Below are 141,257 nucleotides of genomic sequence, written 5' to 3'. Positions count from 1 at the left end.
GCAATTCTTGTACTATAAACTCTCTTGCAAAGCTGGCAGTTGGATTACACAGTAGTAACTGTCTCTTGTGTTTTTAGACTCAAGTAGGGGACTTCCTTGGGGAAAGCAACAAGTTTAACAAGGAAGTGATGTATGCCTATGTAGACCAGCTTGATTTCTGTGGAAAAGACTTTGTCTCTGCTCTACGTATATTTCTGGAAGGTTTTCGTCTACCAGGTGAAGCTCAGAAGATTGACAGATTAATGGAGAAGTTTGCTGCTAGATATATTGAATGCAACCAACGGTAATTCAAAACCTTTGTATTGGATAAGTGCCTGAAGAATGGCTGTATTGTTTGTGGCCCTTAGGGGCCAGGTGCAACTCACACTCATGTATCAGGTCAGGAATGTCTACAGGCTTGAGTGAGGAGCAGATCTTGTTCCTGGTATTGGTGCTGAACCTCTTCAGCAGCTAGGCAAAACGGAAACTTTGGTTCGAAAGTATACTGATGCTGGCATTTTATTAAATCCCAAATACTTGCTAGAAGGAATTATTGGAAGAGGGAAGCCTTAAGTATGTTAAATTGTCTCTGTCTTAGCTGTTCTGTTTTTAAACAAATGTAGATCAGTCAAGCGTAAACAACAGTAATAAGCAGTAGCAACTGCTAAAATTAAAAATACATGGCAAAAATAGCTAATAAGATGTTACACGTTTTTGCTTGCCCGTTAGATGTTGAACAAAATGTACATATGTTAGTTGACATCAAGTAGGCAGTGTTGCTATTGTTTCTAATGTAATAAACTAGCATTGAAGTTTAGCTATGTGTCCAGGCTTAATTGGCTCCCATTCCTTAGTCCAGTTGGTGCATCACTGGACTGGTTTTGTATAATTCTTTATGAAACCCTGGGAGTCAAAAATAAGCTGTTCTTTAGCTTTTGTAGGATTATCCAAAGGAGGATAATATATAATCTTTTGGGAATGTACTTGAAAATTCCAGTCATAGCTAGTTTTCAACACTATGAAGAAGATGCTTTTATATTTTTTTTTTCCCTTTTTATTTGCATTTTAAAACACTTGGGGCTTCATGCGTTTCTAAAGACTAATTTTAGGCTCTGTTAGCTCTTTGGTTGCTGGGTATTTTTCTTGCATGTAGAAATAGAGCTAATGGATTGAGGAACTAGGGCTCTAAAAACCTGTTTTGTTTTTTTCCTCTCTTAGGCAAACACTATTTGCTAGTGCTGACACTGCCTATGTTTTGGCATACTCTATTATAATGCTGACCACAGACTTGCACAGTCCACAGGTAGAAATTAAAAAGCAAACTTGTAGAAGTTCAAATTTTCCTGGAACTTGCATTCAAAATCTGACATCCAACTTCCATTCTTTTTTACAGGTAAAAAATAAAATGACAAAGGAGCAATACATTAAAATGAATCGAGGAATCAATGACAGTAAAGACCTGCCAGTAGAGTATTTATCCACAATCTATGAAGAAATAGAAGGAAAGAAGATTGCAATGAAAGAGACAAAAGAATACGCAATTACAACCAAGTGTAGTAAACCAAGTAAGAAGGAACTAGAAACTGGAAAGACCACAGTGCTCCTGAACTATTGCAGTAACTTTCAGGATGGCATAGTGGAGTTCAGATCTCTTTTTTGATAACATCTCTGTGCAATACATAAATTACATCTAGAATAGCTAATACAGATACTTGGAATGAAACTGGCTCAGTTATTACTTTAATACTGCTACTTCTGTGATGGAAACATAGCTGTTTAAGTGCATCTGGCACCGTTGCAAAGAGGCACTAGAAACTAGATTTGGTTTGGGGTTTTCTGTGTTGTTGTGTTTTTTTTTTTTTTAAATAGAAGTGTGAGGAGAAAATGATAGAATAACTGAAGGCGGCACTTTGAGTTAACTTCTTGTTTTTACAGGCTAGACAACAGGTGGGGTTTTGTTTTGGGTTGGCTTTTTTTGTCTGCCTGTCAGTAGCATGTCATAGTTCAGAGGCTGGTAAGTGCCACAGTCCTTGTGATAATGTTTGAAAAAGAGAGAGATCAGAAAGTTTGTCATGATCTGTAGTCACCTATCCTCATCTAGACCAAATGAGGACTTCTGTGTGTAGTGTACACTAGAATCCAGTATCCCCAGCTGTACTCTGCTTTTACTCAGAATAGCTGGTATTAATTTAAATTAGTGAATTCTGAATCTTCAGCATAGTGGTTTTTTCAGTGTTTTCTATGCTGTTTGCAGGTTTCCTGGGTCAAAATAGGAACGAAATTAACTTGCTTGAAAATTGAAGTTGCAACCTTTAGTATAAGGATAAAGAAACACGAAGTTATTAATTTATTTGTCAAGTTGGTGAGGGCTAGTTTTGTTTTGAGGATGTCAGCCTAAGAAGATGAAGGATTTTCCATCCATTTTTACAGGCAGAGTGACTTAACAGAGTATGCCTCTCTGACTTCCAATTATTAGGTCATAATATGTAGCTATAAAAAAGGGCTGAATTAGTTATTTTGTATAGAATAAAGTCTTAAGTTGGGGGGTGGGTTTTAGTGCTGGAGTTCCCTGCTTGCAAACTATGACAGCCTCCTGAATTCTAACATTCTGGAAGACTTTTATCTTTAGATTTCATTTGCAATACCTTTTATTTAACATTTTGTGATGCTCAACGCAAAGACATGGAATATGCTCTTATAAAAAAGAAACCAGTGCAACTGTTGTGTTCCCCTTAGGTGTAGCTAATGAGAAGCAGCGGAGGTTGTTGTACAACTTGGAGATGGAACAAATGGCTAAAACAGCTAAAGCCCTCATGGAGGCCGTAAGCCATGCAAAGGCTTCTTTTACTAGTGCCACTCATCTGGATCATGTCAGACCCATGTTCAAAGTGAGTGTGAAGTTCTCCTTGTCTCTTCATTGCTAAGAGTTTTAAGCATGGAAAAAAGTGGAAAATTACTCTGAAGAGTTAGGTAATGCAACAGATGGACTCCTTGCATATATTTGGTTTCAGTTACCTAGTGTTTTGGGCTAAAATCCTAATAGACTTCTGAACTTAGCTTCTTCCTTTTTTTAGCTTGTATGGACTCCATTGCTGGCAGCTTACAGTGTTGGCTTGCAGAACTGTGATGACACAGAAGTTGCATCCCTTTGTTTGGAAGGAATACGATGTGCAATTAGAATAGCCTGTATCTTTGGAATGCAGGTTTGTATAAGACTTAGCATGGGTCTTGCTAAGGGCAGTGTAGGCTCTGGGAGGGAGATGAAGAATTACAGACAACTTATGCATAGAAAATGAAGTGTCTCATCTACTTTCTTGAAATGGTAAAATAAAATATTACCATCTCGTTTTAGTTTGTTTTAAGATCTTGATATCGTCAAGCTTTTCTTCAGCTCTGCTTTCCTTTTATTGCTGAATCTTCTAATAAGAGCGTTTGCTAACTTGCAAACTTCCAGCTCTCCTTCAGCTGGAAAGTGCTCTAATAGTGTCAATTATACATAGAAGAAAAATTGTGTAGGCATGCTGGACAAGTAGCTTTCTGTAGCTCTTCAAGGGACTTAATTACGATGCTTGTTTCTCTGTCTTGTAGCTTGAACGAGATGCTTATGTACAGGCCCTTGCTCGTTTTTCCTTGTTGACTGCCAGTTCCAGTATTACAGAAATGAAACAGAAGAACATAGATACCATTAAGACACTTATTACTGTCACTCACACAGATGGCAACTATCTTGGGAACTCTTGGCATGAGGTAAAAACTTGATTAGTTTAAATAGTGCAACTGTGTTGTCCTCTGAAAACTTGCAGGATTTTGTTCTTCTACTACTTTCAGTCTTTAGTAACTGCATTAGCTGCCAGCATGTGTCAGAAACCTGTTTAAAATGTGGATGCAAGTGCATTATTTTGTTGGTGGTTTTTTTATATATGTGTGTGTATGTATGTATATAAAATAATGCACTGCATTTTTTTGGCAGACCCTATAGACACTGTGTGACCAGTATTGTAATTTTTGTAGGTGCTTTTGATATGGAATTAAAACCATATTAAGATCTTATTTGACTTCAGGGAATTCTGTACAGAAACCATTGCATTCTTGTTCATGTAAACAAAAATATTCTAGTTCACAGGTCCAGACTTGTCTGTGCAGTGTTTGGCAACACTTATACCATGATCACATGAAAAATTAAGGCTATCGGGATCATATGTATTTTCTTAAAGCATATTTTGCAGGAGCTCTTTAATCAGATTTAAATCTGTGCTGTCCCTTTGCATTCCTGCTGCATTACGTTCTCTGGCAATAGTCTTTGGCTACGTGATAATATGAGCCAAAAGGTTCTCTAGCTGACAAATTACTTGGACCCGGCTTACAGCATACCCTCACAAATGCTTGTGCCAGTCCAAGGGATGTTGCAGTGGGGGAGTAAGAAAGAAGAGAGTGTCAATTTTGTGCTGATGGCAAGGCACAATTCTGGCATTTTCACTGTCTATGTTGGAACATCGTTACTCAAAGTGGTAGCTGCAATAATTCAGTCTTTTCATCTCTCTGGGACAATGAACTCTCTAGAAGATCAGCTCAAGTTGTTTATAGTTTTGAAGGTTGATGCTGTGAGAAGTAATAAAAAGGTTTCCTCTAGTAGTTAGAGATCCAAGTTAGATTTTTGGGTACTGTTTATTTTTTCTCATATTGGAATGATTCGTGGCAGCTGGTGATCTTGAATGAATCACTCAACTTTATTTCCAGTTGTATTGGTAATGTTTCAGCTACATCAAAACCGTTACCATTGTCAAAGTTGTTTTAAAGGTTAGAGAACCTGGGAAGGCTATAAATATTAAATATAAATATGTTAGGAATAAAAAGATAATGGTGTCCAGAAACACAATGTTTAAATATCTTTTGGTTTTAGATCTTGAAATGTATTAGCCAGCTGGAACTAGCACAACTTATAGGAACTGGAGTGAAAACTCGGTATTTATCTGGCTCTGGGCGTGAAAGGGAAGGAAGCATTAAAGGCTATGCATCTGGAGGGGAAGAGTTTATGGGCCTGGGATTAGGTAAGGTTAATAATTTTGGACTTCACATATAAGTGAAATATGATGGCTAAGAAAGCTGTGTTGTAAGATATTAAAATATATTTACTTGCTTCCAGAGGAAGCTATATTGGATTAATGAAACTTAAAAATTGAACTGTATATTTCAAGATGTATTAGTAATTACCAAATATGTTCTAACTTCGTAATTGGGTTAAGCTATTTAACAGAACTCCTCCAGATTTATTTGCTGGAACATGTTACCAAAACTTTTGCCATACTTACTAAGTCATGGTTTTGTTACCAGTATTATCAGTTCTTTGTTTTTACGCTCTGTTTTTAATAGTAAAAACATAAGCCATTTATCTTTAGGAACTAACAGATGTTTCAATGATTGATAATTGGTTTTCCAAAGGAATTTCTTATCTCTGCATGTTGGGCTTGCTGTTCCAGTTCCTATTGTTCCTGCATTATGTGTAGGAAACAAACCTTAGATTTTAAGCTGTAAATTAGAGAGGGACAAGGCAAGTTGCCTTAATCTTTGGAAAACCATCAGGGAAACCTTTTAATTTGAAAATACTCTGGAGTTGATGGTATACACGACGATGATGCTGAATATAACAGAACTGTGCCCAGCATTAACTACTTGTATCTGATTTAGAGTTAATATTTTTAAATAATATTGTATCATTTCCAGCTTTTATTAACAGCATTACATCATCTTAACTTAATAAACGTGATGGTCAAAACACAGTGCCCTAAGGGAGGGGAAAAAAACATACTTCAACTGGATGTTTGATTTTGTAATAATCTGGCACAGATCTGGCAAAGGCACCATCTGCTCCATGTAAATTACAAGCTAATTGGAAGCAGTAGTCACTTGTCTTTGTCTACTTGTATAAAGTTGGGGTTAATATAAAGTCACAATTTCATGATGTTAAATACTGGGTTTTAATGGCTTTTATTGCAGGTAACCTCATTGGAAGTGGAGCTGATAAACGGCATATGGCGAGCATTCAAGAGTCCGTGGGAGAGACCAGTTCACAGAGTGTAGTGGTAGCAGTAGACAGGTACTGAGAATATAATCTTTCTGGGGAAAATGTGAGTTGAAGTTCCTGACCATCCTCACTTTATTTGCAGACTCTGACAGGGACTTTTGCTCTTGAAGCCTATTTCTCTTGTGAGAAAGATGCTGATACTTAGGTGCTTTCTCTGGACCCAATAAGTGTATCTCTTTAGGCACGTAATATTTGCAAAAGAAAGACTGTCATTAAATAGCGGTATAACTAATGTAGTGCATTGTGAGAAGGGGTGCTGTGTGTATGCATGTGTTTTTACACCTTTTCTTTGGAATAAGCCAGCAAAGACCAGAATTAGGTTGGTATTACAGTACTTGGCTATTTTTGTTTTACAAGTCTGTCTGATAATTGTCTCTAACTTGTGTGTGTGTATTCTGTGTATTTGGGTTTCTTTTTTTTCTCTTTTTCATTGATTTAGCCTGAACAGGACAGGTATCCAAAATTAATAAATGCCCTTGGTCTATTAAATCATGCAATTTTCTTTGGTCTTGTGAACTTCAGTATTTCAGCATTTCTTTAGTTGCTGTTTGTCAGCTCTTTATTCATTAGTCACTGCATTCTTGTCCAAATCATTATCTTCCTCATCTGTCCTTCTAAAGTGTTGTCTGAAGAGATGCTTCTATCATAAGCCATGTGTTGGAAGGGGACTTTTTTATAATTATTCAAACTATTGGGCAAGCCGGTAGAATCATACATTCAGACTTGTGGTATTTATTGTAACATAAATGTGGCTATTACCATATCAAAGTCTAAAAGATTTGGGAACATTCTCCACTTATCAGTGTTCTGTATGAACCACGACCAGTGGTCTGAAGTCCTGTCAAGACTCTGAACAACTGAAGGGGAAGAAGGGACAATGGTGCATCCATAGTCTTTCTGTTATCTGTTTTGACGGCCACAACTTAGTGTATTCTTGAACTGTGTAAAGATCAAGCAGGTGGCTGGCATGCAGTAAAGTCTTGCAGCAAAGCTTTCTTAATGTCTTTTTATTCACCCTATGAAGTTTAACATGCTGTCACCCAAATGAGTGTTCCAGCACTCCTTGCCCTGGATAAAAATGTGAGCCTGTGCCCTGCAGTGGGCACAGTGGGAAAGGAGCATAGTAGACTATGACTTGCAGCAGGGAAGAGAATGTTTGGACTAGGAGAAGGACGTGAACCGTTGCCAAGGAGTAAGAATAAAACAGTTGCAGAGTTCATGGCATGGAGGATTGTAAAGTACCTCCAGGAGATGTGCTGACACTTGCCTACAGCACTAAGATGTGATTGACTCTTGTGGATGCGCAGCTAAAACTGCAACTCATTTATTTGTTCCTTAGGATATTTACAGGATCAACTAGGCTGGATGGAAATGCAATAGGTATGTATGCTGACCATTTGGTGGGTTACAGGAACTCTTGCAATGTAACATCCTGAACTTACAGTAGTGTGTTTTAATGTTCAGTTGACTTTGTGCGATGGCTGTGTGCTGTTTCCATGGATGAGCTGGCTTCCCCACACCATCCACGCATGTTCAGCCTGCAGAAGATAGTGGAGATATCGTATTACAACATGAATCGCATTAGGCTGCAGTGGTCAAGGATTTGGCACGTGATTGGAGATCACTTCAATAAGGTACTTCTTAAAATCAAGTTACAGAACATACATGAATAGCAAGACTTCTTTAATCAGCTTTTTCCTTTTATGTTCTTAGTGGTGTAGGTTGTGATATTTTTAAAAATAAGATCCATTAAAGGCATCTAAAGGGAACACCTATTTAAAAATCTGAAGTATATAAATAGAAACGGAAATGTTTATGGGAATGATCTTTAATCGCTTCATTATATGATTTTGTATTTGTAATTTTTCTTTATGCCATTGTCTTATCTTTCTGATCAAATGCCAAGTTAGTTTTCCTCTAAAATATATACAGATGATCCTGGAACAACAAAGTTATTTTTCTTAAGAAACTGGACCATGTTTGGGTGGGTTTTTTTAACCTAAGATTTTTATTTTTTTTAGAGTCTAGCTGGCTATTATAGCTCTGCACTTGTTGCATACGAAAGCCATGGGTCTGTTTAGTTGGATCAAATGACTGAGAAAGCCCTCTCCGAAAGTAACTCCCTATCTTCTAAATATCTGAAAGCTAGAACGTGCTAGTGGTTTTTAGTGGACTGACATGAAACTTGAATGATGAATGTTACTCATATAAGTAATATGTTAGCTGGTAAGTGTTTGAAAATATGCTTTTCTTCTAGGTTGGATGTAATCCTAATGAAGATGTTGCCATCTTTGCAGTAGACTCATTAAGGCAGCTGTCAATGAAATTTCTTGAGAAGGGAGAGTTGGCCAACTTCCGCTTCCAGAAAGACTTCCTAAGGCCTTTCGAGCATATTATGAAGAAAAACAGGTGTGATGCACTGCAGTTTCTGTTAGCTTGCTTTAGTCTTACTTAAAGATGTTACTTGGTGTGGGTTAGATTGTCGTGTAAATGGAAGTGGCACAGTTATTTTGTGCCAGTGTAAAATTGTGCCACTTATGAAAGTCTTACTTTCCTTTTTCTTTTTTTTTTTTAGATCTCCAACTATTCGGGACATGGTAATACGCTGTATTGCTCAGATGGTAAACTCTCAAGCTGGTAATATTCGTTCAGGCTGGAAGAATATCTTTGCAGTCTTCCATCAAGCAGCGTCAGACCATGATGGGAATATTGTGGAGCTGGCCTTTCAAACTACAGCACACATAGTTAGTAAGTAATGCTTGACAGATGCGAGTACCCAAATTAGCTTAGCTGCTGTGATTCTGGTTTAAAAGGCCCATCTGAATAAGACTTTTGTATTTCCAGGTAAATAAACACAGGATCTTGCAGGCAGACTTTTTAAACTCTGCAGCCAGGTCTTACCTGTTAAGTCTCGTGATTGCTATGGACAGGAAAAACTAGATATAGATATCCTGCTATAGAACTTTGGAAGTTTGGAGTAGATTCAATAAGTTTGTATGTTGCCCCATCTGTCACAATAAGTTGTTTTGGATTAAGGAACACATATCGCAAACTTACATGCCGATTCAGTATCGTATGGTGGGGATCATAAAGCTTGTGATGCTGATATGTGACTGCTTGTAGAGTTTGGTTCATACAGCCTACCTGCTCTAAAAGTATATTTGAACGATATACTGCTGCCACTTTCAAAGGAAGACAACCAACCCAAATATTCTTGAAATGGACCTTCAATATTGATCGTAGCTTTCTTAAATGTCCTGAAACTACCCTCTTCCTATTAAATAGCATGGGGACAAAGAGCTATGGACAGTATTAATAAATGCAAATAGTAACAAAATGGTTTTTTGCTAACTTGATTTGCATAGATCTTGAGAGTTGTAGTTTGTTCAAAAGCTTGTACACATTGGATTTGTTTTGTATTTAGTCTGTCTCTTAAGTCTGAAATCTAACTGGTTTTTCCTCTCTTGCTGCAGAATATGAATAATTACAAGCATAGATAATTTAGGTAAATGTAGGTAACTTCATTCACTGCAGGGAAGCTAACATCAGGCTTTACTCCTATTACTTCTCAAAATATTTTAAGAGCTTTGGGTTGCATATGCTGTGGAAGGAAACGGAACCATATAAGAAGCAATGAAATAATACAGATTATGAATGAAATAATCCTAGATTATAAAACTGGTAATTATCCAACCTGAGAAAATGTGATGCTGACAAATCTGGGTGGTGGGGTGGGATGGGGAAGAATCCAAGGGAAGACAGAGAACCTTATTTAATCTAGAAGATCTGGTCCTTTCATGTTTGTCCATTTGGTAGTGGTATACCATGGCTGATGCCTGTAGATCAATGCCAGTTTATCTATAAATTTCAATATCAGTAAATTTTAAAAAGTGTATTTGTTTGTTCTTCACAGCAAATATTTTTCAACAGCACTTTCCAGCAGCAATTGACTCATTTCAGGATGCAGTAAAGTGTCTTTCTGAGTTTGCCTGTAATGTTGCATTTCCGGACACCAGCATGGAAGCTATTAGACTTATTCGGTATTGTGCAAAATACGTTTCAGAAAGACCACAGGTATTTTCTTTTAATTTTTACCCTTGTGTATTCTTACACTATGTTCTACTGTTAAACTGAGACTAATCTTGTAACTAAGAAAGAGCTTTCAGACTCAAACTTAAGTCTCCCAGCAGCAAGTGTTTATATTAAAAGCTTATTCAGAATTAGGAGTCATTTTGGTATTACATAAGCAGTAAACTAGGACTAATTAAAAAAATTTTAAATTGGATCAGTCCAAATTGGAAATAACTGAATGAAATAGTCCTTTTTTAATAGTGTTAGGATGACCGGGAAAACAATACTTCCTGTTCTGTCACCCTCATTATGTCTAGTTAAATTGGTTACTAATGTGCATATTTTTCTACATCAGTCTATTGTGTGAATACTTAATATAATAATCACTTTGCTGAAAAGAGCCTGGAGTTAGATTGCAGTTGCATGTTACCATTGCAAGATGTGCACACTGTATCCAATATGCCAGGAAAGTGTAGAACTGGTTTATGCCAAACTTAAAGATAGGTAATAAGGAAATCTATATAATTGTTGCTTGTCACTGTTAAACTTGCTTCCTAAAGTCCAAACCTCTGCAACTTGTAAAGCGTTAAGGCTTTACAGGACTTAAGTAAAATGGATTTAAGTATTTTCTGTATTTTTTTCCCAGAGTTTTCACAAATAGATGTCTCATTTATACTTATATTTTACAGGATTTGAGTGTTACGGTAGAAACTAAGCTAACTTTTCAAGTCTGTCTGTGCCACTAGTAGTATCTAAACCTGTCAGAATTAAAGAATTCTGAGATTTTTTTTTTCATCTTTTTTTCCCTGCCTATCTCCAAGGTATTAAGAGAATACACGAGTGATGACATGAATGTTGCTCCTGGGGACAGAGTATGGGTCAGAGGATGGTTTCCCATTTTATTTGAACTTTCTTGTATCATTAATCGTTGCAAATTAGATGTTAGAACAAGGTAATAAAGCTTTTTTTTTTTTAATTCAAGTTAGTGAAGAGATCACAGGTACACATTTTAACATCTTTTCCTTTATTTGTTTGGGTTTGTTTACAGAGGCTTAACAGTGATGTTTGAAATAATGAAGAGTTACGGCCATACCTTTGAAAAGCACTGGTGGCAAGATCTGTTCAGAATTGTGTTTCGGATTTTTGATAATATGAAACTCCCTGAACAACAAACAGAGGTAAAACCCAAAAAAAAACCCCCAAAAAACAACCAAATGTTAGGGTTGGTTTTTAAGAACTCAGACAATCAAGGCAGCAGTTTGTATTGTTTGTCTTGTCAGTGTATTTCCACCCCATACTGCCCCAGACATAATGATGTGTTGTTGTATTCTGCTGTATTCTGTGGTACGTATGAAACTTGTCATAGTATCCAGTGACCTATCTGTCTGTTCTGTCTGGATATTTTCAAGGAGAATATTCACAATTTGTTGTGAAATGGTATAGTTTTCTGAACTGTATTCATGTGGCCAACTAAATGCTTCTCACTAGACATCTGCAGTAGTGAGACTTTTTGGTTTTGTCTAAACTCTGCTCCTCTCCTCAGAGGTAACATCCTTTGTTGAATAGCCATGCATAAGCCAAGTGCTATCATCATAGAAGAACCCACATAAAAACAAGACTTTTCATTTTTTCCTCATAGAAATCTGAATGGATGACCACTACATGCAACCATGCACTTTATGCAATCTGTGATGTATTTACGCAATTTTATGAAGCTTTAAATGAGATTCTTCTTCCTGACATACTTGCACAGTTACACTGGTGTGTAAAACAAGGTAGCTTATTTACTTGTATCTTTTGATTAATGTATTTTTTTTTTAAATGCTCATTACTTAAGAAGGGGAAAGTTTAAGAATTTTGGAAGAATTAAAAACTACCATTAGGACAATATGTTATATAATAGATGGATGCAGTATCTTAAATATTCGAGCATCATTCTATTTAATCAGTTAGGCAGCTCTTCTGTTAGCGTGTTTATGATGCTATTGTGACAGAGCAAAAGCTTTTAAAGAGTTGTGTTAATCCTCTGTCAACAACCTTTCTCCAATTGGCTGCATGGATAAAATACCTCATTTATGTACAGATACCTGTGTGTATGCATTCTGCTTTTTTTTTCTTCCCCCCACCTTCTCTCAACCATCTAGTACTTTTTGATACGACTTTCTAAAGAATGTTTTTACTTTTAGGCTGCAACTCTTATGGAATGTGGGGGGACTACCTTGCAGGAAATCATAAGTTTCTAGTTGGTGCTTTTCCTTCCTTTGTCTCACTGTATGCTTTCCTTTCTGCTTCTCTCCTGTCCTTTGTCTTCCCTGTTTGGATTTCAATCTCATGAAGTCTATTTTTAAACACTATTTTTTTTATTCAGTAGGTTCCTAAGCTTGGTATTATTGCAATACACTTTACAAGTAGGCTTTGAGCTAAGATACCATGCATTTCACAATATTGGTAAAAATGTTTAATGGAGCAGTAATAGAGGATGCTTAATTTTTCATTGATATTGTAGAAGTTGATAAATATGGAACAATTCTTTCACAGATAATGAGCAGTTGGCTCGATCAGGTACAAACTGCCTAGAAAACCTGGTAATACTAAACGGACAGAAATTCAGCCCTGAAGTCTGGGGCCAGACATGCAATTGTATGCTAGAAATCTTCAAAACTACTATTCCTCATGTGTAAGTACATAAATTTAATTCTCAAACTAATACCTGATTCCAGAGCAACAATATTTACCTTTTTTTATTTTTTTTTTCTTTGTGAAGCTTGCTGACATGGAGGCCTGCAGGAATGGAAGAAGATTCAGCTGAAAAACACTTGGTAAGAGTTAATTCAGTGCAACAAACTAACTTGAAGGGTTGTGTGTTAGGTTAGTGTAGTAAATACACTTGACAACAAATACTGGAATTGACATTAGCTTGTATTTGATGTCATTGTAAAATAAGATATAAAGAATGGATGCAGGAAGCCTTTCAATCTAAGATTAGTGATGTCATCTGAAAACTGGTAGCTGGTTGGTAGGTAGTATTTTGGATTGCTAGAATTTTTCTGCGTTCTCTTCTAGGATTTAGACCTAGATCGCCAGTCTTTAAGCAGCATGGATAAAAATGCTTCAGAAAGAGGACAAAGTCAATTTTCAAATCCAACGGATGAGAGCTGGAAAGGTGGTCCTTATACAAGTAAGGAAAACATGCAAGTTCATTAAATGAACTTTTATAGCCACTCTTAATCCACTTCTGTAGTTCTGTAGCAAAAGTTTTGGGGCGCTTAAACTTGGGATACAACTTGTGTTGCGGAGAAATTTTTCTCTGTATAAGATAATTCACAGTATCACTAAATATCAAAATGCTAATGGTAATGTAGTGTTTTGCTAGCCTGTTATAAGTGAATTGTCGTAAGCTTGCTTCTGAAACTTGTGTTCCATTTCATTAGACCAGAAACTATTTGCTGGCCTCCTTATAAAGTGTGTGGTACAGCTGGAATTGATACAGACCATTGATAACATAGTGTTCTATCCAGCCACAAGCAAGAAGGAAGATGCTGAGCACATGGCTGCAGCTCAGGTACCATCAGACTTATTTACACCTTGTTGTGGCAGTAAAGTACAAAGACTATCCAATGCTCTGAAGTGTGTTTACAAAACAGAGTATATAGTCCCTTCCTTTTTCTAATTCTCAGCACTACCCTGAATGTGTGTGTCATTACTCTTAAGCTGTGACTTTTTTTACTGCCTCCAGTGTTTCCTGGCAGTCTGCCTGTTGCATTATTATAATTATATTACCATTATTTTTATTATCAATATAATATATTATCATTGTTTTTATAATAAATATATACTCATCAAGAACGGGTTTTGTTTGTTTTGGGGGGAAGCATTCTTTTCTGTTGTTTAGCCTGAGTGTCTTCATTTAGCCACAGTTGAGGCTTTGCACAGTCTCTAGGTGTTTACACAGGAGGAAATGCTGAAGTTGAACTTTAGCAAGGTTAATGGTCAAGATTTAACTCATTACCTGCCTCAGAGAGATCTCGTCCCTGAAAGTTCTGGTGCTAGGCAGTAGTGCAAGGTAGCTCTTGCTTGGTTATGTTAATAAAGCCCTAGGCTAGAAGTTTGGGCTAGTGCATTCAGATAGTGTTTTGGGGATAGTATAGTTAATTTCTAATGAAATTAGCTAAAAACATTGACCAATTTTAATGAAACTTGACATTAGCCAAAGATGGGGAAATTCTACACTATGCAACATTTAAACTTGCACTATTTTTGTGGTTCATTTTCATGCTTTTCAGAATTCAGGAGACCTACTCAGTCAGCTCCTAGGGGAGAGGAAATGTTCTATATTGTATTGCTATGACTTTTTTATGCCTTGATAAGGGAGGTTCTTCCTTTGTTCTTGATTTTTTTTTTTTCTCCTTATCAGTAACTAGGATAGATCATAACTTCTATCTTTTAAAATATCCTACTGAAAAGAATCGTAGAATCACTTTGGTTGGAAAAGACCTTCAAGATCGAGTCCAACCATTAACCTAACACTGCCAAGTCCACCACTAAACCATGTCCCTGAGCACCACATCTACACGTCTTTTAAATACCTCCAGGGATGGTGACCCAACCGCTTCCCTGGGCAGCCTGTTCCAATGCTTGGCAACCCTGTCAGTGAAAAAAATTTTTCCTCATGTCCAATCTAAACCTCCCCTGGTGCAACTTGAGGCCATTTCCTCTCGTCCTATCGCTTATTACTTGGGAGAAGAGGCTGACACCCACCTCGCTACAACCTCCTTTCAGGTAGTTGTAGAGAGTGATAAGGTCTCCCCTCAGCCTCCTCTTCTCCAGGCTGAACAACCCCAGTTCCCTCAGCTGCTCCTCAGAAAACTTGTGCTCTAGATCCTTCATCAGCTTCATTGCCCTTCTCTGGACACGCTCCAGCACCTCGATGTCCTTCTTGTAGTGAGGGGCCCAAAACTGAACACAGTATTCAAGGTGCGGCCTCACCAGCGCCGAGTACAGGGGGACGATCAGAGTACAACTCTGATATTTGACAGGATCATTCTGCTGTGTTATATTGCACTAATATTTGCACTAATATTTCACTTGTACCTAAACATGGAATCTGGAATTAGTGGTATATGGTCTGTGAAGTATCAAAGTCTTTTAAGCTTATATAAAAAGAATGTTATTGACACTCTGCCCTCTCTCCCCCCTCACCTTTAGCGAGATGCATTGGATGCAGATATCCACATTGACACAGAAGACCAAGGAATGTATAAATATATGTCTTCTCATCACCTCTTTAAGTTACTAGATTGTCTGCAAGAGTCTCATTCATTTTCAAAAGCCTTTAATTCAAATTATGAACAGCGAACTGTGTTATGGAGAGCAGGTGAGGCTTTTATTTTTAGTTTGATAAAAATACTGAGCTGCTTTTATAGCTTTAGCTGTCAAGATACAGAAGTATGCCATTGCAATAATCTCTACAGTTAATCTGACAGTGTTGCATGCTTTTATTACTTGTCTCCTTCCTGATGACTTGAGAATAATTCTGTTTGCTAAATTATCTACTTTTTTGATTAAAGCAGAGCTATGCAGTTGGTACTACTGTAGTTAAATATCTTTATAAATAGATTAGGTCTCAGTCAAAATCAAGGAGGAGGAAATACTATCCGGACAAGAAATCATTACTGTTCACTAGCGGAGGTATTGTTGATAAACTTTACCTCTTGGGTAGTAACTACAAATGTGAATGTTCCCTCTCTCCCTATATGTAACTGATTTCTAGGGTTCAAGGGTAAATCAAAACCCAATCTCTTAAAACAAGAGACCAGCAGCTTGGCTTGTTGCTTGAGAATACTCTTTCGAATGTATGTGGATGAAAACCGCCGAGACTCGTGGGATGCTATACAACGACGACTGCTTAGGTAAGAGTATCAGCTTGGTTCTGGTGCGTTCTGTGTTCAGCCAGTGTGGTGCATCCCTGGATACAGATGTTCTGTTTTAACTTGCTGAGCAGAGTGTGCACAGTATACAGAGAGAGAGAGATGACCACTCTTTATTAAAAGTTAATTTAGCAATAAGGAAGCAATCTACTTGGAATAAATGAAGTACCTTCTTCCCTGACATAAGCTTTTCTTTACAAAAGTGGTGGTGCATGAATACTTTTCACATCTGAGTATATAATGATATTCAGAGGTATAATAGGATACACTAATCTAAACAGAGTACAGTATAAGCTGCTGTATACCTGGAACTTAGGTAAACATAGAAAATTATGCTAAATAAATATAAAAAGGTATTATGGCCTCCTTTATTTGAAAAGTGAGTTGTTGGTACATAAAAGTTGAGTACTAATCTCTAATCAAATGTAAAGAACTCTTAAACTTGGTATTTGTATTAATGCAGTGGATATCAGTAGCATTCTGATTTGTCAGTGTCTATGAACATACTAATCTTTTTGGTGTGTAAGAGAGGAGATTCTGCTCCCTCTTTAATTAAAATAGTGCCCCAAAAAGCCATAGTAAGTGGTACAGTTTGTACCATGTGTTGACAGTCTACAACAAGGACCAAAAATTTATTAATACAATAGTAATCCCTCTTTAATCCGTGACGCTGAGCTCTGCAGATCTTTAATAAAGCAGTGTAGATTTGGAGGGAGAAGTCTTTCATGTTGCTGTTGCCTAAGCTGTCCCAATGTAAGGATCAGGAAATAATGTTTGCAAGTTGAAGGTGACAACATGTTAATTACAGAATGTTTATGAGGAAAATCAGACTCTTCCACCTCTGACTTCATGGTTGTTTGTTGACAACATGAGAACTATTTCAGTTCAGTTATTTGTAACAACTACTGCAACAGAAAACTCATTGAGACAAATTTGTGTAATTAAAGTTGTTGCATGTGATTGAAAACTTTCCCGTGGAAATGCATCTTACTCGAAAACAAAATACACTATGAGAGGACAAACACTGCATGTTATAAAAACTTTGTGGGTTTTCTCTATGGTTTGTCTGAACTGTGTCATCTCTTTAGTGTATGTAGTGAAGCCCTGGCATATTTTATTACCGTGAACTCAGAAAGCCACAGAGAAGCTTGGACCAATCTCCTGCTGTTGCTTTTAACGAAAACACTAAAAATCAGTGACGAAAAGGTAAGAACAGTCTGGAAGTCATGTCTGCATTCAGATATTTTTTCATTTCTTCTTCTGTTGAATTCAGTCTTTATTATCGTCTGTACTGCAAGGTGGCTAGTTCACTTATTCATATAGCGTGTACTCTCTTTGAAATACAGCAGTTGTTACTTAATTTTTTGCAAGCATTCCCCATTGTAAAAATCGGACTGCATCCATGAAATTCACAGTTCTATAGAAATATTGATAGAATTACTGCAGAGCTTTCATATAAAAGTGCAATGAGTGTGCAATAAAGGATGGGCTTGTGCTGTATTACAGCTGCACAGAATGGTAGAGTTAAATTTCACTACTGTAAAACTGGAATTCTGGTTCCTTGACAGTGATAGCAAAAAGTAATTTTCAGGATCTTGGCCCTTTTGAGGAAAAGGTGAATGCAAATATTCAGTACATTAGGACATGCAGAGAAACTTCTGGAAGTTGCTTATGTTGTGTGGTTTTTTTTTTAAACTTTCCAATGCTGTTGAACTTCATCTTGTTTTAAAGTATGGTATTTTTTCCTGGTGTAGGGTTTTTTTTCTGTATTGTGAAGTGTGTAATTTCATTTCTCTTGTGTAGTCTGGAATGTTGTATTGCAATTTACCAATATTTTAAGAAATTGGTAGTAGTGGTGACTTGGCTTCACTTAGCAGCAATTTAGTGATGTCCCTGTGGTTACGGTGTGTTGTGAGAACAGTCTTAACTCCTTGTAGATAAAAATGCCAAGCTGCCCCTTCCTTAGTACACAATCCCAGTATCTTTTTATTATAAAAGTTCTGTGGTGAAAGTGTTCCATCAACTTTCCCTGTAACTAATACTGAGCACTTTTAGGAAGGGAACAGAGGAAAAAACATTCTTCTTGTGTAAATTGATGACAGATTTGCATCTTGAATACTGTTTGCAGTTCTGATCCCCCATATTGAAAGGGGTGTGATGGAGCTGGAAGACAGTTGAGAGTGTAACAGGAGTAAGGGATGTAGACTGGCTTCCATACATGGAACCGTATGCAGGTTAGACTTCTACTCAGTTATCTCTTATCTGGAAAAGAAATAAAAATGAGAGGTGCATAAGGTCATTATTAGCATGAAGAGAGGGAAAGGACTGATGATTTTTATACTGGAAGAGATGGTGAATGAGAGTTTCGGAGATGGCGTCACTGGAGGGGCGGGGGGGGAAACAAACACATAATGGAGATACTTCTTCACACACCGGTTCAGCTGTGGAAGGTGTTGTTATGTACTGTGGATGATATTTTAAAGAGGCTGGAGAAGCAACTGGACAAATTCACATCAGAGGGGGGTGTTTCTACAAGTAGTCCCTGATACCACCTCTAGCCTGAGAAATCCCTGAGCCACAAAATAGTCTGAATCTATTTTAGGGAAGTAATGCCAACTGCACGCAATGTGTATGGTTTCCTGTGGGCATCCGCTAAGGCTGCTGCAGAAAACAGACACTGGGCTTGATGGCCCTAATCCAGGGGGGCCTTTGATTGGGTGAGACCTTGTGGTTTAACAAGTTGGCATACCCATGAACGTGGAAAAACTCTGCGCTTTCCTATAGTAATAGAGATTAACGTTCTTTTTCCGTATCTTCTTTGATAGTTTAGGGCACATGCTTCAACATATTATCCATACTTGTGTGAAATCATGCAATTTGACCTGATTCCTGAGCTTCGAGCAGTGCTACGGAAGTTCTTCCTGCGTATAGGCGTTGTGTTCAAAATCTGCATAACAGAGGAGCAGATACGGACAACTGGGATGAACTTACCTTCCTGGTAGCCCTAAGTAGGGTTGGTTACTTCCACGTGTACATAAAGCTGTGTTCGAGAGATGGATTGAAGTGGATGGGGAAAAAATGGGACCCTGGTGTATCAACACAGCAGCAAGTTACTCTTACCACAATGGCATTTGGGGAGGCGGAAAAAAAATCCTGTTCTGTCCATCCTACAAAACTATCAGCAGTTTTATTTAAATTATTGCTTACAGAGTTAACACAGTAGATGTAAAGTCTCTTTGTTTCAATGCTAGTCATCCTTATGATCAAGTCTGTCTCCTCTAGTCTTTTATCAATTGTTCAGTCTTGCATCCCAGCTAAATCTGATAAATCAGCTGGATTCCTCAATAGAAATTATGCCCCTTGGAAATAATGAATATAGTTGTATAGCCTTGTGATGTTAGCACATGTGTTCATAATAAACTATACTGCAGTGGCTAATGACCACCCACGATCATTCTGGGTTTTTCTTTGTGTGTACATGACTAGACCAGGCAGCGTGTTACGGTTTTTGAAGTGGACAGCCTGTAGGGTATTCGGGGAAAGGGGTTTCCTCCTGTTTAGCAAGTCATTTTAAAAACTTTTTTAATATCAGTGCTTCGTCTTTTGAGACTTATTTTTGTTTTTATGGAAGGTTTTACATCAGGAGCACACAATAGCATCTACTCTATTGAGCTTGTTAGTCTTGAGTTAAAGGCATTTAAAAAAAAAAAAGACTTTTAAACTTTCCATTTACTTTCATACATTGCCAGATCATGGACAGAGCATATACAGCAATATTAAAAACAAGTTTCGGAACAAATAAAACCACCCTTTTTTTACCCTTGACTATAATGTATTTAGTAGCAATTGTGTCTGTTTGGCACAAGAAGTCCTGTCCTTAATACATACCAGGTTCTGTCTCTTTTTACTGCAGATCTGCAAATTCTGATTCGTCTTTTTGTGCAAATGATTTTTGTTCTCAACTACTAGTTCCTGTTGTGATCTAAAAGAAAATTGAATTCCCACGAAACTGCTCTAGCAAAATTAAACTTAAGTTCATTCACGTACTCTAAGAGTTACCAATACACTTCTATGCTTTGAAGGTATCTGTGAAGCAAATGTGACATAACGCTACAGCTTTGCTTGCCCTGGAGATTTTTCTTTCTTTCTTTCTTCAAAACGCATCAGTTTTCTGTGCCAACTGTTCCCATGATAGAATACCAGTTACAGTTGAAGTACTGCAGGGCTAAGGTCTGTCCTTTTGAACTAATTTTAATTTCAAGTTTTAAGACTTCTCTAACTGGAAGAGTATGGCCGGATGGGAGGAAAGGTTCCGCTTCCTAAAATAATGTAAAAGAAGGTGTTATATTAACTGCTGTGCTATCCATATTAGCCAAACCTAAAATATAACAGTATTTAAAAACAAACAAACAAAACCCAGCAACCTACTTGAATGGTATTAAGTGTTTAACCTGTTACTTTGCTTTTTAAGTTGAGTTTCCTGGTAGGGTGGCCATAGTTGAGGTTTTCTTGGGATATTCCATTCGGAGCTGTTGGGATTCTTTCTTTTTTTTTTTTGTGAGCTGTTTCCAAAGGGTTCATATGGTGCTCTTCAGCAAATCGGCTTCTATATAAGCATTGTTTGGGAATGGTTTTGCAGTCAATAGTAGTGATAAGGCTTTCACATTTTTTTTTACTTTTTAACCAAAGAAAAATAAATGGTGGTTGTGGCTCTTTAACTTTTCAATGCCCATCAGATTAAATCTATAATATTTAGTAGAAGGGAATATATGGCTATATTTTACAATAGGAAAAGCCTGAAAAATAAGCAATGCTGATATTTAACTTGCTGCACTTGAAATGTCCTTTTGTGTTGCATTTAGTATAGTTGCTCATTCCCTGGTAATCTCACTTCATCAGTTACAGTAAAAATGAAGTATTTATTTTAACTCTATTTAAACCTGTAAGAATAGGCTATTCCTTTTCTTCCAGTCCTAGACAGTCCTAAAGAAAATACTTGAAGCTTTTTCAGATTTTGAATGTGTCACTGCCTCATTGAATGTATACCTTTATCTCCTATCAAAACACAAACTTTAAAGTTGCATGCTTTTTTCTGTATTTCAGTTTTGAAAGCCTTACAACTCATGTCTTGAAACAAGTCTTTTAATTTTCAGATCTTAAATTACTTTACAGTTGCATTGTGGGCTTTCTTCACCGTAATGTGCAACATTTGTACTATCTCTGCATATAGAATAAGGGCCTTTAATCAATCCTTTCCTTCAGCCTTAGTTCCGAGACTGTTCTTTTACTTGAGTAAAGCTTTTACTGTATTTATACCATTTATAAACTGCTGAAATTAGGTATGTGACATCAAAACATCCTAGACTCTGTAGTGCATGAAGGAGAAGGGGGACTGGAATGCAATTGGATTTAACAGCCTTAATCCTGTCCATTTTCTGAAATTGATTGTATGTGTTAAAGCAATAAGAATGGTATGTTAAGTGTAATACCTGAAACGGTTGTATTTGCATCAGCTGTTTGGTTTCCCTTAGACAGTCAGAAAGATCATAACCCATAGATATCTTAATGAAGCTAAAAATGCTGAGCCAAAACTCCTGCAGTAGTCACTGCTGGTCCGATCTTGTCCTGGCTCTGCTGACAGAGACTCGTGTCTGCCTGTGGTGGTTTTATTGGTTTTAGTGGAACTATGAACGAGAACAAGGGTCTGTGCCAGCATATCCTGGCAGAGATCGAGACATCTGTGCAATACATGCAGTAATAAAAAGTAACCTCTTAGACTTTTAAAGTAGTGTTATGCAACAAATTAAACTATAAACTGATTTACCTATAATGGTATAAATATGGAGACTGCATGATATTTGTTATTACTTCTTATTTTGGAACCCTCTAGGAAATAGGTAGGCAGGGGGAGGATGCTAATGAGGAAAACCCTAAAAACTCCCTTTCACGTTGATTCTATTGTGTCTTACAGTACAAGAAAAATTATTTTTACAGTTTGTCCATGTCTTGTATCTCACTTTCCGAGTTGTAAACAGAACAATCTACAACAACTTCCACTAATACAAGGAAACACCCGCAAAGTTTAGCTCAGTCTTATTAGTAAGAATGAGAAAGATTAAAAATACGTAACTTCTAGTCTGAAGTAGAACTAAGCTTTTTTTGTCAAAAGTGCAGCTCCCTTTAATATGTAAATTCAGTTTGTTCAGCACCTTTAATGTTATTTGTGTAAAATGTATGTTTTCACATATTTAAAATGACTTAAGTTTTTTTGAAGGTCTCCATATTAAGTGCATTTAATATCAGTAATTTAAAGAAGAGCATTCCTTGCCCAATGGATGTATACATTTTTGAGAGAATACCAAAATTATGTAATATGAAAAACTATGTAAAGTTTTCTACGTGAAAATACCATGTATAATACTGTTATAATATTCCATGCTTTAATCAAGTGGTAAATCAATAAAGTTTTAAGAAGTGTTGCTTGTTTTTTCATGTAGTTTATTAAGCAGCTTGTGAACCCACTGCCTGCTCTATTCAACGTGAGAATTTATCACTGATGATAACTACGGGGCTTTCAGTTTTAGGGGGTTTTGGGGGTGTTGTTTTAAACACACCACTCCTAACTCCGTCAGAATGCCCCCTTTTTTTTTTTTTCTTTTTTAAGGAATAAAAGGGCTCCTGCCCTTCGGCCGCCGCCGCTTTCCGCCCTCCCGGGCCCCGCGGCCCCCTCCCGCCCCCAGACCCGTCCCGCCGGGCGCCGGGCCACCTCCTCGTACCGCCGGCCCGGCTTCCGCTCGCCGTGTCCCTCAGGAGCCGCTCGCCCTCCCCGCGGGCAGCCGGGGCCGCCCCGGGCCTGGGCTCGGCTGGCCCCGGGGCGGGGGCCGGGTTCCCGCGGCGCCCCAGCCGCTCCGAGAGCCGCCCCAGGGCCTTGTGGGAAGAGCCTGGCCATTGGTCGGCCGCCCCCGTGGGGAGCGCGGCAAGGATTGGCTCGTAGCGGAGCACGTCGGGGAAGGGGAGGCCGCCGATTGGCCCGCCGGCCGAACGGTGTCACCGCCCTGCGTGATGCGGTCACGGTGCCGCCGCCGCGCCCTCTTACCGCGGTTTGAATGTGAAGCGCAGCCGGAGCTGTCGGAGCCGCCGCTGCTGCCGCCACCGCCGGGGGGAGTCGCCAGGTGAGGCCGGGCCGGGCCGCGCCGCCCGGCGATGCTGGCGGTGGGGCGGCCCCACAGCCCGGCGGCCCGCGTGGCCCGCAGCCGGCCGCCGCTCCGCTCCGCTCCGCGCTGGGCTCGGGCGCTGGGCCCACGGCGCAACGAGAGGCGCAGCTCACCATGCTGGGGTGCTTCGGCCCGCCTCCCGCAGCTCGCGATTGGCCCGCGGCCTCTGGAGCCGAGCGGTGCGCTCCCCTCGTTGGTTTCTGCTGCTGCCAGTCTGGCGGTGGCGGGGAGGGGGAGGGGAGCAAGTTAGTCCGAGGGCGGTCGGTGCCGTTCAGGGCTCCCCCGCCGCGGCCGTCAGCCCGCGCTGCCCCCGGCCCGGCCCGGCCCGGCCCGGCGGCGCTGGGCAGGCAGGCCTGCCTGCCCCCGGGCTCGCCTAGCGGGGGCCGCAGCCGAGCCGGGCTGCCGCCGCATGAGGCAGCGGGAGCACCGCCGCGGGGGAGGCGCGGTCTGGCGGCGGCGGGCGGCACGGAGCGGCCCCGTCCCTCGGATAAACCGCCCGGCGGCTTCGGGCCGGGCAGGCGGCGGGGATGAGAGCGGGGAAGCGTCGGGGTGTGCTGGGCTGAGGCGGCGGGAGGCGGCTGGGCCGCCCCCGTGGTAGCAAGAGCGGGGACAGCCCCGCTGGCGGCCGGGCCGTGGCCGGGCCTGGAGGGCTCCTCTCCTCGTCCCTGCTGAAGGGCTCCCGGGCGGCCGCCCCGCGTCACGGGTGGCCTCGCCTTTTGGTCAGTAGGGAAGAGCGGGCTGTCGGGGGCAGGGGGGTGATGGGTCCTCGCTCCCGAGGCCAGTTGGTGCTTGTCTCCCGACCCCTGCGCGTTGGTGAAGTGGGAAGTGAGTGTAAAGATCCTCCGTGGCAGTTTGGTGTAAAGATGGTCTTTTCCGTAAAATCCGGATCATAAACATCCTCGGGCAGGTAGATGGTGTTTGGTAAGTGCTGCGGTGAGTCAATGCAGGAACAGAGTTCGCTGAAGTTCCTCGCAGTGTAAGGAACACTGGAGGGCAGCTGCTTTTTGGTTTGGTTTTTTTTTTTGTTCATAAGTGGTCTGTCATTAATTCGACTAAAGTAGTTAATACGTTAAGCACGTTTTACGGGTTTTCTTCTGGAGAGGTGCTCTGAAAATATTCTCATTTTCTGTGGCCTTTTCAGGAGGCGTATGTCACAACATAGCACAAAGCATCGCATCACTCTAGCAAGTACCACCAGTTTTTTGTAGTGGAAAACCAAAAAAAAAATAGAGAAAGAAAAGGAAATGAGAGTAAGCAGGTAGCAGGTGAAAATATTTATTCTTTTGTATGAGGGACTGACTAATGGATTCAAGTCTCTGCCTTTGGCCTTCAAAGTAAACTCGCCGTCAGCTTGAAGTGTATTTTTTTTCTATGGGCCCCTATATTACGTATGTATGTGAGGCATTTGTAAAAGGCCATTCAGGATTGTCGGTCTCTTTCAGTTTGGTTACCCATTTGAGCCAAGTTTAGTCTTCATAAATGATTTCTACGTGGGTTTGCACCTCAGCCTTACAGATTTCCTTGGAGCAGATAATTTATGGGGTTTTTTTAATTATGAAAGATTTAAGTATTAGTTTCAAGATCATAGTAATGATGCATGAGGCCATTTTGTAGAACAGAGGAGCCAGCTATTATTGGTGCTGTTTGCTTATGCTGAACTTTATTGGGATTGTTGGTTGATGTGAATTGGTGAACAAGACTACAGACAAGTAAACCCCCAAAAGGGAAGGGGGGGGGTGAAACATGGGAGGCAGGACTCTTTCTGTGGATTTTTACTTTTTGCAAAATATGTTTGGATCTCAGTTACTCATTAACATTCATTTAATTCAAGAGGATACTATTGCTGTCTCTTTTAATGATACAGATGCCATAGTTAAAGTAAAAATTATGTCATTAAAACTCAGTGCCTTTGCAAGCGTACTTAAATAGAAACTATATTTATTGCACTGATAATCAACATAAAACAAATCCAAAGTGGGACAGACAAATTTCAGTCTATCTTACTAGTTAGAAACTCCAGAGAAAAAATGGAAATCTTTGCTTCCTCATTACTTCCGTAGTGAGTGAACTGTGCTGCTGGTGGTAGGAAAGATGGGCAGCACTGATGATGGTATCCTGAGCAACGACGTGTCCATTAAAGCATGTCTTGCTACTGTTTAAGTGTTACTGTAATTTCAATTATTCCAATTAAAGCTGTGAAGTTAATATACTGCTGTGGTAAGTATGAGAATGTGTGTGGGAGGATTACTAGAGAAGAGTAATTTAGACTTATTGCACAGAGTTATTCTGTAATAAGTATTGCACTTTAAATTAACTCCCACCCTAATCTAAGTTAATTTTACAGGGTGGACAAACCCTCTGGCTTTGCACAGTCTTTTGTCTCTTTATAAAAAATTAATTTTCTGTTGAGAGTTTTCTTTGATAATGAGTATTTATTTTTAAAGAAGCCTTGACTCTCCAATACACTTTGAATTGTTCAATTTACGATTATGTAGGGCAGGACTATTCAGCTTTTTCAACCAGAAACAGGTTTCTGGGGCTAACAGAAGTTCTTAAAAGCAAAAACAAACTCCTGTTGACCTGAAAGGGCAAGAGATCATCTTTTGGCTGTACCTGGTTCACGGTTTGCTGGATGTGTGATCCTGTTCTAGGAGTTTGGTTTCAATAAACTAGACAATAACAGTTACATGTAGTTGAAAAAATGGAATGTTTTCTGTTTTGTGCTTGGTGCACGCTAGCTGTTGTTTTATTGGATGAGACATATAAGATAGGACCTTGCTTTATGAGGTATAGTCAAAAAGAGCTGATATGTGTCTTCTGTGGAATCTAGTTTTACATATAGCTTATAGGATAGACTTTCTGATCTGTATTTATAATAAAACTACTTGTGGGTTTTAGGTTCTGCCAAAATGGAGCTGAGTGATGCCAATTTACAGACTTTAACTGAGTATCTAAAGAAAACACTAGATCCAGATCCTGCTATAAGGCGTCCTGGTAAGTCATTCTCATGAGTGACTAAAAAAGTTTAGTTTCTTTTTGGCTTTTCTGTCTGTGTATAGCAAACTTCAGTGGATGTTTATGCAGTAACCTCTTTGCAGAAGTTCTCAGTATCCTTTTAAAAGAAAAAAAAACAAACAAACAAAAAAAGTGAAGGCTGGATATGAATATAAATTTATTTTGTTTGCTTTTTGTAATTTTATTTTCCTGTATTCCTGAATCTTTTTTTTGTACTGTTGTTATTTAAAACAGTGCTGCTGTTCACAATAAACCAGGATTTACTTCTAGCAGGTTATGGCTTTTAAAAAGAGTGAGGAGGCAATATTTCCACATCCTGCTTTGAATTGAGAGCTTTTGTTAATAGCAGAAGCATTAAAGAGCTTAGTAATAAAGAAGCTACAGTACCTTTTGTCAGACTTGTTCTGTGTTTCTGTTCTTGTGAAACTCTGGAGAAGTGTTCATGTGTTTGATTATTTTAAATAGATGCTTGAGGAATCATAAGACTCCCGTTAAAAAAAATCAGTTCAGTTTTTGCTAACCTTAGTATATTCTCTTACAGCGGAAAAGTTTCTTGAGTCAGTTGAAGGAAGCCAGAATTACCCATTGTTACTGTTAACGCTGCTGGAGAAATCACAGGAAAATGTTATCAAAGTTTGTGCATCTGTAACATTCAAGAATTATATTAAAAGGAACTGGAGAATTGTAGGTATCCTAGTGAGTAGTTGTGCTAAGATTTAATAATTCTTTTAAGGTACAATAAGATACTCTACAGTAACCTTGGAGAATGTGTGTATGTCTGTACTCTGTGAAAGAAAGTAGATCATTCAGAGAATAAACACAAGGTGTAACTTACTGATGAGGGACTAAAACTTGGACCGTTGGAGTCCATTCCATTAAAAAGGACTAGAGCTGGGTGATAAAATGATGAACAAATAATTTTCTCTGATATTATATGCATATTTTGCAGAAGCACAATATTTAAAGCTCATTTAACTAACAGTATTATTATTTAAACTAAAATGATTGTGAAGTGTCTATACACATGAGCTGGCCAATTTGGCCTGTGTCTATTGTCGTAGTGTTACAAACATTTCAAGCCAGCACTGCAGCTGAAAGTGATGATACTATCTTCTCTTTCATGTAAACGCTTCTGGGGCATAGAATAGTGTGGGACAGTTTATTTTGGTGGCCTTGCCAGTTTAACACTTAGAAGTATTTGTAGACATCAAATAGAAATATTGCCATTTAATCCCATTTTATCCTTTGTTTTGAAGAGATCAGAAACATTTTTGATTCAGAGCTTTCAGCATTCGTGAAATTTAATTTATGGTAGAAAGTATTACATTTGAGAACTCAACTCCTTTAGAGATGAGAGGTTTTAATTGATACTGTTTATACTTTGTCTCACTGTTAGTATCTGAAAAATATCAACTGTATAATGTTGCTTTACTACAGGGAAACTGGTAAGTATTTCATCATTACATCTTAGCTGGTACCTATTTACAAATTTGCATGTGATTTCTCTCTTCCCCCCCCCCCCCAATATTAAGCAGCTATAGCAGTCCTAGATATGGTTATGTTTGATAAGATCAGCGCATTCAGCCTGGGATGAAATTTCTAGAACTTTGTTTCTGTAATACTGTATTCTCAGTCATTTCTCCCAAATTGCATCTTTATCTGTAGTATATTGTAAGTAGAAATAATGTTCTGTTATGGAAAAATTTGTAAGTGGCTTTCTTTTTATGGATTGCTGATGTAATTCAGGATGAGATTTTGTTTTGGAGTAGGTGGAGAAGCTATGCAGTAAGTGCATCCAGAGGACCATTATGATTGCTATGTGGCTTCAAGCACATTGTTTTGTCCAAAATTGAAGCTTTCATTTCAAGAGCAGCTATATGAACATAAAATACAGCCCTAAGGCTAGCTTACCTAGATCGCGTGGTTTAATTTAGCAGCCTTGGACTTCACTGATACAAAGCTCAGTGGAAGTAAAAGGATTTTTGCCTGCTCAAGGACTTCAATTTGGTAGAGCCTGGAGAGTTAGATGTACAGGGCACATCTGGAGAGAGGGAATAGTGTGCTTTTTTAATGTATTTTTAAAGTATTTACGGAAGTCGCCTATGCACTGCCTCTCATGTCTTGTAAAAAGGTCTCATTTTTTTGAAAAAAATCTCATAAATAACTCCATAGTCGGGTTTGTTGTTGCTGATCTCTCCACCATCTTTGTCCTCATCTAGCTAAATGCATAGCAGTGAGTCCTGCCTCCCTATTTGGAGCTTGCCTAGTACTGTTATTGCTCCCTTTCACATCATATGAACTTGTAAAGCTCAGGTTTTAAAGACCATCTTCTTTTTGTGTTTTTTAATGTATATATAATGATACTGTACATTCTTCTGATTCAGTGAAATGTGATAGAAGCGGAAACGCAAGTTCTTTGTGTCTTATTTTTGTAACTGCTTGTTTATAGCTAAACATAACTCTTGAAATTTTGAAATTACTAAACTTTTTTTTAAGTTTATGGGAAGATGGTGAAAGGGAGGTAAGAAGGAGGATAGTAGTGCCATCTGGTTTAAGCATCTTAAGATCATTGAATTACTCTCTGGAGGTGCTTACCTCTTTTAATTGCTGGATAATTTCTAGGTTTCTGAACTTTGGTGCTGTCACCACAGATAATGTGACTATCACTGCTGTCACTAGTTGGTGACAAGCCTTCTTATTGTATTTCTTTAGTAGAAATTTTGTAATTTACTACCACTTGGCACTATTGACTGACTGGACTTTGAACTGATTGATATTTTGAACTGATCAGATAACTCTTAAAGTCAATGTTATGGTTTTGATGGTGTAACCTGCACCCATCTTCATGTACAGTTTCTAGAAAGTATGGCTTGAGGCAGCTTGCACAAAATAAATCTTTGAGGTTGGCAGAAGTGAGGACAGAGATGTGGTTTGGTGTGGTGGAAGAGGAGACTATTGGTTAAACTTACGTACGTTATTGGCGTATGCACCAACCCTTATTATGGCTGAATTGCTGATTTGAAAAGTCACCGTTGGAGAAGAAGAAAACTAGTTCAAGATTTTACAGAAAGATGTAATTTCTTTCAGCTTTTTTCAGGTACTACTCTTACAGATTCATTGTAGGCAACATCTTTAACAGATCTTCTTCTTAGTTTCTTTAACTATGTAATAGTTACATCAGTCAGTATAAGCAATTGGTTTCTGAAATGCTGGTATTCGCTCATTGCCTAGAGTATACTGATGGCTTAATTATTGTTTTAATTTTAGGTTGAGGATGAGCCGAACAAAATATGTGAATCAGACAGGATAGCCATTAAAGCCAACATAGTGCCCTTGATGCTTAGCAGCCCAGAACAAATTCAGAAGCAGGTAATGTGTCAATTCCTGGTCATGTCCATGAGACTTTTGGAATATTTTAAGTGTCTAGAGGCTCTGGTTATTGGCAGAGCTCAGTTCCCTTAACTTGGAGTATATTGTCACAGCTACTTCTACCTACTTTAATTTTTGTTGTTGTTGTTAAAAGGCAATTACTGCATAATCTTATAGCTAAGTTCTAGCATTAGGCAGTTAAATATAGTAGTTCCAGAAAGTGAGACTGCATGTACACATTGGATTTAAAGTGAGATTTATTTATTTGTGGTGAAAACTAGTAGATATTTAACCCAATGATTTTTGAATCTGACAAGAATAATAAGCATTTTTCTTAGATATTCACAATATCTGGCATGACTGCTGTGTTTTTTGTAATGAGGAGCCTGCTATTATATCATGTAATGGTTATGTTTCGTTTCCAGTTAAGTGATGCTATTAGTATTATTGGTCGGGAAGACTTTCCTCAGAAATGGCCAGACTTACTGACAGAAATGGTGAATCGCTTTCAAAGTGGAGATTTCCATGTCATTAATGGGGTCCTTCGCACTGCTCACTCTTTATTTAAAAGGTATTGGAAATAACGGAGTTAGTATATGGACTGTAAATTTCTGTTCAACTCTAAATTTTTACCATTAGACTTAATTTTGTAGATTTACAAAGTCTACAGTTGTGGCTTCTACTTATGCTTATTGACTTTTTAAATAGAATTTAAGTGGTTGTCAAACCGTACACCTTGCATGGTATTGAACTATGTTGTTTAGTTCTTGTTTGCTTGACAGTATTTGTTTCAAGGTTCAGCACAAAAAATTAATTGTATGCAAGTTAATTTGGTAATAAATGTGAAGACTGTATTCTGTTTTTCGTGTATTTCTCTTTCACTTGTCAGGTACCGCCATGAATTTAAGTCAAATGAATTATGGACAGAGATCAAACTTGTTCTTGATGCCTTTGCTTTGCCCTTGACAAATCTCTTTAAGGTATTTCTTTTTGAATCATTTCTAAAACAAGTTTAGCATTCTGAATTCCTTGTTGTGAATGCCTGCAAAATGAAAACTTAAGAATAGTTGCTTTGAAGCTGTTAATAAAGTTCAAACTCAAGTCATGAAGTAAGACCTGACAGGATCAATATGGGGTGGAAAAGGAACTGTATTTTCTGTTTTGGTTTGTTTTGGTTTTGGGGTTTTTTTTTTAAAAGTTACATGACACTTTTCAATACCTCTTCTCAATGTGGTTCGTGTGTGTTACTTGACTGAATCTTATGTCTTTTTCTAGGCAACTATTGAACTTTGCAGCACACATGCAAATGATGCTAGTGCTTTGAAGGTTCTCTTTTCTTCTCTCATTCTAATTGCGAAGCTGTTCTACAGTTTAAATTTTCAGGTGAATCTCCTTGTTCTTCTAATAGTTTTGCTTTGATCTCATGCAGCTGTTAAGCTCTTATTTATAGGATCCATTTGAGACGGCCTTTAAGGCCAAGCTTTATCGCAAAAATAAAAGTTGACAGTCTGCACCAATGCTGGAGTAAAGGCACAGTAAGGATGGGGTTAATTAACATGTTAGCTTGGCCCTATCTAAACAGAAGTTCAAGAGAGTCTAAGCTCTTCTCATAGCAAGGAGGTGTTGTATGTGTAGCTCTCCGAGTATGAGCTGTGAAAGACAGAAGTCAAATGCCTGAGTTTGTACTCACTATGCTCCTTTATAAATACGTCTGTACTGACATGAACTCAGTCATGTAGATGAAAGTCAGTTAAAACTAGTAGCTCTATAGCACTATAGTAGCAAGTAATTCTAGTAGCAGTGTGGGGTTTTTTGTTCTGAAATCAGATCTGGATTTCTAACATTATTAAATAAATGTACTATATGAAAAATGGTAAAAAGATACTTTGAGGTGACATATATTTAGTGCCTCAACATGGACATAAGTCTGTGAAGTGTGATGATCATGCCTTGATTGCTTGGGCTGTTCTTCCATATTGGGCAAAAGAGCAAGCTGGAGGTAAAAGGGAGGCTTGCGCTTTCTTGTTCCAAGAGTAGGAGGCAATAAGGTTCTTTCTTTATAAAACTGTAGGCTGTATAGGGTGTAAGCAACTAGTTTATTTGGCAATGGTGTATTCCAAAGCCTCTGTCTGGAGGGTTTTCGTTTGGGAGGAGGGAGAGGGTAGTGTTTCTTTTTGAAGATTGTTTTCCATGCTTTGTTGTCCCTCAGTAGATTATAAGGTGGATACATACTACTTACAATGTAGGTATGTTATCTAAGCAGCGCAATCAGAAATTAAAATGTAGATTTATGCTTTTCCTTCACAGGATCTTCCCGAGTTTTTTGAAGATAACATGGAAACATGGATGACAAATTTTCATAGTCTTTTAACTTTAGATAATAAACTTTTGCAGACTGATGTAAGTTACTGCATAAACTTCCTGGTTTGCCTCTGTGTAGTGGAGAGGGTTGACTGAGAATTTTGGTCTAACTCTGAACAATGCAATGTTTTCTTCATTGGGTGAACAAAGGAATAGAATGACTATAAGGAAATGGGGTTTAAGAGAAGTTGCCCCATTGTCTAAGAAATTTGAGGTCGAGTTCTTGAAGTTGTGTCTCAGTTACAGATATACCCAGCTATGCGCAGAAATCAAATTACAGATAATCATCAATGAGTAGATTCTTTCAAGGACATCTGCTGAAGTAACCTGATCATTAGAGAGTCACAGTGCTCAGGTTTTCTATACTTTTCAGCTGGTTCGTGCACTGTGTTTTAGAAAACAGGGTATCTTAAAGAACTTGAAACAGTTGAACATAGAAGGCATGACATCCCTAAGTACTTTAGTTTAGCATTTGCTGTCTTTGTCTAATTACAAGAATTAGTAATTTCACAGGTGAAAGATGATACCACATCATCAAAGCTCAGATTAATTTTGTGCATGCTTTCTGCATTTTAAAGGCTGATGTCCTCCAGATACAGTACAGTAGTTTGCCACATGATGGAGCCAAAGCAACTCTATAAATTTCTTTACAATACATAGGGAGGCATCATAAGTGTATCCTGTGCTATAGTTTCACTGTTGTTTTACGCTAACGCTGCTGCTAAAAGAAGCTTTGCTACTCTTTTCTCTTCTCTTGTGTCTGTGGGCTATTGCCCAGCACAGACAGACATGCAGCTGTGTGCTGAACGGAGTCAGGAAGTGATATGCATTAAAACTGAAAGGTGGGGAGTGGGCAGGAGGGGAGACAGAACTGAGGTGGTGTTTGGTGGTGTTTTTTTTTTTAATTCCAGCTCAATTTCCCAATTCACTTTGCTTTGTGGCTCCTCAGGCATCTGTGCTGGTATGGGGAGGGGGAGGGAACTACTTTTACAACTATTCCAATTTAAAGTAGCAAGATACGATGTCTTCAAAGCATGTTTTTTCAAGACCTTGTATTGTCTTTTTCCTGTTACATTTGTAAATTAATTTCATGTCAAACTTGATCAGGTCTAAATGATTTAAAGTGCATAGTACTTTCATTTGAAATGTAGGTATGATTTATAACTTGCAGTACAGTTCCAATACAAATCCAGCAAAATACAGTAATTCTAGGGACGTGAGAGGGATTTCTTTCACCTATTTAGAACATGGTAAAATAATAGGGTAAATATTTCCTTCAAATATGTTGATACTTTTAATATTTAAGTAGTGTTGAAGTTTGGATGTTTAAGTTCTTAGTTTTGTTTTATGTGAGGATGAAGAGGAAGCTGGATTACTGGAGCTCTTGAAATCACAAATTTGTGATAATGCTGCTTTGTATGCTCAAAAATATGATGAAGAATTTCAGCCCTACCTGCCACGTTTTGTAACAGCAATCTGGAATCTGTTAGTCACAACAGGCCAGGAAGTGAAATATGACTTGGTAAGTTGTTATAAACTGATCTTGTCAAGTTTAATAATGAATTATAAATTGGTCAGTCATGCTAAAACTGTATGTGTTCTGTTTGTGTTGTTCTAGCTGGTTAGTAATGCAATCCAGTTTCTGGCCTCAGTTTGTGAGAGACCACATTACAAGCATCTGTTTGAAGACCAGAATACATTGACAAGCATCTGTGAAAAAGTTATTGTTCCCAATATGGAATTTAGAGGTAACTTTTTGAGGCTTAAGTTTTCAAAGACACAATAAAATCTAACTGTAATTATAATGATATGTGGCTTTGCAGGACTAAGAATTGAGGATTACCTCTTGTGTACTTTAATACTAGATTCAAAACCAAGTTTCTAGAACAGATTGCTGCCCTCTGGGCTTTGTGGAATTGTATGAATATATCTAATAATTTTTCTGTCTTACTGGGATCTCACATTGAAAAGCATAGGAAATCTAGTTCGTGTGCCACCAATAACTTTTCATGCTTAAAGTGACTATCGGAATAATTCAAGGAGTCTAAATAGGCATGGATATCAGGCCTACTAAATTGTAATGTCTATTTCTCCAAGTTTTGATGGGCTCATATTGATCCTAGTATCTAAAATGCGGTGAAGATGTATTGCAGTGATAAGAAGCTCCCTTCTCTTAAGTCTATGACTCTGGAAGCCTCTTTAAATCTCTTGGTGTTGAACATGTCCTATCTTTTTTTCTTTCTGTTTTTTTAAATCAGGAATACATCAGCTCATGAGTATGAAAGACTAATCTGTGGGGCAGCAACAAGCTAAACAGGCTAGTCTGGCTGGATATTTCTGATTAATTTCTATTGATGTTATAGAAAAGTACTTGAAAAAAAAGCAAGTTGATAATAATACACCTTTTTACCATAAAAAACAGAGACCTCAGTGTTTAAACTTATATGTATTTTGTATTTTCAGCGGCTGATGAAGAAGCATTTGAAGATAATTCTGAAGAATATATAAGAAGGGATTTGGAAGGATCTGGTAATCCACAGATTTATGCTAAGAATACTTGGTCTTTAAATATAGCTCTAAAGAGCTGAAGCAATTTACTGAAGCTTTTATAACTTATTTTTTAAATTGGGAAGGTTCCCCCCCCGCCCCGAAGAGATTTTATCCAGTTTTTGATCAAGTTTACTATCACAACGTGCCCATCACAGTGTCTTTCTGTTTTGAACAATGTTTTTGTAGGGTTTTTTCCTTAATTGGATTGGTATGTCTCCTGCACTGCACACATTCTCATTTCAGCAAATATAGCCTGTAAGTCAATGCTGAATAGTGGCCACAGTTGTGTATTTAGTTCCTATGTGCAGAGTTTTAAATAACGTGGAGAGACTGTGCCTGTATTTAGTAGTCTATCATGTTTAAACTGAAGTTCTGACCGGTGTTGTGTACAAATCTGTGATCAAGCCAGCTGGACACCAGCCAGCCCTTGTATGCCAGCACTGTGTTCAAACCAATACAGTAACTGTCCTGAAAACACAATGCTGTGCTAACAGAGCTACTTGGCTTTCTGATTGTAGCTGTCTGGTCTTCAGGCAGGCCAGAGCGCAAATGAACCAAATCTAGATCTGTATGACAATTCTGTATATGCTGTTCTGTGCCACTAACATTTTACTGACTGATGCTTTTAGATTAATGACACTTCATAATAGATTTAAGAAATTACTGTACGCTTGCAGTGGCGGACAAAAATTGGAGGAAAATGTTTTTGAACTTTTTTTCAAGCAAACGTTTTATCATTCTTACCCAGAATTGGCTGCATTTTAGGTATTTGAAGCTTTTATTTGCTAGCTACTTCTGCTTTTAAGAGAATTGAGGCAAGAAGTATGTGTTCTTCAGAGATTACTTTAGAAATGTACTCTGTTGCATTTAAATTGACTTGCTTTATTTTCCTTCTGTCGTTTCTGTTAGTATATTGTATTAAAGGCCAGCTGACTTTTTATTTCTTTCTTGAAACAAGGAATTTTTACAGATTTTTTTTTTTTTCCCAAAAAATAATACTGATTCAGTATGGTGGGCCAGCAGCTAAGCAGCACACAGCAGCTTGCTCATTCCCCACCCTGCTGCAATGGGATGAGGGAGATAATAGGAAGTGTAAAAGTGAGAAGACTTCTGGATAAAGACAATTTAAGTGAAAGAAAGAGGAAGAAAAAAGGGAAAAAAATAGTAGTCAATGGCTACCTCCCCAAAACCCCTCTCCCCTCAGTTTTTATTGCCGAGCATGATGTTATATGGGATGGAATATCCCTTTGGTCAGTTTGGATCAGCTGTCCAGGTTGTGTCCCCTCCCAACTTCTTGCCCACCCCCAGCCTGCTTGCTGGGCGGGAAAAAGAAAGCCTTGACACTGTGCAAGCACTCTTCAGCAACAGCCAAAACACTGGGGTGTTACCAACAGTTTTAGTCACCAGTACAAAACACAGCACCATATGGGCTGCTATGAAGAAAATTAACCCCATCCCAACCAGATTCGGGTGCACAATTGTTAACATAGTAAAAGGCCTGCCCCTGCATCCTTACTGCAACTTTCTTTAGAGGGCAGCAAAACTTGTGAATACGCATGCAGTATTGTTACGTGTCCATTCCTCTTTTTGTTATACAAATAGTCCCTATTACAACAGTAAGTAAAAGACTTAAATGTGTTCTTACACATCAATGTGGAGGATTGCAATAATTAACATAAGGTGTGACTGTAACTTGAGAAGCTGTATGTCATTAATATATTTATTATGTTTATTAATATGAAAAGCTGTAGACTTCCTCATATCCAAAGAATCTTTGGTTCTCATGCAGATATTGACACCAGGCGCAGAGCAGCTTGTGATCTAGTCAGAGGCTTGTGCAAATTTTTTGAAGGGCCTGTGACAGGGATTTTTTCTGGATATGTTAATTCTATGCTGCAAGAATATGCAAAGAATCCATCTGTTAACTGGAAGCACAAAGATGCAGCTATTTACCTTGTTACATCTTTGGCATCCAAAGCTCAAACACAGAAGGTACTTTTACATTCTCTTCATTTTAATCCATATGCATTCAAATATTCTAGTGTATATAAGGATTGATACAATTCATTTTATGCTGCTTCAGAATGGGAGTAACTGTATTTGTAGTAGTTTAATGTTGATGAGGTTAAAAGTTGACCATTATATAAACCTATCACAGTTGGTAATTTGGTGGTATCTGATCTTCAGGTAGATTGGGCAAAGTCAACAACCATGTGTAACCATTTCACAGGTCTTATTAGCATGTGTGAAGCAGCCATACAAAGAAACAAAATTAGCTTGGGCCTAGAACCTCTGAGCTTTTAAGTGGTACTGAGCTAGAGTTTTTAAGCCATGGAAGGCCAAATTTAGCTTTATAGAAAAGATCAGAAGTGTTAAGCAGACTAGAAGGAATCTAAGTGACTCTTACAGTTCTTGTCATTATATTTCCCAATGTTTCCTGTTATTTGAGTGTTTATGACTTGGAAATGGCATGTGAATGCTAATGATGGCTGGAAATGGATCTCATTACTTGTTTAGGAGAAAGCAACTAATAGGCTGGATACATTGAAAAGCCACACCTGAGCTAAACTGTATTTGGAGACAGTAGCATTGTATCAAATGTCCTACAGAACAGATTTTAATATACTAATCAATATTTTAAATGTTACTACAGTTCAAATCTCAGTGGCTTTACAAAACAGATTTGTGGTGAACATAGTAAAATATGTTGTACAGCATCTTTATGCAATTTTGCTGAAGGTTCCCGGTCTTTTCCTGAAACTCTAGTTGTATACTACTGCACAGAAATTGCTAATAACAGCAATGCGTAATGTGAACCAGAGTCTTCTAGCAATTAGAAAGCTGCTAAGTTGGACATCTTTTTCTGTGCTATTTAGTGGCAAATATGGGATAACATCACTTAGAACACTTGATTGATAAAAATCCATCTGAAAATCCTGTTTGAAAAATTAGTTGCGTTTTTCATAAGAGAAAACTTAGTCGTTGTTACTTTGCTGCTCTAATTCAGAATTGGAGTTTGAGTCCTAAACTCTTCCTTTCTAAAAGGCCTATCACAAAAAAAGTATCAGGTTAGTAAGATGCTGATATTTTCTATCTAAAATTTTGGTTGATTATTAAGTGCTATTATTCCTCAACTCAGAGCTGGTAACTTTGAACCTCAATAGTGCTACAGCTGAAACCTAGACACTAAAAACATTAAGAAAAAGAAATTGGATGGCTCTCTGCTAAAGATGCAATTTCAGCAATCTCATCACGTGCATGCATGCTTTAGATTCCTTTTATTAAAATAAAAGCACATTAAAATGAGTAAGAAAACTAGCTGAATGTCAACATCTAAAACCAGAATTGGTTTGTTTTTTGTTTTTCTAGCATGGAATAACACAAGCCAATGAACTTGTTAATCTGACAGAATTCTTTGTGAATCACATCCAACCTGACTTAAAGTCTGCTAGTGGTAAGTTAATGTTAATTTTGATATGGCATTTTTTGTGATATATCTACAACCTTGACAGTGACCATTGTTTCTTAAGGCTCAAGCACTCATATATCAGCATAATCTCTGAGACAGAAGATTGTTAACACCTGGCACACAGGAAGTAATTCAAATTTGTTTGGCCAACAATGAATGAGCTTTTAAACAAAGGTGGATTAGCACATGCTGTCTGCAAGATCAGAGCATGTACACACATGGTTGCTATCAGCTACATGTTTAAACTTGTTGAATCGAAGTAATTTGATTTCTGTATTTAAGACCTTTTGGCAAACGTCTATGCTATACAAAACCCCAAGAAGTTAAAATACTGAAGGCTAGGTCGTAGCCTGTATCAGCCCATATTGATGACATTACGGATGTCTAGATTTAAGACACACAAATTATTTTATACTTCAGCAATTATCTTAGATATTTGGAACGTAGTGGGTTGTCTTGGAATGTGTAATTGGAGGCTGTTAAAATCAGAGCCAGAAGGGGAAATTTCATGTGAAAGAGTTGGACTGTACACTTACTGGGGTGTGATTTGTACCTAAAACTGATATTCTGTCTAACAGTGCCCATACAGAAATGCAGAAACTAAGCAACGTAGAAAAACATTGTGTGTATTATTTTTGAGGGGAAAAATCATGACTTAATGTCACCTCTATATATAGTATATGTTCAGTAATCACACGTACATGAAAAGTATCGACAAAATTTGCATATTTTTCTATTGCAGTGAATGAATTCCCTGTGCTAAAAGCAGATGGTATCAAATATATCATGATTTTTAGAAACCAAGTAAGTTTTCCTTTTACTCTTATGGTGAAAACATATTGTAGTTTGTTACTTTATACTTGCCAAGCCTAATTTATCTTGGCCATATGTTAACTCAACAGGTGTTTGATAGTCATATATAACACTTCATGCTGAATTTTTAGTTTTGAAAGTAAATGATATTGTTATAAATATCCAATTAACATGTAGTCTATATGCTATCCATATGCTGTGGGAGCACTGAACATCTTAGCATGCTTAATTCTGTGACACACTCAGGCTTTTTCAAGTGAATGTTAGTCTAAATATACTTGATTGCTTGTATCATTGCAGTAGTTGTTAAAGGGAGTAGGGCAACTTCGTCCTTTACCTTTTCTGATTAGTGAGATGCAGTAAGAAAATATATTGAGTGTTATTTCTAAATTTTAGATTACCTTTATTCATCTCTTATGAAATATGTGATTTATTTCTTTTAAAGCTTTATTTTTTTAATTGCCCATTAAGACAAAGTAAAATGGAAAAAGAAATATACATTAGGAATATGCACTTACTGACGATCAAATGTAATGTGGATGTTTGGGGGAAGTATACAGGCGATGACAGAAATAGGTACCTCTTGGTTGTCAAGGTGTGATTTAGCAACTGGAGGAGCCTTCTAAGATTTCTTCCTCTGCCAAGCTTTCAGTTTGTAGCTGGTGAGCTCAGAGTGGTTATGCTCTAGTGTTGAACCATCTGTATTTTTATGTAACATATGTATAATTTGTTGCTATACTTTTGTAGGTACCTAAAGAACAACTGTTGGTATCTATTCCTCTCTTAATCAATCATCTTCAAGCAGAAAGTATTGTGGTCCATACTTATGCAGCCCACGCTCTTGAAAGATTGTTTACCATGAGGGGGACAAATAATACTACCCTGTAAGTTTTCAAGCAGAAATAAGTTCATTGCTACATAGGTTTTGTCCGTAAAGGATGAGAAATATCTGTAGGGGATCTTTTATTTCTTAGTATTACGATATTGTAAAATGCTTGAAGTTTGTGAATATGTTTCATCATTAAAGAGCTGTGTTTTACTTAACAGCATTACAGCTGCAGAAATGGCGCCGTTTGTAGAAGTGCTATTAACAAACCTTTTTAAAGCACTGACACTTCCTGGCTCATCTGAAAATGAATACATTATGAAAGGTAAATGCTTTATGAGTTCTGCAGCGTAAGAGTAACTTCGTTAACTTGAGGTAAAGGCTTATAGTTACAGGCTACTGGAATTTTTATTTGAAAAACCTGATTTATGCAAACATGCTAAAGTGGTATGTGCAGCCTGCAGTTATTTACCAGGCTGTATTAAGTCATCTTTGACTAAATTTATGGTACCAAAGAGAAACACTAAACATAATGGTATTGTGACAAATTATTTCTCAAATGGTGGTCTTTGTAGTCAGGACAGCTACCTGAGCAGTGTCAGTAGGAGATATGAGTGGGTTAAGGCTAATAGTATGCCAAGATTTGAGACTTGGCAAAGGTGTAAATGATGGTCTTTGCAAAGTTGCTTAATCTTCTGTGCTCCGTCTATAGAATGGGGATAGTGAGGCTTTGTTTCATTCTTTGTCGTGATTACAGATTGATTGCTCTTGCAGTAAGGTGCTCTTTCTTACTGTACCTAATTCCTTGGGATCCCATTTAATAGTAAAAGGTAAAGGATTTAGGCATGTGATGGATGACAGAAGTGTATGTTTGTCTCCAGAAGATAATACTTTCATTTTATTTGCAGCCATCATGAGGAGTTTTTCTCTGCTACAGGAATCCATAATTCCATACATTCCTTCTGTCATCACACAGCTTACACAGAAACTGCTGGCTGTCAGTAAGGTAAAGAAACAGGCTATCTGAGCAAATGTTCGCTTTTTACAGTTTAGAGCAGTCTTTCTAAAGGTTTATGTATACCTTGTTGTTTGTGATCTGTTAGAATACTGTAAATTGTTCAATATTTTCTGACTAAAATAAGTAAAAACAGTCTTCCAGTGAAGTACTGTCTTCATTTTCAGACATACTTTCAAATCATTCTCCCCTGCTCTCATCTGAAAATTGGGAACAGGATCTGAAATCTTTTTGTAGTACTAGTTTGTTCTAATATAAATGTTTGCTTGTGCAGAGGCAACCATTACAATATTCTGTTTTTCTCACAACTCCTTTATTCTTTGTCCATGAAGCTTCTGAGGCTAATACCAAATTTAGGCACTGAAATGTGGGATTAAATTAAATAAATTACCCTCCTGCTTTTGGTGGGTTCTCTTAGTTTTTTGGTCAGGTTGGACTAATATTCTTGAACATTGACATTAGAGAATGCTTTAGAATACATTCATCAACTATCCAAAAAACGTCTGCTGTGTATATTTTAAACTTAGCTGCCGAGTATAAGAAGTGTTCAATAAAGAATTGACTAGACACTTGTATGATTGAAAAATAATTTTTTTTCCCGTTTTTGTTTTGTGATGCTTTAACCACTTGCTAGTTTATGCAGAGCTTCTGAAAAACACTTGTCTTTTAAATATTTATAAAAACCACCCCTCCTTTATGCTTTAAAGGTTTTTGTTTGCTTTTATCTATAGAATTAATTTCATTAGCATATTAATAAGTAAGTCATAAGTATCTTTATTCCCAATTGCTACTTTAGACTTCAGTTAAAATAAAAAAATATATTTTGCTAAATAAGTGACTTGGCTGCAAGTTTGGGTTGATTTATCTGTTTATGACTTGTTTTTAGAATCCAAGCAAACCTCACTTTAACCATTACATGTTTGAATCAATATGCTTGTCGATAAGGATAACGTGCAAGGCAAACCCTGATGCAGTTGGAAGCTTTGAAGAGGCTTTGTTTTTGGTGTTCACTGAGATACTACAGAATGATGTGCAAGGTAAATTAAAATCAGTAAGTGCTTGTGCTCTCTCTCTACTATAATTGGTTGCTATGTTTACCTCATGGCAGTTTTTCCGTAACACAGGAAATTCAAGTGAGAACGCAGCACGTTCACAGTCCTCATAAACACTTTTAGAAAGTGTCTGGGTTGTTCCATAGGGTACATCAACTGTATTAACTTACTTTTAAAACAAACTGTATTTTTAAAATATCTAACAATCGCTACTCCAAAGTCTCTTCTTCTTCTTCTTAATTATATTGCCTTGTTTCTAGTAGTTTGTTTTCCATGTTCTGAAACATTAAAAATAGAGGAGATAGAAATTGTATATATACAGTGCTTGCAAATTTTTGGAATAATTAAATTTGGGAAGTGACACATTTTTCCAAGGTTTTATTTGTTGGAATCTTTGTGTTAATATCATAAAATTGTAGGTTCAATCAATGGATATGTGGTTCCTAGGAACTGACAGTGACCATATTTGCTGAATTTGTAAATGACATCGTTTCTTTTCCAGAGTTCATTCCATATGTGTTTCAAGTGATGTCCCTACTTCTAGAAATGCATAAAAATGAAATCCCATCATCCTATATGGCATTGTTTCCTCATCTACTTCAGCCAGTATTATGGGAAAGGACAGGAAACATTCCTCCTTTGGTCCGACTCCTGCAGGCTTATTTAGAGCGGGGTGCCAATACAATAGCAAGCGCTGCTGCTGACAAAATTGTAAGTTGGATTGACTTAGTCACAGTGTATGCCTCTAGACATGTTGATTTTAAGATTAAAAATTATGAGGAATTTTTTCCTTTAGTGAACAGCTGGATTTGTGCAGAATGTGTGCTTGTACTTTAAATTAATGGTGCTTACGTAGAAAGACAAAAAGTACTATGAATGCAGGCTTTTTGGATGCTTTTCCGTTATATGGATAAGGTAAATCCTGGACTGTCATGCTTTTGTCAATTCAGACGTAAAATTCCTGCCCTTAGTTTTTGCAAGCAGGTAAGTTTCCACAATTTTCCTGTCTCATTTGCCTCATGTTGAACACTGTGTGTTAGGAAAAGTCTCGGAGGTTCTGTTCAGAACAGTCTTGAGAAGAGTGAGTGAGGAGGAGCCGAAATGTTGGGAGATCTGAGGATTAGTGAATTCAGTGGGAGATTTATTCTGCATACTTAACTTCTGTTATTTCTGCTGCATGATCTGCTATAGTCAGACTTGATTAGACAATGCCATTGATGAAGCAGACATGCATGTTCAAATTGGCTTTGGTGTTCATTTGATCAAGGTTAATCTTAATGCTCAAAGGACCATCACTTGGTCCCGGTACAAATCTGTCTTCCTTCTCCTTAACTGCAGAAACAGAATCCTGGTTTAGGTTATGAAAGCTTTTGCCTTGGTGTATGTCTTAGATGGTAAGGGCCGACTTTCTGGTAGGTCACGTATGAAGAACTGTTGTATAGAGTTTTATATTTGCTTTGCTTACAGCCTGGATTGTTAGGTGTGTTCCAGAAGTTGATTGCCTCTAAAGCTAATGACCATCAAGGATTCTATCTTCTAAACAGTATTATAGAGCATATGCCTCCGTGAGTATGAGTTGAAATTACATTCAAAACTAATTTCTGTAGACTTTAATATTTGGTTTGTTTGTATGCTTCATAGTTAATGTTTAACAACAGAAAAAGTCACATCAGTAAAATAGATTTGAACAATTCTATACGTGTTTTCTGTGAAGTAACATCAGTAAAATCCTAGTATGAATTTAATAACTATTCTTTTAAATTTCCAGTGAATCAGTTGACCAGTACAGGAAACAGATCTTCATTCTACTATTCCAAAGACTTCAAAATTCCAAAACAACGAAATTTATTAAAAGTAAGTTCCTTGCTATATGAAAAGCTTCAGCACCAGTGATGCCAACAGTTTAGAACATGCAGCTGTACTGAATAAGTATCCTATCATGTCCTGTGATTATGCGGATGAAGGGATACCAGTGACTCTTAACATCAGTGACTTGCTTCAAGTTCTTTGCGTAGTCAAGGGTGGCATGTAGGGCAGTTGCCGCAGCAGGTGACACTTACTTCATGAAAACTGAAGGAATGGAACTAAAATGAGGGAAGAGACTTGTGTATTCCTCTTACTTTCTTACTCTGTGTGATGTCATTAATTATCTGAAAGTGTCTCCATTTAATCTTCAACTAACACCAGCAAACTTTCACTCTCACACAACACAGTAATACTGACCACACTTCCTTTTGTTACATATAGTTGTGTGTTATTACTGTTAAATATTCTATGCATTTGTGTCATTCTGCCTTACTACAACTTAAGTTATTGATAAGGTTTTATGCTAAACTAGCAAAGCTGTGACAAATTATTGAAATACAGCAGGAATAACCAGAATATGTAACAGGAAGATTATTGTCATACTGATTAAATTATTTTAATGATACTGTCACTACACAAATTATGCAATGTCTATTACTTAATCCTATAAAATCTGGTTAATGCCACCTGATAGGAGCAAGAATGATAGGATTGCTTATAATGGTCTTCCACAAACAAAATTTAAGTGGTGCTTTTAATGCATTGCATCTGTGCTCTGGTACAAAGGCCACGCAAAGGGATTCACAGCTAATCTGAAAAACTGCATTCCATGAAGTTTTCAGCTAAAAGCAGTAAAGAGTTCTTTTGTTACTTGATCTAAAAAATTTGCAAATGGCTTTTCTAATGCTTTATAACTGCTATAAGGGGGGAAAGGACCGAATCTTGTCTTAGTTGTCTTACCGCCATGTTTTAGTGTGGTGCGGTACGTGAAAAGATCAACAGTTTCTAGGCAAACTTCAAGGTAGCAATTTAATGTGCTTCACTAAAACTGAAATAAGATTGCTGTTTCTATATATAAAGATTGCTGTTTCTGTCCCCTTGAAAAACTTGTTAGAATGTATTTTGCTGCCGACTCTAAAGCTATTCTTTTGTTTTCATGTTGAGTTTTAATTTGACCTTTTTCTTGTTACAGGTTTCCTAGTCTTCATTAACTTGTACTGCATAAAATATGGGGCATTAGCTCTGCAGGAAATATTTGACAGCATACAGCCAAAGTTAGTATGATTTTTTTTTTTTATTTAAGACTGCTGTGTAATTTTTATCTTTTAAAGTAGGAAATAGTTGTCTCCTTTAGCTAAAATTGCAAACTGCATTTGTCACTAATTTGACTAGCCAAATCTTTCTTCTAATGTGGTTGATTTATTTGTCTAGCAATTTTTCTTTTTCTTATTTGCTGCCCACAGTTCCTCGTTGATAGTTCAAGATATTAATCTCTTAAGCAGGTCATAAAAAGGAAAGAGTGATGTTTTTATTCTTTTCCCTTTGTGAAAAGTTTGTATGCTCAAATTTCTACTAGGCATCCACTGCAACAGGGCAGCATCTTAACAAATTATCTGGTTTTCTCTTTTTCCTAGTGATTCATATTGTTTCTGGTTTTCTTTTGTCACTGTAAGGCTGATAAGGCTTTCTAATACTTTTTCTTTTAATGTCCTAATAGGATGTTTGGAATGGTTTTGGAGAAAATTATAATTCCTGAAATCCAGAAAGTGTCTGGACAAGTTGAAAAGAAAATCTGTGCTGTTGGCATTACAAAAATATTAACAGAATGTCCTCCTATGATGGACACTGAGTACACCAAGCTGTGGTATGTAGAACACTTCTTCGAGTTCTGTTAGTGAGGCTGTTTGATTTTTTTGAAAATGTGAGCTATCATCAAAATACATTCTTCAAATAAACTCCGTTGTGATTTTTTCAGGCCTGCTATTGTTATGAGGCTGAGTTTCAGGCTTTTCATACCACTTCCTTTTCTCAACAAATACAACTGTATTTTCAAAGCAGATGCCAGAACTGGTTTGAGATTTTTGTGATGGAGATAGCGCTGATAGGGGCTAGCTAGGACTGCGTTTAAGAAAATACACTACTTTCTTTTAGCTTGTATTCTTTCTGAAAAGCTAGGCCCAGTTTTGACTTACAACTGTTCTACTAGTCAGGAGACCTGAGCATACTTATAACCTGATAGAGAGACTGTAAGATCTTAGCTTGACAGTAGAATTTTGGGGAAAGCTATCTGGGAAGATTGTAAGCCAGTCTAGCCGCCTAGGATGTCAGGTAGCCTGAATTTAATGACAATAACTGGATCCCTGAACTAGAACTTTTTTTTTTTACTTAGGGAAAAGGTGTAATCTGGAAAAGAATTGCTTTTCTTAGGTATGTTTCATGACAATTTGACCTGATTAAAAAATAAATACATCATTCATGCTTTTAATATGAGCACCTACATTATGCCTGTAAAATACACAGATCCACAATTCTTCAAGTCCAGCTTAGATTGGGCACTTTGAATTTCAGTAGCTAAGCAAGTACCTGCAAGGGCTAAATTGTAAAGGGTTCCAAGTAATTTGAACATTCTTGTAAAATACACCCTGTCCTAATGTATTTTAAGCACTCCAATTTTATCCTCCCCTCTTTACATATAGGACTCCTCTGCTGCAGGCCCTCATTGGCCTCTTTGAACTGCCTGAGGATGACACTATCCCTGATGAAGAACACTTCATTGACATAGAAGATACTCCAGGATATCAGACTGCATTCTCTCAGCTAGCCTTTGCTGGGAAAAAAGAACACGATCCTGTAGGTCAAATGGTGAACAATCCCAGAATCCATCTGGCACAGTCTCTTCACAAACTGTCTACAGCGTGCCCAGGCAGGGTAGGTGACTCTTATACATGGCATGCTAATGCTAAATTCTACAGAGAAGAAATGCTTTTTTGATAATGGGTCTCTTTTGCTAATGTTTGATAATCAGCAAAATGAAGTATGTCATAACCAGAATGCAAGGTATTGCTCTCTTTCATTCTTTAATGGAATATAGCATTTGTAAGGTTTTTTTCCCTAGTAACCTTAGAAAGGCCATATTTTCACATTACTTAATATAGCAATAAGCTTAAATATGCCATTTTTTAAATGAAAATTTATCCACTTGTCGGTATATAACTGATACTTGTCTCCAGTTCAGTTGTATGTACTCGGGAAATTTCAGGCAACTCATGTTGAATTTAACAAGTTAAGTTTATAGTTAACTATTTTAACCCACAGCATCTTTGTTTTGTTCAAGATTCTGGTAAGTAAAGATTGCCTGAGAGATCTGATGTTTGCTGCATCCAAATATCTGCTTTAATAACCGAAGGTTTTCTCTACTCTTCTTTTATATTTGATTCAGATAAGTAGTACGTAAAACTGTCAGCATCAGGGATTGTAATTCCAGCAACTGCTTTCACAGTGAAAAACTGCTGCTCTCAGGATGTCGTTTGACTTTGTACCATATGTTGACACAGTGATTAACAGGATATAGCAGTAGTTTAATGTATACACACATTGACACTTCTGCTCTATCGTATGTTTTAAGGTTCCATCAATGCTGAGTACTAGTCTGAATGCAGAAGCGTTGCAGTATCTCCAAGGATACCTTCAAGCTGCAAGTGTGACACTGCTCTGAATTGCATATATTCCACAAGCAAGATCAAAAGCTGTTTTGTTATACAGAAGGTTGCCACTGACTTTTTTTATAGCAGAGCTCAGACAGAATGAAAAATGCTACTTGAAAATGTATTGCAGAATCCATCTTGTAAAAGATAAATGTGGCTTTAAGCAGAAACTGAAAGAATTTGGTGGTTTGTGTACTCATAGGTAAAAGGTGGCTAACTTCCTTTCCCAGTTTAATTTCAAAGGGAATAGTCATAGCGGTTTGTTATGGGATTTATTTGAAATCTGCATCTGCAGTGTTTGGATAACATTTTCAAATGTATGGAGAGCACTGGCTGTAGAAACTCACTCTGGTCACTAAAATTCCTTTTCATTTTGATGTTGTCCTTTGTATTTCTTTTGTCTTTCCTTAAACTTTAAATTGTGAATAAATAAGAAGTACTTGTTTAAAATGCCTGTCACTGTGCGCTTACTGTTTTAGAAGAACGTAGTTGGTTTAAAAACAGACAATGTTTTAAATTTAGAATACAAAATAGTGGGACTGTGAGGATTTTTCTTTATCTTAAGTAATAGTTTAAATATATTGTAGGATCATACAGAGCAAATTAAAACTTTGGCAGAAGATCCGAAGCTATTATCACTCTTGATATTCATCAACAGCTGCACCCCTTCTCTTTGAACAAGACATGTCGGTATAGTGCAGTAAAAGCAAGTCATCTGCCCTCTTAGAGCGGGTATCGGTCTCCAAGTGAATTTTTAGTAATGTATTAAAACTGAAGCAGTGATCTTAGAGTTAAACTTAACTCGGACGTTCTCCCTGTCTCCTCATAAATATACTGATTAGGTTTGCTAGCCTTGAATTCTAAGTGCATCGGTTTACCTTGTAGTTATGGCTGTTTAAAGTGACTGGTTAAATGCCTGAGCCTGACTCTGTTCTCAGATGGCCTGGGCACTAAACTACTAGACCATAGGCTTTCAGAGCACTGGTACTGCAGGGATATAAGTAAATCTAATTATAGAGACTGGAAAACTCATGAATAAGAGTGAAGTCTCAGACTTAAGTGATACTAAGCGATGTCATACATGACAGATTTTTTTAGTCCACAGAAATTCTGCAGATGACTTGAATCGGGACTGGTCTTTTGTAGTTAGAATGCCTATTGAAGCTGGGCCTTGTATCAAGAAAGTTACTGAATTTACTGAGGGTGAAACATAGGGCAGAATCAGCTGGCCATATCTCTTAATGTATAAAGAAATGAGTTGCTTGTTAGACAATGGATATAAACTACTTAAGTGCCTAAAAATGTATTAAATGAGTCAGCATCAACAGGTTTTCTTGAATCTGGTCTGTCATGCAGTGTCAGACCCTCTGTGTTCATAGGTATGAAGCGAAAGCAGTTCTCAAGAGTGAAATAATACAGTGGTGATCATGAAAAGCATCTGCCTTAATGCTGATGAGAGAGACTGTGATGTGTGTTACAAGTTTGCCGAAGCGCCTTGCAGAATGAATTTCAATAGACAGGCTGAAACCACATGGGAGACGCGTGACATTTGCAAGGAGCTGAGTGCCTTCCTCGAATGTCAGTGGTAATTGAGCTGTGGTCATTCAAAACCTGCAAGCCAAAAAGGATACTTGGAACCCTGTCTGCTCTGCAGCTTTGTCTTTTTCCTTGGATAATAGGGAGAACAATTCTACAGAGAATTTGCAGACCTTTTTTTTTCCTGTCAGCCTCAAAGAATGAAAACTAAATTGGTACTGGTGGTCATGTAACAGTAATTTGACATGCTACCTTTGCATCTATTCAGGCAGACAGCCTATTATGCATGTATGCTAGATAACCTTGTGCTGAAATGGGGTTCTTCAGCACTATGCGATATTAAGGGGCTCATATTAGACCATCTTAGTTCTAAGCAAGATTTCTTTAGGGGATGGGTTGCTGAGATATGTAAGTAAGTGAACAGATGTTTCTTATCTTACCAGTACCAGCATAGATGGAACTGGACAGGATTTACAGCAACAAGCCAGAACCTTTTTGAGAGATAGCCAAAGAAAAATTGGCTCTTCTGAATGGAAAACTATCAGTGAATCTTGATGTTCACTATCTTGCACTTCCTGTAACGTGTGACTTTTTGTTGTTGGACAGACATTCCGTGTGAATAAGTGCCTAAGTGACTTCAGATCAACAAATACTAGTGGCATACTTGTCCTTTAGTTCACTCAGAGTTGAGTAACTTAGACTTTGTGGACATGGCTGTGGCACTGTTAGTGACATGTTATTTAGTCCTGACACATTCTGCAGATTTCATAAGGCATGCAAGTGTTTATATAGAGCACTTACCCTTTCAGGGAAATGAACTTTTCAAGTGTGGTGCAGGCAAGCAGATGCATCTCTGCTTCAGAGTACAGGCAAATGTTATTGGCAGTGCCCTCACCTTCATTTAGGTGGAGACCTTATTGCTACTTCTGAGACCTCCCATTCTCAAGATTCAGAAGGCAACACCATGTTCCAACTGTATTTATCTGTTAATTGTAGTGGTAACTGATGCAAGCAATGTCGTAACAGTTTTTGCAAGATTGTTGAACTTCCCTAGGCCGCCCTTTGGTGTATTCCTTGTTAAACAGTTAGGCAAACACCAGTTTCTTTAGAAAGCTCAGGCTGGAAACACCTGTGTCAATGGATCTTCTGAGGACTTGGGAGCATCTAATGCAATGTTAGACAATTAACTCCTGCCCACCACCTGAGATCTTCTTCTGAAACACTTCTGAAAATAAGTAGCCAATTCTCCCTTGCAACTGATAATGGTAGAAGATTATTCAAATTCGAGGGGGAAAAGATTACTTGCTCCTTTTTGAGTATGAAATGGGCAAAGGGACACTTGGTTTGGGATCTTTTGACACCATGGAAGTCTAATCTACTGTCCTTTTTTTTGGAGCCTGCTGCCTGACTTGTGGTTGTCAGCTTCTAAATAATATTCTGAGGCTTTTGTAGCAGAAGAAATACCTTATCGTTGGTTTAAGGAAAAACAAAAACAAAAACAAACCACCACCACCCTCAAGACCAGTACATATTCTTGGTTTTGTGGGTTGTGAATAGGCCACGATGCTACCAGCGTTCCTGCAATGTTGGCAGCACATACTAAAGCAAAGTTCTATTTCTTCATATAAATATGTGCTAAGGTAAGAGTCATCCTCTCAGTGAGCCAGACATTTCATTCTAAAAATTCTCTGATGAGGCCAGAGCACATTCTTTCAGCCGACTTCTGCTTTCAGAAAACTTTTCTTCAGGCTCTCAGTAGCTTGCTTGAACGTGCCTTCCCTCAGGCTGCACTTCTTTGATTGTTATATATACTTTTGTACTCATTCCGTGACCTTTCCATGAGAACAGCCTTCCTGAGAGCCGTAACATTGCCAAGAAGAGGTCGGCCAGGTTAAAGCTGTCGGAGCACGTCTTTGTACTGCCACCAGCACGAGTTAACCGTAAGGCATCGTGTGAGATTCTGGCTCAAAGCTGGCCACAGCAATCTGTTTGTTTACAGTTCTTCACCCTTCCCTGAAGTTCACTCATTCTTGTACAGAAAAGGTTTATCATCCAGTGAGCTTCCCTTTATCAGTCCCGAGAGCGCATGCTTCAAGCTGTCGAGAATGCTGCTAAAATGCTGGCGAATCACTTTGAAAACATTTTGACAAAACTTTGGAAGAAGTTTGCAGCGCAGCATCTATACACCTGCACTAACTTGGATAATAAAAACAGCTTGGCTGTAGCAGTGTGGAGATCTAGGCATCCAGCTGTATTTGGCGGAGTGCCTCACCTGACAAACAGAGCTGTCTCTGCCAGACTGCGCACGGCAGTTCATGGAAAGCTAGTTTGGATACAGCTGTACCCCGTGCTCCAGAACGGCTTGGCGCTTTCCTTGTCCCAAAGCTCCCCATGTCAAACCTTGATTTTTTGTCTTAAAACAGCTTAATCCTTTCTTCACAGAAACAATAGTATTTCTTAATACCTGTTACCTGTTTTGCATATTCTTCTAGCCCTCAGCAGTATTACAAAGACATTTTCTCCTGTTTGAGGCATTTGCATTTAAAATTGCGCAGTTGTTAACTGACAAGGATATGCTCCAGGCATGAGTTCTCTGTGAAAATTTAAATCTATCTATAAATCTACCTAGCTATCAGAAAGCAGGATAAATGCTTTATTTTCCCTTAGCTTTCTACCCTTGCTTATTTAAATCAAGTCATTATTGCCTTTAATATAATTTAGAGGAAATTTGAGGTGTTCCTGGGGAATACGGGCTATAATAGTAGGTATCAGCTAGTACATGAAAAGCTCAGTGACTTCTGTTGACAGCTAGTTGCAAAGTGACTATAGGCTTTAAAATTTTCTCTCAAAATAATAATCTTCTAATTTGTGTGAGGTCAAAGCTTATGCTGAACTTACTGTATTGTATTCAAGATGAGAATAGAAGAAAATACCTTAATAATAAAGTAATAAATCTTAATAGAAAGTAAAAGATACTTTGTTACAAATGAGTAACATGTCAGAAAAGCAGAATAAAGGGGGTTTAGCACAGCTAGTTCATATATTTAGCTTCCTAGTAAAAAGTTTTCATTTTCAAAAGCTGTGAAGAGAAATTCACACTCTGTTTTTGTGCCTGATACAAGGGGTATTTTGAAGCAGGTATTTAACAAAGAAAATATATTAATAACAAATAATCAGATTTCTACATGAACATCTGAAAATACTGTAGTTGCAGTACTGCTTCCTTCATAAAACAAAATGAAAGTTGCAAATATTTTACAAATTATTGGCTGGAAATAGGTCTCTGTCCCTGTTTAAGCTGCTGTATAAAGAAGAGTGGAAAAGTCTTTTGTAACGTTTTTGAATAATTAATAATCATACACATACTAAAGGAGTAAATATCCTTCAAATGAAAGGACAAATATGTTGGATATTTGAGGTGGTGTGCCAAGTGTTCCTCGGACTTTTGAATTACGTATTTGCTTAAATTATGTTCAACTTTGTAATCTGACTGTGGATACTTTTTGTCCCAGTTGTGCAGATTTTACACTTATCCAAACGTTCACAATTTTCTGGAAAAAGAACATAAAACTGAATTTTTAATGCAACTCAATCTGGAAAAAGAAAAATAGATAGCTTTGTAATTCCCTGTCTCCACCTAACTTTCTACAAAAAACCTGCACAAATGTTGTTTCTGTTGTAGACAACATTAAGCCTTGCAGTAATGATTACACAACAGTTGAAATTTCATTTCCTTCTGAAATATAACTGTGGCTGGCTTGGAATAATTAAAGCATCTAACAGCACATATTATTATGCAACAGACCACAAGAACATATGAATAGATGTTTAAATGTGATATGGGATATATATCTATATACCTACATACTGGAGAATGTCTTTTAAATGCTATATTGTCAATTGATTTTAAGTGTATGATGTATTTTCTTTATGGTATCTTTGGAATCCATATCAGTATTAAATACAGAAATGGATATGGAGCTTTAGGTATATTGTTTTTTATTTCTAATTCGGTTTTGCCGAAATGTTGTAGTTGTGATTCTCCCCACTGAATGTGAAGGCTTTTGCATTTACGTGTATTCGGTTAGTAAATGTTGTGGGCTGGATGCCACGTTTTTTGCCGAACAACGGCAGAAATTACTGATGTGCAATTTGATGACGCCATAGGGTTTAAATGCAACCTTGTAACTTAAACTGTATTTTTACCTATTAAGAAAGATAAAATATTTCTAAAACAAAAAGTGCTCACAGTATCTTTTTCTGACAGAATGGATTGACCTATTCTGGCACAACTGGGGACTGTTTAATATCGTACTGTAATTTTTGCTAGCTTCTTTGCTAGTGCAGATTTGTTATAAAAAGCAGTTGTATTGCTTTAAGAAATCATACAGGTTAGGAAAAGTGTTGTCTTTAAAATACTTGATGATACTTAACTTTTAAAAAACTAATGATGGCATTATTTTAAATCTTGTAGGGCATTTCTGTTGCTACAGTGACCCAGGAAGGGAAACTTCCGCTATGTCAGAAGTTCCCTGGACGGCTGCACGCTACTGTTAACGTGGTTTTCACTTTTCTTTCAAGAGCTGCGGTATCTGAAGCAACACATCGGTATTTAAAGGCTCGATTTGTGTGACGTCTAAAATTGCTAGAAATTATAGACGTCAGTGGTGGCATGCTGGAATTTTTGCTTTCTTAATGCAGAATAAATGCATTCGTATCTTGGTTTTGGCTTAGGTAATGTACACGGATTCACTCCAGGTAGTAATTTCAGGAGTCCAGCAAAAACAATCGCAAAGTCACCGAGAGCCACGGTTAAGGTACTGGCAGTTAATTACCGGCGGGGGGGCGGCTTTGGGAAATGGAGGGATAGATTTGCAGAGGGCAAATTAAAGCTCTGCATAGGAACTAAACAGATTCAGCTTACGTGCCTTTTACATTGAAATGCAGATCTTGAATTTAAGCGCAGTTAGCCGCAGAGTTCAGTAGTGTCAGCTGGCTGCAGCTGTACACACCAGCTGTGGGATTTTTTCCTGGGCAGCACCTGTTCCAAGGTTTTTGCGTGTATGCAGTCACCGGTTTTACCTGTATCACTTTACCTTCCCCGGTTCAGCATGATTTTTCCTTCCCACCCACACGTGTTTTCAAGTTTGAAATATATATTTTTTTTTAATTCCCTGTCGCAGGTGCGCTGGCTGACATTCCCTACCAGCTCCCCATTCGACAGCAACTTCACGCTGCTGTCCAACCGGGACGCGCCCGTCCGAGCGCCGGCGCGCCGCCGGCCGCCTGCCCTGCCCGGCCCGGCCCGGCCCGGCCCGGCCCGGCCCGCTCCTTTGGAGGCAGCCCCGGGGCACCCGGGCAAGTTCCGCGTTTCTTTCCTTTCAGGTTTTTCTTTTCCCAGGAACGCCGTGACGGAAGTGGAACACGGGCATTTCGTACACGCCTCTTCGCTTCTTCCCGACAGAGACGACGCACCGAGCACACGGGCGGGCGGGCGGGCGGCGCCCAGCGAGGAGCTCCCCGCCCCGGGGCGCGCGGTGCCGCTGGGCGGCTGTCGCCCCGCGGAGCCGCCGGCCTCCCGCCGCGCCGCGGGAGCCCCCGTACGCGGCCGCTTTCCCAGCAGCGGACGGTGGCCCGTCCCCCGGCCGGGCTCCGCTCCCGCGGGGCAGCCGCGGGCGCCGTCCGGACGCCCCTCCGCCGCGCCCCGAACCAGGGCCCTCGGATCGTCCCCGCCCGCTGAGAGAGCGGGGCTGCCGGTCCCCGGCGCGGGAGGAGGCGGGCGGGGAGGGGGCCGGGAGCGACCCGCGGGCGGCGGCGGCGGCGGCCCGCCCCGCTCCCTCCCCGCGGCGCCTCCATCTTGGCGGGGCACGGCGGCCCTGGCGGGCGCGGGGCACGCCGGGAGCTGTAGTCCCCCCGCCCCGAGGCGGGCTGCGGCTCTTTCGCCGGGCACGCCGGGACTTGTAGTCGTCGCGACGGAGGCGCTGCTCCCGGCCGGCCCCCGCGTCCATTGGCTGAGAGCGCGGAGGGAGGCGGTGACCGCGGGGGCTCGACCGCCCTCGATTGGCTAACCCCCTGCCCCGCCTCCCGGCGCGGTGCCGTCACTTCCTCCCCGGCCGGAGCTGGCCCCGCTCATTCTCTTTAGTGTTTGCCCTGTGCCCGCCGCCTCCCTCCGCTGCCGCGGTCGCCCCCCGGCCCCCCCCGGGACCCGGCCCATGGACTGAGCCGCCCGCTGGCCCGCACCACCAGCCGGCCCGGGAGCCGCAGCCCAGGCAGCCAGGTGAGGGGGGAGGCGGCCCGGGCTCCCCCCGGCGCCGAGGCAGCGGGGCGGGGGGTGGCGGCGGCGGCGGGGCCTAGCGGGGGCCGCGCCGAGCCGTGCCGGCGGGGCTGCGGGGAGGGGACAGCCCCCGCGGCGGGCACCCCCCCTCTCCCCGCGCCCCCTTGCTCCCCCCTCCCCCCCCCGCCGCTCCCCGCCTCCCCTCCCCGCATGGGGCTTTGCCCGGCTCCCGGGGGCGGCGGCGGGCCGGGTGGGCAGCCCGCGGGCCGGGTGGGCAGCCCCCGGCCCTGTCCCCACCGCCTGGCGGGGGCCCGGCGCGGGGGAGCGCCCGGCGCGGGGGGAGCGGGGCAGGTCGCGGCGGGCGAGCCGCGGGGCCGTCCCCGCTGAGCCTCGGTGGGGCCGCTGGCGGCGGCGCGGGACCCTGCCCGCCCTCCCTGCCCGAGCGGCCGCGGCGGCGCCCCCAGGCCGGCGGGGCGAGCGGTGGGGGCGGCGGGCGACTTGGCCGGCCCTAGCGAGGGAAGTGTCAGCGGCGGGGCTGGGCTCCCGGAGCGCTGTGAGCCGGGGCTGGCGGCAGCACCGGGCACCCCAGGTGCTCCAGGCGGGTGATGCTGGCAGTCCTTCTCTGCCCAAAATCCTCGTTTCGGCTTGGAGGGTGACAGCGGTGGCCCCCGGCCCCTCCAGGAGCGGGGGTTGGTGGCAGCACAGCTGGTTTAGGCTCTCTGAGCCCCTTGGAGAAAGCGGCTGCAGCCATCCTCCTTCTCCGGATTGCCCGGAGCGGGTGACAACAGTCACAGACTTCTGCAAAGTCTCAGGGGCGCACGATCTTGGTAGCAGAACTCCCGAGACTGAACTAGACTTGTCTGACTGTTCTGATAAAAGGTGTAGATACGGTGACAACAGCAGGAGACGCCCCCAGCCTTCTCCTTGTACAGATTACAGTGCAAACACCGAGGCAGCAGGTATTAGCAGCATGAGCTTTCTTTCTGAACGCTGGCATCGTCACACTTTCTCCTCGTTGCCCACGGGCTTTGGCAGCCATCGCTGCACCAGGCTCACTTTTCTTTTCACTGTTTTTTGATCACACCACCAGTTTTTCAGGAGATGTAACAGCAACAAGTTCCTTTTAAATCTACACTGCTTCTATCTGTCCTAGAGGCGATTCAGGGTTTGATTCGTTTGGGTTGTCCATCTAGGTGATACTACAGCTGGTAATGTTGACAGCCATTTTTCTGATTTATTCATCTTTGCTTTTCTGGCAGGTTTAAGGCAAACCTGGGAGGAACATCATTTGGAATGTAAATGAAGGCTAGGTGTATATATAGCAGTGAAATAAAATACCTGAATGAAGTCCTTTGTCTGCTTTTGGAATAGCATATTTATAAAATCTTCTTCCTTCTAACTAGAACATGCAAGCGTACTACATCGTTCCCTTGCTCAAACTGGCAGAAATGTATTTTTTTTAAAGACTAGTGAACATCAAACTTGAGTTTTAATGACGCAGCTATAGCTATGGTGTAATAAAGCGAGCTCTGATTTGTCTACTGATCATCTCGTACAAATTCGTATGTTCAAACTTTTACAGAGATATTCACTGGGTGTCTGTCACATCTTGATGAAAATTTTTTACCGTATTTTCTATTTTCTGATGTTGGATCAGAATCTCATTTCAAAATGCTCCTTAAAGGATGTATGCAAGATACAGTTCTTTTTTTATTATTATTTTAAGCAGCCACTCTTTCTTAGTTTGAAATTTTTCATAACATTTATCATTAATCATTTTTTCACTATCAGTACCAGTCAGTCAAAGTATTAGGTATTTTGTGGCAAAATTAAAGTGTTCACAGGTTGAAATAAATTTGGGGTGATGTAACTGTACAAAGTCGGGGCAAAATTGAAAACTGCTCTGTGCCTTTCGGATCTTACTGAAGAACAGCAACTTTATGCTGAAGACATAGGAACTTTCCAAAAAATTTTTTTTAATTGCTTTGTCTAGGATCCTTGCCGAGGGGTTGATTATTTTATTACAGTTCTTGAAGATGCAACTGGAACAGTAGAGGGGATCTGTGCACTGGTTACCGTGTTAACTGTAATGGGTATCATTGGGCTTTTTTGACCTGTTCTACTGCAGGGGGAAAAAAAAAAATCATTAAATATTTTGTCACAGTACTAACTAATTCAGCCAGAAGTAAGCATTTAAGCGTTTATCTTTATTCATGATTGACTTATCACTTTCTGGTTTATTATTTTGCATTATGTGTGGAACTCTCTGGTTTATGTGTACATCTGCTAGTTCCCTCTTTTCCTTCAGATTTTACTTTCAAATTTTAGCTTTTCATCACCTGTTCTCTTATTAATAATCCATGTCTTAGCTCCCGAACTAATTTGTTTAATATTTAGTGTTTCCGCCCTTGAAAATTCATCTTACCAGTACTCAAAAAGAGCACCATCTTTTTCTACAGGGAATGTCGCCTTTGAGATGTACCTTGTCTTGCCCACATATTATAGAAAAAGATTTATCTAAGAAGAAAACATTGTTCAGCTAGTGTTTTACATTTTGTGTAAATAGCCATAAGTCTGTAAAACTTGTAGTCTTTTTTTAATCTTGATTGATAGTGAATATTTATTTGCCCTTTTCCAATTGTAAATAGATAGGTTTTGTTCTTAAACACTGTTGCAGCAGTCAAACGCTTTAGAATTTTACGCTATATATTACAAAGCTACCACTGATGTGGGTTTTTCAAAGGTATATTGGGAGACAAAGCATCTCAACAAACCTCCTAGAATTTGTGGAAATCCGTTCTTCGTGCTCCAGAATGGTCGAGTGTGGGACAAAAGAGACTCCGCCACCACATTGGAGTTATTTAAAACTCCTTTAAAAAAAGGGAGGAGAGGGGGAATCTTTCTAACCAAAATTTATCTGGGTAATGAATGCACTGTAATATTCCCCAGTCTGCAAACAACAGGTGAAAAATGTTGTTGAACAGTGGGTCTGCCTTTGATGTGACCATAAATTCTAATTTGAGCTGTGGGGGATTGGCCTCCCCATCAGACCAGCTCAGCAGATTGTTCCTGCGGGGCAGAGAAGTGCTACTGCAATGCCGTGCTTTTACCCAAATGAGGGTTGGTTGACACTGAGTGGCAATAGAGCTACAGGCACGTAAAAATACAGGTGGCAGAGGGGTTGGTGAGTAAATGTTGTGCATTTCGCAGTTCATTTAGTTGTTTCAGTTCTGCCTAGCCCCCACCCCGCATACCTACATCCTTTTGCGGGGACAGGACTTGGGTTTTGTGTTCTAGTTGCCCATCTGTGAAACAGGGATAAATGGACTTCCCTGCTTTGAGAACAGAGTTTGTTGTTGATAAGGAGCAATTAATCTTCCTTGCTATGTGACTGAAGGGCCAGTAACTGTTCAGATGCACTATGTTATGAAGCATCCACTTTTCAGAAAGAAGTTAATGCAAAACCTTGTTTCCTATAGCTAAAACTTTTTCTTGGATGTTGTTTGTCATGATTTTTCGTTGGTGATGTCAAGAAGTCCTCCTAATTTGAACCTTGATGGTTTTATCTGGTATCTGTTCTGTTTCTCGTTCTACCCTGTTCTCGTTCCATAAAAAGTCCTCCCTGCCTGGTGCTGGTGGGTCACGAGTGGATGCAAAGAAAGTTTTAATGGGGTACACGTGCAAGTTCATAACAAGTAGCAAGATGAGAATGTCATAGCTTCCAGCCTTCCGAATGTGTGCATCCTGAGGAATGGGACACCTTTCCATATTCTGGTCCTGACAATGAATAAAACCTATTTCTTTGAGGATTTAGTCTCGCTTGTATTTTCAAGTGGTTTATCAGAGTTCAGAGCAAGTCTGCGGTAAGACCCATGTGAGATCCCCCTTTTTGCCAAACCTGTTGTTTAACAACAAGGCCTTGTCTTCCTCTGGTAAGAGACGGAAATGTGCTGTTACAGTCGGGTGCACGAAAGTGTGTTCTCAGTCATGGAATCGGGGCTGGGAGGGACTCCAGGGAGGGAAGTAGTCCATTCCGCTGCGGTGCCAGGTATGCCAGCCTCACTCTAAATGGATGTTTATCAGTTACGTAAAGTTTGCCAACAGTGAAGTCGCCTCTGTCACCCAAAGCGGTATAGTTCATTGCAACCATTACTATCAGAAAGCGTTTTCTTGATGTGCTTTTAAGCCTCTTGCCTCTAGTTCTGGCACTTTAAGCATGAAGAACAGATTATTCTTTTCCACTCCAAAAACCTTTTTGTGTACTTGAAGGCTGCTGGTTGTCAGGCCCCAGCGAGCCCTCTCCTCTTCAGCACATAGAAGCCCAAATCCTTTAGTGTTTTTTTTTAATAGGTTATATTTTTCTAAAGCTGAGTGTTTTGTGCTTTTCCTACTTTGTTTGTGCTATCTGGGTCCACATCTGTCTTGAAGCATGGTACCCACGTGTGGATGCACTGCTCCAGCTGAGGGCTCAGTAACCCTGAGTACAGAGTAGAAGCACTGCTGCAGATACCTCTCAGCCTATTTTTCCATTTCCGCATCTCAGTGCGATGATTGCTTTTTCTAAAAGAGCCTGTCAGCATTGGCTTGTGTTAGGTAATGGTGTTCTGTTGGTTGTAACTCTTCTCCCACTCTGCTGGTGTCCACTGGCGGTTTTTCTGCCCTGTGTTTGATCAGGAGACAGTGCCTGCTCAGAACCTTGCACCTGCTGGGATTAAGGTGCAAATCAAACAGGCTGAGCCTGGTTAGACTACCGGAGATGGCTGGAGAAAATTCAGTTGTCTTTGTACAACTTGGTTTTGATCCCGCCTGGGAGTATTACCCATTTCCTTGTTTTCCAGGTGCTTAATTAAGCCTCCAGAAAAACTTGTAGAAGAAGGGTTGAACTGATAGGTCTGTAATCCTCTCATCTCCCTTCTTCGCTCTCCAGTTAAAAAAATAGGCACGATGTCTGCCTTTTTCAGGCTCTGTATCCTTATCTGTTCTGCAGGACTCCTCCAAGATAACTGGTTACAGCTCTAAGATTCGTTGTAGGATTTTGAAATGGCTCTCTGAAGTAAATTCAGGAGCTTGTTTATCTACGTCCTCTTCTAACCTTAATCAAGATTGAGATCTTACCCATTTTGTTGCTGGTAGTAATGTTGCTAGCATCTGCGCGCAGTTGGCTTTAGTCATGGAAAAGAAGGATTAAACACTTTGTGCTATATTTGTAAGCAGAATAAAATACGTTTTGGTTTCCATTTAGAGCAGTCCATGCAGTGACAGGTTTCATATTCAGTACTGAAACAATTTTATTCTAAAATGGTTTTAGCTAGGTTGATTTTTTTTTTATATGCCTATTTGTGAGTGAAATCATTAGACTGGAAATGTAGCTAAAAGGTAGAATTTACATCAGATTTTTGCAGTTAATAGCTGCCAGAGTTTCTCAGGTTAGTGGCTTGCTCGTGGTTTGGCTTTGTGAATTTAGGTCTGAGTCTAATTTCAGTAGCTGATCTCTAGGGCTGTTAGGAAGAAGGTTAACTTCTACAGAACTGGAAGCCTTACTACAGAAAGAGACCTTGGAAGTGACTCATAATCCTGCAAAGAGCAGAGATTCCACTGTTTGTGTAAGAAAAATCACTTGGGTTTGGGGAAAGAGCAAGGAAGGAAGATTCTTGGATCAGGTCAGAATTTCTGCTTGGAAAAACATAGCTCCTTTGAGCAGTCTGTCAGTGAGAATTTAATGGTCATACAAATTCTTGTCATCCAAACGGATGAGGCAAACTCAGTGTAGTCGTGAGACATTTACTACAGAAGATCTTTTTGTAGCTTCAGGAAGCAAAATGCTAACTCTCTGTTTTTCCTTTTAGGCATTCTCCATCATAAATATCCTATTCAGAACTAAATCCAAATCTTCACTCTCTGGATCTCCTAAAGGTACAGGAAACTTACTTAAAACATTAAAGTTTCTTACCTTTTATTTGCATCATATTAAAGAAACCACAAGTTGTGGTAAAACATCATTATCCACAGGAAGTCTCTGTTTTTTGTTTGATCCTCTGGCATCTATCTGCAACACCTTTGAGAATTATGACACAAAAAAGCCCCAAGAGAGCTTTTATCTGAAAATGCTACCTTCTTTCTTTTATATAGGAAGATTTTAATTTATTTTTGGCTGAGTGGACTGAGACTGTGTTCACATCTTTGTGCATTTATTTGCTTGCCTTTTGGTTACCTCTGAACTTTGCATTTTTAATGTATTCAAAATTTCTGGGAATATTCCAGGCATTGATGCACCAGAAGAAAATAAATATTCTGAAAACTGGAGTGGGGAACAGTGCTCTGTCATCTGAAAATCCATCTCTCTAAGTTTTTTATTGTCCATAGGTCATTGAATTGTTTGATGGCAGCCATTAACATCATGAGGATAATATTCTAGTGCAACACTGTCTCAATAAAATTTAAAATATTAATGTCTGAGTTAGCGAATAGTAAGTGTGGAAGGGTGGGAAAGGAGCAAGTTATGCGATTAGCTGCTGGCTAAGATGGTACGAGTAAAACATTTGTTAATTCAGCTATCTTTCGATGTTTGTGAGTGGTTTTAAGTTCTAGCGATGCCTCGAGTATTGTATAGGGGTCAGTTATTTGTACTAGCATTTGTCTTGAAAAGTTTGAAGCAGCTAACCCCTGATTACATGGAAAAATCACCTGAAATACTGGCATCTCTTTGTTTCTCTATCCACAGAAACAGCATTTATAAGTTGTTAGCTTCAACTTTCTAGGTTATGGTGCTTTTTCTTGGACAGTTAGGATTTTGTAAGCCTGTTATAGGGTAGAGGGCATATTACTTTGTAAAAGTACTGCAAACCCTTTTATAATCCCCAAATAACCTATAATTAAATGTGCAGTGATGGACAGTGAGTTCTTATACCCTAGTGAAATACTTCACACAAATCAACTACAGTATCATAAACTTCACAGGTAGCTGAAAAAATACAAACAAAATTCCAGTCTGTTTTGTCAGACTGTTCTTTGAAGTTGCTTGTCAAAGTACGAGCTGAATGTTTTCAAATAGAAAACATAATATATATTTGTATATATAAACTTGTAAGGTATAATCTTGTAAGTTACTACCTAGCATCTAAAATTGTCAGAAATTTGTAAAGTGGCATTTCAGCAATTCACAAGATGTTTTTAATGTTTACTTTGCTTTGATTCTGCCTGAATTCAATCTAGTGAACTCTGAAATAGTTCTGAATTGGTGATAACTTACAGGATGTAGATTCAAATTTTGACCTGAATATAAAAACGTGAGATTGGTGTATTGGTTAAGGAGAGAGAAACGTGATGATGATGTAGCGATTTATGTAGCAATTTATGTAGAAACAAGCATTCTATCCACTTAGGTTAAAAATGATACATTCATTGGAAATGTTTTATTTTCCTTGCAATTCAGTTCTCTCCCTGATAATAAATTTCTCTTCAGCTGTGGCGAAAGACTGGCATGCCCAGTTACTCGGCTACTTGAATGTCTTGGCGATAAACCTTGAGCAGCAGTGTGTTCTACAGGTTTCAGATTTCTATTTCAAGTAAAGGTATAGCTTATTGATTCCTTAAAATTTCTTTTTGGTTAGGCGTTGCAGCTTTTCCTTCCTCCACCTTTAGAAACAGTCAGGGAAAGGAGCACTCACAGGATCCTGTTGAGTATATCTCTTCTTTCTTGCTAAATTAATGGCTCCAGAGGCCAGGTATTTGTATGGTAATTTTGGTCATCAAATCATGGCTACACTTGTAATTGCAAAGCATTTTGCAAACAGAAGGGTGGGTGGGATTGTTACCATCTTACAGATGTATAAAGTGAGCTGTGCTTAAACTCCCAATACTTGGTTTGTTGTGAGGTTGGAAGTCTTTCGGATTCCCAGAAGGTACATAAAGGCTGAACTCTTCCGGCTTGTTGGAAGCTTGGGGCAGGGCGTGTGGTGAATTCCAGCGAGGTGTGCTTCACACGCTTTCCTAGGTCCTTACTTGGTCCGTTTAGAGGTGACTGAGCAGCCAGACTGCCGAAGAAGCTGGGCGATTGGTCTCTGTGCTGAGAATAAGCAGGTTATGAGCTATGGACGTGTCTGCAGCATTTTTTTTGTCTGGTCATGGAATGCGCACAGCTGAAGTCTATCCGAAATTGGATCAGTTTCCAAAACCTTATTGTTTCAAGCACTAGGCTGTGACCTCAAGTCTCCACAGATTTTTGTGAATAATGGCTGAATTGTCTGTCCTGAATATTATTCTAACCAGAGGTGTTTGAAGAAAAGCTTTTTCAAGCTGAACACTGATGGTTATAACTCTTGATGGAGAGAGATCTGGGTAGAGAGCAGTCTGAGCTGTACCGCTGTGAGGTTCTGTAGTACTCGGCTGTAAATATAGAAAGTGAGCTAATAATATCCTTGTCAGGGAATTCCCTTCTTGGGGGAAAAAAAAATTACTAGGGATTGGTATGCTGTTCTTCTCTGCATTTGTGTGATAGTTGACTAGAAAACCACTTTAATGTATGTACTTTGGAGCTGAAATTCCATGTTCCCTAAAACCAGGTGATGGCAAATGAAGGATAGTGCCTTGCTTTAAAAGCAAAGTGCTTGTAGGCAGAGTTTTCTGAGAAGAATTTCAGACTTCCTTTCCAGCATGACCTGAAAGATCCTGATGTTATTGACTTCAAAATAAAAAAATTTGGTGTCGTCTGCTCAAAATGCGTGGATTAGAAACTGTTTAACTTCAATTACGTTGAAGGGCATTGCACTTCAGCAGGAAAGGAGAATTAGCTTTTTTTATTGCACTGCAAGACCTTATAGTCTTTTCCAGGCAATTATTATTGTTGTATTATGTTTGAAAATTTTCAGTGTTTTTAGTGATGCTCCTGGGAATGAAACTTAGCAATTATAAAATTATTACCCTGGAGTCTTATTCTACATACTTTTCATCTTTGTCTTTCGACTTCTTGGAGCTCCTTTAGACAGACGCCCTAATACCCTTTTCACAGTTATAACGCATCCAATGTGTAACTTCTGCAAATTTAGTAGTCAAATATAGGATTTGTTTTGAGTATAATCTACATATAGGTCTTCTGAACTAATGAGATCTGAACTAATTTCACTCTCCAGTAAAAAACAAAGTTACACAACTGGTAGTATGATAAGCCTGGCAAGTTTATGATGTTTTCTCAAAGTAAAAATATTCCAGATGGTAGATTTTTTTGGTGTATCTGTTGCTTCCCAGTTACTTCTTTCCTCTTATTTGATAAATAAATAAATCTTTGTATCCATGAATGTATTAATCTAGGTTCTCCTCTTAGGTTTGTTTTGTCAGTAACTAGCTAAAAACTTCACTCTGACTCATTGCTGCTCCTCTTACATTTCAAGTCCATTCACAGGTTCAGAATTTGAAGCTTACAGAGCACTAGTGGAGTTGCGTTGCTACTAATAGCTCCCTGGTGGTATCTGGAGCAGTGATTTCTCTTCTCCTTTTCATCTATAAATTACGAAAGAATAAACCTTTGTTGCCCTAATAAAATCTGTAGGTGACCAATGTATGTGTGCGTGTGTGTGCCTTTGTGTGTAAAAATATATTTACTTGGCTGTAAAATTTATTTTTAATAAATAAATTGATGTGGATCGTAAGCGGATATGGGCAGCTGAGCTCTGGCAGCAATGATAGCCTTCAAACTGGCAACCTGTTAGTGTATATTTAGGTTTAACTGTCTGAGCATGAAGATAATGTTGCATCCATGTGTAAGAGAAATCTAATACTGTTTGTCGGTGGAGGAAAGACCTATCACAATACTTCACATTGACTGGTGCAAGTTCATCGCTTGGAGGTGTTTCTTCTTAAATGAACGTGGATGCCTATGAGCACTTTCAAAGCTTCTTTACAGTGTTACAAGCCCAAATAACTCTAAATTGATGCTCGAACTGTGACTGAGACATGTTCTGACTTAAATAGAACTAACCTTCAAAACGCATGTAGCTTATAAAGTTTATGAACTCTTACACCTTCGCTTTTCCCAGTCATAGCTACTTCGGCATTTTCTGCTGGACACCAGTTGTGTTCCCCTTATAAGTGGCTAGGCATTCTTCTTGGTGGTCCTGGGGGAAAAAAGTATATGATTATAATAAAGGGTGCATGCTCTAAATAGTTGTTTTGTGAAGACTGCATTTATTGCTTGCCCTTCCAAGTTAAAAACTTTAGCTTCAAATGGTAGAATGCATGAAATGTAATCCATTTGTGAAAGTTGCTCTTTGTTTAGTATATAAGCAGTGGCTATCAGTTTAAGGAACTGGATTTGCTTTGTAAATGGATTCAGTGATGGGGAAAACAGATGGATAGTTATCTTAAATGCACAAGCATAAATAAAACTTCTGTACTACTCTTTTATAAATGAAAGAAATGTGAAACTTAAATGATAGGGCATATAGATTGAAATATGCTGTTAAAACTGGATGCGTGACTTACTGCATACGAAATAGAAACAATGGATGCGTGATTGAACGCTTTTTCCCCTTTTCCCCTTTTTGCTAATGGAGAAATAATTTCAATAGATTGTTAGTTAGAGAATGCTAAATATTTAGTATAATCTTTTTTTCATCTTTACATTTTAGGTCAGCAATTTGGCTTCATCACACTGAGTTTGCCTGCATTCAAAGCTGTTTACCTACAGTAATTTGCTCTGGTTGGAAGTGAACATGTCTCAAGTTCAAATTCAGAATCCTTCTGCTGCCCTTGCAGGGAGCCAAATATTGAATAAAAACCCATCTCTTTCACAGCCTTTGAGTATTCCTTCTACTACTAGTTCTTTGCCCTCTGAAAATGCAGGTAGACCTATCCAAAACTCTGCTTTACCCTCTGCATCAGTTACATCCACCAATGCAGCTGCAGGTAAGATTGAGTGTCTGTTAATAAGTGTATGTATTCTTAGTGTTTATAGTTTGGCATGATACATTCCTGATGTCTTGCACCTACTAATAACTTTAAAAGTAATATTTATCCAACTACAGTAGCTTGTAATGCTTTCTCCCTATTGAATGAAATCTGTTTGAGACAGATAGAAGTGTACTTTTCCATGAAGTTCTAATAATTAATTGAAATGTTTGTAATAGTAAAGACTATTTAAAATTGTATAGCATTGAATTTTTAAAACATGGCTATCCATCTTTTCTACAAGTAGCTTGTTTTAAATATAAAAAATGTGTTGTTTGAAGTAGTTTGTTTAGTTCTATTATCTTTAGTTCTTTTATGACCAGTTTAATGATAACTATATTGTGCTAATAAAATATAGTGGAGCAAATAAAAGGTAATAAATAAAAAATAGATAATAGGGAAAAATAGGAGAAGGAAAAAGAAATTAACTGACTTTTTGAAATTATTCAAAGCAAGTGACCGTGATGAATACTTAGAAGATTTGCTCCTTGAAATGTACTACGTAAGATGCAAGCTAAATGCAGGAGTCTCCTAACTTCATACTTCTGGCTTGCATTAAAACATTAAATTTAATGATGCTGTCTTTTAGGCATGCGCGTTGCTTGGAAATCCCAAAGTTCAGTAGCTTGTTGCCAGTTTGGCTAATGAGCAGAGCTGTCTATTCCAGCAAATCTTTTCTGAGAAGTGGTGTATTGCAGACAACTAAATGCTAAGCTAATGAGATTTTTTTTTTTGATTAAAAATTGTAGTAGAGTTCATAGCTACCTGTTCATTTATCTGATTTTATGTAATCTTTCAGCTCCTTCAAACATGGCAAACCCCAAAGAGAAAACCCCAATGTGTCTTGTGAATGAGTTAGCCCGTTTCAACAAGATTCAGCCTGAGTATAAGCTTTTGAGTGAGCAAGGTCCAGCTCATTCCAAGGTAAATATTCATATAAGTTTCTTATCGCTGCTGTTCGTGCTCTTTCACTTTCAGAAATGGAAAGGCAAAGTATATGCTTTTGGTGCAAGATAATAAAGAATAATAGAGAGGAATGGGAAGCTCACCAAAGTACTGATGGTAGGGAAGTGTGAAGCTGTTACATGTGTACTGAAAAGTTGGTTTTCCAAAGTACATAAAGGTTGAACTTACCTGTTACCTAAAACTACTTAGCTTTTTTGAAGAGTTATTTATGATAGCTCCGTTATGAGATGCTTGGCTTTGACTTTCATTTAATAAAGCAAGGTTTGTCCCTTGCACTCTTTGCTAAAAAATTTTTGTATTAAATATGGATGATCTTTATACAATCACTTTCTAGTACGATGTTAAGCTTTTGTTCTACATCTTTCCTGTTCTGCAAGTTTTCTGTGTTCCTCCTGTATGCATTTTAATATTTTGAGATTAATCCCACCAACTTTAAAAGATTAAAATAGTTTCTTAGTCCAAATTATCCCGTGAAATGCAGGGAGATTTATGGCAATTATGTTTCTTTAGGAAAAATGCTACATAAGGAGTTGTAGTGCTTTTGTGTCTATGTAGTTGGCAAGGTACAAATCTATATTTGTTGATATGCCCGGAATAAGTTTTATGACTTAAAATTAAGAGTTGTTCTCTCTTGTGCTCATCGTAACTGAATGTTGCTTTGCTCTTGCTCTGTTTTAGTTGTAAATAAAATGAACCCTCCTATCTTAATTGCCCGATATTTGGAAAACAAGGATCTTGGTATATGTTCTTTAATGCCTGAAGTACAGTTTGATTGAACAGCACTGAACATCCATCTATTCTGGAACAGTTACTTTAGCAAAAGAACTTTTAGTTCTTCACAGTGGGAGTATAGGAATGCCTCGGGTAGACCAGCATGTGGTGTGCATCCCATATCATGGCATATCTTTTACAATGTGTCAAAATCTCAGAAATACACAATTCCTTTGGTGTTCTGTTCCTGTGCAGAGAGAGTTTTTCAGGACTACAGCAAATATACAAGCAGTTTGTGTTACTTCAAAGAACACTGAAGAAGGGAGTTTTAGCATTATTAAGCTTTTCAATCCTTGTTGAAGATCTCTATTGTATGAGAACTGAGGTCAAGGCATACAGGGAAAATCAGCCTGGGATGTGTCTATTTAATCTGACATCGTCTCTTAAAAGGTGTTTCCCAGAACAGTGTTTGTTGTATGTTAGAGGAATTGCCTTTAATTGAATAATATTAAGAACTAAAATCTTTTGTCCAAAATATGCATAGTGTCAGCTTCAGTGTGCAGAGGAGGCAAGGTTTGCATTTACAAAAAGTATTGGAATAACATTCAGAGCATCTGTTCACTTGTGTTTTCATTCTGATTGAAATTAAACTTCATTTAATTACCAGGGAGACCTTGGCTTGCTGTTGTCTCATTAATTTGTGAAAATTTAGGGCAATATATATCCTTCCTTATCCCACATACTTAAAAAGAAGTGCCACAGAGCTTTGCTCTATAATCAAATAGACTTGTGCTCACCTGTGGGCATGTAGAAGCTTTTATGGTGCAACGTGAACTTATCTTTCTTCAAACTGCTGAAAAATATCATTTTAAAAAAACCAAACCCACAGTATTAAAGCAAGAATTAAGTTATGTGGAATAAAAAAGTCTGAATTTCAAGGCCGCTGTTCCGAGTAATGTTGGCATACCCAGCTATCCGGGTAGCTGTCACCTCTATACACGTTGTATCTTTCGGTTTTTAGCCTATAAGATCTCACTTGCTAGCTACAATTACTGTGACATTCTTAGTTCAGTAATCAGGGAAATCCTATCGATGTCCAAAGTGTTTAAAATCTGGAGATGACATGGTAGTTGAAGAAGGCTTTGATTACTGTTTTCTCAACTTTTGCATCACTAAAGGACTCATTGTTTTGCATAAGAGGGTCTAATAAATTATGTGAATTCTGAAGCAGCTCGTAATAAAATTAATGTTTTCTATTTTTGAGGTGTTTACAGTGCAACTGACTCTTGGGGACCAGCACTGGGAAGCTGAAGGAACTAGTATTAAAAAAGCGCAACATGCGGCAGCTGCCAAAGCTTTGGAAGGGACAAAATTCCCTAAGCCTACAGCTCGTCCATCTCGTAGTGAAGGCAAGAATCCAGGTATATGACACAACAAACTGATTTTAAAATAAATAAATAATAAAATACACCTTTCTGGTTTTGGTACGTGTTTTGAAGTTGCATAAGGATGAATAAAAACAGTGATTCTGCATATTTAACAATGGCAGTTGTCAGGTTTTGTGAGAACGTCATCTTGATTTAATCTTTGGTCATTGTAGGTAATGTAAGAAAAATCGTCATATTAACAAGTTAAAGTATAGGGGGTCTTCAAGTCATTCAGGCTTGAAGAACCCACTGCTTAACTTACTGTTTTGTATTGTAACACTTGGTGGAATCCTGGAAAAGATGTTTATCCTACTCTTAAAAAAAAAAAAAAAAAAAAAAAAAGAAAACTAAGTAAAAAAAATCCAAACAAAAAAAACCATGAGGAATTCGGTCACAGCAAAGAATAATCTTTTGTGTGGGCAGATGAATGCGTTTTGAATTATCCTATCAGAATTACCAAAGCTTGACAATAAAGATTTCTTTGGAAATGTAAGTTAAAAAAACCCAACAAAACCCAAAAAACAAAACTGTTAAATTTGTGTTGAGGGATTGGATCAGAACTTTGAAACTTGCGTCATTTATACTTCTTTAAAGAGAAATAGACATTGATTTGTATAAAAGCATTTAAGGTGTAGTTAACTATGTTTAGGGAGCTTCTTACTTTACTAAGCTTGCTTTTAAGATATATTTAAAATGTAACATTAAGTATGAACTAGCTTCACATCTCAGCTGCACGTGTGATTGTTTTGCATTTACTCTTAGTCACTTGAATGCAAAGCTATTAGGATAGCGTTAGTATGGTCAGCGAAGGTTAAAACTTATCTTATGTGCCAGTTGTATTCTGATGTCACCTAAATTCTTTCTTTAGAAACACTTTGTACAGTCAACAGTGAAAATATTAAAGCTAGCAATTACTCTTGTCTGTGAATCTGTTCCATAATTTCATTTTCTTTTGGCAATTGCCTTGTAAGAAAACACTGTTGTACTAGAGTACATGCTGATTTTTGAGCCAGTGAGGCCTGTGATAGAAAAAATGACCATTTATGTGACTGTTCTTTCTCAGATGAGAATAGTCAGTGAGTCAATTCTTCATCCGCACGATATCTACACTGAGAGAAATGTTTATAGCCCTCAGTAGCAATATACCTTCCTTTTGAAAAGGCAAGTTGTAATTTGAAAGTGAAGGGTCATAAAAACCCTTCTTAGGTCATTGACTACAAAGAGAAATGTTTGATCATTCTCAGTAAACAACAGAAACAGAAGATACATAGCATGTCTGTTAACTTAATTTAAAAGGATTTTTTTGGGAAGAGAAATTTCTGTTCTGCAGACCACACCGTTAGATACGCTGTAAAAATTGGTAGCTTAAAGCAAAATAAAAAAACAAATAAAAAAAAAAAACCCAGCAAATTCACTTCTTTGTAGCAGGATTTGTCACAACTGTACCAGGCTGCTAATTTAATATGCATCATGTAGACTTATTTTCTTTGTGTTCATTAGTACTTCTATTCAGAATTCATTGAAGATACTACATATGGCAAAACTTGAGCTCATTTTTCCCTGCTTTGAGACAGCATAAGAGTTTAGATTGTTTCAGTTCCTTGTGACAGTTGGACAACTCTTTTTATATTCCTTTTTATTTAGACAGTGTAACCCCCACAGTGGAGTTAAACGCACTTTGCATGAAGCTGGGAAAGAAACCTATGTACAAACCTATCGATCCTTATACGGGGATGAGATCCACTTACAACTATACTATGAGAGGTGGTACTTATCCTCCACGGTATGTATTGTTTAATTTTTTGGTTTTGTAGTCGCATATCTTTGAACTTCCGCTCTCATCATCCGAGTGCTTTGATGCTATCTTCTGAAAACTAGCTACAAATACAATATCCCTTAAAGGGATATTCAGCTTGAAACATAGCCAGCTTATGAGGCAAAAGGTTTTGATAAGTACACCCCATTGATATCTGTAATTTGTCTTATTTAAGGGTTTTTTTTTTCTTTGGGGGGAAGGGGAAGGGGAGGAAAAAGGGAACTGAACCAAATGAAGAAGTGTTTTTGAGGGCATTTGGATATAGTCAGCTTCATGAAGTGAATAGCTGAATATTAGCTAAATATTTCTTGCATTTCCTTTCTGTGTAAAAGCAAAAGTGAAGAAAATGGTTTGATGCTTTTTCCAAAACTATTTAAATTAAAGCTTCAGTTTAAAGAATTTTATATGGGCATAGGAATTGAGAATTCAAAACTTACTGGCCTGCCAAGTCTATAAAGGCGTAGTTACATTGTCTTTTTCTGTTCTAGTTGGTTAGAAATGTGTTTGTACTGTAAAACAAGAAATGTTGATACTCTGTTTCAGAGGTGTCTCCCTAAAATCTTTTAGACTTTAAATCAAAATTTGGCTTTTTAATACTAGTGCTTCAGTGCTGAGTCGTGGTTACTGATATCCGAGAGATTCATCCACGTATAACTTATGTTTCTGTTTACTTTGTAGGCCAAACTATTTGCTTATTTAAATCTCTCTCTCTGCAGGTACTTTTACCCATTTCCTGTCGGGCCCTTACTTTATCAAGTTGAGCTTTCAATTGGAGGGCAGCAGTTTCACGGGAAAGGAAGAACAAGACAAGCTGCTAAGCATGATGCAGCTGCTAAAGCACTGAAAGTTCTGCAGAATGAGCCCTTGCCTGAGAAACCAGAGGTGGGAATTAATCTTAGTGTTGTAAGCCCAAATTGCTAAGATAAACTGAGATACTGTTGTAGATTTTTTTTTTTTTTTCCTTATTGAGAGGAAGATGATAGTTGTGAAATTTAATTCTGTGTGGTAGTGTTGACCTACCTGTGTCAGTAGAAACACTTTGATTTAAAATCATAAATTTCTATGGAACTAGAGTTTTCCCAAATGAAGTTATATTAATTCTTTTGCTGTCGTATTTTTCCACAGCAATGCTATAGACCTCTGTCAGATATGAGCACTGGAAGCATAGATAGGAACTAATATCTTATCAGGTACAGATCATATACAAACTTCTGAAGAAGTGTGTAAATGGGGTACTTGCATTCTAGTATGGGCAATGTAGAAATCAGACATGGGTTTGCTTCCTGGGCAAAATTCCTACATGATTTTGGAAAGAAATGTGGAAATTCTAGAAGAGCAGGAAGTTCATGGAAGTAGTAAATTCATACACACATTTTTGATGTGAATATAAGAAGCAAATTTTTATCCCTCCATGTATTTATGGCTGCCCAGCTCTTTCCATTCCAAGACCCTGTTATTGTGGGTTTTTTCATGCTTTTTCGTTAAGTTGCTTTAGGCAGAAGGTCTCATTGTGTGCACACGAGTTACTCGTAGCTTCTGGGGCTCGTTGACTGCGTGCACCCCCTCCATATGTGCTGGCTGACTGCTTTGGCCAAAGCCTACTACAAAGAGTGTATTCAGTCTTTCCTTTATGGGCTCGTTATACCTGTCTTGAGTTATGAGGGATTGATGTTAGAGCTAAGAGCAAGAGATCTATTGATGTACTCCATGCTGGCATCTAGATCGTGTTGAGGAGGAGGCCGTGCAATACCAACCCAGAAGCAAGAGAGACTAGGACGTTTGCAGAGAGGTGAGGAACACGAAGTGGAGGTTAGACTGATAACTTACAGTCTGGGGAGCGAGAGAACTTGCTGGATACGGAGTCTGGCTGTGTGCTGAGGAAGAAGGAAAATGAAGAATTGGGCAAGAAGGTAACAAGGGGTCTCAGGTTGGGGAAAAAAAATAGCTGGGAACTACCAGGAATAGCAGAGCAAGAGGATTGAGGAAATGTGTTGTGAAGCCAAGGGACATTGAGTTAAAACTTCCAAGTGTGTTTGTGGGAGAGAGTGTTGCCCAGATAATTAGGCAAACACACTGGATCTGATGGTTCAGGGAAGAGGCCTAGGAGGCACTGATGGTAGTAGTTCAGGTCACAGAAAGCTCTCCTGGAGGAGTGTAGATTACTGAATGATGGAGGCTACTAAGAGTCAAGGGATTACAAATGCTGTTGGGGAGAAGAGCGTGATGCTGGGAATAGAAGCTGGAGTGGAGATGAGTTCTGCACTGAAATCTAGAACTGGTCTTAGGCAGAGTGTGGTCAGGGACAAGCTGGAGGCCTTCACGCAGGAGACGTCAAGCCTGAGGGGTTGTTCCCCTTCATTGCAGGGGAACCCCAAACTCCTGAGTATTGTCATTCTGTGTCAATGATGCATAACATTCTCTTTTTGCACTCACCCTTGTAAAACGTAACCTACTGTCATCAGCCATTTTTCCACCTCAGGTAGCAAAGTTCTGTGTATTGGACCCAAGGAGCCCAACTCTGCAGAAAATAAGAGGATCACATGTAACTGAATTATTTTCTGTTCACTTTTTTAGAAATACTTCTGTACAAGTGGCTTTCTGAATATTTGTAGAGTTGTGTTTAAAGTTGAGCAATGTGAGGTCTTCAGAACAAACGTTGCAATTGTCTTTACGTGACCATGTATCCTTTTCTATAGGATGTCTCATTCAGTGTAAGGGGTGTAAATCAAGAGGTAAAGGAAGTAAGCCTACAGAGTCTCTCTTTTTTTTTTTTTAAGGACTTGATAAGGGAAATACTATTGTGAATGATGCAAGAGATTGCAAGAAGGGAGAATTATTTTATGAATAAAACAGTTGCAAGCTCGCTGGGAGCTGAATGCTGTCCTGACCCTGCTATACGTATGCTGGGCAAGTCACTTAAACTTTCACAAGAAACATGCATTTGTTATTTTATTTTTCTATTTGTTTGACTTGTCTACAAAATGAACAGTAAGAAATGCAGCTATGCTTGAGGAGACCAATCCTCTGAACAGAAAGTAACATTTTATAATAAGTACTTGGATAAATCAGATCGTAATTTAAAATTTGGTACTTAAATGCTAAATTCATTAATATTTGTGGCTTTCAAATATTGTCGTTTTAGGAATGTCTGAGGGAATTGCTGTTTTTGTAACAGTGTTTTGCACTAGATAAGATGAAGATAAAATAAGATTTTAGCACTAAGTGAGCACTGTTCATTCTTGCATTCAGTGAGGCAAGGTCCTTGAAGGATATGGTAGTGTGAGATCATAAGAGATGCTATTATAATGCGTGTATACAATGGAGGCAAATTAAGATTTCACAAGCAGACGTAATCCTGATACTTCCTATCTGTCATTTGATGATGTTGCCAGTAATCTTCCTTTTAAATGTAGTTATTTTTGTGTATCCCATTTGTGCGTGTGTAAACAGAATATGCTTAAGCTTGAAGACTTGTATTTGTGTGTGTGTGTGGTAATTTTGTAAATTTTTATTTCTTTATTTTACAAGTTTTTGTATTTGCAGGATTTTACTCTTGTATTTTTAAATTAGAAAATATTCAGTGCTTAATGAAATCATAGAATAAAATTATTAGACTTTAAGGGTAAGAATGACCATTTCCCACATCTTCTCAGACTGCAAATCTAGAAGCAAGTGGCAGGAAAAAAATTTAATAATATTAGCTCTTAACTGGACACAGCCCTGCCTGAACAACCCAATTTAATTTTAAAGTCTGCTCTGCTTTGAGTGGGAGGCTGTAGTAGGAGACCTCCAAAGGACCCTTCCAACCTACATTAGTCTGATTGGAGTTAAGACACACTGACAAAGTTGCAGTATGGGGTTACTTTGCATATTCAAAGACAGAGATGATAAAGCATTGATTCAAAGCTTAGAAAACATACAAAGCTATGCTTTCTAGCACAATTCTTAGACAGAAATTCTAACTTTTGCCTGAAAATACTAAAATCAGAATTGCATCTATGTTTTTTGCCAACTTATTTGGTAAATATCAGCTGCTCTTTATACCCTTAACATGGAAGAAAATAGTCAGACTGATAGCTATGTTGACATCAATGTAGTTCTAATCAGCAACTTCACTGGCTTTCATAATTTGCTTATAAGCAGTCTTTGAGGAAGTGCATGTTGAAAGAATTCCTAGAAAAGGGTGAATCCCTCTTAAAGGAGTACATTACTTTTGCAATTTGCTTGGGAGGTTTTTAATCTATCACTTTTGTTTCCTTTTGTGACTGTTTTTTTCACTTGTTAGAGATGGATTTGAACAATTTGATGAGAGCTAAGAGTGGTAAATGCTTATATTCGTGGTCTCATCCTGATTTAGAGGCATAGATTCCTTGGAGAGTTTAGTCTATGCACACATGCAAACTACTTTAAAAGCAGACTTTATAGATTGTCTGCTTTGAGGTGTGCAGAGAAAGAGGGAGAGCGTGTGTATGATTATTTTTGATTTATAAAATAAACTGATCCAGAACTCAAGTAGAGGCAAAATAATTGGTACAATAGCTATAGTCTGTTAATTGTTCTTTTGCTATTAATTTACTCTTTTTAGATAAAGGTATTGAAGAAAAGTACCTATGTTTTACACTGTGTGAACAGACTTGGAATATGTCAAGAATATGCACCGTAATATAGCAAATAATTCCATGCTATTTGTTCGTATTCTCTTGAAAGGATATTAAATGGGAACAATCTAATCCAATAAAGAGAAGTCCCGGTCACCTTTGCAAGCAAAAATGTCGGAATTTGAAAAAACAGAATATATCTGAAATTGCAAGGAGGGGAAAATATTTGTAATTAAAGTGATTGTGCTAATGTTTTGACAGTAAGGGTAGCGACAGACCATTCCTAGAGATGCTGGTAGTAAGCTTGCTGTAACACGTAGACCGTAATAAAATAAGACCTTAGCAGTTCAAGTATTTTTTTTCTGGGTATATGATGCTATTCCTTTTGAACTTACCAATTGCATTTGAAATAGGTTTTAGAATATGATGATCAAGACTTTTGACTCCTGTATTCAATCTTGGTTTTGCCAATTTTTACCTGCGTTGTGCCTTCTGCTGAGGTATGGTATGGTTCCTCTAGTGTAGGTGTTGCCCCCACATTTCTCATGCAGGCTAATGCACAGTGCATCTACCTCGCCCCTGCGGGAGTGGTGCCATCATGTGCTCTCAGTTTTCGCAGACCTGAAGATTGCTCTATGTACACCTCCACATAGAGGTTGGAGACTGGATGTAGTAGTGGGATCAGAAGTTATCAGATGTTATAACTGTAGAAGGATGTTGGGCTATAGGTGCTCTTCTGAAATGTTTGCAGCTTGAACCTGAAATACAAGGTCAACCCATAAGAACAGCGTGAAATCTGATGGGACAGTGGGAGGAGTGAAAACCACAGATTAATTTTACTCATATTTTGTTCTGAGATGGGAAAAGCCTACTTTAAGTGGTAGAAAAAAACTTTCCTTCATGTTTTAATCTAACTTTTAGTAACAGACGTTGGGGATGCTTGCTACCATCAAAAATACTTTTAATCGATGAGAGCGCTCTAGCGTATTTCTGCTGCTCCAATAAAATATTTAAATCATTTTTGTTACCTGGTTGCATAACTAGTAATTTGGCATGATATAATTGGTGAAATTGTTGCTATTCATCTTTATCATAATCTTTCCAATATCACTGCTGGACACTTAGTCTTAAAATTTCTCTGTTGCTGTTACCATGCCTCTTAGTTCATGTTGATCCCAACACCAGTGAAGACATTTTTGGAATCACAATCAAAATTTTACCTGGAGATACGTAGAAGTGCCTGTAGGTAAGCTTCACCTGGCACTGCTGTCCTCCTAGCAGGTGTAAATTCTGAGAGATGTACACCGTTTGATTTAAGGCAAGTTCCTGATAGTACGTTCTTCAGATGAGAAAAAAATCTGTAGATGAAGCACTTACAAGGGAGCATGTTAAAAGACAGGACTATGCCAGGGTCTAATTAGCCATCCTTTATTCACGTTGGTCCCATTCTCAGAATCTTTATTTTTCCTGCCCTTTCTCTTATCTGATACTGTCTTAGTGCTTTTGGTACAAATGTCCAATCAGCATATGAAAATTGTATTTCATAAAGGTACTTCCATTTGGAAATCAGTTCATTTAACACTTCAGTTTGTTTTTCTATAAATAGATTTTTAAACCTATTGGCCCTTATTCCATTTGTTCTTTCCTGTAATGAGCACGTGAAAATACGGAGGTTTGCCAGCTTTTACACATACACCTTAAATGAGCTTCTTAAGTTTCAATTCTGTAGTATGTGTGCTGCATTTCTACACATTCACGTAAAATGGCAGTAAAGGTTAGACTACTTAAAATTTTGAGAGATCAGTGAACTGGTTGGATGGATAAAATTCAATTTAATAGGATCTTTATTTTAAATAGAGTATGCTTTTTTTAGGTTAACGGAAAAGAACCAGATGATGAAAATCTCAATAAATCTGAAATAAGCCAAGTTTTTGAGATTGCACTTAAAAGGAACTTGCCTGTGAATTTTGAGGTATGTTTATTTTACAAGCTCTAGATTTGTTTTTATTAGAATATTAAGGGTACACATTAAGTTGAGTCTCTTCTAGATAACCCAAACAACTGACTTTTAACATGTCTTGTTAGTTGTGAATACACTTTTACCTTTGACAGTCACCCCGATTGTCTCGGAGTTTATATGGTAAAGTGAAGAAAAAAGAAAGAATCCACCTGTTCACAAATTCATGCACTAAAATCATAACATGAGTGAACAGCTACGCCGTGGTTGTCTGTGCAATCTTTTTCCCAAGCTTTTTGAAAAACCAGTATTACAGTGAAGAAACAAAACACAACCTCACATTAATGCTAGAACACTGGAGTGCAGAGTCGAGGCAAAAGAGTATAGCTCACTCTGAAAGACATTTATGGAAGTATTTGCTTAATTAAGCACTGATGTGGACTACCCGCAAGTTGCAGAATCTCACAAATAGGTTTCTTTTCTTGCCATGAGGTGACCTCATGTGCATCTGACTTTCCTTTCCCTTTGGCCTGGCTGCTTGCTGCCTCTTTGCTCCTCCTTGATCATTTTAGTTATCTTAAATCAATAGCTTCCATAGGAGCACCTCTGTTTCACTAAAATATTAATTTATCATGCTGCTTTCCTGAGCTGGCAGAGTAACATTTAAGTCAACTATCTGAATTATTGTAGTAAGAAAATGCAATTGTGTGTAACTAAATTGCTTCTAAAACTGTTCTATGAAATTTTACATGAAGTTTTCAATTATTGCAGGTTAGCCTGAGTATCACTGGTAAAAATATACTGTCACACAAAGCCAGATGTAGGTGGAAGTTCTTAATTCAGTCTTACTTTTTGACTTTATGGATATTTTGAAAGTATCATGTGTTATGAATGGAGTTAAAAGACTAAATCTGTAGTAGGCAGCTATCTCTTAGAAGTCTCCAGAATTCTTGATTTCTGAAGTAAAATGCTGGATCCTAAAGAATTGCTTTCTCTGTAATGTTCTATTACCGTAACATGATGTATTTAATGAGGTGATGTTAACTGTGTGGAAGTACACACTGATGAAATAGAACAGTCATATTTTAATATTGAAAGAGTAAATCAGTAAATTAAATAAGATGGGTTAATGACTTACATGTAAATACTGTTTACTGCTTGCTGCATCTGATCTTTTTGAAGTAGATGTTTATTTGGGTGGGATTATGTTATTAGAGTGAGTATGATTTACATCTCTACTTTCTGGATTGTATGAGAATCTAAAATCTCTTTATCCATAGTTCTTGAGAGAAGTTTGCTATAAACAATGTGCCCTACCATTTTTAATAAGTGTTTATCACGCTTTCACTCAGTTTTTCCCTCTGAAACAGGTGACCAAGGAAAGTGGTCCTCCCCATATGAAGAGCTTTGTAACCAAGGTGTCAGTTGGAGAATTCATGGGTGAAGGCGAAGGAAAGAGCAAGAAGATCTCAAAGAAAAATGCTGCAATAGCAGTCCTAGAAGAACTGAAAAAATTGCCACCCCTTCCTACGGTTGAGAAAATGAAGCCACGAATCAAAAAGAAAACAAAATCAATAGTGAAGGTAAGAGACAAACAGATTGGAAATCTGACTTTTATAAATAATCATGAGAGGTGTTTCTGAGTTAGTTATAAACACTCTTCAACTGCTCAACGTTTATCAGCAGTCTGGTACTGCAAATGAAATTATGTTTTGCTCTCACTCTAACTGGGGTTCTGACACTGCTTTTACAACAGTTATCAGTAAATTCAGGATGAAAGAGAAACCTTATAAAAGAATGAGTAGCACATAAAAATCAAGCTCTGACTTTCAAGCCTTAGACTTTACAGCTTCGGGTTTTGCATGGTTTTGCTTGTGCAAATTCTCCTGCAGGCCTGTGCCTCCTAATATAGCAGGATTGGAACTTGTAAAACTGTTACCAGTGGTAGGCTATATGTGGTCAACTGTGCCAGCAGAGCCAAATAAATCGAGTGTTTCTCTTTGGCTGTGACTGTTTGATTAAGCACCTTTTATTTCAGTGTTTTTAAATTCTAGAGATGAATGAATTCAGTGGCACACTGCATTTTGTCTATTAAACCAAATATTCACAAATTTTGGCTTATTTCCTAAACATTGTTCTACATAGCTGCAAACGAGTCCAGAGTATGGTCAAGGAATGAATCCCATTAGCAGACTTGCCCAGATACAGCAGGCCAAGAAAGAGAAGGAACCAGAGTACATGCTCATCACAGAACGTGGTCTTCCAAGGCGCAGGGAGTTTGTTATGCAGGTTTGTATGTTAATTTGAGAAATCTAGTTGCATGGCTGTGATGTCTTTAGGTTTTTTGGCTTATGGTAATTAGGTTGCCATGATGATATACAAAGTTAACAGGATTACAGCCAAATTTCCATGAAATTTATTAGGAAAGTATCTAGTGGGCTACATTCAAGGAAGATAAAGGTTCAAGAAAAGTGTTCTGAATCATGTTTTAAAAAAAATTGCATAGGGCACCGGAAGTCTATGTTGTAACTGCCTAATGTTTTAATTAGCAGGAATATTAATATTCTGTTAAGAGATTCTGAGCTGCTTATATTTTGTAATGTTGGATTTATTAACATGAACCTGGGTATCCTTCATTTCCTTCTTCCCCTGAGTTTTCTTGTGTTGCTTTAGAGCGCAGCACTTTCTGCACTCTGCGTTGCAAATCCCAATAGCGTAGTGGTGTTTTTAATACTGAGTATCTACTAGCCTCTAATAATTAAGTGCATTCTCCAGACCTCTCTCCTATCCTGGCCAAGACAGGAAAGTTAGTTGCTTTCTTTCCATTACACTAGTAAATCTGCTAAACCTGTAACTTGGAAACAGCTTGGAAAATTTATGTCTGCTGTGATACCAGTTTTGAGCATTTAGGCTGTTGCCAAGGTGAGATGATGAAATATAGTTGTTTGTGTGACTTCTGTTTGGGTTTTTTGTCCTTGGAGGCCAAGGATCATTGATAATAAATGGCAGCTTGCTTAGAATAATGATCACTTGAACTGTTTTGTGACTCATGGCATGCTCGGGACACAGATCACTGATAAGTGAATCCTTATACTACTGTTTAAGAATTGAGTTCGTTTTTCTTCCTCTTTTGTCCAGGTGAAAGTTGGTGTACACACAGCTGAAGGAATGGGCACGAACAAAAAAGTTGCTAAACGCAACGCCGCTGAAAATATGTTGGAACTTTTAGGTTTCAAAGTCCCTCAACCTCAACCTCCAAAGCCAGCATTAAAGACAGAAGAGAAGGTAAGAGTCTTTAAGAATCAACTGCTGTTTAATACTGCTGTTGAAACAATAGCAGCTTTGCAAGGCAGTAACAGTGTAGTAAATTCACGCTTTCTGCCCTAGCCAGGAAGCAGTTGTATTGAGGTGACTGTTCTCTAAAAAATAGTGCATTTTGGATACATTAAGGGTTCAATTTTGCAAGTAAATCAAAGTCTCATCAGAAGCCTAAATGAATGTTTCCTCTTTATAGAATGGCTCAGAACCTGTGGTAATTGATGTGTTGGTCTTAGAAACTTGCAGACATGTAGGTTACAGGACTTTGTGGTAGCAATAGTTTTAGACAGCCTTACCACCAACTGCGGTCAAAAGTTTGTTACAGGTCTTTCTTTGATGGGTCCCTTCGCAGGGAAGGAGCCTTGCATTCTCCTATTGATTCAGCAGATGTTACCAGGGAGTTAAAATAGCAAGTCTGGTTTTAGTTTTCTCCTTTTCGTGTATATGCTCATTTGTGTCCAGTATGTTGTCCTCAGCAATACCAATAACTAATGTTAGTTTAACTGGCTTTATTATGGTATCTAGTTCTCAATATCTGTGTTCTTAATACCACTTCACTGGTCTGTAGATAGTTTTAGTCATTCAGTGAATAAGAATCACTGAACTTGTCTGTTCTTGGTAGCTATGTAATAATTGAGGTTTTTGAATAATAAATTTTTCAGTAAAATTTTGACTAGTCAGATCACCTACATCTTGAAAACCTTAAAACTTAAGGGGGGGGGGGGGGAAACGTTTTAAAGGGATATTGTGTTTGGCTTTTTTCCTTTTATTTTTAAGACACCAGTGAAGAAACCAGGTGATGGAAGAAAAGTAACCTTCTTTGAGCCGGGCTCTGAAGAGACTTCAACTAGTAAGTAGCCTTACTGAAAGAAGCATGGCCCTGTTGGCGTGTGTGTGTGTATGTAAGATATGTTTCTCAGTCCCTTCAGTAGTGTCATTTAACACACTGTAATGAGCAGACGTGTGCAACTGCTGGCTTGCAAACTAAATCTACCCCTTGGGAAGGTTTTGTTCAAAACCTCAAAGAGCTTATTCCTCCCAAGTCATACAGTACTCAGCTTGCTTGGCCACCTGCTCGGGGAAGGGAGTAGATGGCTGAGCCAAAAGCATGTGTGTGCTAACGGGTCGGTCAAGCAGTTAGTGGAGGTGCAGCTGCTGCTACCTGCAGTGTCTGGGCTTGTCTTACCTCAGTCTGAGGGATCTTGGGACAGGCTTTAATTTGTGTCTAGGGCTTTCTAGGACAAGAATGAATGTGCAGGACCGAGCTTGGTTCTGATCCAGGGACCAGGCTCCTTCAACCAACAGCAGGAGTGAAGTGGGGGCAATTTCTGTGGAGGAAAAGGTAAGGGGAGGAGGAGAGATCAGCCTCTTTGGCTCAGCAGAACGTTTCTCTGTTATAGGGTCCAAATGAGGATGGGAGCCAATTCCCTGGGAAAGGGTTGGGGTTTCTGCCACCTGGGAATAGCCTTCTAGATTTGCAAGAATGGTTGCAGGTTAGAAGACTGCCCCAGAAATGTCACTCTAAGCCTAAGGCAGAGTAGCAGCGGGAGGGTGGTGCTGAATTTGTTGAGGCAGAGTTAGCTGTGTTAAGTTTGGCCATATCACCTTACAGATGTTGAGGCAGTAACTGCAGTATGTCGAAGACTGTTCCTGGGATGAAGATGAGAAAGGCTGTCAGTACTAACTGAAACTGGTCTTCCTAAAGCAGAGTTGGAGAAGGAAGGAATGGCCTTGTAGTACAGAACAACCTCTTTGTCCATGCTTGGTCTCTAATGACTGAGAGCAAGGAACTGTGCCTGCATCTATTTCCAGCAGTTGATGGTTAGAGTGGTCAGACCCACAGATGACTGGCTGGAACAAAAAAAACCCAAACCTGGCCAACCAGTATACAGGCATTGGCTTTCTCTAATGTAAACTGTTGGGAGGAGTCATTATGGAAAGTTTGTCTATCACAACATATTTCTATTCTGGATAGGATGTTTCAGGTGCTTTATGTGTTTAAGTATAATTTTGTTGTTTAAATTATAAATAGTTGGGATTGACTTGGACTTTAGTAACGTTTTACTACATCCATAAGATCTTAGGTAATCTTCCTGTCGTCTTATTCAAACTTTGCCATCCCTGCATTCTTCCATCTACAAATTTTGGCTTTCATCCTTAGACTTGAAACAGCTCAGTCCTGCTGAACTTCATTTATCTATTCTGCCATAGTACTGACTCCTCTGTTTATTTCAGTGGCACTGCCTTCCACACCTTTCTTGAGCACGCCTCTGTAATTTTCCTCCACAGTTCTGTGTGTGTGAGTTCCCTGTAAAAAGCTGTTCTTATCCCTCTTAAATCTAACTTATGCCATAACATCAATAAATTGCTACTAATTGACCATGGTTGGATATTTGCTGTAAATAGTCATTCTTGCTTCTTCATACTGTGCTAACATTACATTTAACCTTACCTACCTGTTTACATTTTCACGATATACAGTTTAAACTTTGTGGACTATCTGTCACTATCTTTACAATATTTAACAGTGGCTCTGGCCATTCTATGGTTTCGTTATTTGCTCCTACAGTTTAAATGATGAAATGAAAAATTCTGAAACCAAAAGATATATCTAGAATGTAGTTGCAACTGTCTGAGGTGTCTGTAAGCTTGACTAACCTGGAGAAACTGCTCCCAGAGGTAAAAGTGCTCCTTTTGGCAGAAGAAGGTGTTGTACTGAATCATTTATTCAATAAGCAAACTGTCTTGATGATGCTGAATCTCTGACCCACCAAAGGTGAATCAAGCTCGCTAAGTTTGTTAGTGTTTCAAAAGTAATTTGAAAGAAATTATTTTTTTCAAAAGTGGCTTTTGATGCCTCTACATGCCTTCACGTGCCTGCAGAAGGCCTCGTAGAAATAGCTAGCATCTGTTTAGTATGTACCTCTCTCTTCTCAGGTAATAAAGAAGATGAGTTTAGGATGCCTTATCTCAGCCATCAGCAGCTTCCTGCTGGAATTCTTCCCATGGTCCCTGAGGTTGCACAAGCTGTAGGAGCCAATCAAGGACACCACACCAAAGAGTTCAACAGGGCAGCCCCAAATCCTGCCAAGGCTACAGTAACAGCAATGATTGCTAGAGAGCTATTGTATGGTGGTACTTCTCCTACTGCTGAGACCATATTAAAGAATAACAACTCGTCAGGCCACGTACCCCACGGACCACTTACTAGGCCCTCTGAGCAGCTGGACTATCTTTCCAACGTTCAGGGAATCCAGGTAAATGTTCAGCTTTGCAAGATTCCTTCCAAAGCTGTCCAAACTGGTGCAACCTGTTGTTTGTTCTAAAGCTTTTTAGTTCTGCTGGTGACTGATGTATTCTGAGGCTGCTTGTTAAGCTGAAATTCATGTAAATGTTTCACTTTACCTATGAAATGTACTGAATTTTACAGGGTTTTTTTATTTAGTTTTCAAATGTGCATTTCTGTACTGCATCCTCAGCCTTAATTCAGTGCTACTCTGAAGTCTTGGAAGAATAAAATAGAAAGTAGCATTTTCTGAAAATTGTCATGATGTATGAACATAATATGAACTTGAACTTGGCTGATCTGAAATTAGTTTTTTTGAATAATCTTTCATACATTAACATTTGCTGTAAGCTGTACATTTTCTTGTGTTTGGTCCCTTTAATCAGAATTGCATGTAAGTTCCTGTATTAATAGGTTAAAGGAGCTCAGTGGATTAAAAAGTGTAACAGGGAAAATTTTAAATGCAGATAGCTATGATCAGAATAAAGGTCCCAGCAACAATCATTATTACGTAGCCACTTTTATTCAGAAGGCTTGCAGAGCTCTCATGATTACTAAAAAACATTGCAAGTGAAGTCAAACTTCAAAGTAAATGGTTCTACTGGCTGACAGAATGATTAAAGTTCAGCTTCATACATGGGCAAACGATCTATGGCAGTTGTGATATATTTCCTGTACCTGGTTAACTGAAAAGAACTAAATCCTTCTCTTTTCTTCAGGTTGAATATAAAGACTTTCCAAAAAATAACAAGAATGAGTTTGTATCTCTTATAAACTGTTCCTCTCAGCCACCACTGATCAGCCATGGAATTGGAAAGGATGTAGAATCTTGCCACGATATGGTATGATGAATTTTGCCGAAACACTTTCTCTTTGGCCTTCAGTGAGCTAAGGGATGCAGCGGATAGACCAAGGTTTCATATTACTGCTGGATAGCAATGCATTAAATGCTGTACAATTCCCTGGCTAATTTTTGTCTAATATTTCACAGGTTGCTGAAATAATTGATTAATAATACCAGAATCTAATCTAATTAACCTTCAAAATGCTTAATATATGCTCACAATTTTGGCCTACAAAAAAATGCATTTGCTTCATCTTGATATTATTTGCATGAGCACATGCTAAAGAAAGTGTATGAAAAGGAACTGTTACAACGTAAGAGCATATCAGCTTACTTTCTTTAACAGAATGGGCTGATATTTCATTGGGAACTGTAATACTCGTTTCACACTACCAGACTTTCTGCTAGAACAGAATCCAAAATGGAAGAAATGCAATTCACCATTAGATAGCAGGAGACACTCTAAATCTGTTAAGCTCCCTTTATAAATAAGATCTTTTATTCGCAGTAGCTGAAATATTTCTTTGTGAAAGAATGAGTCTTCTAGACTGTAAACTGTAAGGGACTGTGTCTATAAAAGACATTACATATTGCTAACAATATGTAGACTGTCTACTATAACTTGAAAAGAGTTTAGTTCTTTTGGTATCCAGTGGTGACCTGAGTACTGACTGCAGACTAAAGTAACAGTTTGCAATATGTAAACACACTTAGGAAAACCTGATTTCACTGATTTTTATACTAAATGTTTGCAGTAATGTTCTAATGGCTATAATTTGATAGAGATTTCTTTGATCTTTGTCACTTAATTTTGACATTTTCATACCCATCACTACATCCTGCTGTAAAGAGCTCCTGTAAGACTAAGCACACAAGTCAGTGCAGTAGGTAGAAGGGAAAAAGACAGCCAGTTCGGAGCTTAAACGTTGCCCCTGGGCTGACGTGAGCACCTTCCTCTGTTCAGATATTCAGCTTCCACTAACGCATGTGCCATAACTAATCAGGGATATTCTGAAAAGGTGCACCTGAAATTGATCTGAATAAAGTTGAAAAAAATGTTCAGTTCTCAAAGGAGGTGACTTACTTTTGCATTAGCCATGTCACACCGACTCCTCTTTTAAACAGTCACACGTGCCCTGTCTGTGTTGTATTTTTGATTCTTGTGTAACTTGTTTTCTTTTTCTGCAAAGGACTTTTTGGTTTCGTGTATTTTAATGTCCTTTATCTTAAGCTCTGTACAGGTTGAGCCATTACTAATTTAGTGTCTTTTTCCTTGATATTAATAGTACTGCTGAATTAATTTTCCCCCATTGCTAAAACAAATGCAATGGGAATCCCCTAGCCACAGCACCACTCTATTGTTTAATGTAGCAAGATTAAATTCTACACCATTGCATTTTTTCCACCATAATTATGCATCTTAAAAAATATATTACCAAAATTAGAACACTTACTTCGTTTCAAGTGAGTCCCAGTCCTGCTTTCACTAAATTAACGAAATGAACTCAGGTCGGATTGCTGAATGCTCTCTCTTTCCTTTAGGCTGCGTTGAATATTTTAAAGTTGCTGTCTGAGTTGGACCAACAAACCACAGAGATGCCAAGAACAGGAAATGGACCAATGTCTGTGTGAGTGTGACCCATTGACTTTCCCTTGCATTAATGGAAACCTCTAACCCTATGACGTTCTATAAACAAATAAAATGTGAGGATTTTTTTTCTTTGCCAGAAAAGTTAAAATGCCAGGGGCTGTTATCTCCTTCAGCAGGATGAGAGGGTAGGTTTTATGACCGAGATCGTAACTTCCATGTGTCAAATGCAAATTACTAATCAGGAGCAAGATAAAATGTAATGGCTGTGATACAGAGCAATTCTGACTGTGATCCCTCTGCTTAAACTATCCGTTTACATGTATTTGTAAATAGTGTGACTTTTCAGTGTGTTTAAGTGTTATAGCTGCTGCTCTCTTTCTAGAAATCTGTATGTAAAATGTAAACAATGTATAGGTTTCACAGCTTGCTTTCAGCAGAAACATGGAGGGGTTGCAAATTACTCTCTGACGGGGGCGGGGAGTTTAGCCTCTCATTTTGATAATAAGCTGTCAAAATGGTGGAATTAACAAAGTGCTAATTGATTAAAAATGGAGGCCAGTTATATGGAAACAAATTGTTATATGCACCTCAAATTGTTTGTATCCAATTTAGAAGCATCTTCTTTGTGGAAATAGCGTTTTCTCTCCTAAGTAACAGGTGTGTTCTCATTTCTAGATGTGTGAAACAAGAAATGGAAAGTGACCCTCTTCTCAAACCGGCTAACTCAAACACTTTGGGACAAACACTGGACAGCACTGCCTAAAAAAGGCTTTTGACTGGACCCAAACCTGAAAGCACCAGAGAAAATCAAATGCTTCCTATTAATGTAACCTAACTGTTTTAGAGTGCTACAGTCTTTACAACCTACTGTAGTGTCTAAATCATAACCGTTGCTTTTTCTTCAAACAGTGATAAATTTTTAGTTTCATTATATTGTTTTGATTGAAATGACACTATAAATTTTTCATTTAAAAGTTTCTTAATTGTATCTAGAACAATAGCGCAGTTTAGAAACTTTGTCTTCTGAGACTGACATGTTATCTGTGAACTAACTTGGGAAGATCATATCCGTGTATGTGGTTATTTTGTTTTTATTGAAATAGCAAAGTTTCACTGGAAACAAATTGTGTGCCCACCATTTTAAAAAGTCCGGTATTTTCGCAAACCTAGCTTAATTATCCAACGGTTGAATGAATTAAAACACTTTAGGAATTTTAAACTTTGTTTGATCATTTTTGGTTAATTTCTAGTTTTCTTGAGTGGGGGGGGTAGGGGAACTCGAATGCAACATGACTTTAAAATGATCTCTGATCTATGTTTTAAGGATTGTGTGTATAGATGGCACACAGCTCACTACATTACAGGATATGATCTCAATGTAGTGCATATAAAACCGCAGATTGATTTTCCTTGAGTGCTTTATACTGTTTAATTACATCTCCATGTAGGGCTGAAAAAAATTACCTATGTTTATATATAAACTGTGTTGCTTTTGATGTTGTGTTATTGCGCACCGAACCGTGCGCAATAAAGTTTTTTGCATATGGTCCAGGTAAAGCACGATAGCCTTGCAAGTTAAGTACTGCTTCAGTTCATTGTTTACGCTGGAATTTTTTCTCCCCATGGAATGTAAGTAAAACGTAGTGTTTGTCACCAATAAATGGTAATACTAAATTTTTTTGGTTAATTTATTCTCGTATGCCACTACAGGGGCTGCTTTTTTATAGGATTTGTAATGCTTGTGATATAGTACGGGCAGTATTGTAAAGCTATGGAGTAACTGTACAATGGTTATCGATTACATATAAATAACTACTATTTAGTAATGTGGAGGATGTGAAAACCTGGCAAGGTCAAGGAAATTCAAAAGTAACGTGGGTACATTTTGTTATTTGTGCCACAGTGTGTTAGTGCAACTGTATTAATGGGAGCTTAAACTAAAGTTATGATTATGACAAGAAACCTGGCACGACAGGTTGGTATGATTTCAAAGTTTAAGTCTCTACTTTTAAGTTTCCTTGTTTGCTTGTAATTTGAGTCATAACCTTGCCTTGCACTTAGTAATTTTTGGGGGGTAGTACTTTCAAAACAAAACTTTCCCTCTAGCAACAAAAACTGGCACCGTAAACTGACACAGGACAGTGTATCATTTGGATGTGAACTACGTTCAGTGTGTACTTCACTGGTAACCTGTAGCAGCACTTCCTAAACACCTGTTTGCAGCGCGTGTAGTAACTCTTGTCACGGAAAGCAGTTACTGCATACGCTGAGTCTCAAAGCTAAATGTCTCGGCCATTTTATTTGCATTATCAAAAGCAATTGGGCCACATTAACTGCATACCAAATTTTATTGAATCAAGTTGGTTTTGATCATTATAAGCGCAAAAAACATTGTAAAGTTTCTTGTTTTTTTTTCTTTTTTTACATTTGTAGAACTAAAATGCTGTACATTTAAAAATTAAAAGAAACTTGCTAGGCTGAGGCTTTGTATTGCAAATTCTTACAACTTAAACTACTTAACAAACAATTTATATTGTAAAACAGATACCACATTGATAGCCGTGTAAATGGTCTCCCTACATTTATCCGCTGCTACTTAGGAGTTTTGTCTTTGGATGGGAATAGAGCCTATTCTTCTGATTATTTTGCAGCGTTCGTTTGTTCATAATCCTATGTTTCATATCAACCTTAATTAAGGTACTTTGCCATAGAGATACCTCTGTTTCAATACTCTTAAATGCATCTGTCATCCTAGAGGTGCTGTGTAAGAGAAGGTTCTTTTGTCGAAGTCCTTGTAATCACAGCCTCAGGATGGAAGACTTCAGGTCACTATGTGGATTCTAGGTAAGCCGAAGTGAGTTCTAGGTAAAAGTGTGTTTTTTCTAGAGCACTACTATCACTTGCTTTATCTGTTGTCTCCTCTGTGCTTGATGCAGCAAAGGCTAAGAAGAACCTGAAGGCTTTACATGACGCTTTTGTTCAACAGGTACGAAAATGTTCTACAAAGAATACACATACGGGAAAACTGACGTGAAGGTGCAATTCTCTGACTGCAGTAGACTAGCAGGCTAGTACTGGTATAAAGCATACATTCCTGAGTACTAGGAAAGTGCTGTCTGCAAGACACCTCGCCTTTTTGGATTCTTTCTTTGAACTTTTTGGTTTTGATCTTAAGAAACCTCTTGACTGCAAGTGAATGACCTGGAGCTTCTAAATATGAATATCAGTGTACATTAGCTTGGGCTTCATGCCACACATTTCAGTAATGATCCCATTATAGAAAATTTAAGTATAGGGTCTGTTTCAAAATTACTTTCTCATATTCAGATCGGAATTGGTTAGGGTTGTTCCCCTACAAGTGGATTTTACCAAGCATTTTTCTCCCCATTATCTTATTTGACTCTGCTTAAATTACCACAAACACTTTAGTAAATTAATGCTCTTTTTCCTATGTTTCTCCAAAAATGTTGGGCAATATGGCAGCACTAATCTGAGTGTTCCAGAATCTGCTGTACATGTAGTGAATTGTGAAATTTTGCACTCAAAATACTCAGTTCAGTTCAGCTTTTAAACTTCCCTTTAATCACTTTCAAATGGGAGTAAGGAAAACAAGGTATTTAGTCTGATCTATCAGGCTTGTAACTATTGTGCTAACAGCACCTGAGATAGTGATTTTGTTTCTTTTCAGAATTTACCATGTTTATCCCAGCCTCTTAAATCATATCGCCAGTGTTCTGCAACTAGGGCTGCCCTTAGGCCACTGCTTGAAGTGCAGAGGAAGGAGGTCTGATCCTCAGGGGTTTCCACTCCTGATTTAGTAACTTGTAACTGAGGGCGATTCCTGAGGAGGTGGGTCACTAGGGGACAGGAGATGTGACGTGGCAGGACAAGTCACTGAATTTCAGTCTTGTTCATTTGGATCTTTTTTAATGCCTGCCCATCCTACTTCCAAATGCGGAGCATACAGGCTCAAAGGAAGTAGCTGAGGAGTTTGGAAACCAGATTCTGGAAATATTTATGTTCATTTTCCAGTAGTTCAGCTTGTAAATAAGATCAGCAGAGACAAGACAGTGTAGGCAACACATTTTCCTTCACTAAAGAAAATGTCCTGTCTGCCTGTACTCCCTCACATGTCTAGACTTCGACAGACTCCAGTCTTCATGTTGTTATTTTCTGGTGTTGGAAAGAAAGCACTCACTACTGCTTTCTCACATTTCAAAGCCTTAAGCCAATGTCTAAATTGTAGCAGCTTTTGCATTGCTTTCCTTCAAGCCTTTTCTTATTCTTAGAAATATACAGCTGCATTTAATAGTGGCGCTTGTCAGAAGAAGGTTACTGTGCCACTGTTCTTTGAAGAGGTGCAGTCAAATGTCTCGTTTCGGTGCCCTGTGTAAGAACCTGAGAAGTGGCTTTGTAGATGGGCTGCGCATGAAACCTGGCAAATGAAGCCTTTTCCAGTGCTGTGTTATCAAGCTTAAAGACTGCTGCTCAAGTCTCCTATTTTAAGTGACAAATTGCCCTCTGAAGTTAGTGTGCAAGAAGGAAGGTAGTCCATGTTCATCCAGGGATTTTGGAGTATTATCTGCTTTTGTGAATGGGTCAGTTTGCTATCCTTGAGACAAAAAGCTGCACCACACGCAAGTTAAAGGAGAATAATGAAAACCAGTCAGGGAATTTTTTTAAAGCAGTATTTCATTTGTTAGTAGGAAGCCCTGACTTTGGGCCCAAAGGAAGAAACGCGACTTTTCATGATCCATTGTTCTTGGATTCAAGATGGAGGTCTTAATGAAAAGCAGGATTTGTGCAAAATTTATTTTTGGGAATGCTAACCTGTAGGATAGCTAAAATGTGCCTACAGAATGAGAAGCAGCCTGGATTCACTGTGATATCTGTTTGTTCCGTAATATTAAAATACATTCCCATAACTTGTTGTTGTTTTGTTTTAGGATATAGACAGATGACATTTCCTTAGGATAAATCCTATCTGAGAGGACTCAGTTGAGGAATCTAGAGTCAGCAGGGTAGTTATTCTTGTTCTCAATTCTCTGGCCAAATTTTAGTACTGTCAGAGTTAAATGTAGCTGTGCTTGGAGTTCCACTCTAGTTACTATGTTACCTAAGGATCAAACCAAAATTCTGTTCTAACCCACTGACCAAAGTTAAAAATAGTTTTATTCTGTCCTAACGTATAAAGACAAATGGTGGAGGTTCCAAAAGTGCCTAACTGCAGGAAGGGATAGGATGTGTGTATACCACTTCACTAATCTTCTTGTTCTGTGAAGCAACCACGTAACTGTTTGCTGCTTTTGTTTTGAAAGTCTGCGGATAGAAACCAACAAAGTAAGTGTGAATCAGTGTAATATCTTCCTTAAGGGCTTCTATATTTAAGTGATTTTATTTAGACAACTCCTCTGTTTCAGCTCAGACAAAGAAATGCTGCTCCAGAGGTGGTTACAAATCTGGAAATACTCAACTTCACCTCTGTGGCTGTGACATGCTGTATTGCTTCCCTTTATCTGCTGATTGGATATGTACACTTATTTAATACCCAGGAACTTCTGAGCAAGAACCTGAACATCCCATGGATGGAGGTTGGGAAAAAAAGTTGTTAGAGCAAATTAAAATCTCTAGGGTATTCGTTTAATCTCTGGATTAGAACTGAATAAAAGCATACAGATGGCGAATACTACTTATCCAAGAGTGTATTTTATTCTCCAACAAAATAAATTATTTTGTATACCACTAGCAGTATCCTAATGCAACAAAATTGTATTTGATTAGAAATGAAAAAATTATAGTGCTTTTAAACTTTACTCATTCTCCCACTTCCAATTTCACAGTATTTTTTAGCAACCTGCTAATAGAGGATGGTTTAGATTTTAAATGTCCCATGTTAATGATGCAGAAAATACCCTTCACAGAATATGCTTTCAGTGCTTTCATCCTCTGCTACCATTCTTTCACTTATCTTTACTATTTCCAACCAAAAGAGTCTTTTATGTTTAAATGCTGCTTTTCACACACCCCACCCCCCACCCCCCCCCCCCCCAAGGGAGATTAGCGCTCCCAAAGAAGGCAATCCCAACCCTCTGTTAAGGGACAAAACCTCTCATATGTATCATGTCAAAGTCCAAATGCAAAATCTGTCTGGGGACAACTGGGCATCTCTACAGACACTAATCCCTAGTCCCCATTTTGTCATGGGTGCAATCTCCCAAATTGCTGTTCTACCATTTTAAAGCCACAACCAAGTACATCACCGTAGGGATATATACTGTGGTCTGATTGCTAAGTATTGCTTTCATTGTTGTTTTCACACAGTAGCTTGGTTTTAACCGAGACAACTATTTAGCTCTTGCCTAGAAAAAACAATTGGGAGAGGAAGGCACCACTGGAAAAATATAAATTCATCAGTAGTTTGTTGTAAATATGATTCAGTATAACTGTCCTACAAACTGCCACTGCATTTGCATAAAAAGTTCGTAAATTCCCTTTAAAGCTTGTTAAGTAGATACAGAGGAGCTTATGTATTAAAATGTTGAGCCACCAAGTTATTTTAATTACTAAAGTGGATAAAAACTTGAAGAAAATGTGCTACTGCAAACTCACAAAGGCTAAATACATTTAAATATTTCTCTCTTCTAAGCATTCTTAGCAATAACTGTTGTGCTTTCTCTCGTTACTGTACTAACTTCAAAGGTAAGTGGTGTTTTCAGTGAGTGTTTTAACCTCTTGTATTTCCATGTGCTAAAGGGCCGATGTAGAAATCCAATGCTGATTTTTATTTAAAGAAAAAAGGTTATTTAAGAGCTTTTACTGTCTAACCCCTCCCCATTCCGCTGGTCCATAACTGGATACAGGTAGGGAAGATGTACCTAGATCAAAGTGATACTTAAACTGGGTCAAATGCAGACCTCTTGTCATTCATCAGTCAGCTGGATAGAACTTCGTTGACTCTTAATAGCCTTTTGCCACATGCTGAACATGGTGCATTTTTGTTTAGGCTGGACATTAAACAAAGCTAATCCAACTTCAAACAAGCACGTGACAAGTGTTGAAACCGTCAATGTGCACAAGCTTGCACATATTGCATCTCCAAGCACTTGAGCCCATGGTCCTCTGGGCTACCCAGGAAGGGAATGAACCTTGTGGTTCACAGAGGGATGTTTCCAAATTCCTTGTGAATGCTGCCATTACTTCCCATTTTCTTGTCTGTCAGTATTTGCTGTTGGCACTTTCTTTTGGGAAGCTGTTTTAGCCTTTAGCTATGTGGCACACTCATCCCTCCCTTCCTACTAGTGGTTTTACTTCATAAAGATGCTTACTCTCTTCCCCTCCCCTTCTCTCCATGAACCCTTACTTCTTGAGGAGTAACATCTCTTAAAGCAGGCTTTAAGATTATCTGTCTAACTTGTGATGGACAGATTCCTGCATCCACAGCATTTCCATCTGAGTTGTAGGAAACTTTCATACTGAAAAGGAAGTGGTGTAATGTGTTTGAGTTCCTGCACATGTTCCTTCAACATTGCAGTTGAAAAGCTTGTCCCATGTAAATGGCCTAAAAACACTCGGTTATTTTTGCAAGATAAAGAAGGATGTAAACATTTCTAAAGTCACTTTTTAAGTTAACAACGTATTGGTCTACAATTTCCTTTGTCTTTTTGCTCCATTTCTTTCTGACATAGTGTCTTTCATCAATGCCTATGTAAAATTCATTTGCTAATAATCAAAGAGAGTAATCTGTAAGCCATCAAAGCTCCCTTCTCCCTCCAAAAATGTTTTCTGTAGAGTCTAGCCAATAATCTTGCAAGATTTTACTGGTCTCATGCAGCATTAGAAATTGCTGTATCCTCAGTGCAAAGCTGTTAACAAGGCAGTTGGCTCATCTAACAGGGATTTATTTTTTCCATGTTTTAAATGGTTTATCTGAGCTTGGAAAAACTGTTAAAACATTTTGATCGATTTTAAGGCTAAACCTGAACAGATGCATAAAACCAGCAAAAGACCCAGTCCTGCAAGGTGGAGTGCTCTGGCTCACCCTAAGACTTGCTGCAATGGTCATACCCTAAAAAACTGCAGCATCTCTAGGGAAGATTTGTGTTCATCAGAAAATGAATATTGGGATCGCTCCATAAGAGTGCTTTGTCTCCCTCGTGATCCACACCTACTGACCTCTAAACCTGCTGCTGCAAACAGGCCCGAAGTTCCTGCTACAGTCACAATGTAGCCGTGATGTATTTCTATCATTTTTGGAACGAAAGCTGTGACAGTCTGTAGGAAGAAAAAAACCAGAACTTCATTTATGTGCAAATAGGCCTATTAAACTGGTAAATCTGAATACATCTCCCTGTTAGGTCTCTTTTGCTGAAACTCAGCTGGGTCATTCACAGTCTTCATTTGTTTCTAGTTTTAGCTGCAGGCTAAAAAAATTCTGGCTCCACAACTAAACTATGGCAGTTTCTCTTACTGCCCTTTAATCCATTCTGTGAATTTTGTGTTTGGAATTTTTCATATTCCAAAAGACCAGTGTGTATGATCTGCAGATGCTCACACAGATTTTTTTTCAATACCCTGTCAGTGTGCTGACTGTTTTATTTTGATTATCATAGTGCTCCACAGTGAAGTTGCTGACCTAACAGTTCAAAGAGATCTTTTCATGGCTTTCTTGACGCATACTTTTTTTTTAAATTCTGTTACAAAATTTTATGCAGGAAAATTACAATCTGTATTAGAAATTCCCTGAATATTGGAGGCATCTGGTGCTGGGTTTTCAGTTTAGGTTATTAAGTCGGGAAGTCAGAGGTTGCATCCCAATTAAAGTTTGGATTTCTTCATATTCAGTTCTAATTTTAAAAAAAACCTGAACATAACAATGTAGCAGTTGGATGCTGGCATGTGAAATATTTTATCATCCCATGAGATTAACAAGGTCTTGTTTAGCAATTCAGAAGCATTTCTTCTTTCATCAAGTTTCCCCTTCCTTGGGCACTAGAGAAAAGAATGATTCTGTGCTAACACTCAGTGTTGGCATTTGGGAGAAGCTGAAAACATGTTCCTGTGAAGGCTGGCATATAATATAAAAGCATTCTTCAGAAGTTGTAGTACTGTTAAAAAAAAATGCATGTGGCTAACTGCCTTTTAACCTTTTAACTTCACTTTGGCCACTATTGTAAGGCTAGACGGAGTTAACTGCTCCTGCATGACTCATACAAGAGCAAACACAGGGACACAAGTCTGGAGAGGCTCAGCCCAGCACGCTGTTGCCTGTGGCTGCAGTGAATAACCACCCTGTGCAAGAAAAGTGTGTAGCTGTCCTGTGGGAGATGTGTGTCTTGCTGGCAAAGTCCTGCTAATCGGCTGTGAAGCAAAGCTTTCACAGGCTGGCTGCTCTGGCCAGCAGTGCCCCACGGAAGAGGTCCCTCTGCAAGTGAAAAACAAGAAGAACTGGGACTTGAGTATGTTATGACTTTTGCTGCCTCTTGAGGAACTTCCCGAGTTCAATGAGTCTTGCTACAATGAGCCCTGAGTTTAAAAACTCATCTAGCTAAAGAGATTTTCAACATTGTTCTGCCAAGGAGAATAAACCCCAGTGAAATCAAATAAATTTGATACTAAGCTGTGCTGCAGCTGTTTAACATCCCAGACCTTCCCATTTTTCCTTCCCTGCCAAGCTAGGCAACGCAAATCACATTTACAGTTCCTTTCGCGTTGTACATGTGACATGGGTTTGCAGTGTAACAAGATTAGTTTTCCCTGTAATCCTCTTAAAATATCCCTCCTTTGATTGTCTTTTCATCTTTTGGTGTTCTGGAACTTGGATTAATGGGATTGAGATTTATTCCACAAGTCCTGTTTGATAAGCTGCTTTCAAGAATTAGTTGCCTACAAACACATTTAATTTGGAAAAAGCACTTTAATGGTAGCTGAATTATGCAGTGTTATGCCAAACATACTATAAAGCCTATATATGTACTTGCAGTATGTATGTCTGTAGATACTAGACAAGGAGGTGAATAAAACAAGATGGGCTTACTTGTTTCAGAGTGTCTAAAAATATCCCATGTGGCTTCTCTAGGCAGATTTGCAGAGCCTTGGCTGTACATCTGCAAACTAGCTGACAAATTGACCACGTGCCTTTTCTTGTTCTAATCACGTTTCAAGCACCATCCTTGAACTACCCCTTCCATTGGTCCCACGGGACGTATTCGCCTTGCAATCAGCTTGATCTGGTTCCCTTGTCTCTGAATCCCTGTTTCGTTTGTAGAAGCTTGATACCAAAGTAACAGCTGGTTTGCTGAAGCACTGATGCGAGAAGTCACACAATGCTAACGTTTCATACAACTCAAGAGTGAGTGACTGAACAGCTCTGCCTGGTGCCTTGGCATAACCAGTGTGTATTTTACAAACAGAAAAACCCAAAGCATGGAGCAATTACATGATTTTGAGCTAGTCTAGACCAGAGCTGCTTATTGCAGAATTCAGGATTGCTCAACTCCAGTGTTTAGCCCAAAAGACCACCCTGCTGATGTAAAACTAGCATATGGCTTTGTGCCTTCCCCTGCCTGTCCCCCTGCCTCTTAAACTTTGACTCCATTTCAACCCCATCTCTTTAGTTGGTCTTATTCTGGTAACAAAAGTCCCTACCTTCTCCAGGAGGTGCTGGCAGGGCGAGTCATGGCTGCAGAACATTTCTGAATCATACGGTAGCACCCCCTGCTATACAGCGACCACTGGTGAGGGATGAAACGCTGTGCTTGGCTGACCTTTCTGAACATGAATAGATGCATGCACTCCGTGCAAGCGTAGGACATGGAAAATACCTTCAATGTATATTCAAGGATGTCATATGTCAGGTCTACTCTACATACAAATGACTGGATTCACACCCCATTTCCAAGGTGAATTTATAGCTATAAAATCACCTCACGTGGCAGCGCTCAGGTTACATGCCAGGCTGTTTTCATTCAAGACACATCCTCTCTATTCCTTTCCTCACAATACTCGGTGGCAAACTATTTAACGCGACGTATTTTGCCTGTCTATGGCCACCTAAAAGCAAAATAACTGCTACTGTGATGTGTTCCCCAAACTGCAGTACGCATCCCCCCAGTGACACAAACCCGAGCTGAAACCCGGTCGCACATCAGCAGGGAGCCTGAGCTGGGAGAAATACAGCGCTGTGAGTGAGCAGTCCTTCAATTAACGGGGAGCTCCTGCTCTGGGTTAAGGCTAGATGTTGCCACTGCATTTGCACGTGCCTTTAGACAAGGTACTAAACATCTCTGAACCCGCTTTTTTCTTTCTAAGAAGAAAATAAAGAGAAAATTAAATTTCCAAAGCCATACTCGCCCATCCCGGCAAAGTACATCAGACGTATCGATGCCCCAAGCCCGGGGCGCAGGCAGGACTTGCCCGGTTTCGATCTCCGGGGCCTCCCCTGCAGTGCGACATACCGCGTGTGCCGACACCCACACCGGCACCCAAGGCCGCCCGCCGGTGCCGGAGCCGGGCGGGAGGGCCTGCGGCCGGCGGCCCACCAGCACGCCGCCGGGCCCACCTCCGACCGCGGGGACGGGCGAACCGGCTGCACCCACCCGCCGCGCCCGCCTTCACCCGTCTCCTCATATGAAGCCCGGGAACAACAGCGGCCCTGGGGCGGGCTGCAGACACTAAACGCGCGCACCGTGAGGTGAGCGGGGCTAGGGAGCAGCGGCGCGGCCGAGCACGCCCAGCGCCCCGTCCTGCCCTGCACCGCGAAATGGCGGCCCCAGGCGGCCCCAGCCGCCCCCGCTACCGGGCGCACCTCACGCCACCTCCACCGGCTCCGAGCCCGCCGGAGCGGCGAGCGGACGACTCAACCCATCGCCTCCCCGAGGAGCGGGGGCCCCTCCGCGGGGCGAGGAGGGCAAGGCGAAGGGCGGCCCCCGCAGGCAGCCCGAGCGGCACCGCCCAACATGGCGCCGGCACCCGCCCTCCCGCCTCCGCGCGGGCGGGACCGGGGCGGGCCCCGCGGCCTCTATAAAGTGCTTCGCGCAGCGCCAGCCGCCCTCTTGCTCCGGCGTGGCTGAGGTGGGTGCGGGTCTTGGTCCCGGGCTGGGCTCTGGGGGCGGTCGGGGGGCTGGTGGGTCCGGGCTTTCCCTCTCCGCCTCTTCCTGGCGGCCTTCCCTGCCTGAGCGGGGTTCTGGCGGCCGCCGGCGTGGCCTCGCTGCCCGCCCGCTGAGGGAGCGGCCGGGACCGCGTGGGCTGGCGGCATGGCCGCCTCTTTGCACAGCCTCGGGGGCCCCGTCCCCACGTGCTCTTCCCCGGGCTCCTGCGGCGTTTCCCGATGAGCGGCCGCCCGGCCGCCCTTCCCGGGAGGGGCTTCCACGAGCTCACCCGGACCCGCCGGGGGAGGCGGGAGCGTGGCGCGGCCGCCGCGGGTGTGCAGCCGTGGGGCACCCGGGGACTCGCTGGTGGAGGTGATGACGATTTTTTTCCCCGTCAGAGCGACGGTGTTGATTACTCGCTGTTCAAGCCAGATCGTGTCTGATGCACCAGCGGGAAGCGCCGCTGTGTCCCGTGCACTTGCGGGCCCCGGTGCTAACTGTTGCCTTCGGCTTTACTCGCAGGGCGCTGCAAAGGCAGAGGGCGCAGGGCCTCCCGGAGAGCTGGTGCGGCGGGGTCAGGCGCGCCATGAGGGCCGTTGCCTCGTTTGCTCCGCCATGCCTGAGCCTCTGGCAGGTGGGAATGGTAAGTCCTTAAAGTAACTGTTCCTCACTGGTTTAAAAATACATATATATATATATTCTTTTTAAAAAGAGTTGGAGTTGCTTCTGCAATGCTTTGTCAGGTTGGTGTCCCTGGAGACTTGACAGACGTGTAGGCTTGACTACTAGCCTAGATACTGTGGAGCTGATAGCAGAGAGGGTTTCCTCCTGCAGAAGCCTTGCAGCCAGGCCTTTTGTGCCTCATCTCACTCCCCTTGTGTGCAAGGTGGCAGGTCCAGCAGGGTGAGAAGTCTGCAGCCTGGGAAGGGCGGTGGGTTTACAGCTCTGAGCCCCTGGCAGGTGCCCCGTGGCCAGAGGGCTGGGGACCAGGCCATGCTGGAGGCATGCGGGTGCGCTCTGCTGCAGCCCTGGTGTGGGGCAGAGCTGGCCTGGCTGTATTGGGCCCTTGGAGGAGGGGCTGGTTCTGGAGTTTTCCTGCCCTGCCCCTTGCTGGTAGGTGTGCAGTAGTGATCACAGCATGGGCCACACGGTGTTCATGGCTGAGCTGTTCCCTCTGTCTGGGGTCTGGCGACTGCGCTGCATTTACTGCAGCATGTGCGACCTCCTGCTTTCACGTTGGGAAGTCGGAAGCCTCGCATGGCCATAAATGCTGGCCCTGCAAAAGTGCATACCTGTTATCTCTGCCTGCCTCTTCTTTTTCTGTTATCTGTCCTGGCTGTCTTGTGCTCTGCTGCGGAAGACCCATACATAAGTGTTTTTTCTCTGGACTTTTGCAGTATTTCCCCTCTCCCATGTGCCTGTTAAGCATGCCAACCAGCCAGCTCTTTGGGGAAGGATTTGCATGAATTCACTCATTGCCCATGGGTCTGCTGGGGGAGGTGGGAGTGTGGCATGGCTGCTGTGGGTGTGCAACCATGTAACTCCTGGGGACTCGCTGGTGTAAGTGATGACTGAATTTTTTCCCCATCAGAGCGACAGTGTTGATTTCTCACTGTTTAAGCCAGATCATGTCTGATGCACCAGCAGGGCGGTGCTGCTTGTCCCATACCCTGGCAGGGCCTGGCACTAACTGTTCCCTTTGGCTTTACTCGTAGGGTGCTGCAAAGGCAGAGGGGGTGTTGAGCCTCTGGGAGACTTGATGTGATGGCTGTAGCTGGCAGTGATGAATTGTGTGATGAGGGCAGTTGCTTGGTTTGCTCCACCGTGCCTGAACCTCTAGCAAGTAAGAATGGTAAGTCCTTAAAGTAACTGTTGATCACTGGTTTAAATTAAATAAAAAAAGGGCATGGGGGGAAATACCTTTCTGCCAGGGAGTTGCTTCCAAAAGTCTTTGTCCCTGGAGACTTGACTGACATGTAAATTTGAGCATTAGCCTAGATGTAGAGGTGAAAGCACAGAGGTTTTCCTCATGCCGGAAGCATTGCAACAAGGTCCTTTGTGCCTTGTGTTGCTCCTGTTCCAGCATGTCCAAAGTGGCAGGTGTGGCTAGTGAACAGGAACCAGCAGGGCAAGGAATCCGCAGGCTGCACCAGTGTGGGCTGAGCCGGAGCAGGATGGTGGTTTGCAGCTCTGTCCTGTTTGTTTTCCTGATGTATTGTGTTCAGAGAGCTCATTTTAAGGACACCCTGCATGGAGACATGTGGGTGATCCACTGCTCAGAGCAGCTGCCCCAATAAGGGACAGGAATCATCCTGGCTGAAGTGTGTCCCTTTGGAAGAGAGGTGCTGTTGAGTCTTTTCTGCCCTGCCCCTTGCTGGTCAACTTGAGGGAGTGCTAGGGGATTGCAGATGTTCAGTGGTGGCCATATGTGTGCATGGCTTTGCCACTTGCTCTGCCATAAATTCACTCAGTCCCTGCGGATTTGCTGGGGGAGGTGGGAGTGTGGCATGGCTGCTGTGGGTGTGCAACCATGTAACTCCTGGGGACTCGCTGGTGTAAGTGATGACTGAATTTTTTCCCCATCAGAGCGACAGTGTTGATTTCTCACTGTTTAAGCCAGATCATGTCTGATGCACCAGCAGGGCGGTGCTGCTGTGTTCCACACCCTGGCAGGGCCTGGCACTAACTGTTCCCTTTGGTTTTACTCACAGGGCTCTGCAAAGGCAGAGGGGGTGTTGAGTCTCTGGGAGATGTGATGTGATGGCTGTAGCTGGCAGTGATGAATTGTGTGATGAGGGCAGTTGCCTGGTTTGCTCCACTATATGTGCCCCTCTGGCAGGGGAGAATGGTAAGTCTTTGATCCACCTATGTTCACTGGTTTAAATAGAAAAAAAGGGGGGGGAAATCCCTTTCTGCAAGGGAGTTGCTTCTGCAGTGCTTTGACAGGTTAGTGTCCCTGGAGGTTTGACAGATGTGTAGATTTGAGTGTTGCAGCAGGGGCCCTTTTAAGTGTTGGACCTGAGTATCAACACCTGTTGAAATACTTCAGTTTCCTTTTACCATCCTTCCTGCAGGGATTAATACCTTGTCAGTTGTTATGGACATGAAGATTTTTCAAATGTAATTGATTGCCTTTTAACATTCAGCTGAAGAGCATCTGTCATGATGACTTCAGACTTTTTTTCCCCACCAGATTGGCAAAGCTGATGCAAACTTCTGTTTTAGCCAGATTGACCGATTGCACAGATGCAAGATGTTTCAGTTCCTCATGTGGCTGTATGTTAAGGCTACATGCCCTTGCACCTCTATTGCAGGGAAACTACATGTATGCTGCATACTTTGAGGGCGGGCAGCACTGGAGGGTGCTGTCTGCACATATCGTAGTAACACTGATTGTATAACGCTGTCTGACGTGTAAAAGACTTGAGGATCAAAAGTGAAAGAATTCTCACTTTCAAAAGATCTCAAGTAAATGGCAGAGATCTCTGACAGGTTTCAATTTAACCTTAAGGGCATAAGTATAGCTTTTTTGTTTTGCCCCAGTTAAGCAGTGTTAAAATGAGGTGCGTACGGAGTCAGGGATCTTTCGTTCTTGATCTTTTTTCTTTTTTGGGTTCCCCCCCAAAAGAGGGTTCCGCCTCTGAATGGGAGGTTCTCAATGCCTTGGAGAAGTGTGGATGGAAGGCAGCTTCCAGCAATGTGTCTATTTGCAAGAGACGGATTGCTTTTGGTGTGTGTTTTTTTTATAGAAGATCAATGATGTGACATCTTTTGAAAACTTGGCTGTTTGATTAGGATTTCACTAATGCTCTAGAAAATGTGCTTAATAGAACTTTACTTCATTGGATAAACAGCTATTGTCACTGGTTTCATTCGGTTACAGCCTTGTGTTGCTGTTCAGGTGCCTGTTGTGCAGCTATCATATCTCCAAGGAGGCTGAAGTCTCCTTGGTAGCCTGTGTCTATGAAGAGCATAAATGTGACCTTTCTATATGGCACTCTTGAATTCAAAAGGAGTATGAGTGGTCTATGTCAGATGGTGAAGCTGGTAGAGCTGACCAAATATGTTACTATGGCAGTCTGCTCAGTCAGTTCCCCCGGGCTTTTTTCAAGTACTACTCTAAAAGGTCCCACAATGCAGTTTTAAGAGTGCATCCTATTTGGAGTGCCTGGCAGTGAAGAAGCTTTTGCTGTCTGCGGAGCAACCCTTGCTGTCTAATAATTTGGGGGGGGGGGGGTGGGGTGGGTGGAATTTGAAAGCTATATATTTGCTGTTTGCAGTAGAGTGGACTGACAAAATGTTGGCTGTTTTCTTGACAGGTTGAGATTTGTCAGAAGTTGTCCTGGGACCTGCTGTGATTTCAGTGTACTAGCAGAAAGCTGTCTTCTGCTAATGATGTCCCTCTCCATGCTGCTGCCTGTGATCCCTTGTCCAAGCTACAGCATTCATATCACCCTGCAACAGCTCTGGTCTTTTCTCAGAGCTAGCAGGAGTGATAAAGTGGTGTCCTGCCAACTTACAGATGGAGGGTCTTATTTTTCTTTCCCTTGGTATGACGCATTTAACTGTAACAGATTCTGGAACTTGCTGCATGTTTAATGTCATTAGATGCTTTCGTCTGCAAGGGCTGCATTCACCACCTGACAGCTAATGTTATCCTACCACAGTCATTAAAAGTAAGGAAGCCTCACCTTAGAGAGCAATTGTCAAGTATGGGAGGATGGTCTTCTGTGTAAGGAGAGGGGGGGTTCAAGTCTTGGCTCTCCCCTGTCATCCAGAAAGTTTTAGTAATGTATCATTGGCAGCCTGTGAAGTGGGCAAGGGGCATCTTGGATGCTGCAGTGCATTGTGTGTTTCTGTACTGTTCAGAGCCTATTTTTAATAAAATCTGAGTACTGGGTGAATTCAGCTGGTGACTGAAATTCTCTTTACATGCCAATTTCTGGATCTCCTAATTGTTTTTGGGAGTTGGATGGCAACAGAGCTTCTGTGTAGTGATTGCTTACATTGAGCTGCCTGCTGCCTCAAGCTAGAAAGGGGCATGATCTCACGGCAGTATGGCTTCACATACCCTGAAGTAAAAGTGCTTAGCTGAGACCTGTGGCTGCTGCTGTGCTGCAGGAAGCAGCACTAGGGCACAGTTCTCTGTACGTAACAGCTGGGTGCTAAAGGTTGACAACAGGTCTTGCCTTCTGGACTAAAGGGAGAGAGGTGTAGTCTGTATTTTGCCTCTGTCAGAGCAAGGGCTCTCCCTCAGCTTCTCCCTTAGATCCTGTGTAGGGAGCAGCTGGCGTAGAACATAATTCAGTGGGGATTTTAGCTGGCCTGGTAAAAGGTATAGATTAGCATGTTCCCAGGTAAGTCACTGTGGCTTTGCAAATTCTTCCATACATAAATCTTAGAGAAAAGTGACAGCAGTCTGGGAAGGAAGGGAAGCTGATGTCAGCTTCTGTGAGGGTTTGGACATTCCTTCATGCAGTGTATTCAGCTAGCAGGAATGACTGTGCTTCTGGCTAGAGATTCAGTGACAGATATTCATTCAGATCCTACAGCCTTCTCCTGGATGCTGTTTGGCAAACTTCCAGGTTTGCAGAGCAGCAGAATTAAACATGGATTGTACATATGTGCTGGAGTAGGGAATCACTAAATAAGAGGAAGCTAAAGGCTTTCCTAATAACAGAGAGGTAGTCAAGAGCCCTAGGATGTATTGCTTCCTGTACCTCTGACTTTCATATCCCAGATCAATTGACTGTATACATCTGGCCTCAGTAGGGGTGAAAAATCTGTGTCAATGCACCTGTGCCGTGTGATGTCTGCCCTCATAGAGGGGTTGAATGGTGGTGAGTGTTGTGCATCTGCTGTGCCCATTAGCCTGGCAGTCGGGAGTGGTGTCTGCATGATGCACAAACAGGCCTTGGCAGATGTCTCATGCAGGTCCTGGTCTGATAGCATTTGTACCCCCCGCTGGCAATGCAAATGAAGTAAATAGCCCCTTCAGATCAAGCTGATGTGAAGAATTGAGATATATATTAACCTGCAGTGTCTCAGACAGCAGGTTCGGATTCAAACCCCAGGCCTAATGATGGAAGTAGCTATTCCCAATGTGCTGCTGTTGGGAAGTAGTGTAGCAGCAGGTATGTGCGTTAGGGATGGGGTTAAAAACCAATCCCCCTGCAGCCTCACTAGGTTCCTGAGGAGCAGGGCCACCTGGCAGCTGTTGAAGGTTCCTGTGTTGCTAGTTCTGGGCCTTTGGAAGCCTGTAACTGATGGGTTATACATGCTAAATACCAACTGAGGGGCTGCTGCCTGAAAGAAGCCGGGTGCATGTGCGCAGTGGTGGCAGTGAGCCGGCTAGCCCAACAGTGACAATTCAGCCTGAAGTAGCTGAAGGGCAAAAGTGAGGCATGGATATGAGGCTGAGGAAGTGTTTAAGGAATTATTTCCTACAGCATTTGAAGTATTGCGGTGTTATTTTTACTGCCTGATAGCAACAGCCTAATAAATACTCTAATGGATTGGAAGTTATTTACAGCAACTACAAGTTTAGAGGGTATTTCTGCTACTTAAAAGCATAAATAACAGTTTCAGTGGTTATGGGGGAGAGGATTTGGTATCTGAGTTGATGGTGGCCTTTGGCATGTGTGTTTAGTAGGAGACAGCAATGATGGAAAAGTAGCTATTAATCAGCATTTAAAGCAGTCTGCCATTAAACTGGATAGAGATTTTTCTCATTCAATTAATGTAAGCAGCATAATCTCCTGAAACAACATATTGATGATGGATCAGAACTGCTGCTAACATCATTACTTTCATAATCTAATGAGCATACCTACCAGCAAGCATACTTTAGGGAGTAGAGTGTGCTGGTTGTCCAGTGGGAACTGTGGGGACAGATGTAGCTGGAACATGTTTTATTATCTCTCCAAGAAAAGTTACTTAGGTCAGGATTCAAGCACTGCTGCTATTGCATATGTGCATAGGGATGGAAGACAAAACTCTGAAGGTAACCGATCCACTGTAAACAACTCATGAATGCTCTCTAGTCTGGATGCGGGGCTAATTAGATGGAGGAACTGAACTGCATGCGATGAACTGAGTCTGGAGACCTCGGAGCTGGCAGCTGTAGGGGGTGCTGTGTGCATGCGTTGCCCAAAGCTTAATAAGGGCTAGATGGGGTTTCTGCATCAAACTGTCCATTTGAGTTGTTCTGTGCGTGTATAGTCAGGATGCTTTCACTTTGTCACTGTAGCAGTGGGCTGTGATTAACCTCTGGACCGGTGGTCATTAGCTTATCTGTAAGAACAAGAAGTGTGACAAAGTGAAGACAAATCCTAAAAGTAATGTGAACTTGTCAGAGGCTTTTATTTAGAGGAGGTCGTCTTCTGTACTGATAGGCTTTTGCTTCAAAGCTTTCATCTGCTGGGGTTTCCAATATGCATACAAACAGTTGGGCACCTTAGGTATGTAATTTTACATCTGCCTTTATGATGTTTTTTCTGGAACTAGTTTGGGCCTAGAGAGCATCCCCTGGCACTCCTTCCACACCTTTGCTCCAAATTCCCATGCACTGGCTCAAAAATGTGAGCGTGGCTGCCTTTACCAAAAGTCTGTCTGGACAGAGTTTCAGGAGAATGAGCATATATGATAGGTGCAGTTGGTAAACACAGGCTGCCAGTCATTTTCTTTAGTACCGTAGCATCTTTTTTTCTGTTATATGGGATATCCTACCTTCTGCTGCTTCTCCAAACACCCTTGGTAATGGAGAGCTGGCTGAACTTGGCTGTGGCTGGCTATGAGCTCTCAGCAATGTGGCATGCTATGAGCTCAGGTAATTTTCCTGTGCGTAACCATAAGCTATTCAAAGACTTGAGCTGCAGTGGACTTCCTAGTACAACTGCGTTACAGCCAAGTAATGAAGTAGGCCTCATGGTTAATAGAGAAACCATCAAACAAACTTTATTGTCTATACCAAGCATGGAGGTTAAGATCACCCCATTTGAAAATCTCTTGATATAGCCCTTTGATAAAAGTTGGGGGGAGGGGTGTTAACGCTGAATTTAAAGCAATTTGCAGCTCTCCTCCTCAGAGGTGTCCTTGGCATTTGTTGCCCCATTGCTTGCCTGACTTCTGCAGGCACTGGTCAACTCCTGAGTGTGTCTGCTGGGTGTTTTGAATGAGGAGACGAAGGCCAGGAGGTATGATTTGGACAAAGGCTGACTTACAGCTCTTTCTCTGCACAGAGCGCTCCATACTAGCTCTCGGAGGCCAGCAAAGGATAATCACAGCATGTCCAGAGCTCGTATTCTCTGCTGCTGTGAAGTGGCTGAACAAGGCCGTGGGGATGAATACAGAATTGTCAGTTCCATCAATTATAGCAGGAACAGACAATGCTGTGTGTACTTCTGTAACTTTCTAAAACTGAAACCTGGAGTCGCTCACTAGACCAGTATGTTTAAGCAAATGTTTACTTTTCTCAAACAGCTCTGTTTCTTGGTGCCGTGAGCATTTCAGAGGAAAATAGCACAGATTATTTCTCTGTCTGATGTTGCTTTTAATAGACATGTTTTCATACACAGTGAAAGGTTTAACATTTATATTCCCAAAGACCCAGGCATCTTTTTGACTGCATGGTGATTATTAGATTCTTTTTAGACCCGTCTGTTAAGCGGCTGTGTTAGCTTATGGGATAGCACAGGCCATTTACTCATTGCTGCTTCTACTCTGCATTATTTCATCCACCTCCATCTCTGCTCAGTGATAGACTAAGTTATCTGACACGTCAGCTGTGTTGACAGGCTAGATGTTATCATGGACAGCAATGAAGCAAAACTTGGTTTTGTGATTGCTCTAGGAAGATCCAGATTTCAGAACAGTCGGACTGCCCCACAGGCAGTAAGGGGAAGACTATTTTTTGAAGCAGAGGGTTTCTTTCTCCTACAGCATCCAGCGTTTTAAAGAGATGTTCTGCAGCTATAGACTTCTGTTCCTCTCCAACCCTTTTTGCCAGATCCCTTGCAGCGGTGGGGTGAAGTCAAGTGTCTTGGTTCAGCCTGAGTCTCTGTTTTGGCGCTGTGGGAACTGCTGGTTTGTGTTATAGCACCTAGGGTTCCCAGGTACTTTCCCATCCAAGCATTGGGCACAGGGTGCAGATAGGGCTGAGGCCCTTTGGCACTGCACTAGCTGTCTTCTGGCAGCCTTCACCTTGCAGAAAACTGCAGTTTATGTCCCTCTGCTCCCTCCTGTGACTTTTTCTTGCTCAGACCACCTGGCTGATGCTCAGGTTCAGCTCACTGTGTAGTGGGAGGACTGCTGCTTTCTCAACAGGATGGATGGAGAGGGGACAGTGAGAGCTCTGGCTTTCCGCCGAGGTTCCCAGCACACCACCAAAATCTCCCCTTTGCCCCATGATACCCACCAGAGACTGGTGCTAAAGCCTTCTAGATTGTTCTACAGTAAATTAAACTCTGGAGAAAAGTGCTGGAGATGGTTTTCTTCATGTTTACAGAAACAGATACTCTGGGATCTGAAGAAATTCTCTTCACCTGTTTCTCTGCTCAGTGCCAATGTGAGGCTAGCAGGGACTGGATATAGCCCCTGCCACAGGCCTTCCAGTGACTGAAATGGGCTCACATCTTTTATTATGTGGACGGGAAGCACCTGCCAGCTTGCAGTTAGTAACAGAGTTGTCTTGGTGATCAGTAAAAATATTCTTTGTGCTAGACCATATTCATAGTGTAAATCGAAGCAATTCCATTATATTCCCTAAGACTGATTTGGGTTAAGGGAAACAGGTTCAGGACCATTTCTGTCATGTGTTACCTGACAATCTGTCGGATTTCTTTAGTGTTATATTTAGAAAAATGTCCACTGGATAGTTTGCACTTCACTGTGCCTGTCACTTGCTGTGTTCAGTTTTGAATGCTGTGGCTCGGTCACCTTGAAGTCCTTCCTCTAGTGCTGAGAATAAGCTTGACTTCCTTAGTCTTTTGTCAAAGCAAATATTAAAGCCAGGGGCTGTCCTCATTTCTCTACTTCGCACAGACTCCCTTGGGTTCTCTCCCAGAAGTCTCAGAGAGACTTCGGGAGATGGGGCCTGAGCATTGACTGCACAAAGCGGCAAGGCACATTTTCTATCTCCGATGGGGTGGCAGGAGTCCCTTCAGTGGGCTGAGGAGGCTCAGCTGGTGCATGGGGGTGCTAGGTAAGCAGATGCAGCCCCACATGGTGCTGCTTGCCCAGATGGGTTCCCAGAAGCCTGTTCCTGAAAGCTGCTCTCTGAAGGTGGGGCGATACGTCAGCACCCAGGGGCTGGCCCGGAGTAGCACACACATGCTTTCCACTCCACACATGCTCGCGTTTCCCACTGTGGGTGGCCCCAATGTCTTCAGCAGCCTGCTGCTTCTGGTTCAGGGCTCTTCTTTAATTGAAAGGGCGAGGCTTGTGCTTTTGATCCTCCCACAGAAACTGGAATGCTTGCGCATCGGTCCAGGACAGAGCCTGGCCTGTAAGGCAGCAGCTAACTTCTAGATACCACTTCTCAGTGAGAAGAAATACTAAGCTCTACTGCTGCCCTTGTTTAGCAGCCTGGAGTATGTGCACTTTTTGTGCTACACAACTGCAGCAGTTGTAGACGCTGCCTTACCCCCATCAATTTTCCCAAATCCAGCTGGAGATTTTAATGGCCTGCTGATGAAGAAAAATGGTTGTGCTCTCATGCAAATGGTTGCAAACCATCTGCAGGCTCACGAGAGTGTTACTGTAATTGTTACACATTACACTGGCTTAGTCTCCATTCATGTTTGCAAGAATTTTGTCTACCAAGAGAAGATAAAAACTTATTTTTTCCCTGAGATATAGTACTCATGGGGGAAGGTCTGTCTTGAGAGTGAATCCATTTTTCAGCGGATGCGGATCAGGCCCTTGACACCAGCAGTTCAAAGCAGACTTTTCCTTTGAGTATTCACTGTCACTTTTTTACAGCAGGATATTTATAGGTGCAATTTTCTTGGAAATCTACAGAGGAGGACTGGAAGTGTCTGAGAAGTTTTGGTAGTCAGCAATTTATGTTGCTGTGGTAACGCCTTAGTAGGGTTCGGGAAAACTGCCCGGAGAAAGAGGTGGTTGCCAAAGGTGCTAACAGCAATGTGCATCTCTTGTCGGTTCCTAGATTACCTAAACCTGTACATTGGGTACATGCTTCACAACAGCTACTGTTGTGTCATGAGGGTGACACATATTTTGTGCTGCTGGTCATGATTTCCTTCTGTAAACCCTCTCTGTCACTCCTCTGAACTATGACACATACTCCCTGCCAGTCTTTCCTCTGATCCTGGATGATGTGCTGGGTACCAAAGTGGTGTTGAAGTCCTCGTCAGTGAGGTTGCTGGCTGTAAAGGTAAGTAGCGACATTGGTGGGGGCAAGAGGGATGCTGATGAAGTCTCGCATCTCAGAATAAGTTACAGTGACCTTATGAATGAATTTGCATGCAAACCTGGCTTTTTTTTCTAGCAGAGCTGACCAGGTAGACCTGCTCTTACATAGCCCTTTGGCAAGTGGAAGGCTTGGTGAGGAGGGGTCATCTTCTGAGGCACCTTGTTAGTTTATAAAGCAGATACAAATCTGCCCTTTGCTGTTCTTTTCCTGACTTTTTTTTTCCTGCCCTGGAGAAAAGTACTTGCAGGAATAGAGCAGAGGAGGGGGGAAGCACAGACAGATTTTCTCAGTGACAGCAGAATCAGGGCTCTGTGTGACTGCCAGACTTGTGGCACAACTGGAGGCAGGGTTCACCATGCTACATGGACTGGATGCAACAGGCACAAAGGATGTCGCAGCCTTTTCCTTCCAAGTGGCAAGTGGGTGCATCTCTTACTCTGCTGCAGGCTGCTGGAAGTGTCATTGGGTTGGGTTCTCCCCACTGCTGTTTTTCTTTTTTTTTTTTTCTTTAAACAAAATGGAAAGGTCACAGTCTCTCATGAGCTGCTTTTTCCGTGTCTGAATTGTGGCAGGGAATCTGAAAAAGGCACCTATCCATGGATGAGCCTAATGATTTTCCTTCACACTGAAAAGGAAAGCTCACCCATACCCAGGTGTTGTCAGAAATTCCAGCTGTCTGATGATAGGAGCGTGTCTATGTGTCATAGCATTGTTGTTCCCACAGCTGTGGCTCAAGAGCTGGGAGGAGGGAGATACAAAGCTGCATGGGAGGTTTGCATGGCTAACAGAAGACAGGAGCTCTCAGGCCTTCAGGAATGCATCACTGGGTTCAGCCACGGGTGACAGGCTTGTTGGTGAGTTGTGGTTTCCTGTAGGTTTGCCTGATCTTTAAACCTATATAGGATCCCTGAGAGATGGTGGGGTTAGCCCTGTAGACAGAATTGTAGCGATGGAAGCATTAGGATGATCTCACAGGGTTTCTTCATCTTCGTTTCCCTCATACTGGGAGCAAAAACCTCAGGAGCTGGAACAGCATGAACAGCCCCCATGTCCTATGAGATCTGTATGTGTGTGCATGGTGCTCTGGCTCTTGGCTTCTGCAGCTGTAACTCATCCAAGTTGCTCTCAAAGTTAGTTGTGAGGTGGGGCCTGTTGTCTAAAGCAGATCAGTTGGCTGTGTAACTTTTCTTGTAGAACCAAAAATTGGGTTTGGCCCCTTTGGACCATGTTGAAAAGGCCTGTGTACAACTGGACTGCGTAGTCCTGGTAAGAGATGTCACTTGGGTCAGCTCCTGTGTTTTTATGCTAACGTGGTCCATTTATGCTGGTATAATGATGAGTAAGAGCCTAAGTGGAAACTGTGTAAGAGGGAATCTCTCCAAGAAGCTCAGCAGCTGTGTAAACCTCTGGATTAGAGGAGGGCTAAGAAAAATTTTCTTTATTACAATAGTGAATCTGGCCCCTTAGCAACAGCCTTATAATCTTCATGTTGTCTTACTGAGAGACCTGTTATTATCAGAGCACTGAGCATGTGGAGGTGAAAAGATCTCATGGGGCGAACTTCTTTTGCTTTGTTTTTGCCTTCAAGGTGGTGGTTAAATAAACAGCAGCTACACAATTTTCCCATAGCTGAGCTTTTTGTACCTAAGTCAAGGCAGTGGTTGTAGGTAGGGGGGTTGGTTTCGTGCTGAACGTTGACAACATGTTTTACTGGGCAAATATAATCCCTGGGGGGTTTCCTGTTGTCCTGGTTTTGGCTGGGATAGTGTTAATTTCTTTTTTCCCCAATTCTCTCCCCCATCCCACTGTGGGTTGGGAGTGAGCGAATGGCTGTGTGGTGTTTAGCTGCCTGCCAGGTTAAACCACAACACCTGTGGTAGCCTCTTCTGTCTGAGCCTAGTTTGATGAGGGTACAAATAAGCTGTAGCTGTTAGTCTAAACTGTAACACCTCATGCTTTCAGTTCTTTTCAGTTTTTGGTGTTCAAGACAGTCCATTGGAAAAGGGAATGTATAGTCTGGATGTGAGTCCTGTAACTGATATACAAGGCAAGAAGCAAAACTGAGCTTCAGACAACTCCTGTCTAAGAGACTGACCACGTAAGCCAAATATTCCTTGCTGAAAAGTGTCATCTATTGTACATCTAACATGCATTGTCAGTCTATTTGCTGTTGCATGGACAACCAAGTTACTTAACACAAATATACACATGGAAACTGGTAATAGCTCAAGTGAATTAGGTATTTGATTATCCATGTATTTCTGCATGAACAGTGAGCACACAAGTGAAAGACCTACCAGGAAAGGGCATACGTAAGGGTGAATTTGAGTGACCAGGAAGCAGTTGAAGCCAATTGTGTGCCTATGTGTGTCTAAGTGTCTGTGATTGACCCGCTTGTTGAAAGTGTTCCTTCTGTATTGATGAAGATCTGAGATACAGATAGGGAAACAAAAGAAAGCAATTCATCTCCAAAAATATATTCCAGATTCATTGACTGGAATGGGAGTGAATGGACCCTGAATGCCAGTAGGGGATGTTGCACTGACATCCAAGGAGACTAAGGCTTCATCAGGCTCTCTGACACAAGGGTATATGGAGGTGGAAGGAGCCGTGCAGTTGTTACGAACTGAGTTGAAGTCACCAATTCAGTTCATCAGGGCTGGCAGAAACTGTCAGGTTTTTTGCCATAAATATGGATTCCTGAGTGTCTTAGCCACAGCCATTAAAGTCACCATGCCCAGCCCCTTCAGCGAAGGGACGGCACGTGAGCAATGTCCAGTGGCTACAAGCTGGCTGCATGGATGGGGCCAGGCATCGGAAAAGCCTTTGTGGATCATTTTTCATCTGTCTCCTTTCCAAAGCAGTGCATATCACTGTTGGTTCAAGACATGATTATCAACAGATAATAATTTTTAAAATCTAAATTTCACACTTGGAAGTTTCCTCATGATTTAGATTTGTGGTGCTTGTGAGCTGCTTTTGTGGCTCCCTTTCCTTTGGCAATGTTGAATACTATTAAGCATTATTTTCATTATCAGCAGAGATACAAAGGAATATTCAGTGACACTATTAAGGTGATTCGGGCTTATAATGCCAATTTCTTGGACTTGCTAGGAATGTTATTAAAAGTCCCTCCAGAATGTCATTATTTAAAGTCTAGTGACCTCTTCTGTCATCCAGATGTCTACTCCTGACTGTTTTCTTTAAGGCTCTGAGTCAGACAGTGTTGACAGCAATGCTATGCTGCAGGTGGAACAGAAACGTACAGCACTTCTATTAATTTTTAAAGCAACTTGGCAGGGTCACATAGGTCCATGGAAATATAGTTTTGGGAAAAGAAACCAAAAAAGCTCTTAACTTGTTTCTCTGTGATGTGTTAGGATAAAATCCTAGTCTAGCTACTGAACAATAGCTGTGTAGTCTGTAGGCAACTGGTCTCAAAGAACATGTCTGGCAGGATGGCTCTGGGTACCTCTCCACGAGTCACCCAAATCCAACTACAATATGCAAGTCCTCATTAACTCCCAGCATTGTCTCAGTGGTTTTGTAGTGGTTGACTTGTGTCGTTGGTGGGAACAAGGTTTACCCTAGGACTGACAATCCCGTCCAACTGCAGTGTTGTTCTCTACCTGTAAGACTGCAGCTGTCAGCATTGCAAAAACCCTGTGGTGATTGTTTTATTTAAATTTCTCATTCCAGCCTGGTCATTCAGCAAAATGGATTCCTTTACTATCCGTAGCACAATTAATCTAACTTGTTAAAAATTGCTAGTGATCTCCACAGCATAGAAACTATGTAGGGACTCATGGCCCACATCCTGCAGGCAATAGACTAAAGGACAGATCCTACTAGAAGACCCGGAGAGATGGACTTGGTAGTCTGCCTGTGTAAACTTGTGAGGTCCCAGGGCTAAAACAGTTCAGAAAAAACAGGAGAAGGTGCAGTTAACCCCTTCTCCCCAGATCTTAGCATCTTCTGCTTGTATCACTGTTAAAACTTCCATGGTGACTAATTGTGATTTTAATCAACAAAAGAATGCATGAGAATAACAGGAAACTTCTGTTTTCATGCCATTATCCTTACTGATAAGAAATAAAAGACTCCTGCACTGCAGTCTTCAGAACATGCTGTCTAGAAACATCTCCATCTGCTGAATTGTTTTAGATCAAACTTTTTCTACCCCGTATCTTTCCACAAACCACTAGGAGGTCTTTAATATGCTACTGCCTACAGTTACCGTAAGAAAAATATAGCAAGCTTCTTAGCAATGAAAACTGAATTCTGTTGGAAATGCCTTGTTTATATAAAACACACTTTAATAGCAAAGGGAAAAAAATGTTTTCCTCACACAATTTCTTCATCTTGTTTACAAGATTTTTCTTCATGTTATAATTTATGGCATCATTTTTCATGGATCTGAGTAGGAGCCTGGGTATTGAAAAGAGGAATGTGCTTTGAGGAAGTAAATTAAGTTTCTCCCAGAGTTCTATAATTCAAACCTGGCTATAGCTGAAATAGTGCCAAAATAGTAAAAAAAAATTCTAGAGGAGAGGAAAAAAAATCAGTGCAGCCTATTCCAAGTAAAATAAAGCAGAATCTTTTTCTGTGTGCATTTACTCAATTGCAAAGTGCAGAGAGCCCTGGCCTTGGTGACTTGGTTTTGCCCAAGGAACATGAATGCTTGACTAGTCAAAGCCTTCCCATGCCCGTGACAGCTTCTTAAGAAAATAAATGTGACCGTTTCTGTGATGTAAATTGTATCAATTGAATAAAACTGTTAAATAGGTGAGCTAGTGTTACAGGTTCTGTTTATTATCATCCCTGCTGTTACTGCATGCTGCTTCCCAGCTGCGCTCAGAAATGCCAGTCACAAAAAAGGACCCTTTGTGCTGAGAGTTGACTTTGTGAGTTTAGGTCACTGCTTTGGTTTTTAGCTCTATTTCGCATATTTCTGTGCTGCTTCTTAATGTTCTGTGAAGTGCTTAGCTATCATCTGCAGAGACTGAATTTGTGCAGATGGGTGTCCTTGAATCTTTTGTGGAAATATATTCATTGTAGATAAGGCCTCTGGTTTAATCACCTAAGTGGTACCTTATTGCAAATAAACATCTGCTTCTTTGTAGATTAGCTGTGACTTTATTAATTTACAGGGGTGAATTTACTACCTTTTTCCTGTTAAAACAAGGGAAAATGGGTATATTTCAAGAGGCAGTGGGGCTCCAAAGCTGACGAGGGGCCCAGAAACGAGGACTCATTTGTTCTGGGTCTAGTCCTACAAATGCTTGGTCAAGTGAAAAGACCCAGTGATGACAGGGAACTGCCGGCACAAACGAGGCCTATTTGGTAGATAGGACCCAGCAGGGTCAGGCTTTGCTTACACAATTGAAACAGTAATTTCCATGCCACTTGGTAGGCAGATTGCACCAGATGTGTCTGACTCATTGCATCCATGAGATGCAATGCGCTCAGATTATCTCTGGCAGGCAGAGACATGGATCAGACCAGGAGTCTTCCCCTTTGTGGACTCCAGGAACTCTACACAGCAGAGATTAAACTGGGGTCTGTTCTCTGACCTCTTTGGCTTCTTGACAATTTGACATGTATAAAACAAAGTCAGTGTGATACAGGCAGCACCTGGACCACAGAGATCCTTACAGCGTAATCAGAAAGCAGTTGCTTTTTCTGTTAATGTAGTTACCAGCTAAAAGCTTGGCTAACATTGGCAATACTCAACCCGTTTTCCAACTGGGCAATTTAAATTTCTGAAACATGCATTGGTACTAGACCAATTGTCTTCCAAATTTCACCTATCTCAGTCAAATACTAATGCGTGTTCAGTTTATTGGAGAGATTTATTTAAAGCCAAGGTTTCTTAGGATGTGCAATCAACGGGCACCTTAAAACCAGGAACAGTTATAGTAAGTATATCTGGTTTCTTCTGCAGCTTGTATAGCTCATTACAGAGCCTGGTTAATCAGAACAGTTATATCTGTGTAATATTTCAAGTTATATATTTCAATATAATGTAATAATTATGCAGTGTAAAATTTCAAGTACCATATTTAAGCATGCTCTTGAATTTAGAGAGACACCTCAGCGTTCTGTTTAAGCAGCGTCTATATCACTTTAGGATTTGCTTTCCATTTGGTTTGCTTTTCTTCCTAACATCTGGGGAGAGATTTAGCAGAGTGAAAAATGCATGCCCTGGATGATAACTGCATTGAAGAAACTGTACTGAAGACTATTCCAAACTGTTCCAGTGTTGTTAGAGGGTCCCAGGGGACAAGTGGTGCCGTGTCACCCTGGAGCCTGATGCTGCAACTTGCATATGACCCACTTGCACTTGCTGACTCATAAAACAGCTCAACTGACTTGACAATTCAGTAAATAAACAAATGAGGTTTTCTTTAGCTGTGGGTGGATTCATTTATCCTGAGTCTTACGCTGCACGGAAGGACAATACCCATTTTTTATTGTCTCTTTTAGGAAAACCATTGTAAAACAACCTTTGATGTTTCTCTTAGATTTATCAGTTACAGGATATGAAAGTGTTTTAGCTATTTCATCTTAATCTTATAAATAGCCACTTGTAAAAAAATAAAGGGGCCTGGATTCTGGCTTATGCCAAGTGGCAACTGTTGCCTTGTGACTACAGAGAAAGAGAAATGGTGGCCTGGAGTCCCAGGCTCTTATGTTGAGAACACAGTAGCCAAAGTGATCAACTTATGTGAGACAGAACGATCTGATGGTGACTGGGAAGACTGACCTTGTGGGGTGTGAACTGGGCTGCTGTTTCTGGGGTATGCGTGCACTTCTTTTTTCTTCTGTAGCATCTCATGCATACTTGGAGATTCCTCGTAGGAAGGGAATAAAATGGTCTGTGCTAAAGAAGAGAAAAAGTTTCATCTTTCTAGTTGAGCCACAGGTTCTTTGGAGTGAGGAAAGACCTGCTGGGAGAAGCCCCTGGCTGTTTTATACATGTCCTTGTTGATCTCTTCCATCCTTAAACACCGGCAGCAAAATCCCACAAGCTATATAAGCGGGAGGCGCGGAGCTGCAGTCCGAGTCAGCGAAGGGAGGGATGGCTGCTGCTGCCTGCTGCTCCTGGAGCCATCTCACAGCATGGCGTGGGCTGCAGGAGAAGCGTTGCTGGAGGAGGACGCAAAGGTGTGAGGGCTGAAGGAGGAAGCAGTTGTCTGTGGAGGCAGCTGGTAAAAGCATGAGAATGGAGCTAGTTTGGGAGGAATCTGAAAAGTGAGGCACTGCTTTTGATTTAATGTGGGAGAGGGTCATGTAGTTTGCAGAATTGATAGAGGATTTTAGGCATTGTGTTCCTTCTGCTAGAGAGTGTGCCTTGTCATGGGGTTATTCTGGATTTAAAAGATTCCCATTAATGCTTTGTGGAGTCAGGTGTCACAGGCTGGGCCTTCACAGACTAGGGGAAAATTTCAGGTTCGACTTGAATGCAAACCCGTTCAAGGCTTTTCTTCTGCTTAGGGGAAGGAATATAGCTTACCTTGTTCATAGGGTCACCTCTCATACGTGGCTCAGACTCTCACAAATTGTCCTTTATTTTCTCTTAGGAAAAGAAAAAGAAAACTGGTCCAAACACCGAAGTACCAGGTTCAGAAAAGTTGGCTGGTTTCCTTTCCTTTTCTTTGGGAAAGCAAAAGACCCAGAGAGAAAACCACTAAAAGCTTTTTATTAAAGTATTTATCTTTCCTATTTTCTAAATAAGACTTCTGGCCACTTTGAACCTTCTCCAGCTTTCATTAAAGATAATAGTTTTTTAATGACAAGTTTGCTTCCTTTATACCCTGGGGTGAGTCATAGCCCTGCTCTCTCTATAGAGGCAGTACGTGATGGGGTTGTGTAGTGGCTTTGGGCAGGAGAGAGGAGGAGAAGGCTAGCACTCGTGTTCTCTGTGCCTATGGCCACATCTGAATGAGGGGAGTGGGACTTCCCTACTTCTCCTCTAGCCTGGCTTCCCCCCATGGTCTTATAATGCAGTGTTATATATGAGAAAGGAAAAGGCAGAATAAGGAGATCATACTTCCCATGTGCTGGAGACACTAGCTTTGCCGTGTTGAGATGAAGCCTTTATCAACAAGGGCGAATGCTTTTGGGGTTTAAACCCAAGAAGGTGTGTGCTCAGCCGTAACTGCTCTGCCGTGGTGTGGATTCTCTCAGCAGTACCTCGAGAGTCTTGGGGACAAAACAGTGACCTGAAAAACAGCAGATGCTTTGGAACTAGCTGGTCATACAGTAGGGCTCCGGAGAAGACTAGTGCCCTCTGCTAGTGCCCTCTATGCACTCCGTCTGGGAAGCTGATGTGGTTCTCCTCTTTGCAGCCAGCTGAGGGTGAGTTTTACAAGGGTGGCAAAGGCACATCTGAAGAGGTGTGCAGCAGTTGCTGGCCTCCTGAGCACATGCAGAAAAGTTCAAATCTAACAAGAAGGGATTTTTTTTCTGGATGAGATGCTTTTTGGTTCCTGGGTTAATAGCCCGGTTCGGGTGTGCTGGCCAAAACTCCCTTCAGTCCTAATGAGATCCCATCCCTTTGTCAGAGTATAGGACTGTTCCTGGGTGGGCTTTGTTTGCAGGTGGAGTTTAGGACTATTTGGTTTGATGTTCTTCTCTACTTTGGCAAAAGACAGAAGAATCTCAAATATGTGGGCTTGTAATCTGATTTTTCTGCAGATTTTCTTCAGGAAAATTTCTGAATCTTGCTTGGTATCACCTCTTCTCCCGTGTCTCTGTGTGCTAAAAACTAGTAGATGCATACAGAAGGGGAATGTTGTTTAAAGGTCTTTTCACTTCTATTCTAAGATCTCAAAGGACACTGCGAAGGAGAGAATTGCGGTGCAGAGTTCGAAACTCCTCCAAGTAAAGCGGCGTTAGGATCCCTACAGATGTATTCTTTGCTTACTGGTCTTGGTAAAAGAAAATTCCACCTGAATCTTTTCTCAAATAAGCCTTTTTTAAGGTCCAATGCTTAGTCCTCCTCCCTTTCCTGAGCCCCCAACACTTTTTTAATTATGGCTTTCCGCACAGGGTGCCTGGGCTAAGCAGGCAGGCAGGCATTTTAAGAAAGCAGGACCAGGTGTGAAAGTAAATCAGGCAGCTCCTCTAGTTCTTACTATTATTATTTTGAGTTTGTCAAAAGAAAGAAAAAAACCCTTAATTCTTGCATTAGGATACGTTCCCATATGAAACTCTACTCTTTTTCTCAGCACTAAGAGCTTGTTCTCTGCCTGTGTGAATTTGTTTTCATCTTGGCCTTAAGTGCATGAATTCATACTGAGTGGGGTGCGTGGGAAAGCAAGACCACATCCACAGCAGCAATTTCTTTTGTTGTCAAGGGTTAGCTAACGTAAAGAAATACTCAAGACAGGCAGGACCTGTGAGGTGAGCAAGTGAGGAACTGGATGTTAGAAACGCAACTATGGCAGAGATCAACGGAGGAGCTGCTGAGGCAGAGTCTGGGACAGTGGCACCTTCCCCGATTCCAACCGCCGGCCAGGCAGCCCCTCCTGCCAGGGTGGTTCTTCAGCCTGCAGGAGAGATAATTAAGGGACAATTCAATTGAGATCTATAAAATAACGAGTAGCCTTGAGAAAGTAAATGAGAATTCATTGTTCCCTGTCTCTTCTGATACAAGAACTAGGGATTCAAATTAAATTAGCTGATGGCAGGTTCAAAACAACTTCGTGCCCTGTGTAGCGTGGCATGCTGCTATGAGAGACTGTGGGTGCTGAAAGTTTACATGGGCTCAAAATGAGATGGGAAAGAATTTGTATAAGATGGACTGAGGCATAGGCACTACCTATTAGGAAATCCTGGAGGTGAAATTACCAGAAGTGTGAGAGCATTCTGGGGAAATAGCACTATACATTCAATCTATTTTATATTCCCTCCTGGGCAACTGTTATTAGCCACTGTTGAAGACAGATACTGGGGGAGATAGGTCTTTGTTTTGACCCAGTGCAGCTTTTCTAGTGGATGAATAAACACTCAGCTTTTTATCAGCAGCAGTCTGAGCTCAAATCCCAGTTTCTGCTCTCTGCTCTGGTATGGTTAGGTCAGCTCTGAGAAGGAGTAAGAGGACGCTAGCTTGCGCAAAGGATGTCTTTGACCTGTCTTATGAAAAAGCTGTGTGCACTGAGCTCGTTGTTGAGAGCTGGGGCTGGCAGGACTAGGGCAGCAGCATCCTCGGGGTCTAGGATGGGATGAAAGGCTGAGATGCTTCAAAGATTTCCTACTGCCAGGGCATGGGGAACGGAGTTAAACACTTGAATGAAACAAACAGTAAAACCTCAGGTGAATGGCTTCAATGGAATAGCCAGGCAGGGTAAATCCTCAGAGACAGCCAGGTGTTTCTTGCACGTGTTCCCTGCTTTTCCTGAGCTGGAGGCTTTTTTCCCTATCTGCCACACAGAGGGAAGGATCTGGGATTGGAAAACATTCAGCAAACTACAGAATCAGATAAATGCCGTGAACACAAAACCACAGCGGTTGCTTTGGCCTTGGCGTGAGACCAGCTTGCCCCTATTCTGCCTGATCAGTCAGTCAGAAGCATAATGGATAGTTTGAAAGGGAGAGTTAGTTAAGAATAGTGCGGGGCGGTTCAGTGTCTCTTTGGATTCATGTTGGTGGCCCTCTCCTCTGCTGCACTTTGTCTCCAGTTCAGGCAGGCAGGGCGTAAGAGCGAATGCTGCTGCTCAGCCAGAGCAGCAGCCCGAGAGGAGTAAGAGGAAATGTAGGGCTTGTGTCTGAATATAAATACTGTTGAAAATGAAACAGCCTGTTTCAGAGGATGCTGAAGCATCATTTCATGAAGGGGGATATCCCCAGAAATGGGATGATGGGATAGGAAGAAAAGGGTTGGAAGGCTTTTACATAATTACAAGTTGGGAGCTCAGCTTCCAAAGGGCGGAGGGGTGACGAGAGTTGGCATCCAGTTTTGATTCATACAATTGCTATTTGTGGTTAGAGCAAAGGCCCTGATTATCAACTATCCCAAAAGGTCTCAGCCTCTTGCTGGGTTCCCTGGTTTTGGAGTTTTGCTGCTTCTATCGGATTAGTGAGTTGTAGGAAGCTTGATCATTTGCCCCAGCTTTTCTTTGAAAACATTACAGTTTCTGAGGGTTTCTCTGCTTCCCTGCTGATATTTAAAAGCTGAGAACAAAGCTGCTATGTGCAACTGGAATTCCTCCTGTGCTCCTCTATGCCCAGCAGGACATAGCCTGTTTAGGACCACGTGTGCTAAAACTCTCACCAGCAAAGCCTGGAAAAGTGTGCCCTTGCATGCTCTCGGCTCAGGGCGTGAGACAGGAAAGGCAGCAGACCACAGAACAGCCTCTGCTGCAGAAATTGATTTTCAAGTTGGTACCTGCTTACAGCAGCAAAAGCGTAGGCGGAAATACTGACCTTTGCCTTCTTTTGGACAAGTATTGTTGCCATTGCTGTTGATTTGTGTCATGTTCTGGAAAGCTCGTGTGAACTGGTGGTGCTTCTTGCTGAAATATAATGAACAAGCAGAGCATCCCTTGTGATAGCCTTGGAGAAGGGTTTGAATGAGCTGGCAGCCAGCTCTCCTGTGGCCTTCACATATCTGTAGAAATCAGCTCCAAGAAATCAGATCACTTGGTTGGCTACTTTCCTTCTGTGCTTTTACAGACTTGGCTGTGACAATGAAAAGTAAAATCAGACACTCTAAACGAGAACCATTTTTTTTTTTTTTTGGTCCTGCATACTGATAGCTCTGCTAGCTTCCTTATTGCTGGAATGCACAAGAATTCAAGTCCTGCACAAGGGACATAAAGTGCAAGGGGCTGTACAAACACAGAACAAAGGAAATACTGCTATCCTAAGGCATTTGCAATGTACATAGAATCATAGAATCATTGAGGTTGGAAAAGACCTCTAAGATCATCGAGTCCAACCGTCGACCCAACACCACCATGCCCACTAAACCATGTCCCTAAGTGCCTCATCTACTCGTCTTTTAAATACCTCCAGGGATGGGGACTCAACCACTTCCCTGGGCAGCCTATTCCAATGTTTAACCACTCTTTCAGTAAAGAAATTTTTCCTTACATCCAATCTAAACCTCCATGTAACATGTAAACACATGTAAGTTATCAGGTGATAGGGGCATAGAGGCAAAGGGGCGAACACTTGGGAATAGGGTAAATCCTATCCAGGCTACGTAATTTTTTTTTTTGTGGGAAAGTTATGGCAACATAAAGTTTAAAAGGGGCTGGTATTGGACAGCATTCCCCATTCCACAGATGGGTGGATCAGCCTGTGGTGCAGGCAGGGACACTGATTAACTATCCAGAGTGAAAGTGAGAGTAAGCTTCCCTTTGTCCTTGGAAGGGACAGTCCATCTGCAACGTCCTCCTGCCCCTCAGAGTTAATGAAGGGAGCAGGAGGGCCTCTGGGAACTGGGTCAGTGGCAGCTCCAGCACAGTGCAGCTTAATTAAGCGAAGGAAAATGAGTGGGAGGGCAGGAAGGGCAGGAACCCCGTGTGGCCAGCAGGGAAAGCAGCTGGGTTTGAACAAGCAGATAAAGTCATGTTTCCACCTGCCCTAGTGAGCTGCCTCTTGATGTTCTCTGTAGGTTGGAAGACACAATCTCCGCTGCCAAGGACAGCCCTGCAAGCTGTTCTGCTCCTGATCCTCTCCTTGTAAGATGGACTAGCCACATTTCCTTTCTGTAAAGCACACTTGCTTGGCTCCAATATTCCTCAAAGGGCCAACAGTTCCACTTTTAGACTTGGCAATTGTCTTGCAAGAAATCTGTTGCTGGACTGATGTGGTCCAGCATGGCTTGGGCCATGTTTTCCTTGGCTTCTTTAACATTACCATCTTTGCAGCCTGTCAGGGGAAAAAAACCCCAAACCCTAAAAAATCCCCTAGGGCTATGTCAAACCAGAACAAGGGAGAACTTCTGCTTTCAGACCGGGAATGGGAGATGAGCAACAAAGTTTGCTCCCAAGAGCTTTAGGTGGGGGTGGATTGACTATAAACCCTACTGAGATATCTGGTCTCAGATCCAATTTTCGTAAGAGCGCAGGGTCAGTCAAAATTGCAGTCTTTGTGCAGACGCATTGCTTTCTAAAGCTAATTTTCATTCAGTCAGTTTTCTGTGTCTCAGAATAATGTGAACGTGTTCCTCCTACCCCAACAATTGTTGGCAGGGGGACTTGGAGCATGGCAGCATCAGTGCTGGAAACAGAAACACCTGGGAAGTGTTCTCTGTTACTGCCCCTCAGTTAATTGCGCAAGAGCCACACAGGCCTCTGGTTTGTGTTGACTAATTAGCTGAGTAATGCAATCTCCTTTTGAATGTTCTTCCTGTTCTAGATCAAGAATGAGACATACATTGATTAAATGACTTACCCGCATGGTCACATAGTGAGTGACTCATTGGCAGAGGCAAGAATTAACACCTGGTATCATTAAATTCCTGCTTCCTAGACCCTATGGCTTCTTATTTCTAGTGCTCTTCTCTTTCCTCTCCTGCCCTTTTCGCCTCTTGCCCACTGCAGGATTTGTTACACGCGTGATTTCCAAGGTGACAATACCTGACCACTGCTAAGAAAATGAGACATCTGTCCTTTGCTACAGACATCTATGGACATACAAAGAAGCTAAAGTTCCTTTTATTTCGTATCTTTTTTGGAACATTTTACCATGTTATGCCTGAGCTGGTGCGGTGCCAGGTCTCCTCTGCTCCCATGCCTCCAGCATTGAACATGATGAAGGTGTTAGCCTGCCCTCTAATATTATTTTCTGTTTTTCTAGAAGCATCATTGCTGCAGTCTCCCCGAAGTGGGAACACTCTGCCCATACCCACTATTAGTACAACAGCAAAATCAGTTGCAAAAAATCAGTGGGTGGGTTTTATAAATCCCAGTTTAGTATTCAGCAAGGTATAACATCTGTTGTGATCAATATTTTAGAGCAAGTCTGTTTGATAAAAAGTTACAGTAAAGCCTTTAGCTTCCTACTGAATAGCTAAATAATTCACAGGAGCGGCTCTAATCACTTTAAGCTTCTTGCATTTGAAAGTAAGCAGAAAATTCGGAGTAATTCTGTAGAGAGGCAGTATAGCCAGCTGGATCGTGTTTCTTACAAGCTGCTGTACTGGGAATGAAGTACTTTCAGGTTTTTAATGGCTCCTGAGGTATGCTGGAGTCAAATCCGACAAAAAATGGTCTATCATTTGTTTTTGATGATAATCTTTATGATAATTTGGCTGGTAAGTGCTAGGAGTCAATGCAGAAATTATACCCTTTAGTTTTAAAAGCCTGCAGAAATGGAACTATCGGGTGCATGAGATGCCACGAAGGCTAAGGCAAAGAAACATTATGGTAGCGTCACGAAAAGAGGATATTTGTGTGAGAGTGACTGTCGCTGTAAGTCGGTTGTTAGGGCGCTGGGAATAGCTGTCCACGCCGTACGGCGCCCAGGGCGAGCAGCCCGGGCGCTGCTCCGACATACCTGCCGGTGTAAAGCGGCGAGGAGGGGGTCTGCCCGGGATGGGGACGCCGGTGACACCGAGCGTCCCCGGGACGAGGCGGCGGCGGCCGCCGCCGCGGGGCTCCCGCCGCCGCAGGGCCCCAGCCCCGCCGTCCGGGCTGGCGGCCCCGGGGCTCCGCCCGGCCCGCCCCGCCGCCTTCCCCCGTTCAGCGGCGGGGCCAGGGCGCGGGGGAGGCGGGCCGGCTCCTTCCCCCTCGGCTGGGCCCGCTCCCGGCGCCTCTAGAGACGGCAGCCGGGCCGGGCTGCGGGGAGCGAAGGTCGGTGAAGGCGCCGTGCCGCCATGGCGGGGTGCCCCCGCTGGGCCGCCGTGCTGGCGCTGCTGGCGCTGCCGGCCCTGCCCCGCCGCGCCGCCGCCGGCTGCGCCGCCCGCGGGCTGTGCTGCCCGGGCCGCGACCCGGCCTGCCTGAGCGCCGGCTGGCGGCCCGACCGCTCCCACGGGCCCTGCTACTGCGACCAGGCGTGCGCCCGCACCCTCGACTGCTGCCACGACTACGCCGAGGCCTGCCCAGGTGAGTGGCCGGCGGGGCCGCGGCCGCTCCCGGGTCCGGCTGCCGCCGCTGCCTCCCGAGCCGACCGGCACCTGCCGGCCCTCGGGGCTCCGGCTGCCTGGAGCGCCGCCGGGCTCCGCTTTGCTCGTGGGAAAAGCGAGAGGGGGCGGGCGGGGGTGCGGGTGGCCGAAGGAGGGATGCTGCAGACGCTTCGCTCCCCAGCCGGGTTGCGGATTTCGGAGATGCTGAGGTCCCCCTGGAGCAGATAGCTGGCAGGGCGCGCCAGGATGCTGCGTGTTTGTACGGGACAGAAGGGTGAAATGGGACATGCCCTCACTGAGTCAGAATCCCCCGATCCCTTTGCCTCTTGTGGATTGAATTACTATGGATGGGATCAAATCTGCTGCTCATGTTAATCTGCACATCCCTGCAAAAGGCATCGATAGCTACAGTGTGTGGCTGCAGCTCCAGGCGAGAGCCTCCACCACAGCACCCGCGCAGCAGAGTGCCAGGGTCCCCGGGCAGCGCTGCCTTCCCGAGGAGCACGGCAGCATGCCCTCCATAAACGTCTTCCACTAAAGCACGGATGTGAGTTAAGGAGATAAGTTATTTTAGCGAGTGGTGCAATCTCATATTCCCTTCCCACAAACAGCATCCTCAAGGAGTCTTCTCTGCTCACATAATGCCTTTTTTTTTTTTTTTTTTTAACCTGCATAGCTGTACGTTAGCAGTGTTTTGCTCTAGGCAGATGGGCAAACATTCCCATGATGTAATTGCCTTTTTGCTTTCAAGAGAGAGCTGGAAAATGGCTGGGAAATTAGTTCATTCCAAAGTGATTTAAACAAGCTACGTCTGTGAGTGAGGACAGGCTGGCAGGTCTGGAGACCGACAACTCCTGAGTGCAGCAGAGAGCAGTGAGCGTAGAAGTGCCGCCCACGGGATCCCATAAATCTGCCTCACCTCTGCCCTGAGGCAGGGCACCCCAGGTCTGCAGGGAGGGTGCACCTTGGCTGTCCTGCTGTTGGGGCTGTCAGGGGAGGGGTGTGTTGGTTGGTGCTGGATGCCCCCCAGTGCCTTTGATGTCTGAACGCGGTTGGGCTGTCGGGTACTTCTTCAGTACCGCTGCGTCTGAATCCCGCTGCTCTCGGCAGTCATCTGGGATGACTGGGACAGACGGGAACCCCTCGTGTCTGTTCTTCATAGTACAGAAGAGTAAGAAGAAAAATGTGTTTGCAGGCCCCTGTTACGCATCGTGAGGGGATGGCGGAGGGCAGCCGCCGCTCCCTTCCTCTGCTGGGCACCTTGCAGCGGGGCCGGTGTCACAGCTGCAGCCCTTGCTGCCAGCCCGGCGGGGCGCAGCGCGGCGCTCTCCCAGCCCGGTGCCATCCTGTGGCTCGCTGAAGGAATAACAGCGTCCTGCTTACGGAGGTCTGGCGAGAAAGGTGGTTTTGTGCAGGATGAGATATTTCTGCATTATTTCTTGTGATTCATTTGTGCTGCATGCAAGGGACCCAGTTCTACTTTGACTCGTATTGCCTTCATAGCCTGGCCTTTTTTCAGTAGTGTTCTTTCTCCCACCACTAAAGAGCTACTTTATCAAACTGACTTGTAAAGCAAAATATTAAGGCAAAGGCATTAATACCTGATACCAAACAAAACTGAAGAGAGCAGAATATTCCAAATAAATCAGATGCACAAAAGGATTGTAATGTTAGGTAGCCTACAATCCAATGCACAGGCTTTTTTGTGGTGCATTGCTGTGTATATGAAATGTCTCAATTACTTAGATAATTGATTTAATTCCTAATCTTTGAATAGGTTTAAAAAGCTGTTTGTGGTGACTTTAGACAAAGAAGAAAAGCAATAGCGTTTGAAAGATCTTCCTAAAGTTTCTGAAGACAAGGGCAGTTTCAAATGCGGTTAATGCGGTAATCAGGGGTTATCTGTGTTCCCTGGGAGAATAAATTGAAGTATCAAGCTTGAGCTGCTCAGAAAGGCTGGGATTCGCAGCAGCATTTAGCAGCTTACCTCCGAATGAAATCAGTGGGACTCAGGCTTTTGAATGCCTTTGTAAATCAGAGTGCGAATGTCTGTTACTGTAAGGTGCTGAGCACAGTGGCTCTTAATGGATTTGAATGGGCTCATCCGCATCTTTAAATTGAGTGGTAGATGAGTAGTGGAGCTGGACTCAGAACTGAGGAATTCCTCATGCCTGAGCTCAGCGTCATGGGTCGAATGTTTCTGTCCTTGCATAGTTTGACTCTTGAGTACTCACAGGGACTTTGGTGGAAGGTAGCTTGCAAGTGCAGCCCTTCTCTTAGTGTATGTACGGTGGTGCGTGCTGGCCTTTAGCTGGTCACTGTGTGCGTGAGGCACCCAGTGGCTGAACCAGCAAGGTAGGAAACCTGATAAAACACCTGTTCACTGGTACGACTGAAGTTTGATGTCCTCAGAAGTGCTGGTGTGGTGTATTGTCATAGACTGGCCCAGCTCAGTCACAAGATACAGAAATGCAAGGAGGGGGACTGTAGCCAACTGAGAATACGTAGGGGGAAAAAAATGGTCTATGAGTCTAGGCTGACCTGCAAGTGTTTTTCTCCAAAGGTATTGTTCCTGATGGTTAGGTTGTGTTGGTTAAGTACAACTGATCAAGTATATCATGGGCTATGGTTCCAGGTTGCCTTTGAGAGAGACCAGCAGGTGAATGCTCTTGTGCTCAGGTGATTCCTGTGTTATTCTTGGTAGTTCTCTCCAAAGATTCAATGCTATGAAACTCAACTATGGGCATGCTCATGAGGAAGAGATCACAAAAGGGGATATGTGACACAGGGAACGGTACCAGTGCGTTTCAGACTGAATGGATGGGATGTTGAATGCTGAAGGAAGACATTTATTTAGCTGCATGGAGGCCAAAGCTTAGGAGTTTAGCACCGTGGATACTATGTGAGAGCAAGTAGGGATGCTCAACGATGTGAAGATTTTTGAAGCAATACTTAGTGCAGGTTCCCAAAATTTTAAGTCATGAGTCACATCCTCAGAATATTTTGGGATTGGTTCCAACATGTACAAAGTGGAAGCCATTGTATTTCATTTTGGTTCTTGAACTCAACTCCAGCCTGCCATGGGATGGTCCAAACTCCATGGCTGGTCATCATTTGCTGTGTGACATCTCACAAGAGAAGTCAGTAAGCTTTCAGGCCTTATCTGCATGAAGGGTCTACAATACCCTCCCTTTCCTCCTCCTCTTTATCCTGCTCTTCCCCTACCACTCAATTTGACCTCATCTAATTCTAAAACTTTTCTCAGTTCATCCAGTGCAGGTCCCAGTTTGCAGGGGAGGCTTGCAGTGGTGCAGGAGAGGGAGGTGACTGGCCCCATATAGACTAGCTTGGAGCTTCTGGGCAGGTAATTTCCTGGGAGCGGAGCTACTGGGAACTGCCCAACACAACTGTGGGACAGGTGTGAAATAAGGAAGGTTGTACTGAGCTACGTCGAAAAGTGTCTTTTCTGGAGAAGGCACGTCACTGGCATCATTTCTGTAACCTTCCACATCCCTGTTTGTTACTCTTCCTCCAGTTATCCCCTGTGTCGTATCTCAGTGGAGTGTCTGGAGTGGCTGCACAGAGCCTTGCAAGACAACGTATCGTGTTCGGAGGAGGCACGTCATCCAGGAGCCCAGGAACGGGGGAGAGGCATGCCCTCCTCTGGAGGAGAGGGCTGGCTGCGTGGAGTACTGGACTCAGCAAGGAACAGAGTGCAAACAGTCCCTGAGTAAGTCCACTGAAAATGTAAGTGTCTGGGTAATCGGGGGGAGGATTCCTGTTTGGGTCAGCAGAGCTGATCTCTACTATATTTGAAAAAAGTTGTTTTCAGACACCAGCATGTTTGAACTACACCTGTCTGGTGTAGTTCAGATCTGAGCTCTTCACACAGGGGCTTAGAGATATCCTCCCTGGGACAGTATCTGAAAGTAGTGCCTGCCGTTTGCTATGATCTGCTGTGTTTCAAAAGTGAAATATTACAGGCCTGTTGTGATCTCACTTATACAAGTGTAAATCTCTGGCAATTTTGATGGAGTCGGTAGATTTATGCCTGTTTAAAACTTCTGTAAGTGGGTGTTGAGCACTTTTTTTTTCTTTTTTTTTTTTTTTATTTTATGAGTCATCTGCAAAAAGTCATGAAGGAGCAATACCCATCAAAGGCAAGGTATGACTTCTCGGCACTGGAGCAGAGTGCAGGCAGAGGAGACCTCCAGCCAGTTTCTGGAGAAAAAGCCTGATTTCAGTTTGTTCAAATCAACTTTTCATGACATACCTTTACTGACTTTTAGAAGAACTGCTTGTCATTTTTGCTGGTATTTTGGGGTCAAAACCTGTCCGGTCTGGATGTTGGCTACAACTGACTTCTTCAAACCTGTTGAGAGTAGTTGGTATTAAGTGAATATTGCCTCCCCCCTCTGTCTTTTGGGTGTGCCTGATAAGTACGCTTACTCTGCTCAGGCAAAAATCTGGCAACGATACAGATTCTCTTTTCAGTGAAATGGTTGATGGTCATGGATAATATGAAAATACAAAGTTAGAATTGTTTTTGTCTCCTGCTGAAGATAAAACCGTATGACGTTAAAGGTCCATCTTTACTGTGTTGCAGACATAAACAGCCTTAGTGCAGTATTGCCACTTACGCTGTGTCCTCTCTCTCTTTGATATACACAGTCCCAGCGTTAATAACAACAGGAGGGTTTGGAAAAGCGAGGAAAAAAAGAGCTGCAGCTGATGGCAATGAAAGAGCAGGGTAAGTTGGAGGCTCAGCACAGGGGCTTAGTCATATTCCACCTTCAACGTCTCTCTGGTTGCAGTTTTGGGCCTAGCTTTTTGCTGATCATAATTGACGTTTCCCAGCAGAAGGGCAGCACTTCACTAGAGCAGGGTGCTGCTCTCCCCTCAGCGATAGCAGTATCTGCACTGCATCTGAAGATTGTGGGTCTGCCTTGATGTAAGGCCAGTACAAGACTGAAATTCAGCTCTTCGTTCGTGGCTGTTTAAGGTTGTGTGATCAAAAAGCCAAAGGCCATTCACTTCAGCTCTTCCTAATGTGGAATCTGGTGCAGTTTGCACTTTTTTACATAAATGGGGTAAATTCTCAGGGGGCAGACTTTGCTATCTTGTTGCATGGGAAGCACATCCCTCTCCCGTTTCAGCCCCCCTTGGCTGTAACAGTGCCTGTTTTCCCCTGCAGCACTGTTACACAGCACAGGTACAGGGAGGGTTGTGCAGAAAGCTCTGTTGCATTTTACCTTCTGAGACACAGCCATCTCTGTGTGTGCTGCTCTGCCTCCGGACTGGTGCCTCAAACACAGGGGAGCTGGCATCAGCCTTCCCAGTCCTCCTCTTTCCCAGTTGGGGTCATCACTAGCAGCGACACAGTGCTGATGGGAAAGGTTATCTTCCACCCTGTAACCCCTCATACACAGCTTTGAAAGCTAGTTATTCCCCAGGGGTTCTTATTGCAGTCCCTGGTGGTTTGCCTGTTTCTTGTTAAGAGCTGCCATTCCTGTAAACACTGTGTGGAGTTTCCCAGAGCTGCTCTTGCAGCATGAAGCAGCCATGCACTTGTTGATTTATTTCCCCACATGCTGTTGTACATGTAAGTGTTTCCATAGCGTGTGGGTGCATCCATACCCCTCACTTAAGTGTCTGAAGGAAAGAGCATCTGTTCACACTAAGCCTCCCTTGGACTCCTCATTAGTTGAGCCTTCTCCCTGTAAAATTAAAAAATGTGAGCACAGCTCTATTGCACGCGTATTTATCCTTGCTTTCTTTCCTTCAGATAAGACAAGGAAGCAAACTGCTCGCATGGTTCAGTGTGCTACTTGAAGGTGTTTGGAAATCCCCGTGATGACTGATACAGAACCAGTCTAGACTAGAACCCAATTGTCTGTTGCGTTTATGGGCGATTACTGAACTTCCTTGGTTTTCCCCTCCAAGCAAGGCCAGTTCTTTTGGGCTTTCCTCTCAGGTTTGGTTAAAATCAGAAGCACAGAAAAGTCTGAGCAGGGCAGAAGTGCTGTGTCAATCTAGTAGTCCTCCCACTGAGATATGACAGCCTCGCTCTGTCTCTTAGGAGGGGGATCATCACAAGGATACCCTTTACAGACCGAATCTTAGCTCCTGTTGCAAGTTGCTCTACAAAACCCATTATAAGTAACTGAGAGTAGATGATAGAGAGAGTGTGGTTCAGCAAATGGATACCAGACTTGGAATCAGAAGACCCGTCTGTTGTTTTTCTTGGCTTTAGTCAAATGCTTGACCAATCTGTGTCTCTATTTGTAAAAACAGATGCCAGTAATACCTGATATTTTTTGATATGTCAGTTGAAAACACCAGCAGAGTAGTTTTATTCCCCATCTAACCTTGTCAAAATGCAGGTACACCACATGTTCTGGTTTTTATGACCTTGGGGTGTGTGTGTGTGTGTGTGTGTTTTTTTGTTTTCTTAATTAGCCATCTGTGGTCACCCAGTTTAGTCTTCCAGTCCTGTGGAGGGCTCTAATCTGGTTATTGAGCTAACCTACTTGGTTATTTTGGCTGCAGGTACTGTGTTGAATTCCAGCTTGTGGCCATCACGCCGGGCTGCTTGCAGAGCCACCACTCCTACACTCACTGGATGCAGTATCTCAGGGAGGGCCACACTGTCTGCGTGGAGTGTCAGCACCCGGCTTTAGATTCCAGAAGTCTACATTGTTATGGGGATGGCAGCGGAAGCAAAAAGTAAGAGTTTTAGCTTTTGTTTTCATGTTGAATTTTTCATTCTTCTCCCTTGATCTGCTTGTCCCAGTTTCATAATGTGCTGCACGCAGCTCTCTGGAGCACTCTACATATATTAACTGTTTTTTGTTGCATACCATGAGTTTCTTGCAGAGATGAAATGACCTGGTGAAGCTCATGTATTAAACCAGTGGCAGAGCCAGGACTGAAGTGTGGGCGTACCTGCACTTAGTCTGCTAAATCTCACTGACTTTTAAGTGACACAGTTGTGGAGTTTTTTTGTTTTAAAGACACTCCAGCCATGCTTCTAAGGTTAACAGTCCTGTCAGATGTCAAATAAAACTAAATCTGTTTCTGATTTTTAAGCACTGGGGATTTTGTTTCTACAAGTGACCCTTTATGAGAATTTCTGGCAAGTGGCAGCTGGCTTAGGGACTTGGGATATGTGCTGGCACCTGAGGTTGGATGGAAGTACTGTTAAATCTTTGCACTTTCAGCATCCTTTCCCTGGAAAGCTGAAGAAGCTTTGGGGTGATTGATGGGGACCACCCAGATTGTACAAATTGGGCAGACTCCAGCAAAGATGAAGGGAATGGCTTGAAGCTGTGAAACACATCTGTGGCAGAGCCGGCAACAGAGGAGTCCTGGCACCCAAGCCTCTGCTGTTGTTCTTGGAGGCACAGCTTCTCCACTGCTTTTATCCTGACACTCTTAACCCCATTGCTAGTTTATTAAAGGCATCCTCTGCAACTGGTTAGCAGCCCTGCCTGAGAAAATCATTGCCCATCAGTGCTGGGCAGGGGTGTTTTTAAAACTTATATAAATGTTGAAATAAGCGGGTTCATTTGAATTAGAAACTCTAAACTAGGATTGTCAGGCTTCAAGCACACTACCAAAACTGCCAATAATGGCCTTTTTAGGCAGGGTTTTTCTCAGGCTTTTAGTAAGAGGAAGTTACATTAGAGTCTTTTCCTTCCCTGCCTGTACAAAGGTTCCAAAAGCTTTTAGATAAAGAAGAAAAAAGTCTTAACTGGTGTGGCCAGGAGTAGCTCTTACCTGCATCCAACATGTAAATGAATATAAAAGCTTACAATAATGTTATTTTACTAATAAAATAGTAGAGTTTTGGTAGACTCCAGAGTCCTGGAGTCAGACAGGAACATCAGATTAAGCAAAATAAAAAATAGATTCAGGAATTCATTTCCTCATTGGGCTGCAAAAAGAGGGGGGCATTTTCATTTGCCTGATCTGGTGAACAGCTCTGTACATGGAATGGAAGCACAAAGAAAATGCGACTGTGTCCTTTAGGAATGATGATCTGATTGTCAGGTGTTGGCAGGCTGATGGCTGGAGAGGGGTAGCGATAATGGAGTTGGGGTGAATGGTGACTGGTTCACTGAAGTCAGCACTCAGCCCATGTCTCAGCAGATGGTTTAAATCCATCCCAATTGAGCAGAGCCTAGAAATTGTTCCCAGAGTCTTGCTGGAGGGCTGCAAGATGAACTGGTGGGTCCATTTCATTATAGGCATGTGAGACCCATCAGGGTAAGCCAACTTTTAACACAGTGAGCTTTTACCCCTCCAGCGTTACTGCCTATAATGTCAAATGAAGTCATGTCTGTGACATTTTCTAGGCAGGTATGAGCTCTCTCTGTGTGTGCCAAGCTGAGGTACTGCGTGTGTTCACTTGGGTTCATTGCCAGGGTAGTAACATAGGCTTGGAGGACAGGCAGGGCTGGCCTGGGCTGGCCTGAGCAGTGGACAAAGCTCCTATCTACAAAAGGCAATGGAGATGTACTTTAAGCCTCCTTGAACCAGCAGTGCTGGGCAGCTTTGTCAGAGATAAATGTGTGACTGGCAGGTGGAACATGAAAGATGTCCCTGGTCTGCAGCTTCCTCATCCTCTGTGCGTGTGTGTGAAGCCTCCCTGACATTTCACATGGATCTTTTAGATAACTCCCATGTATCCCCTAGATAGGTAACCTCCAGGGCATGGTCTGGTGTTCTTTATCACTATTTGACCTTACAGTGGTGGGTCAAGGAGACTGTTGTCCAGGGCTGGGTATCTTGCTTGATTTTCTTGATATCAACATCTCAAGTGCAAGTATTTACTATAGGTGTTCTTTATATGAACAGAGCTATCCCCTAATTTGTTTCCAGAAATAATACACTTTTTTTACCAGGTTGCATGGAGGAAAAAACTGACCTCTGTGATCTCTGAGAAGGAATTGGACTGTTGGTGGGGACAGACATTGAATGGGGTGAGGGAAATGTCTGTGAAAAGGCTTCTGCCTTCTGTTAGAGTAAGCGGCCATATCTGAGCATGCAGTCTCGCAAGGGAGCAGCGCTCTGAGGGGGTCGCATGGTGAGCTCCTCAGGCTGGGATTTGCTGGCCAGGTGTGGAGGGCAGAAATGTGTGATGCTTGTAAAGAAAGGTGGAAGAAGATGGGAAAGCAACTGCTGCCCTGAGATAGAGGATGGTGGGAGGCCAAAGCTGATGCCAGAGCCTAGGATGCAGCATTTGTTGAGTTTGCCTAGATCTGCTCACAAGTCTCTGGCTGTATACTCAGTTCACCCTCATTTTGAATTTTTTCTGGTGTAACTCTGCCAGGAGACGTGGACGGTTTGTGGTAACCTCAGAGCGGTGGTTATGCCGGCTGATCTGTGCCATCGCGTGCTGGCCTGGGTCTCTGGGGCTGCTGGCTGGGGCTGTGCGGGGAAGCATGCACGGCTGCTGCTGTCCCACCCATGCCGTGCCTGCGCTTTGCTTCTCACCCTGTCAGTTCGGCAGCCTGTGCCAGCGTTTAGTTCCCCGAGATATTGTTCCGAGTGACTCTCAGGAAGGACAACATCTGACAGAGTTTAAAATAAACTCAGCAGCACTGGTATATTTTGATGAGTGTTTCCTAATTATCTTCTTGTGTCTAAGTGGAGTCTGGCTTGTAAATGCTTCAAGTTAGAGAGAGGTACTTGTTATCTGTGCCTTCCACCTGTCTCCCACTCCGTAGAAGATGCTAGTTCATTTTGATCCCTGTTATGCAAGCTCAGGAAGTTTTCCAAAGTCCTTGATTTATGGCCAGATCTGTGGCCATCAGGTGAGGATAGCTAGGATAATCTAGCTTGCATTGGCTTCTTTCTTCTAGAAGGTTTTAAGATAAACAAGGCAGAGCATCGAGCCGGGAAATTGATCTGTTAATTTTGGATCGTCTTCTGAAAGATCTACAAATCAAGCACAGACTTGACATCTGTGAAATTGTTACTCAGCCTGTGTCTAGGAGGATCAGCTGCTCTTCATCATGTGGAGCAAGATGTGGCAGTTGTAGCCCATAAATGTCCAGACTGCAGCAGTTTATGCCCATGCTCATGGGGCGGAGGGAGAGAGAGGATGGATGGACTTGATTTATAGCAAAGTCAGTATTTGCCTTCCCCACCAGCGAGATGAGAGTAAGCAAATTTAGCTTATGTGTTTAAGGAGCAAAGCCTTTTAAAGGTAAAGCTGCAGCCCAGAGTTTTGAAGGGTATGGGACTGCTCTGTGCGCAGCCTGCTTTATCTGGGATCTTAATCCTCCCTGTGCAGATTCTGGTATTTTGAAATGACCCCAAGCCAAAAGAAAAATACAGTGAGCCTTTTCCAACCACGTGTAATGCATAAAACCCTGCTCTGGAGCATGACATCTCATTAAACTGAGGCCAGGGTTATCTTTGTGGAGCTAGAGCAATAATTCCAGTTTCCACAGAACTATAAAACAAGCAGAAGTTAGGGGTCTGTTGGGCTTTTCTGTGGGCAGCTTTCTGCACAGGACAAGAGTTGATCTAATGTGGTATTTGTACTTCTCCAAAGGTCAGGACTGGGACACACTGATGCGAAGGATTCCCTTAAACCACTAAATGCTAAAATCTGGGAAGGAGCACAGTGCTATAGCAAAATTTCAGTTTCTGTGGCTGCTAGACCAGCGTTGCTTGTGCAGCCACTGACTGCGAAGAATGGCCTGTGGGTTTGCTTGGTTGTTTTAATAGGATATTTCTCTGGTTCTGGTCAATGTATTGATGGACTGCCTGGGAGAAAAGGGGTTGTTGGTTTTTTGTCCTCTACTTAAGAGGCCTGTAAGCAACCTTGTTCCAACACTTGTGGGCCTGGTACCTCCAGCCAGCTGCCATCCAGAAGCCGTGTTAGCGTGTAGCTCTTAGCAAGGCGGAAAAGCTTAGGCAAGTGTTCCACTAACGTGGTTATCCAGAGATGCCCGTGTCCCTGCACCTGCTCACACAGACATGTGCTGTGTATTGCGTGCTTGGTACTTATTCAGCATCTTGATGGCTATGGGTGGCAATAGAGCTCTGCCTGCTGAGAGGGAGCATGGTGTTATAAAGAAAAATGGGGAAAGAGCTGTTTTGCCCACTTTGCAACCTGTCAGGTGTTTCAGTACAGGAATTATGGGGATGTGGGTGTGCTTTGTGAGTTGTTGCATGCAATGCTGGGCACCTCGAGGGAATGTTTCTGTGAATCCTTTTGGACTTAACATCTACAGTATGTGCTGCTCTGGGTTCTTCCAGTCCAGTGTTCCTGGCTGACTGTGGCTTTACTTCACAGTATTATAATCCTATGGGGGTCACTGTGGTTGCTTCTTCTTTACAGCGTTAGAAAGGCAGAATTGGGTCCATGGAGTGAAAATCGATATTAGCAAACTAAATGGCATTTACTGGGTGATTTACGCCCTCACTGTACAAGTGACTTCCCTGCAGCGGAGGTGCAGCACATTAACTTTCTCCCTGTTATGACTGTGTTTCAGGAATCAACTGTTGCACTGGCAGGCAGTAGGGAACCCTCGATGCAAGGGAACCTGGAAGAGAATTCGCCAGCTGGACACTTGCTCCTGCCCTTCTGTTCACAGCTTCTTGTTCATCTGACTTCTCCTGACAGTCCCAGCAAGCGAGCGCTGTGATAGCTTGTCTGGCACAAACGTGCGGCAGCAGTAGTAACCACAACCAAAACAATGACTTCTCCAGAGGCTATGCCACTTAATTTCAAGAGGTTGCTGTCTGCACTGGGGCATCCTCAATCCTCTCTGTCCGTGTGTACTCCTCGATTTCCAAAGAAATCAGGCTGACTGTGAAGTGCCAATTTCTTTCTGCACATCCATTCCTGCTGTCTCTTCTGCCTGAGGGAGGCCTGTCTGACCCTGATGGCTTCTTGCAAATTCCCCCTTTCTTGAGAGGAATGAGAATTCACCAAATAAGAAATCAGACAAAAAAGGCCATATGAACCCAGGTTTAATTATTATTTTTCCAAAATCTCAATGAAGAATCAATAATACAAAATAAATTAACTCAAGTGCCTTCTTTTCATGGCAATGGCACTTCTATGTGGATGCTTCCTGCTTGTGCTTATATATCTTTTCCTTTTGTTTTCACCCTCCCTGGTCTCATCATTTCATATTGATCCTCAGTCTTACAGAGGGTGGATCTTGTGCTGCTGAGATAATGGTAAAATGTAGAAATGAGCCTGTTCAAATCTGTGAGAATAGAAGGTACCAGGGATAAATGGGCCCTTGGACTTCAGGTTTCAAGGAGCATCTCCAAGTTGCCCAAAAAGGCAGTGCAGTCCTGGGGCTCTAAATAGGAAGTCATCCCAGCTGTATCAGGAGGGCTAGCTATAGCCTTGTATTTTTGACTGGAAAATATTTGAAATATTTTTTTATATTCTGCTGATTTATATTCATACTTTTCTATAAATGAAAATAAAGGAGACCGGAGACGTTCTCCCAGTGTGTGTCTATTGATTAATCTGTGTTGTGCCATCTTTAGTGCCTGAACCTGCCTAATTTGTTCCAGCCAATCTTGCCTCTGACTCCTCTGCTCCAGCAGGCGAGACTGGAGGAAAAGTCGCTGCTGTCCAGTTCTACTCAGGATTTACAGGTGGAAGTCCAGCACCATGACCTACCACTATGCAGAAATGGATGTGATACTTCTTTTAATATACCATAGTTCTGAATCTGCTTAAATAAAATTACAGCGAGGACTTGCACTTTGTGGCAGAGCACTGCAGTGACGAGCGTCTAGGTAATTAAATTTGTCAAAACCCAGATGAGTGGCTGGGGGTGGCTCCAGAAGAGAGTTTTAATGCTCAAGTCCAACTCTAGTCTAGATTTGGATCATGAAACCCATCTAGTGACCATGTTGAGGGTCTTTCATGAAAATATTAAAGGGCACTGCAGATACATGCTTGAGATGGTTAGAGGAGTATGTGTAGTACGGCACTGAGAGGCCTGAAAGCGCGTGATGCCTCTTGGCCAGTACAGTAGGGATTTGAGAGCAAGGCTCTGCTTTTTATTGTATGTTACAAGCTGTCTCTGTGGATTAATGACTCACAGTGGGGTGATCTCATCCCAGAGTAGCAAGATTTAAAAAAAAAAAAAGACAAGAAAAAAAAAAAGACTTGTGCTTTGCTGTCTGAGATAATCTGTAACTAACTTGTGGCCTGCTCAGGAGTACTCACTGGTTTGTGAGCAGAGGGATGCGATCCTCTGAGGGATGGCTTGGGAATAAATAACTAGAGTACATCATTTCGGGTTTTGCAGTGAGGAATTTCTATCAAGGTGGAAGCCAGTTTCATCTTCTTGGTGGAGATATGTAATTGTCGTGGCATTTAGTCATTGGAAGGTTTTCTTTGTCCTGCAGAAGCCCCGTATTGGGCCACAGGACCGTAAAGAGGCGGCTGGTTATTTCAGGAGCAGAATGGAGCCAGCTATTGGAAACATTTTTCATTTTCAAAATCTACCCAAACTTTTGAAAACATGAATCCCTGCACTTATCAGATGCTTTCAGAATGGAGTACTGAAGCTATAAAGGATACAATTTTTGCACTGAAGCTATAAAGGATGCAATTTTCGCTTAATAATGCTTAAAAAACTTAGCGTCCCAAAAGTTGCGTTCACCCCAATGCCCCTCTCCTATGACATCAGAGCCAGCTGGGTAGGAAAAGATTGTATCGCAGAGTTATAAATGATAGTGCCGTGTGGGAAGAGCTTTTATTCTAATCAATGAAACAATGTAGCACCTTAAAGCACCTTAATTGCAATCCCTTTAATTTACTGGGTACTTAAGCATTAGCTGTACTGTATTTGTGTGTAAGACTTTTATTAAATTGCCATACTTGCTGTCAAATATTTAGTCCTGACATTAATCTGTTTTATTGTGACCCTTTCAGGAAATGGTGATTGGCATCTGCCATGAGTAAATGGTGTGAAACGCCCTCCCTGACCCCAGCCCTTGTTGAAAATAGAAGACTACCCTCCTGCTTCAGTGTCTTGAGAATAAATGAGCCTTAAGAGAGGTTCTTTTGATAATACTTCGTCCTATTCTGGCAGAAACTGTAGGAAACTCTAGCCAGTTTCAATATAAATTTGATGTGTAGGAAGTTTGCAGAATCAGTCTCTTAAGTGAGTGAAGGTAGCTGTGGAGAGTTGAGAAGTTTGAGGATAGGCTTCTCAGAAAGAGTATTCTGGGTCAGGTCACTACAGAATCTGGGCTTGATTATATTTTTTGGAGGCTCACAGTAAGTTTGCTAAAATGCATTTTAGATTGACCGAAACTGCTTGTGAATTCATGCCACATTTGATGGTTAGTCCTCATAGATGGAGAAAGAGGAAAGAGGGGGATTTATACCTCCTAAGTGAAGTGTTTTGATCTTTGATTTTGGAATTTTATTTCAAGATTGAAACAATCTGAGTCAAACAAATTATTTCATTCAACCCCCTCATTGTTTTCAAATTTCTGTTTTGAGGAAAGTATTGGAGAAAAAAACCATCATTTTAATTGACCAAAATTATTTATTTATCAATAGTGTTCTCTTTTGGGTCCTGCTTGTGAGACAGACATGATACTAAATTAGTAGTCACAAAATAGTCTGTTGCTACGGCCAATGACTTGTCGGTCAGGGTTTTCTTTGCTGCTGCCTCATCCCTGAGAGCTGATAACATGAGGTCCTAACAAGAGCTGCCAATGGTGGCATGGTAGGACTTCCAGTCTTTTGCTTCTGTCACCGTAGCCTGGGGATGCAGGAGTATGAAAGAATTAGCCCCTGAGGGACCCTCGTAGCAGCTATATTTCTACACAGGCTATGTCACTTGATGAAACAAGACATTGCAAATGTCTCAGTGCACCGGCGCATCCTAAAACAGGTGGTGCGGTGTGCTGGCTTCACCTCCACACCTTGGGTAACGGTACAAACAAATCCTGTTGGTAAATTCCTGGGGGAAGAAATGAGAGATGCAAGTGTGTGTGAGAGAGTGAGCGAGCAAGAGTGAGCTTTTTAAGTAGAAGATAATGAAGCTGTCAGATCACTTCTCCTGCAAATGAAGATTAGCTCATGATGTAGACACGTACTGGGTCCTGCCTGTTTCCCTCTAGGGACTTTATCATCGTCCATCATAATAATGTCCATAATTTCTACAGCCTGGGTTTTGGGAAAGATAAAACTAATAGAAATCCAAGGCAAAATATTCCTGAAAAATGGCTTTGTACAGTAAACAAGCAAGGCAGCCTCGCGTTGAGGAGAGGCTGTTCACTGAAGATGACAGCCGTTCCCATGACAACGCTAAAAACCTTTCACCATTGGGTATCAACAGGAGAACACCTCCCACGGCAAGTACATGAAGCCAGGAGCTTAGTCCTCATCTCCCGTAAATCATCCTGTTGGGCACCGATAATGAGGAACTGCCAGTTGTGCGCACACAGCTCCACCTTCTAGGCACCAGCCTGGCTCCAGATGAAAGGAAGAGCAAATAAAGCCAAAGCGCCAGTGAGTTGGATTTATGTAAAAGGAAAATTAAGCTCGACTGATGTTCCTACACTTCCCTCTGCTCTCCAGCTGAGGATCTCAATTTTTAATGATGAAAAGCCAAGCAAAAATCCAGGCCACTTTACAAACCGCTGAAGACGATTGTTGAAGGAGCCATGTGATTTTCTCTGCTGTAGAGAAATCTTTCATCGTCATGGGGTGGAGAGAGAGGGAGGCCCTGGGAGAATTCTGCTTTTCTTTACCCTAACCCTGTAGCATCCAGCCTGTGATTCAACCAGTTTTCTTCCGTATTCGAAACAGAAGGTGGTAAAAGACCATTTTTCACCATGGGATCTTCATTAGGCCTATCTGCTCCCTGAGCATCATGATATGTGTGTCTCAGCTTCTGCAGTCATCTGAATGTGTAAGGATCTGCTTCCTTTTTTAAGGAAAGAACACTTAGGCATTTGGAAAAAAGATTTTAAATGTGCCCAGAAAGCTCAGGAGCCAAAGGTAAAGAAAAAGAACAACAAAAAATGTAATTTTCTTAAATACCCTTGTTGCTCTAAAGACAAACTTCTTTTTTCTTTTGCTCAGTGGCCAGAGGAGCTGAGCATATTCTACTCGAACGGAAGCAATGC

The 141,257-nt window shown here is 41.3% G+C and overlaps 4 protein-coding genes and 3 non-coding genes across 16 annotated transcripts in view; all 7 read left to right on the top strand.

The window, feature by feature from the left end:
* The window catches only part of ARFGEF2 (ARF guanine nucleotide exchange factor 2), a 38,850-nt gene extending 19,347 nt beyond the window's left edge, over positions 1-19,503 (top strand). Inside the window, exons 16-39 of the mRNA XM_076351630.1 lie at positions 78-283; positions 1,198-1,282; positions 1,373-1,544; positions 2,716-2,867; positions 3,054-3,182; positions 3,568-3,726; positions 4,880-5,027; positions 5,974-6,073; positions 7,401-7,441; positions 7,526-7,695; positions 8,319-8,470; positions 8,637-8,809; positions 9,975-10,135; positions 10,954-11,084; positions 11,181-11,310; positions 11,772-11,907; positions 12,671-12,809; positions 12,897-12,951; positions 13,196-13,310; positions 13,564-13,694; positions 15,338-15,506; positions 15,903-16,041; positions 17,148-17,265; positions 18,885-19,503. Coding sequence (XP_076207745.1) covers positions 78-283; positions 1,198-1,282; positions 1,373-1,544; positions 2,716-2,867; positions 3,054-3,182; positions 3,568-3,726; positions 4,880-5,027; positions 5,974-6,073; positions 7,401-7,441; positions 7,526-7,695; positions 8,319-8,470; positions 8,637-8,809; positions 9,975-10,135; positions 10,954-11,084; positions 11,181-11,310; positions 11,772-11,907; positions 12,671-12,809; positions 12,897-12,951; positions 13,196-13,310; positions 13,564-13,694; positions 15,338-15,506; positions 15,903-16,041; positions 17,148-17,265; positions 18,885-19,061 — 3,288 coding nt within the window. The 3' untranslated portion in view covers positions 19,062-19,503. The remainder of the gene's footprint in view (positions 1-77; positions 284-1,197; positions 1,283-1,372; positions 1,545-2,715; positions 2,868-3,053; positions 3,183-3,567; positions 3,727-4,879; positions 5,028-5,973; positions 6,074-7,400; positions 7,442-7,525; positions 7,696-8,318; positions 8,471-8,636; positions 8,810-9,974; positions 10,136-10,953; positions 11,085-11,180; positions 11,311-11,771; positions 11,908-12,670; positions 12,810-12,896; positions 12,952-13,195; positions 13,311-13,563; positions 13,695-15,337; positions 15,507-15,902; positions 16,042-17,147; positions 17,266-18,884) is intronic.
* A 3,656-nt stretch (positions 19,504-23,159) lies between these two features.
* Positions 23,160-47,628, top strand: CSE1L (chromosome segregation 1 like). 3 transcript variants are annotated; one of them, XM_076351633.1, is made up of 25 exons: positions 23,160-23,231; positions 26,172-26,267; positions 26,830-26,972; positions 29,556-29,657; positions 30,083-30,228; positions 30,547-30,637; positions 30,933-31,040; positions 31,965-32,057; positions 33,373-33,540; positions 33,637-33,766; positions 34,482-34,547; positions 36,358-36,560; positions 37,938-38,022; positions 38,780-38,841; positions 39,598-39,734; positions 39,898-40,001; positions 40,585-40,682; positions 41,578-41,728; positions 42,246-42,454; positions 43,211-43,308; positions 43,512-43,597; positions 44,742-44,823; positions 45,267-45,413; positions 46,246-46,477; positions 47,175-47,628. In XM_076351633.1, the coding sequence occupies exons 2-25, from the start codon at positions 26,183-26,185 to the stop codon at positions 47,262-47,264; spliced, it is 2,916 nt and encodes a 971-aa protein (XP_076207748.1). In that variant the 5' UTR covers positions 23,160-23,231; positions 26,172-26,182; the 3' UTR covers positions 47,265-47,628. The 3 variants fall into 3 exon arrangements, with proteins under 3 accessions (XP_076207748.1, XP_076207747.1, XP_076207746.1); XM_076351632.1 differs by lacking the exon at positions 23,160-23,231 and adding an exon at positions 23,432-23,452; XM_076351631.1 differs by lacking the exon at positions 23,160-23,231 and adding an exon at positions 23,870-24,194.
* Positions 47,629-54,928: 7,300 nt separating this feature from the next.
* STAU1 (staufen double-stranded RNA binding protein 1) lies at positions 54,929-88,192 on the top strand. Of its 5 annotated transcripts, none has more exons than XM_076352374.1 (16): positions 54,929-55,066; positions 60,910-60,976; positions 65,686-65,962; positions 66,804-66,928; positions 68,946-69,102; positions 70,753-70,891; positions 71,641-71,806; positions 77,396-77,494; positions 78,850-79,062; positions 79,625-79,768; positions 80,618-80,764; positions 81,575-81,647; positions 83,735-84,054; positions 84,803-84,925; positions 86,470-86,555; positions 87,194-88,192. In XM_076352374.1, exons 3-16 carry the CDS (start codon positions 65,770-65,772, stop codon positions 87,279-87,281), a joined length of 2,073 nt encoding a protein of 690 aa, XP_076208489.1. In that variant the 5' UTR covers positions 54,929-55,066; positions 60,910-60,976; positions 65,686-65,769; the 3' UTR covers positions 87,282-88,192. The 5 variants fall into 5 exon arrangements, with proteins under 5 accessions (XP_076208489.1, XP_076208487.1, XP_076208488.1 ...); XM_076352372.1 differs by having other exon boundaries at positions 78,832-79,062; XM_076352373.1 differs by lacking the exon at positions 60,910-60,976 and having other exon boundaries at positions 78,832-79,062.
* Positions 88,193-98,535: 10,343 nt separating this feature from the next.
* LOC143167034 (somatomedin-B and thrombospondin type-1 domain-containing protein-like) lies at positions 98,536-137,596 on the top strand. Of its 4 annotated transcripts, XM_076352026.1 has the most exons (8): positions 98,536-98,587; positions 99,127-99,247; positions 100,320-100,456; positions 101,316-101,452; positions 128,653-128,847; positions 129,789-129,867; positions 131,667-131,843; positions 136,628-137,596. In XM_076352026.1, exons 4-8 carry the CDS (start codon positions 101,365-101,367, stop codon positions 136,743-136,745), a joined length of 657 nt encoding a protein of 218 aa, XP_076208141.1. In that variant the 5' UTR covers positions 98,536-98,587; positions 99,127-99,247; positions 100,320-100,456; positions 101,316-101,364; the 3' UTR covers positions 136,746-137,596. The 4 variants fall into 4 exon arrangements, 3 of the variants coding, with proteins under 3 accessions (XP_076208141.1, XP_076208142.1, XP_076208140.1); XM_076352027.1 differs by lacking the exon at positions 100,320-100,456; XR_012996482.1 differs by lacking the exons at positions 128,653-128,847; positions 129,789-129,867; positions 131,667-131,843; positions 136,628-137,596 and adding an exon at positions 102,924-103,508 and having other exon boundaries at positions 98,545-98,587.
* On the top strand, positions 98,967-99,056 carry LOC143167261 (small nucleolar SNORD12/SNORD106). Its single transcript, XR_012996530.1, has one exon. It is a non-coding gene; the product is annotated as a small nucleolar SNORD12/SNORD106 (small nucleolar RNA).
* On the top strand, positions 100,159-100,249 carry LOC143167260 (small nucleolar SNORD12/SNORD106). The gene has a single exon (XR_012996529.1). It is a non-coding gene; the product is annotated as a small nucleolar SNORD12/SNORD106 (small nucleolar RNA).
* Positions 101,154-101,244, top strand: LOC143167259 (small nucleolar SNORD12/SNORD106). The gene has a single exon (XR_012996528.1). It is a non-coding gene; the product is annotated as a small nucleolar SNORD12/SNORD106 (small nucleolar RNA).
* Positions 137,597-141,257: the final 3,661 nt, after the last annotated feature.

This window comes from Aptenodytes patagonicus, chromosome 14, assembly GCF_965638725.1.
Source record: "Aptenodytes patagonicus chromosome 14, bAptPat1.pri.cur, whole genome shotgun sequence".
Lineage (NCBI taxonomy): Eukaryota > Metazoa > Chordata > Aves > Sphenisciformes > Spheniscidae > Aptenodytes > Aptenodytes patagonicus.
This window is presented reverse-complemented; position numbering and strand designations above follow the sequence as displayed.

Excerpts from the sequence above, each read along its gene's own strand:
- STAU1 (XM_076352373.1), top strand. The coding sequence starts at position 65,770 with ATGTCTCAAGTTCAAATTCAGAATCCTTCTGCTGCCCTTGCAGGGAGC. Across the intron at positions 69,103-70,752 it reads TAGTGAAGGCAAGAATCCAG|ACAGTGTAACCCCCACAGTG; the intron begins GTATATGACACA and ends CTTTTTATTTAG. Across the intron at positions 86,556-87,193 it reads GGAAATGGACCAATGTCTGT|ATGTGTGAAACAAGAAATGG; the intron begins GTGAGTGTGACC and ends TCTCATTTCTAG.
- CSE1L (XM_076351631.1), top strand. Across the intron at positions 26,973-29,555 it reads TTAAAAGGAACTGGAGAATT|GTTGAGGATGAGCCGAACAA; the intron begins GTAGGTATCCTA and ends TTTTAATTTTAG. Across the intron at positions 41,729-42,245 it reads ACTACAGAATGATGTGCAAG|AGTTCATTCCATATGTGTTT; the intron begins GTAAATTAAAAT and ends TTTCTTTTCCAG.
- LOC143167034 (XM_076352025.1), top strand. The coding sequence starts at position 124,869 with ATGGCGGGGTGCCCCCGCTGGGCCGCCGTGCTGGCGCTGCTGGCGCTG. Across the intron at positions 125,098-128,652 it reads CTACGCCGAGGCCTGCCCAG|TTATCCCCTGTGTCGTATCT; the intron begins GTGAGTGGCCGG and ends CTCTTCCTCCAG. Across the intron at positions 131,844-136,627 it reads GATGGCAGCGGAAGCAAAAA|GAATCAACTGTTGCACTGGC; the intron begins GTAAGAGTTTTA and ends ACTGTGTTTCAG.